This window comes from Ixodes scapularis, unplaced genomic scaffold, assembly GCF_016920785.2.
Source record: "Ixodes scapularis isolate PalLabHiFi unplaced genomic scaffold, ASM1692078v2 PGA_scaffold1__304_contigs__length_218370807, whole genome shotgun sequence".
In the NCBI taxonomy this organism is placed as follows: Eukaryota; Metazoa; Arthropoda; class Arachnida; order Ixodida; family Ixodidae; genus Ixodes; species Ixodes scapularis.
The window spans coordinates 184,212,699-184,356,877 of NW_024609846.1; the positions used below are offsets into that span (position 1 = coordinate 184,212,699).

At 47.6% G+C, this 144,179-nt stretch overlaps 1 long non-coding RNA gene and 1 pseudogene across 1 annotated transcript; one reads left to right on the forward strand and one right to left on the reverse strand.

The window, feature by feature from the left end:
• Nucleotides 1–22,162: 22,162 nt before the first annotated feature.
• Nucleotides 22,163–82,231, reverse strand: LOC115323457 (annotated as a pseudogene).
• On the forward strand, nt 64,012–66,628 carry LOC120841004. Its single transcript, XR_005715669.3, has 3 exons — nt 64,012–64,487; nt 65,779–65,993; nt 66,542–66,628. It is a non-coding gene; the product is annotated as an uncharacterized LOC120841004 (long non-coding RNA).
• Nucleotides 82,232–144,179: the final 61,948 nt, after the last annotated feature.

The following is a 144,179-nucleotide window of genomic DNA, read 5'->3' on the forward strand; positions in this document are numbered from 1 at the left end:
GCCAACGCAGCCGACGCGCACGATACGAGTAGCCCAATTAAACGGCGCCGAAAGCGTCTTGTCAGAGACCGCGCAGTGTTCGGTTATTCGCTCTCACCGCCAACGCAGCCGACGCGCACGATACGAGTAGCCCAATTAAACGTCTCCGAAAGCGTCTTGTCAGAGACCCCGCAGTCTTCAGTCATTCGCCCTCACCGCCAACGCAGCCGACGCGCACGATACAAGTAGGCCAATTAAACGGCGCCGAAGCGTTTTGTCATAGACCGCGCAGTCTTCGGTTATTCGCTCTCACCGCCAACGCAGCCGACGCGCACGATACGAGTAGGCCAATGAAACGGCGCCGAAAGCGTCTTATCAGAGACCCCGCAGTCTTCAGTCATTCGCCCTCACCGCCAACGCAGCCGACGCGCACGATACGAGTAGGCCAATTACACGGCGCCGAAAACGTCTTATCAGAGACCCCGCAGTCTTCAGTCATTCGCCCTCACCGCCAACTTAGCCGACGCGCACGATACGAGTAGGCCAATTAAACGGCGCCGAAAGCGTCTTATCAGAGACCCCGCAGTCTTCAGTCATTCGCCCTCACCGCCAACGCAGCCGACGCGCACGATACGAGTAGGCCAATTAAACGGCGCCGAAGCGTTTTGTCACAGACCGCGCAGTCTTCGGTTATTCGCTCTCACCGCCAACGCAGTTGACGCGCACGATACGAGTAGGCCAATTAAACGGCGCCGAAAGCGTCTTGTCAGAGACCGCGCAGTCTTCGGTTATTCGCTCTCACCGCCAACGCAGCCGACGCGCACGGTACGAGTAGGCCAATTAAACGGCGCCGAAAACGTCTTATCAGAGACCGCGCAGTCTTCAGTTATTCGCCCTCACCGCCAACGCAGCCGACGCGCACGATACGAGTGAGCCAATTAAAAGCGCCGAAAACGTCTTGTCAGAGACCGCGCAGTCTTCGGTTATTCGCTCTCACCGCCAACGCAGCCGACGCGCACGATACGAATGAGCCAATTAAACGGCGCCGGAAGCGTCTTGTCAGAGACCGCGCAGTCTTCGGTTATTCGCTCTCACCGCCAACGCAGCCGACACGCACGATACGAGTAGGCCAATTAAACGGCGCCGAAAGCGTCTTGTCAGAGACCGCGCAGTCTTCGGTTATTCGCTCTCACCGCCAACGCAGCCGACGCGCACGGTACGAGTAGGCCAATGAAACGGCGCCGAAAACGTCTTATCAGAGACCGCGCAGTCTTCAGTTATTCGCCCTCACCGCCAGCGCAGCCGACGCGCACGATACGAGTGAGCCAATTAAACGGCGCCGAAAACGTCTTGTCAACGACCGCGCAGTCTTCGGTTATTCGCTCTCACCGCCAACGCAGCTGACGCGCACGATACGAATGAGCCAATTAAACGGCGCCGAAAGCGTCTTGTCAGAGACCGCGCAGTCTTCGGTTATTCGCTCTCACCGCCAACGCAGCCGACGCGCACGATAGGAGTAGGCCAATTAAACGGCGCCGAAAACGTCTTGTCAGAGACCGCGCAGTCTTCGGTTATTCGCTTTCACCGCCAACGCAGCCGACGCGCACGATACGAGTAGGCCAATTAAACGGCACCGAAAACGTCTTGTCAGAGACCGCGCAGTCTTCGGTTGTTCGCCCTCACCGCGAACGCAGCCGACGCGCACGATACGAGTGAGCCAATTAAACGGCGCCGAAAATGTCTTGCCAGGGACCGCGCAGTCTTCGGTTATTCGCTCTCACCGCCAACGCAGCCGACGCGCACGATACAAGTACGCCAATTAAACGGCGCCGAAAGCGTCTTATCAGAGACCCCGCAGTCTTCAGTCATTCGCCCTCACCGCCAACGCAGCCGACCAGCACGATACGAGTAGGCCAATTAAACGGCGCCGAAAACGTCTTATCAGAGACCCCGCAGTCTTCAGTCATTCGCCCTCACCGCCAACGCAGCCGACGCGCACGATACGAGTAGGCCAATTAAACGGCGCCGAAAGCGTCTTATCAGAGACCCCGCAGTCTTCAGTCATTCGCCCTCACCGCCAACGTAGCCGACGCGCACGATACGAGTAGGCCAATTAAACGGCGGCGAAGCGTTTTGTCACAGACCGCGCAGTCTTCGGTTATTCGCTCTCACCGCCAACGCAGCCGACGCGCACGATACGAGTAAGCCAATTAAACGGCGCCGCAAGCGTCTTATCAGAGACCCGCAGTCTTCAGTCATTCGCCCTCACCGCCAACGCAGCCGACGCGCACGATACGAGTAGGCCAATTAAACGGCGCCGAAGCGTTTTGTCACAGACCGCGCAGTCTTCAGTCATTCGCCCTCACCGCCAACGCAGCCGACGCGCACGATACGAGCAGGCGAATTAAACGGCGCCGAAAACGTCTTATCAGAGACCCCGCTGTCTTCAGTCATTCGCCCTCACCGCCAACGCAGCCGACGCGCACGATACGAGTAGGCCAATTAAACGGCGCCGAAAGCGTCTTATCAGAGACCCCGCAGTCTTCAGTCATTCGCCCTCACCGCCAGCGCAGCCGACGCGCACGATACGAGTAGGCCAATTAAACGGCGCCGAAGCGTTTTGTCACAGACCGCGCAGTCTTCGGTTATTCGCTCTCACCGCCAACGCAGCCGACGCGCACGATACGAGTAGCCCAATTAAGCGGCGCCGAAAGAGTCTTGTCAGAGACCGCGCAGTCTTCAATCATTCGCCCTCACCGCCAACGCAGCCGACGCGCACGATACGAGTAGGCCAATTAAACGGCGCCGAAAACGTCTCATCAGAGACCCCGCGGTCTTTAGTCATTCGCCCTCACCGCCAACGCAGCCGACGCGCACGATACGAGTAGGCCAATTAAACGGCGCCGAAAGCGTCTTATCAGAGACCCCGCAGTCTTCAGTCATTCGCCCTCACCGCCAACGCAGCCGACGTGCACGACACGAGTAGGCCAATTAAACGGCGCCGAAGCGTTTTGTCACAGACCGCGCAGTCTTCGGTTATTCGCTCTCACCGCCAACGCAGCCGACGCGCACGATACGAGTAGCCCAATTAAACGGCGCCGAAAGCGTCTTGTCAGAGACCCCGCAGTCTTCAGTCATTCGCCCTCACCGCCAACGCAGCCGACGCGCACGATACAAGTAGGCCAATTAAACGGCGCCGAAGCGTTTTCTCACAGACCGCGCAGTCTTCGGTTATTCGCTTTCACCGCCAACGCAGCCGACGCGCACGATACGAGTAGGCCAATGAAACGGCGCCGAAAGCGTCTTATCAGAGACCCCGCAGTCTTCAGTCATTCGCCCTCACCGCCAACGCAGCCGACGCGCACGATACGAGCAGGCCAATTAAACGGCGCCGAAAGCGTCTTATCAGAGACCCCGCAGTCTTCAGTCATTCGCCCTCACCGCCAACGCAGCCGACGCGCACGATACGAGTAGGCCAATTAAACGGCGCCGAAGCGTTTTGTCACAGACCGCGCAGTCTTCGGTTATTCGCTCTCACCGCCAACGCAGCCGACGCGCACGATACGAGTAGCCCAATTAAACGGCGCCGAAAGGGTCTTGTCAGAGACCGCGCAGTCTTCAATCATTCGCCCTCACCGCCAACGCAGCCGACGCGCACGATACGAGTAGGCCAATTAAACGGCGCTGAAAACGTCTCATCAGAGACCCCGCGGTCTTCAGTCATTCGCCCTCACCGCCTACGCAGCCGACGCGCACGATACGAGTAGGCCAATTAAACGGCGCCGAAAGCGTCTTATCGGAGACCCCGTAGTCTTCAGTCATTCGCCCTCACCGCCAACGCAGCCGACGTGCACGATACGAGTAGGCCAATTAAACGGCGCCGAAGCGTTTTGTCACAGACCGAGCAGTCTTCGGTTATTCGCTCTCACCGCCAACGCAGCCGACGCGCACGATACGAGTAGCCCAATTAAACGGCGCCGAAAGCGTCTTGTCAGAGACCCCGCAGTCTTCAGTCATTCACCCTCACCGCCAACGCAGCCGACGCGCACGATACAAGTAGGCCAATTAAACGGCGCCGAAGCGTTTTGTCACAGACCGCGCAGTCTTCGGTTATTCGCTCTCACCGCCAACGCAGCCGACGCGCACGATACGAGTAGGCCAATGAAACGGCGCCGAAAGCGTCTTATCAGAGACCCCGCAGTCTTCAGTCATTCGCCCTCACCGCCAACGCAGCCGACGCGCACAATACGAGTGGGCCAATTACACGGCGCCGAAAACGTCTTATCAGAGACCCCGCAGTCTTCAGTCATTCGCCCTCACCGCCAACTTAGCCGACGCGCACGATACGAGTAGGCCAATTAAACGGCGCCGAAAGCGTCTTGTCAGAGACCCCGCAGTCTTCAGTCATTCGCCCTCACCGCCAACGCAGCCGACGCGCACGATACGAGTAGGCCAATTAAACGGCGCCGAAGCGTTTTGTCACAGACCGCGCAGTCTTCGGTTATTCGCTCTCACCGCCAACGCAGTTGACGCGCACGATACGAGTAGCCAAATTAAACGGCGCCGAAAGCGTCTTGTCAGAGACCGCGCAGTCTTCGGTTATTCGCTCTCACCGCTAACGCAGCCGATGCGCACGATACGAGTAGGCCAATTAAACGGCGCCGAAAGCGTCTTGTCAGAGACCGCGCAGACTTCGGTTATTCGCTCTCACCGCCAACGCAGCCGACACGCACGATACGAGTAGGCCAATTAAACGGCGCCGAAAGCGTCTTGTCAGAGACCGCGCAGTCATCGGTTATTCGCTCTCACCGCCAACGCAGCCGACGCGCACGGTACGAGTAGGCCAATTAAACGGCGCCGAAAACGTCTTATCAGAGACCGCGCAGTCTTCAGTTATTCGCCCTCACCGCCAACGCAGCCGACGCGCACGATACGAGTGAGCCAATTAAACGGCGCCGAAAACGTCTTGTCAGAGACCGCGCAGTCTTCGGTTATTCGCTCTCACCGCCAACGCAGCTGACGCGCACGATACGAATGAGCCAATTAAACGGCGCCGAAAGCGTCTTGTCAGAGACCGCGCAGTCTTCGGTTATTCGCTCTCACCGCCAACGCAGCCGACGCGCACGATACAAGTAGGCCAATTTAACGGCGCCGAAAGCGTCTTGTCAGAGACCGCGCAGTCTTCGGTTATTCGCCCTCACCGCCAACGCAACCGACGCGCACGATAAGAGTAGGCCAATTAAACGGCGCCGAAAACGTCTTGTCAGAGACCGCGCGGTCTTCGGTTATTCGCTCTCACCGCCAACGCAGCCGACGCGCACGATACGAGTAGGCCAATTAAACGGCGCCGAAAGCGTCTTGTCAGAGACCGCGCAGTCTTCGGTTATTCGCTCTCACCGCCAACGGAGCCGACGCACACGATACGAGTAGGACAATTAAACGGCACCGAAAACGTCTTGTCAGACACCGCGCAGTCTTCGGTTGTTCGCCCTCACCGCGAACGCAGCCGACGCGCACGATGCGAGTGAGCCAATTAAACGGCGCCGAAAACGTCTTGTCAGAGACCGCGCAGTCTTCGGTTATTCGCTCTCACCGCCAACGCAGCCGACGCGCACGATACGAGTAGGCCAATTAAACGGCGCCGAAAGCGTCTTGTCGGAGTTGCGCAATCTTCGGTTATTCGCTCTCACCGCCAACGCAGCTGACGCGCACGATACGAGTGAGCCAATTAAACGGCGCCGAAAGCGTCTTGTCAGAGACCGCGCAGTCTTCGGTTATTCGCTCTCACCGCCAACGCAGCCGACGCGCACGATACGAGTAGGCCAATTAAACGGCGCCGAAAACGTCTTGTCAGAGACCGCGCAGTCTTCGGTTATTCGCTTTCACCGCCAACGCAGCCGACGCGCACGATACGAGTACGCCAATTAAAAGCGCCGAAAACGTCTCGTCAGAGACCGCGCAGTCTTCGGTTATTCGATCTCACCGCCAACGGAGCCGACGCGCACCATACGAGTAGGCCAATTAAACGGCACCAAAAACGTCTTGTCAGAGACCGCGCAGTCTTCGGTTGTTCGCCCTCACCGCGAACGCAGCTGACGCGCATGATACGAGTGAGCCAATTAAACGGCGCCGAAAACGTCTTGTCAGAGACGTTTTCGGTTATTCGCTCTCACCGCCAACGCAGCCGACGCGCACGATACAAGTAGGCCAATTAAACGGCGCCGAAAGCGTCTTGTCAGAGACCGCGCAGTCTTCGGTTATTCGCTCTCACCGCCAACGCAGCCGACGCGCACGATACAAGTAGGCCAATTAAACGGCGCCGAAAGCGTCTTGTCAGAGACCGCGCAGTCTTCGGTTATTCGCCCTCACCGCCAACGCAACCGACGCGCACGATAAGAGTAGGCCAATTAAACGGCACCGAAAACGTCTTGTCAGAGACCGCGCAGTCTTCGGTTATTCGCTCTCACCGCCAACGCAGCCGACGCGCACGATACGAGTAGGCCAATGAAACGGCGCCGAAAGCGTCTTATCAGAGACCCCGCAGTCTTCAGTCATTCGCCCTCACCGCCAACGCAGCCGACGCGCACGATACAAGTAGGCCAATTAAACGGCGCCGAAAACGTCTTGTCAGAGACCGCGCAGTCTTCGGTTATTCGATTTCACCGCCAACGCAGCCGACGCGCACGATACGAGTACGCCAATTAAAAGCGCCGAAAACGTCTCGTCAGAGACCGCGCAGTCTTCGGTTATTCGCTCTCACCGCCAACGCAGCCGACGCGCACGATACGAGTAGGCCAATTAAACGGCGCCGAAAGCGTCTTGTCAGAGACCGCGCAGTCTTCGGTTATTCGCTCTCACCGCCAACGCAGCCGACACGCACGATACGAGTAGGCCAATTAAACGGCGCCGAGAGCGTCTTGTCAGAGACCGCGCAGTCTTCGGTTATTCGCTCTCACCTCCAACGCAGCCGACGCGCACGATACGAGTAGGCCAATTAAACGGCGCCGAAAGCGTCTTATCAGAGACCCCGCAGTCTTCAGTCATTCGCCCTCACCGCCAACGCAGCCGACGCGCAGGATACGAGTAGGCCAATTAAACGGCGGCGAAGCGTTTTGTCACAGACCGCGCAGTCTTCGGTTATTCGCTCTCACCGCCAACGCAGCCGACGCGCACGATACGAGTATACCAATTAAACGGCGCCGAAAGCGTCTTATCAGAGACCCCGCAGTCTGCAGTCATTCGCCCTCACCGCCAACGCAGCCGACGCGCACGATACGAGCAGGCCAATTAAACGGCGCCGAAAACGTCTTATCAGAGACCCCGCTGTCTTCAGTCATTCGCCCTCACCGCCAACGCAGCCGACGCGCACGATACGAGTAGGCCAATTAAACGGCGCCGAAAGCGTCTTATCAGAGACCCCGCAGTCTTCAGTCATTCGCCCTCACCGCCAACGCAGCCGACGCGCACGATACGAGTAGGCCAATTAAACGGCGCCAAAGCGTTTTGTCACAGACCGCGCAGTCTTCGGTTATTCGCTCTCACCGCCAACGCAGCCGACGCGCACGATACGAGTAGCCCAATTAAACGGCGCCGAAAGCGTCTTGTCAGAGACCGCGCAGTCTTCAATCATTCGCCCTCACCGCCAACGCAGCCGACGCGCACGATACGAGTAGGCCAATTAAACGGCGCCGAAAACCGCGGTCTTCAGTCATTCGCCCTCACCGCCAACGCAGCCGACGCGCACGATACGAGTAGGCCAATTAAACGGCGCCGAAAGCGTCTTATCAGAGACCCCGCAGTCTTCAGTCATTCGCCCTCACCGCCAACGCAGCCGACGTGCACGATACGAGTAGGCCAATTAAACGGCGCCGAAGCGTTTTGTCACAGACCGCGCAGTCTTCGGTTATTCGCTCTCACCGCCAACGCAGCCGACGCGCACGATACGAGTAGCCCAATTAAACGGCGCCGAAAGCGTCTTGTCAGAGACCCCGCAGTCTTCAGTCATTCGCCCTCACCGCCAACGCAGCCGACGCGCACGATACAAGTAGGCCAATTAAACGGCGCCGAAGCGATTTGTCACAGACCGCGCAGTCTTCGGTTATTCGCTCTCACCGCCAACGCAGCCGACGCGCACGATACAAGTAGGCCAATGAAACGGCGCCGAAAGCGTCTTATCAGAGACCCCGCAGTCTTCAGTCATTCGCCCTCACCGCCAACGCAGCCGACGCGCACGATACGAGTAGGCCAATTACACGGCGCCGAAAACGTCTTATCAGAGACCCCGCAGTCTTCAGTCATTCGCCCTCACCGCCAACTTAGCCGACGCGCACGATACGAGTAGGCCAATTTAACGGCGCCGAAAGCGTCTTATCAGAGACCCCGCAGTCTTCAGTCATTCGCCCTCACCGCCAACGCAGCCGACGCGCACGATACGAGTAGGCCAATTAAACGGCGCCGAAGCGTTTTGTCACAGACCGCGCAGTCTTCGGTTATTCGCTCTCACCACCAACGCAGTTGACGCGCACGATACGAGTAGCCCAATTAAACGGCGCCGAAAGCGTCTTGTCAGAGACCGCGCAGTCTTCGGTTATTCGCTCTCACCGCCAACGCAGCCGACGCGCACGATACGAGTAGGCCAATTAAACGGCGCCGAAAGCGTCTTGTCAGAGACCGCGCAGTCTTCGGTTATTCGCTCTCACCACCAACGCAGCCGACACGCACGATACGAGTAGGCCAATTAAACGGCGCCGAAAGCGTCTTGTCAGAGACCGCGCAGTCTTCGGTTATTCGCTCTCACCGCCAACGCAGCCGACGCGCACGGTACGAGTAGGCCAATTAAACGGCGCCGAAAACGTCTTATCAGAGACCGCGCAGTCTTCAGTTATTCGCCCTCACCGCCAACGCAGCCGACGCGCACGATACGAGTGAGCCAATTAAAAGCGCCGAAAACGTCTTGTCAGAGACCGCGCAGTCTTCGGTTATTCGCTCTCACCGCCAACGCAGCCGACGCGCACGATACGAATGAGCCAATTAAACGGCGCCGGAAGCGTCTTGTCAGAGACCGCGCAGTCTTCGATTATTCGCTCTCACCGCCAACGCAGCCGACACGCACGATACGAGTAGGCCAATTAAACGGCGCCGAAAGCGTCTTGTCAGAGACCGCGCAGTCTTCGGTTATTCGCTCTCACCGCCAACGCAGCCGACGCGCACGGTACGAGTAGGCCAATGAAACGGCGCCGAAAACGTCTTATCAGAGACCGCGCAGTCTTCAGTTATTCGCCCTCACCGCCAGCGCAGCCGACGCGCACGATACGAGTGAGCCAATTAAACGGCGCCGAAAACGTCTTGTCAACGACCGCGCAGTCTTCGGTTATTCGCTCTCACCGCCAACGCAGCTGACGCGCACGATACGAATGAGCCAATTAAACGGCGCCGAAAGCGTCTTGTCAGAGACCGCGCAGTCTTCGGTTATTCGCTCTCACCGCCAACGCAGCCGACGCGCACGATAGGAGTAGGCCAATTAAACGGCGCCGAAAACGTCTTGTCAGAGACCGCGCAGTCTTCGGTTATTCGCTTTCACCGCCAACGCAGCCGACGCGCACGATACGAGTAGGCCAATTAAACGGCACCGAAAACGTCTTGTCAGAGACCGCGCAGTCTTCGGTTGTTCGCCCTCACCGCGAACGCAGCCGACGCGCACGATACGAGTGAGCCAATTAAACGGCGCCGAAAATGTCTTGCCAGGGACCGCGCAGTCTTCGGTTATTCGCTCTCACCGCCAACGCAGCCGACGCGCACGATACAAGTACGCCAATTAAACGGCGCCGAAAGCGTCTTATCAGAGACCCCGCAGTCTTCAGTCATTCGCCCTCACCGCCAACGCAGCCGACCAGCACGATACGAGTAGGCCAATTAAACGGCGCCGAAAACGTCTTATCAGAGACCCCGCAGTCTTCAGTCATTCGCCCTCACCGCCAACGCAGCCGACGCGCACGATACGAGTAGGCCAATTAAACGGCGCCGAAAGCGTCTTATCAGAGACCCCGCAGTCTTCAGTCATTCGCCCTCACCGCCAACGTAGCCGACGCGCACGATACGAGTAGGCCAATTAAACGGCGGCGAAGCGTTTTGTCACAGACCGCGCAGTCTTCGGTTATTCGCTCTCACCGCCAACGCAGCCGACGCGCACGATACGAGTAAGCCAATTAAACGGCGCCGCAAGCGTCTTATCAGAGACCCGCAGTCTTCAGTCATTCGCCCTCACCGCCAACGCAGCCGACGCGCACGATACGAGTAGGCCAATTAAACGGCGCCGAAGCGTTTTGTCACAGACCGCGCAGTCTTCAGTCATTCGCCCTCACCGCCAACGCAGCCGACGCGCACGATACGAGCAGGCGAATTAAACGGCGCCGAAAACGTCTTATCAGAGACCCCGCTGTCTTCAGTCATTCGCCCTCACCGCCAACGCAGCCGACGCGCACGATACGAGTAGGCCAATTAAACGGCGCCGAAAGCGTCTTATCAGAGACCCCGCAGTCTTCAGTCATTCGCCCTCACCGCCAGCGCAGCCGACGCGCACGATACGAGTAGGCCAATTAAACGGCGCCGAAGCGTTTTGTCACAGACCGCGCAGTCTTCGGTTATTCGCTCTCACCGCCAACGCAGCCGACGCGCACGATACGAGTAGCCCAATTAAGCGGCGCCGAAAGAGTCTTGTCAGAGACCGCGCAGTCTTCAATCATTCGCCCTCACCGCCAACGCAGCCGACGCGCACGATACGAGTAGGCCAATTAAACGGCGCCGAAAACGTCTCATCAGAGACCCCGCGGTCTTTAGTCATTCGCCCTCACCGCCAACGCAGCCGACGCGCACGATACGAGTAGGCCAATTAAACGGCGCCGAAAGCGTCTTATCAGAGACCCCGCAGTCTTCAGTCATTCGCCCTCACCGCCAACGCAGCCGACGTGCACGACACGAGTAGGCCAATTAAACGGCGCCGAAGCGTTTTGTCACAGACCGCGCAGTCTTCGGTTATTCGCTCTCACCGCCAACGCAGCCGACGCGCACGATACGAGTAGCCCAATTAAACGGCGCCGAAAGCGTCTTGTCAGAGACCCCGCAGTCTTCAGTCATTCGCCCTCACCGCCAACGCAGCCGACGCGCACGATACAAGTAGGCCAATTAAACGGCGCCGAAGCGTTTTCTCACAGACCGCGCAGTCTTCGGTTATTCGCTTTCACCGCCAACGCAGCCGACGCGCACGATACGAGTAGGCCAATGAAACGGCGCCGAAAGCGTCTTATCAGAGACCCCGCAGTCTTCAGTCATTCGCCCTCACCGCCAACGCAGCCGACGCGCACGATACGAGCAGGCCAATTAAACGGCGCCGAAAGCGTCTTATCAGAGACCCCGCAGTCTTCAGTCATTCGCCCTCACCGCCAACGCAGCCGACGCGCACGATACGAGTAGGCCAATTAAACGGCGCCGAAGCGTTTTGTCACAGACCGCGCAGTCTTCGGTTATTCGCTCTCACCGCCAACGCAGCCGACGCGCACGATACGAGTAGCCCAATTAAACGGCGCCGAAAGGGTCTTGTCAGAGACCGCGCAGTCTTCAATCATTCGCCCTCACCGCCAACGCAGCCGACGCGCACGATACGAGTAGGCCAATTAAACGGTGCTGAAAACGTCTCATCAGAGACCCCGCGGTCTTCAGTCATTCGCCCTCACCGCCTACGCAGCCGACGCGCACGATACGAGTAGGCCAATTAAACGGCGCCGAAAGCGTCTTATCGGAGACCCCGTAGTCTTCAGTCATTCGCCCTCACCGCCAACGCAGCCGACGTGCACGATACGAGTAGGCCAATTAAACGGCGCCGAAGCGTTTTGTCACAGACCGAGCAGTCTTCGGTTATTCGCTCTCACCGCCAACGCAGCCGACGCGCACGATACGAGTAGCCCAATTAAACGGCGCCGAAAGCGTCTTGTCAGAGACCCCGCAGTCTTCAGTCATTCACCCTCACCGCCAACGCAGCCGACGCGCACGATACAAGTAGGCCAATTAAACGGCGCCGAAGCGTTTTGTCACAGACCGCGCAGTCTTCGGTTATTCGCTCTCACCGCCAACGCAGCCGACGCGCACGATACGAGTAGGCCAATGAAACGGCGCCGAAAGCGTCTTATCAGAGACCCCGCAGTCTTCAGTCATTCGCCCTCACCGCCAACGCAGCCGACGCGCACAATACGAGTGGGCCAATTACACGGCGCCGAAAACGTCTTATCAGAGACCCCGCAGTCTTCAGTCATTCGCCCTCACCGCCAACTTAGCCGACGCGCACGATACGAGTAGGCCAATTAAACGGCGCCGAAAGCGTCTTGTCAGAGACCCCGCAGTCTTCAGTCATTCGCCCTCACCGCCAACGCAGCCGACGCGCACGATACGAGTAGGCCAATTAAACGGCGCCGAAGCGTTTTGTCACAGACCGCGCAGTCTTCGGTTATTCGCTCTCACCGCCAACGCAGTTGACGCGCACGATACGAGTAGCCAAATTAAACGGCGCCGAAAGCGTCTTGTCAGAGACCGCGCAGTCTTCGGTTATTCGCTCTCACCGCTAACGCAGCCGATGCGCACGATACGAGTAGGCCAATTAAACGGCGCCGAAAGCGTCTTGTCAGAGACCGCGCAGACTTCGGTTATTCGCTCTCACCGCCAACGCAGCCGACACGCACGATACGAGTAGGCCAATTAAACGGCGCCGAAAGCGTCTTGTCAGAGACCGCGCAGTCATCGGTTATTCGCTCTCACCGCCAACGCAGCCGACGCGCACGGTACGAGTAGGCCAATTAAACGGCGCCGAAAACGTCTTATCAGAGACCGCGCAGTCTTCAGTTATTCGCCCTCACCGCCAACGCAGCCGACGCGCACGATACGAGTGAGCCAATTAAACGGCGCCGAAAACGTCTTGTCAGAGACCGCGCAGTCTTCGGTTATTCGCTCTCACCGCCAACGCAGCTGACGCGCACGATACGAATGAGCCAATTAAACGGCGCCGAAAGCGTCTTGTCAGAGACCGCGCAGTCTTCGGTTATTCGCTCTCACCGCCAACGCAGCCGACGCGCACGATACAAGTAGGCCAATTTAACGGCGCCGAAAGCGTCTTGTCAGAGACCGCGCAGTCTTCGGTTATTCGCCCTCACCGCCAACGCAACCGACGCGCACGATAAGAGTAGGCCAATTAAACGGCGCCGAAAACGTCTTGTCAGAGACCGCGCGGTCTTCGGTTATTCGCTCTCACCGCCAACGCAGCCGACGCGCACGATACGAGTAGGCCAATTAAACGGCGCCGAAAGCGTCTTGTCAGAGACCGCGCAGTCTTCGGTTATTCGCTCTCACCGCCAACGGAGCCGACGCACACGATACGAGTAGGACAATTAAACGGCACCGAAAACGTCTTGTCAGACACCGCGCAGTCTTCGGTTGTTCGCCCTCACCGCGAACGCAGCCGACGCGCACGATGCGAGTGAGCCAATTAAACGGCGCCGAAAACGTCTTGTCAGAGACCGCGCAGTCTTCGGTTATTCGCTCTCACCGCCAACGCAGCCGACGCGCACGATACGAGTAGGCCAATTAAACGGCGCCGAAAGCGTCTTGTCGGAGTTGCGCAATCTTCGGTTATTCGCTCTCACCGCCAACGCAGCTGACGCGCACGATACGAGTGAGCCAATTAAACGGCGCCGAAAGCGTCTTGTCAGAGACCGCGCAGTCTTCGGTTATTCGCTCTCACCGCCAACGCAGCCGACGCGCACGATACGAGTAGGCCAATTAAACGGCGCCGAAAACGTCTTGTCAGAGACCGCGCAGTCTTCGGTTATTCGCTTTCACCGCCAACGCAGCCGACGCGCACGATACGAGTACGCCAATTAAAAGCGCCGAAAACGTCTCGTCAGAGACCGCGCAGTCTTCGGTTATTCGATCTCACCGCCAACGGAGCCGACGCGCACCATACGAGTAGGCCAATTAAACGGCACCAAAAACGTCTTGTCAGAGACCGCGCAGTCTTCGGTTGTTCGCCCTCACCGCGAACGCAGCTGACGCGCATGATACGAGTGAGCCAATTAAACGGCGCCGAAAACGTCTTGTCAGAGACGTTTTCGGTTATTCGCTCTCACCGCCAACGCAGCCGACGCGCACGATACAAGTAGGCCAATTAAACGGCGCCGAAAGCGTCTTGTCAGAGACCGCGCAGTCTTCGGTTATTCGCTCTCACCGCCAACGCAGCCGACGCGCACGATACAAGTAGGCCAATTAAACGGCGCCGAAAGCGTCTTGTCAGAGACCGCGCAGTCTTCGGTTATTCGCCCTCACCGCCAACGCAACCGACGCGCACGATAAGAGTAGGCCAATTAAACGGCACCGAAAACGTCTTGTCAGAGACCGCGCAGTCTTCGGTTATTCGCTCTCACCGCCAACGCAGCCGACGCGCACGATACGAGTAGGCCAATGAAACGGCGCCGAAAGCGTCTTATCAGAGACCCCGCAGTCTTCAGTCATTCGCCCTCACCGCCAACGCAGCCGACGCGCACGATACGAGTAGGCCAATTACACGGCGCCGAAAACGTCTTATCAGAGACCCCGCAGTCTTCAGTCATTCGCCCTCACCGCCAACGCAGCCGACGCGCACGATACAAGTAGGCCAATTAAACGGCGCCGAAAACGTCTTGTCAGAGACCGCGCAGTCTTCGGTTATTCGATTTCACCGCCAACGCAGCCGACGCGCACGATACGAGTACGCCAATTAAAAGCGCCGAAAACGTCTCGTCAGAGACCGCGCAGTCTTCGGTTATTCGCTCTCACCGCCAACGCAGCCGACGCGCACGATACGAGTAGGCCAATTAAACGGCGCCGAAAGCGTCTTGTCAGAGACCGCGCAGTCTTCGGTTATTCGCTCTCACCGCCAACGCAGCCGACACGCACGATACGAGTAGGCCAATTAAACGGCGCCGAGAGCGTCTTGTCAGAGACCGCGCAGTCTTCGGTTATTCGCTCTCACCTCCAACGCAGCCGACGCGCACGATACGAGTAGGCCAATTAAACGGCGCCGAAAGCGTCTTATCAGAGACCCCGCAGTCTTCAGTCATTCGCCCTCACCGCCAACGCAGCCGACGCGCAGGATACGAGTAGGCCAATTAAACGGCGGCGAAGCGTTTTGTCACAGACCGCGCAGTCTTCGGTTATTCGCTCTCACCGCCAACGCAGCCGACGCGCACGATACGAGTATACCAATTAAACGGCGCCGAAAGCGTCTTATCAGAGACCCCGCAGTCTGCAGTCATTCGCCCTCACCGCCAACGCAGCCGACGCGCACGATACGAGCAGGCCAATTAAACGGCGCCGAAAACGTCTTATCAGAGACCCCGCTGTCTTCAGTCATTCGCCCTCACCGCCAACGCAGCCGACGCGCACGATACGAGTAGGCCAATTAAACGGCGCCGAAAGCGTCTTATCAGAGACCCCGCAGTCTTCAGTCATTCGCCCTCACCGCCAACGCAGCCGACGCGCACGATACGAGTAGGCCAATTAAACGGCGCCAAAGCGTTTTGTCACAGACCGCGCAGTCTTCGGTTATTCGCTCTCACCGCCAACGCAGCCGACGCGCACGATACGAGTAGCCCAATTAAACGGCGCCGAAAGCGTCTTGTCAGAGACCGCGCAGTCTTCAATCGTTCGCCCTCACCGCCAACGCAGCCGACGCGCACGATACGAGTAGGCCAATTAAACGGCGCCGAAAACCGCGGTCTTCAGTCATTCGCCCTCACCGCCAACGCAGCCGACGCGCACGATACGAGTAGGCCAATTAAACGGCGCCGAAAGCGTCTTATCAGAGACCCCGCAGTCTTCAGTCATTCGCCCTCACCGCCAACGCAGCCGACGTGCACGATACGAGTAGGCCAATTAAACGGCGCCGAAGCGTTTTGTCACAGACCGCGCAGTCTTCGGTTATTCGCTCTCACCGCCAACGCAGCCGACGCGCACGATACGAGTAGCCCAATTAAACGGCGCCGAAAGCGTCTTGTCAGAGACCCCGCAGTCTTCAGTCATTCGCCCTCACCGCCAACGCAGCCGACGCGCACGATACAAGTAGGCCAATTAAACGGCGCCGAAGCGATTTGTCACAGACCGCGCAGTCTTCGGTTATTCGCTCTCACCGCCAACGCAGCCGACGCGCACGATACAAGTAGGCCAATGAAACGGCGCCGAAAGCGTCTTATCAGAGACCCCGCAGTCTTCAGTCATTCGCCCTCACCGCCAACGCAGCCGACGCGCACGATACGAGTAGGCCAATTACACGGCGCCGAAAACGTCTTATCAGAGACCCCGCAGTCTTCAGTCATTCGCCCTCACCGCCAACTTAGCCGACGCGCACGATACGAGTAGGCCAATTTAACGGCGCCGAAAGCGTCTTATCAGAGACCCCGCAGTCTTCAGTCATTCGCCCTCACCGCCAACGCAGCCGACGCGCACGATACGAGTAGGCCAATTAAACGGCGCCGAAGCGTTTTGTCACAGACCGCGCAGTCTTCGGTTATTCGCTCTCACCACCAACGCAGTTGACGCGCACGATACGAGTAGCCCAATTAAACGGCGCCGAAAGCGTCTTGTCAGAGACCGCGCAGTCTTCGGTTATTCGCTCTCACCGCCAACGCAGCCGACGCGCACGATACGAGTAGGCCAATTAAACGGCGCCGAAAGCGTCTTGTCAGAGACCGCGCAGTCTTCGGTTATTCGCTCTCACCACCAACGCAGCCGACACGCACGATACGAGTAGGCCAATTAAACGGCGCCGAAAGCGTCTTGTCAGGGACCGCGCAGTCTTCGGTTATTCGCTCTCACCGCCAACGCAGCCGACGCGCACGATACGAGTGAGCCAATTAAACGGCGCCGAAAACGTCTTGTCAGAGACCGCGCAGTCTTCGGTTATTCGCCCTCACCGCCAATGCAGCCGACGCGCATGATACGTTTAGGCCAATTAAACGGCGCCGAAAACGTCTTGCCAGAGACCGCGCAGTCTTCGGTTATTCGCTCTCACCGCCAACGCAGCCGACGCGCACGATACGAGTAGGCCAATTAAACGTCGCCGAAAGCGTCTTGTCAGAGACCGCGCAGTCTTCGGTTATTCGCTCTCACCGCCAACGCAGCCGACGCGCACGATACGAGTAGGCCAATTAAACGGGTCCGAAAACGTCTTGTCAGAGACCGCGCAGTCTTCGGTTATTCGCCCTCACCGCGAACGCAGCCGACGCGCACGATACGAGTGAGCCAATTAAATGGCGCCGAAAACCTCTTTTCAGAGACCGCGCAGTCTTCGGTTATTCGCTATCACCGCCTACGCAGCCGACGCGCACAATACGAGTGAGCCAATGAAACGGCGCCGAAAACGTCTCGTCAGAGACCGCGCAGTCTTCGGTTATTCGCTCTGATCGCCAACGCAGCCGACGCGCACGATACGAGTAGGCCAATTAAACGGCACCGAAAGCGTCTTGTCCGAGATCGCGCAGTCTTCGGTTATTCGCTCTCACCGCCACCGCAGCCGACGCGCACGATACGAGTGAGCAAATTAAACGGCACCGAAAACGTCTTGTCAGAGACCGTGCAACTTGTTGAGGCGAAGCGAAAACCTTTGGCCGCTGGCCTTGCCAAATTCAACCAGCTTCTTACGCGACAGTCGCGTAGCCCGGCAGAAATCTTCACCCACTGAAATCCCTGATCCTCTAAACTTTGGCCGTTTAGAAAGAACACAGTCCTTATACTTAGAGGAAGAAAATTTAACAATTATTGGGCGGCAATTATTAGTGATATACGAACCTAACGTATGAGCACGAGATATCGCTTCATCAGATAAATTCAAGTCTAATATCATGGAAAGAGTATTAGGGATGAGCGTCTCCGTTTGTGACCAATTTTCGTTAGAGCTATCGGGGAGGCCATAAAATATTAAATTGTCACGGCGTGATCTATCTTCAAGCTCGTCAAGTCGGGAATTCAGTGCAACAGTCTCACCCCGAACAGCCTCACTAACGACGTTAGAAAGATCGGGAACTTGCTGGGGCACGTCTAGAGACTCGACAAGAGATTCGACTGCTGCGAGCCTTGTAGTTAGGTCAGACACTTTGTTCCAGTTGATGTTGGTTAGTTGTGAGGTCAGTTAACATTTCCATCATTTCAGTATGCCGTGTGTCGGTTTTAGTCGATAGTGCAGCAATGGCAGCAAGATTTGCCTCACTCTGGTTTGCCCCGGGGCTTAATTCAACATCCCCAGACAATAGCAATAACTTGAAAACATTCACACACTCAAGAATAATGCTAGAAAGCATAAGTGGGCATCGGAAGAGTGGCACAGACACATTGCGAGGACGTCTAGAGTGTAAGGAGGGATATTTACAGATCTGCACAACGAAGCAGAAAGGATTGTCAAGCGACCGCATTGCTGCCTCTCTTCCTTGTCTACTGAAGGAGTCCGGTGTAATCCAAGCGTTTAAATCCGGCGGGAGCTCTGCTGACGTTGACGAGGGCTCCGGTTTGGTGTTGGCGGGAAGCTCAATCGTCACATCGAAGATAGACTAGGCGTCGTCCCCAACAGGCAGCGCAAAAACACTGCACAGTGACGGAGCGGTGAGGGTATTTGGCTCGCCACGATATATCGGAAGCCACGTCCAAAACAGGGTCGAAATCTGCACAACGAAGCAGAAAGGGTTGTCAAGCGACCGCATAGCTGCCGCTCTTTCTTGCCATTTGGCATAGAAATATATCACTGGGAGTGAAACTTAATTAAGCTTGATTGCTGCAATACAATTAGCAGGTGAAAAAACAGCAAAGGATATTAAATGTGTTAAGAGAGCCTGGGTTTGTAGCGCGTGTGTTAATAAATTTCTCCCACCCTTCTCGCGCGTCCCGCATTTCGCTAGCAGGAAGGTGGTCACCCTAAGCCTTCCCAACATGGAGCTTCTTACTGTTCCGGAGAAGCTCGTGTCTGATACGACACCCACATCAGCACGAGCTTACCTGTCAGCAAAAGGCAAAATAGTCATGACTATGATGGCCTTGAGACATGCTCTAGCATTTGACTTCCTGTCTCAAATCTTTGGGGTGTGTCCGGCCACAGTGAGCACCACCGTACGGAAGACAACAAGGGTTTTTGCGGCATTTCTTAAGATTGCCATAACTTGGCCGTCTAAGGATGAAGTTCTGCATAACTTGCCGGTCTGTTTTGAGAAGTTTGCGCATGTTCGTGTTGTGCTCGACTGTACGGAAATTCCTGTGTGGCACTCCAAAGTGCTTGAGGTGTCGCATCAGCACATACTACCAGTACAGAAAGGGCCATACCATAAAATATATGCTAGGTGTTTCACCTGGTAGTTTAGTGACCTACATCAGTAGTGGTTACGGAGGTTGAGCATCGGACAAGGCTGTGTTCGATCAAAGTGGTTTGGTAGATATGCTCTTGCCAGGAATAGACCACATAATGGTGGACAAGGGGTTTCTCGTTGACAGCACATGCGAAACAAGGCTGGTAGCTGTGGTGAGGCCCCCCTTCCTACATGCAAGAAAGCAGCTCTCAAAGTGTGAAGCCCTTGCAACGAAGCGCATAGCGGCAGCAAAGGTTCACATAGAGAGGGTAATTCAAAGAATCAAGCTGCTCAAGATTGCACCTCAAAAGATGCCCTGGCACATGGTGCCACTAGCAGATGACATTCTTATCATTGCGTGTGCCTTAACCAATTTGTCTCCACCAGTTCTGGCAGACAACAGATTTCTTTAAGTTTTTCGTAAAGGCACGGGGTTTTGTTTAGCTTGAGACAGTGGTTGTTAAACAGGGGTCTGCAAAGCCATTCTAAGGGTCTGGTAAGCACTCACTTTTCAGTCGAGATCAGAAATAGAACCTTTTTTTTCCTCAAGAGAATTGAGGTTTAATTTACATCTACTGGGGACATTTTCGGATATATATTTTTTATGAATTTACAGTAGAACAAGCTGAACCAAAACTGTGTGTCTTTGGCTGTTCTGCAGCATTGCTATCAAGGTAAGAATGTCATCATGAGTTTTTCTGCAAGATGTCTTCAGTACAAAGGTGTTGTACTCTGAACAATTTAGTTTTGAACCCCTGCAAAACCCAAGTGATGTCTTTGTCCAGAAAGCGTAGCACATTATCTTATATGTACTGTCTGGGAAATGAGACTATAAGTCGGACCACAATAGTTAAACGATCTAGGGGTTTTTGTGGATGATCACTTTTTAATTCTCACGTGAACTTCATTTTTAGCCAGAGTCTGCACATGTTGGGAATAACGGCCCACCTAACTAGACCATTTAGCACTCATCCTTGTATGTTGCGACTCTTCAGTACTCACGTATGCTTAATACTTGAGTTTGCATCTATCATTTGGAACTCTACCTCTAGTACAGTGAGTAAAAAAATTAATCATGAGATTTGTGCGGGTTGTCTGTGACAGATACTTTGGTCGTAAATGCTATTTTGAATATAATTTCATTTTATCCACTAAAACTGTGCACTCTACATAACAGGAGGTCTGTCCGGGATCGGGGTATTAGGTTTTTGCACAAGTTGGTTCATGGGTCGATAGACAGTCCTGCATTTCTTATTTATTTTCACTTCCGCATTCCTGCTAGTGCAAACTCTAGAAATCTCAGAGCTTTTTACCCAGATATTCATAGCAACGTGTCACCGGTATCACATATCATAAATTCAAGATGTTTTGAACAGAGTTTTGGAGTGTTGATATAGTTTGTACAAAATTGCCCCTTGTTTGTACGGGATTGCCGCGAAATTGCCAAAACTGTTTGCATGTGTATTACTGTAAAGTATATCTTTAAGTTTTAATACGTGTAGAACTTAAAGTATGGCAATTTGTGATGAATATGTATTTTATGCTCCGTGCTTTACCGCCCAGGCCTGTGAGCTGTTGGTATGCACGCGAAAATAAACATTGAATTGAATTGAATCATCCCTGCAACATTTGTTAGTGCTTTGTCGCACTTGCTTCTGTCACCCTGAAGTGATTTTGCAAAACGGGGCTTTGTTGGTGCATCCTTTCAAGACTTCACTTTCAGAACTTCATATTGACTCCATATTTCGTTATGTGTGGCCTGCATGTCTATGTTTACATGTTTTGCTATCACCATAGTGATATTATGTCAATGGTTCACCTCTCTACCTCATTCGTTGCATTACCTTATGTCACCGTGCAGCAATATCCTGCACAATGAAACCTTGTTAGTATCCCCTCAAACGTGTCTGTTCCTTGATATTTGAACACAATATTTTTTTTATTTTGAGATATGCACATGTTTATGTTTTGAGTGTTGTGTAATAAGCTATGCTTTTGCTGGTATGCAGTTTGCAAGTCGCATGACGTGCGAGGAAGTCACTCAGAGACCTCGGAATCACGCTGAATGTTTCGCTAAGAGACTTGCCTTCTGTAGGCAATGAAATGTCTCTTAGCGAAACATCGGCTCTCACTCTGAGAGTTATAGGACATTCCTCTGCAACATCTTAGGCCAGCTTCAAGTACTTTCGTGTTCTGTTTGACCTTCACACTTGTCTGGTAGTGCCCAATGCGAGGAGATGGCAGCAAATGCCAAGGAACAAAGACTAGGTAGCAATGTTTTGGTACAAAGGCATTGCAGAACAATTTACATGGAGTCGCAGAGGAAGCTGGTCTTGAGGTACTCAAGTTTTTGAGTGAAACTTCAGTTTCTTTGTGTAGATTTATTATTCATAAAATATTGCAAACTTCTATATAGTTGCTTTTATGCAAGGATCACAATAAGGAAAGCTCAACTTGTTGAAGATAGTTACTAATTCTACAATTTACATGGTGAATGAAGATGCGTGTATAAGAGTTTAGGATAAATTCTTGTTATTTTGTTTAACATGCATGTTTCGAATGTGAAAGCGCCGGTTCTTATTTAAAGTTCAACCTAGAAAAAACTTGGAACAGCATATGACCACAAAACTTCGTTTTTCTTGAGATGGTGACGAGCGTAGAACATTTACATTAGTTTTAAATTATAGCATGAACGTAATTGAGCTAGTAGTATATCTCATAAATAATTATTTTATCACATAACAAGCACATGCATACGCCTTCATGTAGAGGATGGGGTTTTACGAATACTGCATCAACAGTTCCTTCTGAAGTTAGGAGAAATAAATACTGATGAACAATCAATCCAAAGAAATGACGAGAAGTTTGAGAGCCTCCAAAAGGACAGTATTGAGCGAATTCTGTATTTTGACCTCAAAGTAGAAATAAGCGCCAAGTTTCTTTCTAACTGTACTCGCACAGATACTTTCCTACTACAGAATGCAGGTGACCAAACTCTTGAGACAAAGCCAACAGGAAACATATTTAACAAGGCAAAACTTTTGCTTCACTGCAAATATGCTACTGCTCACAAAAAAATGGCAAAAAGAAAAACAAAAGGAAACTGTCTTTTAGTCCACTCTAAAAACAACAAAGAAAAGTACTGCACTCTAGCGGTCCAACACAGTACACTAGCTGCCGCACCAAGTGTCAGACTAGTCGTGTATTTAACTCTACCCACAAACATAGCACTGGAAGTACACGCACAATAAATTTTCTTTACGGTTGTCAGGAGAGGCCAAACGAAGGTTGCATCGAAATCCACGCATATGACCTCGATTGAATCATCCATGCTAGCATAAATAACAAGATCACAGTTCTTCACATCAAGAAGAACCATCCCCAGTTGCATCTGCCCATAGAAGGTGTGGCGCTTCTTTTGGCTGTAGGTGCCAGCTTCGTCAGTCTCCAGAAAATCACAGGTGGTCAAGAGTGCCTTTGCAGTCATCACCTCTCCCTTCTTGGGACATTTGATTTCGATCAATTTGCCTGGTCGTGCCCCCTCGAACACAGTACGCCATCAGGGGAGCAGCCGAGCCAGGGGTTTTTGGCGAAACAACGAGTCCACATTTGAAAATGTTAACCTGTGGGGTCTTCGCACACTCCTCCCGTGCCTTTGGCTCGTATCGTAGACCATGGGGTGTTGCGGCATTGCCACGGAATGATGGCTGCATTATGGACCACACATTCTTTTCCCAGTCTCCTAACTTGTAAGTAGAGAGGGGGTAGCATGTTGTTCCTGCAATAAAATGTAGCCAACAGGTGGTTCCTACACTCTCAACAAAAGGGTAGTCGTAGGGTACAACATTTGGGGTAGTCAGAAGCCATCACAGATATCGCTACCCCCCGCTTAGTAATACTAAAGACCCCATGGGTAGTCACGCGGCGTGCAATTAACAGGTAGTCACAGTGAGCACCCCCAAAAGCAACATGGCGGCTGGCAAGCGACAGTGGAGCAATACGAGTAAGGCCTAGCGAGCTGGACTGCTTTTTGCTAAAATACATTCTCAAGTGCGCACGCCCGTTCGCTGCCTTCCGTGCGCAATAAAGCACTCCAAAACGCGCCCCGAAGCACCGGCACCGCACCTATTACGAGTAGGGGGTTTGTCCCGACTGCTTTCGCGCGGCCGGCTGCATTTACTTCGCGGCCAGAAAACATTCAAAGAGGGAATCGTATAGCGACAAATGAAATGATGTCCCTATTGAACAGAGAATCTGCTTGCTGTGCTTGCCGCAAGTGATCCGGCGTTTTCGGTTGACAGCGGCGAGGCGAGGCATCACCGATTCAAGCGACGTCGGTTCCGATCGTTCAACGCTCCTGCTCACCTGTTAGCGTTCGTTATCCTCTTTCAAGTCCCTGGTAATCCCCACCACGTCTGTGCACGCACTATTCACCGCACAGAACACCCATTCAACTGGCTATGGGACTGATCCCACTGGGACGAGAGGCCGAGAACCGAACCCTTTGTGGCTGCTCCGTGGAGCCATGGAGCGCCTCCATGTTTTTCACTCAAATAAGTAGACACATAAACGCGCGACTCCTTGAATTGGGCGGCGACACGTGCCACCTAACGGACAGCGCTCAAACTAAGACAAAAGAAACCAACAGTCATTGCTCCACACCACACTTCAACATACGCGACATACAGGCACCATACAATATTATACATGAACGCGTTCACACACAGCACAAGGTACAACATGAGATATTGACACTCTACATTCGTATACACACAACTAGTCGACACCACCAGCTTATATACTGCTGTATTTTCTGTGACCGATTAGGATGGTGACCACTGTCATATTTTGCATAAATACGAAAAGACTGTGCCAGATTTATCCGTATATAATATTTTTCCTCTACTTCCCTTATAAAAGCGCTAGTATCTCTAATGTAATCAATTGCAAATGTGAACTACAGGTTATAAATCAAATTGAATTGTCGCTACACGTCACGTTTTGATCAGTTTCGTTTTCTCGCTTGCTTACACTTCAAGTATACAGAAGCCTGTTTAATTAATTGTATTAAATATCGAAACCAATTTCTGCAATCACAACTTTCTGAACACGCTGATGCATTTTCTTTTCTCTTTTTACATATCCGAATGACTTCAGCGGCGGTGGAGTAAATGCTGAGTACACTGAGCGCGCGCAGGTGATTCTAGCGAAGCCCGTCCGCCGGTCCTCCCCGAAGCGTTGTTTCGGTTTTCTTCTTTTCGCTACAATTGTTTCTGCTCAAGCGCGTGTCTTTCAAATATGCGTTCTATCCGCTCGCGCTCGCGCCAAGACACAGTGCAGAATTGCCGTTTTCGGGCCCGTGCCTTCACCTACAGCGAACGCGAAATACGTATGCTAAATTATCTGAAGCCTGGTTCAGACAGCTGCGTTTGACTGCGTTGCGGCAGCGATAAACCAGGACATCCCTGCTGCTTATATCGCGTGCCAAGACGATTCCTTGAATTGGATTCCACGCGTCATACGAAGCACAGATGTGCCGGTGAGTCGCTTTCGGTTCTCGACGCAACTCTGTCAAACGCATTCAAACGCAAGTGTCTGAACCGGCCTCAAGCATCAAAGAACGCCGAGAACATAGTTCTCTGCGCTGCACCTGCTGGCTTCTCCAACAATACGTTTTCTAAAAAAAAACAAAAAACAAGAATCTAAACCGAATAGCACGTGTATGTTTGCCAACGCCTTATTTTTGGAAATTTACTTGGAATCCTTTATATAGGTAAAAGGAACGCGTGCCGAAAGGCCTGAAATCCTAGTCCCCTTCAAAGTACTCCACCTTGGAGGACACAAACTTGTTTGAAGCATTTTTTATCGAGTATGCTTGATGAAATGTGCGAAATGAGCCAGTGAAGGTGAATCATATATCCCAAGACAGAGAAATACTCAAATACACAGGCATGATCCCAGATATCTGTGTACGTTCGTCCTGTCCGGCCTCAGTCGTGATGTTCAATGCTTCATACTTCACTGCACTTGAAAGCAAGAAAATTGGGTATGACAGGTGTGCAAGTTCGGCGGAACCGAGGGGGCCATTTGCAACTGATCTGCACGCAGAACTGACCGATCACACCTTTAATGAGAGCGCGCTCTTTACTGAACTGCACAATAAAAGACAAGAGTATTTCGTCCGGCGAACATTGCAGTCAACTCACGCCTGTGCGTAGCTTCCTGTGCTTTTCTAGAGATTTGGTTAAATTGCTCAAGCACAACGCCAGCTGCCAGCTGTTTACTAGCAGTACATGGTAAAACCCGCGACGGAACCAAAAAGGACAACCGCGATACTTTTTATCTGTCTCGGGTTTTAGTAGGTGCCTACCAAGGTTGCCTGTACTCTTTGGCATGTTTGTTTTCTGCCAGTTTAGGCGAACTGAGCCACACGCTTGTTTCGACCGGTTCAAATTTGAATAAATGGTAACCAACGCACAAAGAAAACAAAGTTTCAAGAACTTTTTGAGATTTTTGAAGTGACTTTTACTAGTGAACGACTGCATGCACGTGAATGTTCAATTCAAGAGTTTATAAAACGTGACTACCCCATGCTTGTCACTTGCCAACAGGGTGGTAACGCTCAATGGCTCGAACCCAGTGGGTAATTAAGTAAGCCTGTGGGGTAGTTACAGCCGTCAAAACGCATGATGACTAGGGGGGTGCTCACTTTTTCTTAGAGCGTACCCAAGCAGCACGTTGTGAATGGGCCATCGCTGGCAAGTGTGCCAACCAGATTTTCGATGGCCCAAGCTGTGCCAAAATGCTCGGCAATAGCAGTGTTTCGTCCTCGTCTGGTGACTTGCCATTCACTTTATGTCAGTCGCTGGCCATTCACTTTAGGCCAGTGACTGGCCATTCACCTTTGTCCAGTGGCTGGTCATTCACTTTAGGCCAGAGACTGGCCATTCACCTTTGGCCATGACTGGCCATTCACATTTGGCCAGTGACTGGTCATTCACTTTAGGCCAGTGACTTGCCATTCACCTTTGGGCAGTCACCTTCGGCCAGCCACTGGCCATTCACGTTTGGCCAGCCACTAGCCATTGACTTCCGGCCAGTCACTGGCCGAAAGTGGCTGTAGTTATACACTTAATACATAATTTATCACAGACTGCCAGAAAATTTAGGTGTTCCTCAGAAGACTGTCAAGAGTTTCGGGAGGTCAAGCTTGAGAACTCAACCCCAGAAACTTTTACATAGTAATGACACGTGAAGCTGCTGCAAGGCTGCTCAATATTTATTGAACTTTTTGTGTACTAAGTCTTACGACGCTGGTTGCGACCACCATTCCAGTCGTCGTGGGTTCAAGGATGGTGTGTTGTCCCACCATTAAGATCCCCCGGTAGTGCAGCAGTAAAAAAAATTAAAAGAAGTAACTTTAGGTGAAGGGACAGTGCAACAATAGAGAGTTTTAGTAGATCGTTCCGATACCCCCGATAGCCCCGATAGCGATACTATGCATGCGCAAGGGAGGCGGTGGCGGAGTATCGGGTATCGTTATCGGAGTCATGGGGGCGATCTACTAAAACTCTCTACTCTTCAGTTACAATATTTTTCACTTTACACAAGCTTACTGGCACTAATGGGAAAGAGAAGCCTTGAGTACACAGTAAAAGTTTTTACACACTTAAGGGTGTAAATCAGTTTGTCCCTGTGCTAACACCCTTATGGCGTTCAAGCAAGCACCCTTCATAAAGGGTGCTTGCTAACGCTTTTGGTAAAGGGTGCTTGGCATGAAATGGCCACCTGCTGGGGTGGCCCAGTGGATGCTGGGCCACCCCAGCCAATCTGGCGCCGGGAGAGTATCATGCGACGTTGTGGTTATGTGGAATACAAGGTCACATGACGCTCTCTCGACGCAGGATTGGCTGGTAGCGTCCGCCGCGCTCGGACGAAGGGTGAAATGAAGTATAGACCCCAGTGAACATTTCATTGGAATGTGTTCAATACACATATCAGAACTTGTAAATTGTACAAAAATCATATATGGTATTGCATATTCCTATATTATTATTACATGATTTACAGCTTATCATGTTTACTCAACACATTTACACTTTTTTCACTTAAAAGAATTGCCACATCACCACATACGAGGCATGTGATAAAGAAATAATGAGTCACACTAAACACAACTCACTTCATGAAGTAATGCAAAAGAGCTCCTTGCAAGCCACATCATAACCCCGTCGGCAATTGACCTTTTTCAGAGTTTGGCCACGATCGTGGCGCGCCCTCGCGGGAATCCCTCGAAGCACTTTTGGTGGCTCCGGGACTGTCTCTCCGTCGTCCGCGCCAGGCGTGGCTTGTCTCCCGGTCTATGCGTTTGCGTGTGTTCTCTGGTGGCGTTGTTCCGTCCTTCCCCAATCTGAACGTGTCTTTCTGTCGTCGCTTCGCGTGCACATTTTCTTCGAAATGGCTGAGAACGACCTGGAGGATTAACAAAAGTCAATGTCTAGGATACAGAGGACCTCGTTCGTTTTTATACCTTCAGGGATGGATAGACCGCCGACGCCGCATCGGTTCTTACCATCGACTCGGAGTCACTTCATCGTCACTTCGGTATCGCGTCTTGCAAGCAACTAAAAAAGGGGTCTGCTTTCAAAGCAGAGTCACACAGTGTTATGTAAGGAAAGTAATGGTTACCAGCTTGGATACCGACCCAACCATCCACCTTGTGCGGAGCTTGTGAGCTCCGTTTATGAGGCCCGGTCACTACAAACAGCTGATTTTAACCATTCTGATGTTAGCCTGACACTGAGGCAGGAAAAGAGGAAGTTTCAAAGTAGAAGAAAAAGGAACAGTCGAGGATACGTCTCGACTGTTCCTTTTACTAGAGACGTATCCTCGACTGTTCCTTTTTCTTCTACTTTGAAACTTCCTCTTTTCCTGCCTCAGTCTCAGGCTAACATCAGAATGGTTAATTTCCACCAGCTCGCCTGCGCACTCACTACAATATCAGCTAATTTTACTCTCCTTGATCGCTTAATTTATTCAAGCTTATCGCGTCCGTCACTTTGCCGTCCGGCGTACCGCGCGAGGGCACGGGACATTGCCGTATTCGGGACTGCGTAAACAAACTCGGACGGTGCAAAATCCGGGCCGTCTTGATATCGCGAAAGATGGCCTGCACCGTCAAAAAGTAAGGAACGGTATGTTAGAAACAATCCATCTTTGAATTCGGCACGTTTACGAATTTTCGACAAAGTGGGCAGCAAACAGGGCAAACAGCATCAAGTTCACGGTTGGTTGCCAAGAAATTTCATCAAGGTTCTGTCTCCGTAAGGCTTAAATTCGTTTGGCTCGCTTTAAATGTTTTGCACTGTAAACGAAAAGTAGCCCGGATGGGGGTTTTAAAGAATAAGATACCGATTAAACTCCCAAGCCTAAAGCATTCACTCCCGCAATTGGGAATATAAAAACTAGAAACCACCACTTTACTCTGGTCGCTAAGAGACGAGGTGTAAAAGCGACAACACCTGATTTTACTCCCATCTTAAACTGGAGTTCTTGTATGACAACCCTCCAGTTGAAAATACTCCCATCCGTCCACCCGTCTGCGGGAGATCGGCCGCCATTGACGCAGCCGGCGTTTCCCCCGTGCCGCTCAGTCCCGGCTCTGGCACCAACAGGTTTCCCGTCGTGGAAGAGGACGTTATAATGGGTCCAAGACGTTTTGGGGCTGGTTTTTGTCCAAAATCCCGACGCTCTCGAACAACAAATATTACACTACTGAAAAACCAATCACAAAATACGAACTTTTCGCTCAATCTGGCGAATACTCAAAAGTTGAGGGTACTATGGGGAAGCAGAAGACAATCCAGCTCTTTTCGGGCAAACTCAAGTATAGTGCAACCATTGTGTGTTGTTTAAAGGCCTTTTCACACGATGCATTTTTCTGGCGCATCTTGACTCGCGAAACGAGTTTCGTGAAATGAATGCGCCGTCTGAACAGGACCGAAAAATGTGCGCCTGCATCTCCCTGGGTTTTCACGAAAAACACAGCCAACGGCCTCTCGAGAAAGCTTTCACGCGACCTCAAAAGGATAAGCGAGCCGTTGGCGGGGCCCAGTGGCGGATTAAGAGGGAGGGGGGAGGGGGGGGGGGGGGGCGGTCTGTCCAGATGTTCTGACTTCCTCTTGATTTGTGCATGTGTAAAAATTTAGGGCGGGAAAACAAAGGGAAAGGGTGGGGGGGGGGGGGGGTTCAAAAGACATCTAATACGCTAACCTCCCCTCTCTGGAAATACCTGCGTCGGTACCTGGCGGGGCCAGATTTCTTCCCGATTCCAAGCCACAGCAGAAAAAAAGTAAATAAACACGGCGCGATCCACGGATGGATACGTAGGTTGCGTTTTCTTGGTTCATACGAGTTCGGGTGCGCAGAGGTCGGTGGCGCGTGGCAGCTTTCTTAATTTTTGTGCACTCGTAGCGACGAGCGCGAACATTGCACGCCGCCGCTGAGAATGCTCTATTCGCGTCGTCAACGAGCCCGGAGAGCGCTGCCCGACAGCGGTGACTACCCAGAAGCCCACGCGCGAGCACCCCATTCGGGAATTCGGGGCAGCTGGGGCCAGTGTGGTGCTCGAGGCGCTCACTTCTGCGATCTGAATCTGCCGTTCTTGCCGCGTGTCGTCTGCTGTACACGTTTTTCCGTGCTGGTGTGCATTTTTAACGTTCGTGCGCTCGACTGGGCGATTGTGCGCGTGGACGTGGACTGCTCCGAGGATGTGTTATCGCCGTTAGGCCTATTTGTCTAACGAGCCCGGGCCCATAGGCCTAACAGCCGGTGGTGGTGGTGGGGTGCCGGCACAAGCGGGAATCTCCATGACGCGCCAAAGGTAGAGTTAATTAGAATTAACGATGACCTCATGTGTGTGCTATATTTTATCATGTGCTAGTCGTACGTTAAGGCAGCCGTTCCCGGTCGAAACAAGTGCCATCGAATGTACGGGAACGGAATTCGGCCCCAGCTGGGGCCAGTGTGGTGCTCGAGGCGCTCATTTCTGCGAACTGAACCTGCCGTTCTTGCCGCGTGTCGTCTGCTGTCCACGTTTTCCCGTGCTGGTGTGCGTATTTAACGTTCGTGCGCTTACTGGGCGATTGTGGACGTGGACTGCTCCGAGGATGTGCTACCGCCGTTAGGCCTATCCGTCTAGCGAGCTCGGGCCCATAGGCCTAACAGCCGATGGTGGTGGTGGTGGTGAGGTGCCGGCACAAGCGGGAATCTCCTTGACGCGCCAAAGGTAGAGTTAATTAAGGCCCGTTCACACGATGCATTTTTCTCGCGCATCTAGCGTCGCGAAACGTAGTTTCGCGAAATGGTTGCGCCGTCTGAACGAGTCCGAAAAGGACGCTCATCCTTTTCGGACTCGTTCAAACGGCGCGACCATTTCGCGAAACTACGTTTCGCGACACTAGATGCGCGAGAAAAATGCATCGTGTGAACGGGCCTTTAGAATTAAGGATGACCTCATGTGTGTGCTATATTTTATCATATGCTAGTCGTACGTAATGGCAGCCGTTCCCGGTCGAAACAAGCGCCATCGAATGTACGGGAACGGTGGACCCAATGAAACATTTTAACCAAGCCGGCCAGAAATTTTAATCTGGAGCGTTTCGGCTAGGTAAACGATAGTAGCGGTACGTGATGAAAGTGGAACTGAATTTTTGCATTGTTTGTAAAGGTTCTGTGAAATGCGCTACAATTTCAAACGCGTACGTTGTGTAATTAGGCTTCGTCCGCTTTCTTCGGTGTCAGTTTCTTGACTCGGCGAACAGACTGGCCATCTGTCAGAAAGAGGTCGCTGTGGAATATCGATTTCATCGAAGCATTCCGGCGGAATCACCACAGTCGTTTGACACCACTCCGGAAAATCTGCCAAGCAGCTAGTTTCGACAAACCCGATAATGTGATTTGTGTTTTGTCACATTGGTGTGAGATTTTGGACAAAATAAATGCTGGTCTGCATTCGTTATCCCCCAACATTTGTTTGTTTTTGATCTGCTAACCACTACCCCGAATCGTTGTTTTGAAGCGGGTCCAAACCACGGGAACGAAAAGGTACCGAATGGGAATCCGACATACGGTACGTGTAAATACGACGCTGTTGCCGCGAAGAAACGCATGCTCAAGGTGGCAGCTCGTCGGGGTGCGCTGGTTGGCCGCGCTGATAAACCAGACAGTGGCATAGCCAGGTCATGTTCAAGGGTCGAAACACCTTCGAAATTGCATGGTGTTCCTCTTTCCCCCTTTCCCTTTTCCATTGTCAGTTTTTTTTTTTTTGTGTGTGTGAAGGCATTAAAAGTCCTATGTGCTTCTCTTTCTGTTCGACAACCCACTACGGCGAGGGGCCGGAACATTCCAAAGCAAAACGAAGATGACAACACTGTCCGTGGACTGCGTGAGCGTGAGAAATAGAAGTCCGGCTCCGGCTTTCCGAAGAGCTCTCGCCAAACTCGACAGTGTTATTAGCAACCTAAGCCTTTCTTCGGGCTCGCAGGTGCGGATGACTCCGCTCCTGACGTCACATAAGCCGCGAAATCCTGACCTCGAAGGACGCTGGCCTCTCCTCGGAGAAGGCAGGCGGCTTGACTAAAGTTCCCCTACTCTTTGAGCCTCAAGGACTCCACGCCACTATCAGGGCAGCGAAACAAAATTTCAGAATAGCAATACTTTGACTTTGCAAACCCTACAACCCTACAAACAGGACGACAAAATGACAAACAGCTTAGCTTTCCTTTTTTTTTTTTCGTCCCGTCGTTTATTTGTTTTGGAAGCATACCAAAATGTAAAAAAAAAAGAAGCGGGAGAGAAAAGCGGCAGCATATGCACCGTAGAAGCAGTTTAGAATGCTCATAATTCTTTTGGTTTCAAAGCGTACCTAGGTTACTTCTTTAATCGCTGCAGTGGGTAATGTTTATAATCTTGCGTTCAACACGTGAGTCGTGAAAGTTCCTTTACGTATATAGACTCTCAAAAATTAATTCAATAGCCAAAGCTGTCGCTTGACGCTTTTTTAAAGAATGATTATTGACCTACAACTTCAAGCGTGCCATCAACGTCTCCAACAGATTCGGCACATTCACGTCAGGCAGCATCGTCTCCCTAGGCGAGAGCAATGTCATACCAACGACGTCGGTTTCAATGTCGCAATCCTCGGGTTGGGCCAACCACCAGCCTGTGCGGAGCATTCGTTTTATTAAACAAACTGTCTGAGGAAGTTCTGGTTTGGACACAGATGTGAAGGGACCGCACCGCTTAGCGCGTGTCACCGGTAGAGACAACTTGCCTTGGTCCCCAGGTCTTGTATTCTAATGTCAACCGCCTGCTGCAAATCCTGGCCACCATGCCCGTTAGCGCCGCTGAGGCGGAACGTTCGGTCTCGAGACTCCGAAGACGGAAGCCATACCTGAGAGCTTCAACTTTTCCGGAGCGCTTGCTACTCCGTTCTTAGCTCAGACCACAAGCTTTCCGCCTTCAGCGCGAGCTCGCTGGCTTCCGCTGTGCTTTGTTTGCGCGCGCCTGCGCGTTCGGACTTGTGCCAGCAAGGGCAGAAAGCTCGCGCTGAAGGCGGAGCTTCTAGTCTCCACTAAGGGTGAACGGAGTATAGGGGTTGCGCTTTTGAACATTCACGGGAACATCCAAGACAGCTCCGAAAGGGTCCTCTCGCTTCTTTCGATCGACCGACCGCGGCTTCCACTAAATGTTTAGACCCCACAAAACGATAGAAACTGGTACTTTTCTCTGCCACTTTCTCGTGAAACAGCAACGAAATAACAGAAAAAACCCGAAACATAACCACAACACAACCATTTCTGAAAACTGTGCGCAGGAACAATGAGCGTGACGTTTCACTTGCTCGTTGCCCCGGTCGGTGCGCATTGGAGTTTTTATGTGTAATCGTATTCTAAACTTCGCTATTCTTTGGCACTCTTACGTAGTTTTCAGTCATTGGATACCCCAGTGTTCCGCAGAGAAGTGAACGCACCGGAATATTTTGTGAGCCTGTCTAGACTTTTTTGTTCAAAGCGCATTATTATATTTTATGATTGCGTGTTTTCGTTGTTCCACAGTAAAGTTCCCCTCTTTAAAGATCGGAGGGACGAAATAAAAAAGGTTGAATTCTTGTCTTCTGAGAAACAGAAAAATAGCAACTAAAATTGTGTTTGCGGGATTTCTTTTCCTCTTTCTTGATTTTGTTTTTTTACCTTTGAATGGTTTGGGCAAAGGAAAGCATCCCCTGAAAACATTTCCTGGCTACGGCACTGGCGGACTGCTTTCTAACTGTTCGCGTACCGGATCGCCGTGCAATGCTCAAAAAGGACAACGAGCTGGCGTGATATCTTCCGATGGGTGGAAAACGCACCAATCTCGCCGTGCCCTTTTATTTCCATATGGCGTAAACTGTACGTGAAATATCAACAGGTAAAGTGACAAGATTTAGGCACATAAACAAATTCAATCATATTGTGAATTAAAGTCGTCCATCTTTATATTTAATCCCGTGTAGGTATGCCGCGAACTTTTTTCGAACGAAGTTCCGATGATCGATTCAAGTGGTTCAAAAGATTTCGAATTTTCGAACTTACCATATCGAGAAATTCGACGGAAGTCGAATTTTCGAACTTATTAAACTAAGAAGTTCGACGCTTTCCGAAATTTCGAACTTATTACCCGGCAAAATTCGATGCTTGTCGAACTTTCGACCTTGATAGACTAAAAAATCGATGATTTTCGAACTTTCGACCTTCTTCCACTAAAAAGTTCGAAGCTTTCCGAACTTTCAAACTTCCTACGCTAAGAAATTCGAAAATTTTTCGAACTTTTGAACTTAATAATCTACAGAATTCAAAAATTGTCGAACTTTCGATTCCTGAAACGTCAAAGGTTTGACGAACTTCGAGCTTTTAGGGTAAAAGTTCGAAGTTCGTGAAAGACTGGCGGGTGGTTTCATTTGGATTCAAGCAGTGAGGTACATTCGTAATTTTTTTTTCTCGCACTTTTACATGCGGTGCCGCATTCCTTGCGAAAGACAATGCCGTTCATTTCAATCATCTGGCATGCTTGGTTTTAAAGAAATAGATTCCCCAAGGAGCGAGGAAGGACGACGTGTTTTTGACAATTGTCGTTCGTGCCATATTTGAAGCGCGCTATAGCCGAAGCTATTTATGGTAGAGATGTTAAACTTTTTAAGAATGGTCTATGTATAGCCTAGGTAGGTGCCGTCTTAAGATGTGATTATTGTTGTTCAAGACGAGTTTCGAAGAAATATCCACACATGTACCTACGGGCAATTATGCCCTAAACTTGGTAATTTTTTTCGCCTACATTGTTTGAGGTATCGCAGTTAAATTAACACCAGAGACAGTACATATCATTACCGTTTGCAGGTTACAAAATAATGTATTTATTTTTTTCCCCCGTTGAGGAACAAATTAACTCATGGGGGAAGATTTCTAAAATGATTCAAATTCAGCACGTCACAAAAAAAAAAAAAATTTTTTTTATCAATTTACGTTTTTGGGACGTGTTTCTTTTGGCCTGTACACATTTTGGTGGGAGAAACTTGTTTCATAGTTCTGGGCCTTTGAATATGCAAGAATACAACACTTCCGGCTGGTTCTTGATAGTTCTTTTTTCTCTCCAGCTTTTTATTTTTGCATTTATTGTTATGTTTATTTATTGATTATTTTTTACCAATGTCACAGTTATTTAGGTCGAAAAGACATAGCTTTGAACTTCCGAGCCACCGAGCATGTGACGAGTAGTGCCTTCTGACAACGAGTTTCTAACAATGACCATCTACGCGATCTTTTATGCAGTGAAGAGCGACAGTAGCTATACATATGCATAAATAATTTCAGATTAAAATAAGCTAGACCATGCCCTCTTTCCCTGTATTGTTTCCTTTAACAGTCCGAAATATCTGGGAGGGGGGGGGGGGGGAGGGACTGGAGCCCCCCCCCCCCCCCCCCCCCCCCGTTTTTCCTCTTCCGACGCCACTGGTATTGTAGAACGCTCCTCGACCTCAAGTCGCATCAGCTTCTGTGCTTTTTGCTCGGCGTTTCTTCCGTCCCGGAAAATAAACCTCCAAAGCAATTACAAACAAAAAAATTGTCAAGGTGCAGGCGAGCTGGTGTATGTTGATCATGATGCAAAATACCGAGACTGGGAATGAAATTCGCAAGAAATAGTGTAAGAAGAAAGAAAAAAAAAGGACAGGACAACGTCTCAAACTCAGCTGAGTTGAGTTTGAGACGTTGTCCTGAGCTGAGTTTTCAGCTGAGTTGAGTTTGAGACGTTGTCCTGAGCTGAGTTTGCGACTTTGTCCTGTCCCCTTTTTTTTCTGCCTTTTGACACTTTTTCTTTCAAATTTCATTCCCAGAGCTGAGTTTGAGGCGTTGTCCTGTCCCCTTCTTTCTACCTTCTTACACTTTTTCTTCAAAATTTCATTCCCAGTCTCAGGATTTTGCATCATGTACAAACTAAACTTACTATATGCCAGCGTCACTTGGGCGGCGTTCGATCGGATTACTACCAGCGCTCAAGGGGGTAGGGGGGCAGTTTGCCAGATCACTTCGAGGTTTTTCTGAGCCTCAACCACCTGCCTGCCCCCGGCCGTTTCGAACTGGATGAGTATCGTTAAACAGTGCGTTCGTAGGATCGCTACTTCGTGATGCACGTTAATGACCACCCCGGGCTGGCGGTCACAATTACTGATCTATCGTCACACGTCACTCTGCACTGGCAAATATTCCAGCACATCCGGACACTCGTTGTGTCATTTAATTGCCTGACCAACTTCGCTCAGTCTAAATATCACACCCGAACTTTTCTAAACCTGATTTCGTGAAAACCAGTGTGGCGTGAAAACGTTATTTGAAACTGAAACTGGTGGCGGAACATGAAAACCCGACTTCGAACTTTGCGCACTTGGACATCAAAAAAATTCAAAACCCTCAAAGTTTTTTTTTTGTTCTTTTTTTTTAAATTTAGCCCTGAAAGAGAATCGAAACCTTGGACCTTTTCGAACTTTATGTAGAAAGAAAATCGAAATCTTCGAATTTATCGACCTTTGTCTTTAAAAATTCGAAACGCTCGATTTTTCGAATATTAGATCTAAAGCAATTCGAAACGTTCGAATCTCTCAAATTTCAAATTAGGGAAGTTCGAAATCTTCAAATTTATCGAACCTCAAGTAAACAAAAATTCGAAATAGTCGACCCCTACTTTTAGAAACCGTGAAAGCTTCAAACTTTTTGATTTCGAAACCCCGCGATTTAGGAAAGTTGCGAATTTTTTTAATTCAAACCTCGGTTCGAATTCGAGCATCAGTTCGGGTCGAAAATATCGAAACTTTACGAAATCGAACCTAGGGTGGTTCGCGGCATCCCTAATCACGTGCAAAAATAAATATGTTCAAAAATTCATTTGCAACAACAAAAAAAAAAGATTTTATATCAAAGCGATAGGCAGCATTATCTCCAATCTACCTTTCAAATTCAGGTTCCGATGATTTTAGTGGTTTTAAGTACTATTTGTATCCGATAAAGCGATTTTATCTTTTTCGGTTTTGAAACCGAAACCGAAACAGGGTGCCTATGGCAGGTGGCGCTAGCTATCGCCCAAAATCTTCCCGCTCATATCTTGTTTTGAATGGGCGTCCATAACTCTGTCACTTTGCTCTCGGAGGCATCGGAGGCGAGTCGTCGGGTGTCGTCGTCTTGTGCCGGCGTTCGCCGCTTATTTTTTTACTTTTAAGAACCTTAATAATGGGCGTTTGTTACTAGTACCTTGTTCAAGAGTGTCAAACGGTATCTCGGAGACGCCGCGTCTAGTCATTGACCGTTGGCTGGCAGCGAGAGGGCTACGAAAACTTCAAACGGCCGGTGAGCACAACTCTTTTCTTTGTTCAGAACGAAGTGTTACTTTTGCCGTAAGCTTGCTAAGCTATGCTATAACCTTTAGCCCCTTTCCCGGGCAAATCGCGAGCGCTTGTTTCGCACTTGGGCTCGTCTTCGTGGTTGTGCGACGGCACCGCGTTGTATCGGATCGCCTACTTTTGATGCTCGTAACGGGGCTTGTAACAGTACCGCATCCCTCAGATGTCCACGTAACTTTCTATTGCGAAGTGGCACTGGCACAATCAGTTTCGTGACTGCCACAACATCGCCAACACAAATATTGAAACTGAAATGTTGCGAGTGATTTCCGAATAAACTACTCCGAAAAAGGCAGAGAACTTCTGTGGCTCGCTCGACGCGCTCCGCCACTTTCCCACGGATCGGTTGGAGCTAGAGTTTTAGTAGATCGGTTTCAGAGGCTCTCTACTGCTACGGGCACGCGCTTCAGAGCATGCATCGGAGTGGCAGCGCGAGCTCCCGCTACGAATAGCGTGGTCTGAAAACACGGCCGCTCGCCGAGCGCTTTACCGGCTCCAGATTTACCAGCGGCACAAGAATCCACCTGGCGAGCGCGTGCTATTTGCCAAGGGAAGGGCTACTAGTATGCTTGTGACCTGGGGCGGTTTGCTGGATGGCGACGTTGTGTTTGTCCTTTACCTGTCTCGGCTTTCAGTATGTCGAATGCGCCAAGCGACTGAGAGGGAGGAAGAGACGAGTGCGCGAGGACGTCAGAACGCTGAGCTCTGGTCGAATTGATTAGTGGGTAGACCTGAAGTCAGGTACATTGGTCTGCACTGCATGTGTCGAACACATTCTGCTGCAAGAGCATAACGCCAGACGCATTCTAGCTTGTTCGACAAGTGCAATGAAGACAAAGGCAGCTAAATTTAGATCTATTCACTAATCATTCAAACGAAAGCTCGGCATTCTGATGTCCCCACGCTCTCTCATTTCCTCCTCTCCCTCAGTCTCCTGCCCAGTATTGTTACCTTCAATTACCGTTTATGTCGTCCAAGTTTGCCACGTTTACATAAATCCGACTTGAGTGTGTAGACTTTAATTATTCTCAGAATTAAGTCAATATGCCAGCATTCACCTTGAAGGGGCCCTGCAATCATATTTAAGCGTCATCCTTTTTTGCGGTTTCCACGTCTCTTCTGGTTTGGGCAAGCCAGCGGGTACGGAGAGAGTAACTAAATATCAGTGCGTCATATTTTAACCGGACGACGCGGAAACCTCCTCCACCTACGGGGGCGCCCCGCGGTACCGAAAGTGCACGAAATGTGAGGTATTTGATCCTGGGCTTACTACTGGTGAGAGCCGCTAAAAGCTTCGTTTAGTCGAAATACAAAATATAAGTGGCGAGAACCGTCTCAAATATTTATGCAAGTAGTTTTTGTTCAGTATTTTAGATCAGAAAAGAAACAAATGCAGTTTATGAAGTCCGGAAACCAGAAATGAGCCGTCGACATACCCGCCACCAAGCGGTAAAAAAGGCGGCGCATACTAGAGAGGAATAGTAGGATCAGGCTCCAACGAGTGGCGACCATAGAAAGGTCCCGGGTGTATGCGGTGGCACTGCGGTCATTTAGGGACTCGAGGGTTTGACCGGTTCCGAGCGTTGCGAAGCCTTCGGCACAGGTTTGGCTTGCTGTTTGGCCGTTTCGCAGTATGGCAGCGCGAAGTGGCCCCTGTTCTGAACTGATCTTTACCCCGTGTTTGCTGTCGTTTGTGGCCAATGAAGTGTCATGCCGAATTAGTGTTTAATTGTGCAGCAAATGCAATGCGAGACGCATTGGCTGCCTGCTCCTACAGCCTGTCCAGAACATGCTTTAGTGGCGCCCTCTCGAGCTGTCGATGCAGAGTGCGGCAGCCATGAGCGCTCGCTGCGCTCACCACCCCTCCTCTAGTTTACGGCCACTGAAGTGGCCAAAGACGTCATGAAGGAAGTTATATTTTGCTTGTTTTTGTAATTTTAATTTGCCTATAACTTTTAAGATAAAGCGAAATTCGAGGGGAAAAAAAAGTTTCATTAAGTTACTATGTTTAGTACGCTCAAGTTCGGTGCAAGTTAAAAACAGTAAAAAAGTCATTGCAAGGCCCCTTTAATGCTCAAGTCCTATGCTAAGATGGCACCATGTTGTGTCACATCTCAAAGTTAAACCAGCATTTCCAACTCAAGCCGAACATTGTAATCACATTTTCTGTCTGGTGTTCCGCATGCGGTGGCCTTTCTGATAGCATAAAGATCTGAACCACTGTCTTTGATGCTCTGCAAGAAGTTACAGGATGCAAGAAACCGCTCAGAGTTCTGGGTCTTGCCACTCTAGAACCGAGGGAACAATACTGCACACGACATGGCGAGCAAGATTGTTTCCAACGGCTTTCAAGACACTACAGCTACTTCTATCATGGTTGGACCACAAGGACGAGAGGTTCCAGTGCAAGCAGGAGCAGCACTGAGGTAGGAACTACTTTTTCTGCAGTACCAGCACTTTGAGCTCGCGACGCCATTCCTGCTTACAACTTACTCTAGGGGCTCCCTTCGATGCGCAAGGCCAGAGCGGGTGCCGCCCTCGCCGAGCAGCTCAGCTATTTGCGACTCCAGCGAACTATAGGGGCGCGCCGGTCAAGCAGTATGGCGGGCGAAAGGAGGTTGCTTTCGTCGTTCAGCACGCTGACCACTATAAACTCTTTCACTGCAGCGTAAGATCGGTGTTACATGTGAAAGCAAAGCGATTTTTCGACGGTAGAAACCTTCTTCTAGTCAGTGCGTAGGAATGACAGGGTAGAAGCATAACAATAATTACTGGAAACAATGTTTGTTTCTATGCTGCCTACGTGAACCAAGCAGCGATAACAGACGACAGAGTGGAAACGACCTCCTCTCCTGAGCTTCTCGGTGTTGCAGCTACGCAGCGTTGATTTCGCTGGAGTCGCCAATATTCAGCTCATTTACAATGGCAAGAAAGGTTTGCGTTTCTTCTCGAGAGAAACTTACGGAGGGACACCCAGGATTGTGCCCACTTTTTTTCTGCTGCCAACAAGACAAGACTCAGCGCCTCCATGTTCTCAGCTAGGCACATAGCCAGGATTTTGATTCGGGGGGAGGGGGAGGGGGGCGAAGGAAGGGAGGGAGGGGGGGGGAAGGGATTGGTGCCCGCTTTTTGCTACCAACTCTGCCAATACTGAGTTGGCGGCAAAAGGAAAAGGACTGCTATACTCTAGCTCTGCAATGCCTATACAGTTACTCTATATCTGGACTGAGCGCAGCGCTCGCGTTAAACCACAAAAAAAAAAAAAAAGATTTCAAGAGTGCAAAGACAGGAAAGGACCTTGAGACAAGTTGAAAAATGTGTCATCTCTGGATCGTCCTTTGGTTAATTTTATTTCTTACGTTTTGTAACAAGTCGTCGCAAACTGTCACCGCGAAGCGGCTTGAATAGGTGGACCGGGTAGGTTAAAGGGATACTGAACCGAAATTTGGATTTCGCAAAGTAAGGCTGCAGAAGTGTTGAACCGGATGCTACGAACTCCAGAACATCCCTCGTACATCGATATCTCAAACGGATGGCTGCACTTTTGGAAAAGAAGGGCGCGATCAAGCGAGTTCTTTGACGTAACTGTCCTCCTGGAGAATTTGAGAATGAGGAGAAGCGGCCTCGCTTCTCTCCTTCTCGCTTCGGTTCACCAGCTTGGCGGGACGTAGCGAGGAGAGAGAATGGGAGTCGTGACGTGCCTGGCCTCGTCGGCCGGGTTTAATCGCGCACTTCTTTTTTGTGGTATTTTTTGGTTTTGCAACTTCCCACCTATCCGCCCGGCCTTGTTTAGTTAACTCGGAATCTCGGTTCAGTATCCCTTTAACACGCGCCTTAGTGTTACGTGTGCAACATAGTGGTCGTCCCCCACTGCAGTGGCGTGGACAGGGAGGAGGCTTATGGGATTCAGCCCTCCCTCCCCTGGCCATAAAGATTCCAGCCTCCTCAGCCAGCCCCCCGCCCCCCCCCCCCCCCCCCCTTAAAAAATATCTACGCATGGCACCGTGAAAGCGGTGAAAGTGGCAAGTTATTCTCTTCGACAAGGAAGGGCACATAAGGGTAAATTACCTTGCGGCACTTTTAGGGATTACTATGGCGCAGTATTTGCTTTAAAATGTCAGGGAAAAAAGTATATTTTGGCTTTTAGAAAGCTGCATCTAGTTAACATCTGCGACGATTTTTCCTGCGGCGAATTGCCGTATGACGAATCGGCCTATTGGACGAATGAACCGCCGACGAGTTGACCGTCGACGATTTGTCCTAGACCCTCACCACATGATCTCAACCGCGATCTACAACGCAGGACGACATTGCATTCCTATAGGACAGGGGTCTCAAGCATGCGGCCCGCGACTCGCTGGGACGCGGCCCGCAGGCAACCGGCTACGCGTTCCGGTTCCTGTGCGCTGGAAATGGCATGCGCCATAGTGATCTCATCACGGCGATTCATTTCCGCTCAAAAAGTAGTTCTGCTATTTTAACGTATTCACATAGTTTATACTTATCTGTGCTCATTTGCCCTTTGTTTCGCTTTATTTTTTTGCTTCCCGGCTTTTTGTAATCTACAACAATTACGCTACTGCTGCAAGCGCGAACTATTCGTTTCAGGATACAACTCGGCTGCGCGAACTCTCAATCAGCAGGAGTAGCTGCCAAAGATGAAGCTACGAGGTCGAGTTTAGATCCATCACAGTATTTTCTCAGTGTGCTCAGTGTGTTGTAATAAAGATCGTCAGGAAAGCAAGAACTGTCAAATTAACTGATTGATTTTTTAGAGACATGTTGGGCTTGGTGAATTTCCGAGCAAATTAAGCAACGAAAACGACAGTGCAATTTCTCTCTTGTTCCATTAAAAATGCTAGCATGCTGGCGGGGCGGTGTCATTTTAATTATTGATATCACATGACGTGAGGCCCCAAAGTAGTCATATAAACCAATCAAATCTAAACATGTCACTGGCAAAACTGTGAGTTACAAAAAGCATAGAGGACGAGGTCTTTTCATTTTTAAAATCGTCTGACTCCCCCCCCCCCCCCCCCCCTCCCGTTGCGTTGGCCTTTGACCTTTCCGGTATGGGATATCTGGCCCTCAGACTCAAATGAGTTTGAGACCACTGCTATAGGAGGTGCGTGTCAGAAACGTTTAATAGGACCCAACAAGGTGGACAACATTTGCCGGCAACTTGCGACGCGCAAACGTTTCTCGGCGAAGTTATGGAGTGCGAAGGTCAGTACACGAGACCTCGCTTGCTTAGGCGACGCAAGTGGACATTACCAGTCGACTGCTTCCGTTGCATTCTCATATTTAAACAAATCTCAAATGTTACTGTGAACCAAGAAACTTTTTTTGTTCTCAAGTTACAGTATTTTGTGTGCAAAATAAAAAGTGTTACTGTATCTTTGTGGCGTTGCAAGCACGTGGTGCTTAGGCCTTTCCGTTGCGGTGTAGAAACGTTATTCTAAAACACACTGGCACAGCGTGCACTAACGCATGCGCTAAATTTAGCGCTAGCGTGGGCTCGGTCGCTCCGGCGAAAAGTAAATCCGGTAGAATAAACACAAATTCGGGACGAAAACAGACGCATACAACTCTTTCAACTCTCAACGAGATTTATTTCGTCTCCGTTCAAACGACGGCCATCGAGCAGGTTCAGGGGAGGGAGCAGAGAAGGAAAAAAAGGGGGGGGGGGGTGTTGAAAGAAGAGGAGGGGGAAAAACAGGTTATTCGCGGCCTTCCCTCAAGGCCCCTGGTCCCTTCCGCCCAGTTGGGGATGGAGGAATTTCATCTCCCTGTCTGAAAGGGCTAGAGAAGCCGAAGCAACGTTAGTGACCGAGCTCTTAATGGCGTACGATTCGGCAACTTCCCTGCCAAATCTCTGCCGGTGTCCTCCCAATACGTGCGTACCTTCGTATCTGGGCGAACAACCGTCGCACTTTATACGGTGTACGACTATTGGATGCATGGAGTCGTCGGGAGGTTTGCTCACCTCTCGCGAGTGTTCCCTCAGGCGCTCATTTAGGCACCTGCCGGTCTGCCCTATATACCCCCCCCCCCCCCAACCCGAAAAAAAGGATGGTATAAACCACCTCCTTCCTGCACTTAACAAACTGCTGTCCGTGCTTTTTGTTGCATTGGGTCACGGAGGGTGGGGTATTCACCATTCTGCACATTTGTTAAAGCTTTGGCTTGCAGCTAAACACTACCCCTATCTCGAAGCGATAGGCAAGAGGCAAGTCCCTTAAGGCGATGTGCGGTGTTGTGCGAGTAGGGGATAACTGCAAAATTTTTTTTACGAGGAACAGGAGCGGCTGGCGGTGCCCGGGAGGCAGTGATCAGCCTCTTTAGTGTCCTTGCCACTAAGTCTTCAGGGTACCCTGCCCTCTTTAGCCTCTCTGTCTGTAGAAGCACGCTGTGCGCGGTGAGATGGGGGCACGACCGGGTTCCAGAGGATTTTAGGAGTGAGTTCACGAGACCCCGTTTTACTGCTTTGGAGTGGGCACTCGTGAAGGCCGGACCGGCTTTTGTGTGCACTATCTGAACTCCCAGCATATCCCATCGAGGTGCATCTTCAGGTGCAGGTCCAAGTATTGGAGACCGTCTTCAGACGGGTCTTCTCTCTTGAAGGAGAGTCCGATGGGTCTCGAAGCGAAGGCCTGAATGACAGACTCGGGAGGGGTCTGCTTTAGGTGCACGATCAGATAATCGTCTACATACCGGAACACCCGGCACTCCAGTGCGGTCTCCTCCATTCAGCTCCTATGCACAGCGCGCACAGCCTGCTTCTACAAACAGAGAGGCTAAAGAGGGCAGGGTATCCTGAAGACTTAGTGGCAAATACACTAAAGAGGCTGATCACCGCCTCCCGGGCACCGCCAGCCGCTCCTGTTCCTCGCAAAACGCGTTTTACAGTTATCCCCTTCTTGCACAACACCGCACATCGCCTTAAGGGACTCGCCTATCACAGAGCAAACCCCCCGACGACTCCATGCATCCAATAGTCGTACACCGTATGACGTGCGACGGTTGTTCGCCCAAATGCGAAGGTACGCGCGTATTGGGAGGACACCGGCAGAGATTTGGCAGGAAGTCGCCGAATCGTACGCCATTAAGAGCTTGCTCACTAACGTCGCTCCGGCTTCTCTATGTAGCCCTTTCCAACAGGCAGTTGAAATTCCTCCGTCCCGAACTGGGCGGAAGGTACCAGAGGCCTTGAGGGAAGGCCGCGAATAACTTGTTTTTCCCCTCCTCCTCTTTCAACCCCCCCCCCCCTCCTTTTTCCTTCTCTGTTCCTTCCCCTGAACCTGCTCGATGGCCGTCGTTTGAACGGAGACGACATAAATGTTGGTGAGAGTTGAAAGAGTTGTAAGCGTCTGCTTTCGTCCCAAATTGTGTTTATTCTTTCCGATTGTTTAAGTATAATTACCAACACGCTCGTTTTTAATGTTAAATCCGGTCGCTGTAGCTGTTTTACTAAACGAAGTTGGTACTGGTGTGGGCCTTTAGCGACAATGAGTGGAAGTCTGGAATAATAAATAAAAACATGCTCTCCTGGCGCAATAGACGCAGTGGTTGAGTTGCCAGCTGACTCCACTGCTATTGAAGTAACAGGGCAAAGATACGGTAGTTGATCATTTACTGAGATAAAACAAACAGAGCGCTAAAGGCTGGTTTTGGAGTAGCCATAAATATTCCAAGAATGCGAACCATTTCATAACGGCAGCCACGAGCGAGAATTCGATGTTTGGTACAGCCCGTCGGTAGAGCCCAAAGATGGAGAACGGCAACCTCCCTGTTTGTCGTCTGCTAGCAGAGCCGGGTGCGAGCCCTCTCTCGTTTTACCCCGCCGACCCTGCTGAACTTCCCGGATGTGTGGAGAGGGTGCTGTGGTCTAACAAAATGGCGCCGCCCTGAGAGAGCTAAATGGAATGGTCTATAAGCTCCCTACGGGAGCCAGAGTTGCGCATCTGTTTTCCACGTGCCGCCGCGCCGCTATTCGCCGAGATCCGATCACGTGAAGAGCAGACTCAAACGCCGTGCAGGAAAGTAGACGTTGCGTGCGCCCCGGCATACGTTCCCCTGTTTTCGGGCGCGCCTCGAATGCGCGACGCCGCTATTCGCCGAATTCAGTCAGATGAGGAGCAGGATCAACGTGCCGTGCAGGAAAGACGGCGCTACAGGGATGAGCACGCAACTCTGGCTCCCATAGGGAGCCTATACAGGAACTCTGCAAGCACTGGTACCACAGATCGAGCAGCACCTACCTCTCCATGCTTATGCCGGAAACTCTCAGCCTCGGGGTTCGGCCGTGGTTGGCGCCAGGCATGTAGCAAGGGGGGGGGGGGGGGGGGGGAAGCCCATGGGGCTTGCCCCCCCGAAATCTTCCATTTTGCTGGGACCTCCTGTCCCCCCTCCCCCTCGTACAGCATTTTGTCATAGGCAACCCCCCCCCCCCCCCCCCCTTGCTTGAAACAAATCCTGGCTACGTGCCTGGTTGGCGCAGTCTCGCGCGGCGAGATGCAGCAGTGTCCTGTGAGCAGTTAGAAACAATCTCGCTCACCAGGGCATGCACAACTACATCCTCTCTTTTCCAGAGTGAGGGTAAAAACCGGATTTTAAGCCTTGTGCAACTTCTTACTAACTGTGCAGTGATATTACCAATTCTAAGCAGTCGCAAGAGATTAAAATCTGTTTTTGCACCCTCCGGTCACAAGCAGTCACAAGTTTGTCAAACAGCCATTACAAACATTTCATTTCAGTTAATTTATACCGCTAAAACGATATCAGTTTTGAGCAGTCAAAGCAGGATCAATCGAAACTTCGAGTTCAGACCAACATCCTTTTGCGAGTTCTTAATAGAGTATTCGCACGACTAGGTTTCTCTCTCAGCACACGATTGAACGTCATCGAGCTCTAAACTCACGTGCTCCGCATCGCGAATGTTCTCAAATCCCCCCAGCTCGTGGAGAGCCGAGGGGAGTTTGTGACCGGCCGACAGAATATCTGTTGTTTCGTCAGAGCGACCAGGCCTCCCCTTTGTCCCCCTGCTTTTAGGGAGGTACCGCAGTTAACAGCAATTAGGAGGACGCCTTTAAAAAAAAAAATTATATGCTGTTTGTTTGACGAGTTTCCGAAGGTCGCCAGCACATTCGAAAAAGGAAAGACTCCGGCAACTCCGACTCGGTTGTGCGAATGCTCGCTTGATATTTCTGCACTTCCTCCTCCTTCTCGTTTTTTTCTTCTCGCAGCTCTACGACATACTCAATTTTCTCCAGCATTAATGATCTCTCATGAGATACCCCGTCACCATTATGCACATTTACAAGGCGATCAAAAGCCTTTTAGCTGCTCGAGCAGTTTCTTTGAAGCTCACTACCCGTACAAGCATTGTATTCGAATGACTTGTCTTCCTTTTTTCTTAAAGGGGCACTAAACTAATGTCTGCGAAAGTCTATTTACGGTCATAAATGTGGACGTGTCTGCAATAGTTCCCGAGGAATCGATTTCTGATGCCGATTTAAGTAGCAATAGCTACTTAAGTTGGTTAAGTGCTTCTTTAATTTTTTTAAAGAAGCGCCTAACCTAACCTAACCTCACCTAACCAAGAGATTAAAGCAGGCTCCTCTGTTCCGTACAATTTGCTCCATAATCATTCGTTCAACTTGACCGTCAAACTATATCTTCGATCTGATATAGATGTTTGGTATACTATCCCCATCATGTGAGCGGATAGTTGAAATAGCTGCAAGGCTATGTCCTTTTTATCAAAGTAGACCATCTTCTGTGGTGAAGCTAAGGTTCTTGAGAGGCAGGTGCTTTCTTGTAGCCCTTGTGGGTTGCTCTTCACACGTCCGTTTGTAGAGCAAGGTTTAGCATGGTGACGGGGTATCTTTTTGGTGGCAGTCTTTATCCGTGCCATAGTTTTCAAGGGCATAAGAGCATTATTTGGTTGACTGACACTTAACTTTGTATTGTGAGTCAAGCAGATTGGCATGGCTGTGCTCATCTTCTTTGTCAATGCTTTCTAAATATTGAGAGGTTATTGTCTGATTGGCCACTAATTGTAACTTGGCTTTGTTACAATTTTTTGTCCTTTGATTCCGAGTTATCAGGTTGTAAACCAGACCGAGGTGCCTGCAATTTGACAGGCTTACTGTGCTGCAAGGTACATCTATCTTAACAATACCTAGGTGGTTGAGATGAATCTTCAAAGCTCTACTCTAATTATTTTTATGATTTCATTATTTTTGTTGTTCTAAGTGATGGCTTCTTTTATGCTTTGTATTTCCAGAAGTGGGCCTTCAACTCCTTCAGCTGGTGCTGCAAGCCTGCTGGCATAACTTGTGGCCCAGGTACCAGAATGAAGAGCTGAAAGCACTGTTCGAGTGAGAGGACCAGTGGCCCTTGCGCAGCTCGAAAACCAAACCGGGCAGTCATCAGAGCTATTTATGTTCCACTTCCATTAGCTCCAAGATGTTTCGTTGGCACCCTCTAATGGTTTCCGTCCGTGACGTCACAAACAGAATTTCTTTTGTCCTGATTGGCAATATTTGCCTCTACCTCCCTGTAATTGGCAGGATTTCCCTCCCCATTAGCCAGCATTTGGGTAAGCATTATCAGTATACAGGAAGCTATGGTTCGACGGATCGCAAACCTCAACTACAGCGACGCTTTTTGTCGTGCAGGTTGCCAACAGTCTGCGTCACTAGTTGTGTGCAGTGCAAGCGAAGCAACGCCAGGCAAAAAAAAAAGGGCAAGCACTAGGAAGGCTGGACAGAAGAAGAGGGCGAGGCGAGAAAGAGAGAGCACTAGGAACGTTAGAGAGGAGGGTAGGTTTCTCCCCTCCCCAACCTTTCTAGTGCTTGGCCTTTCTCCCCTCGTCTGGCGTTGCCTTCGTCTGTCCTTCACGTAATTATAGTCTGTTACAACTCAAGAATGTAAGGAAAGGGAAAGGAAGGCCGGGAGGAGGAAGCAGACGAATTGCTGGAGAGGAAAGGAGGAAGTTTTTCCCTCTTCTATCTAGCATTCCGTCTGCTTCCTCCTCCCCGGCCTTGCTTTCCCTCGCCCCATCTTGAGCTGTAACTTACTATAATGAAACAGGGTATAGGGGACATGCTGCTTTTTTAAACAATCAAGGCTCATGAAGGATTGATAAGAGCCTTTTGGTATGGTTATTTTAATCTTTAGTGGAATAGACCGATCTCACCTAGCGTTCAGTGCGTGTGTGAAGCCGCCATAACTTTAGTTCACTAGGGGCAGGTGGCAGTGTTTGAGACACCTCGTGCCGTCTCGCGCTTTGCACGCGCAGAGCTCCAGCGAGGTTGGGGCACATGCAGAAAGACGAAAGTTCCCTTGATGCATTGCAGCAGCAGTGACTTAGCCAAACTGGCCTGTGAACTCAGTCTATTACAACTAAAAAAATTGAAATTATTTGTATAAGGTAATTCCTTGTTATATATTTGCCAAATATAATTGTTAGGTGTACATCCTTTAAAGGAATGCTGAAGCGAAATTTTGATTTCGGAAAACAACGCAGAAGCGCTAGGCGGGACGCTACAAACCCGAAAGCATCACGCATAAAGCGATATTTCTAACGGATGGTTGTATTATTGTGAAAGAAGAGCATGCTTGAACAATGGCCAAAAAGGCCCGTGACGTCGCGATTCTGGTTTCCTCCTCTTCTCACTTTGACTCCGCGAGGACGCGAAAAGGGAACGAAGCAAGGCCGTTTCCCCCCCTCCTCAACTATTCTGCAGGAAACACGATGTCGCGATTCTCACTCATCGCATCCTTATTTTACAAAAATATGGCCATCCGTTTGAGATATCGCTTTATGAGTGGTGTTTAGGGGTTGGTGGCGCCCCGTTGAACACTCCTGCTACCTTATTTTGTGAAATCTAAATTTCTGTTCCTTTCCTTTAAAGGGAAGATGGGGCACTTCTACATTTGAGAAAGAACACTTGAATTGCGTTCATTTGGCCTTTAGATTAACAGATATCAAAATTGTATTTCAATGCGACGCGCCGGAGAGCCATACGAGCAATTTCAAAATAAGACTGAAGCCCCGCCTCCCTAGCCTTGGGCAGCCAAAAGAGCTGTCGATGACGTCACGGACAGCGACTGTCTTTCGCGTTTTTCTCGCGTTTAAGAATACTTACGCACCAAATGGTTTGGGTATTCGGGTTCACGGGGTAAAAATACACTAGAATCCACTTCTAACTCATTTTTTCCAAGAAGCTCCGTAGCTTCCCTTTAAGACCTGTTCACATATACACTACACCTGTGCTGCCAAGTTCTTAATCTTGGTGAAGCTTTTAAAGTACTGCATTAAGTCGGTTTGGGGATGCATCATGCTACGATTTACGACAGAGGTGCCTGAAGGTATTGGAATCACTGCATCAAAGCTCAAAGAACAAACTTGCCTGAGTAAAAGGTAAAAAAATTACTATTTTTTTCTACCGACGGCGCCCGTCTGCTAACTGTGCACCCTTTGACTGGCTCAATAACTGACAGATGGCGACATCAACCCTAGCGGCTTGTAGCTGCTCAGCAGCCGCCCAGTCACACCAAAATCAGACAACCTTTTTGAGTCATAAATGGTGCACACTTTTTCGGTGCTATAATTGTCAGAACATTATTTTATTTTCACCCCCAATAAATCACATTAAATGGACACAAAAATAATCAAACCGATGGTTCATTGAGTAATTTCAGCTACATGTGGTGGGCTTTTGGCGTGACCGTGCAGTTACTGAACTGCTATAAGGCGTCGGTGCCGTTGCCGCCATCTGTCGGTTGTGCCAGTCGGTGGGTGCGCATATAGTAGCACACTGGTGCCATAGGTAGCCAAACCAGTTTTTTAACTTTTTACTCGGGTAAGTTCATTCTTTGAAATTTTTTCTGCGATGCTTTCACCACCTTCAGGCACCTCTCTGGTAAATCGTAGTGCGATACATTGTAAAGCCAATTTATGCGGTGATCTGAAAGGCGTCACCCAGATTCGGGGCATTACAATAGTGCAGTACTATTAGTAAGTGCTGGGAATAGTGTTGATTTTGCTCTTTGTTAATGATCTGATGCTCATACACCGCTGTATCAGTACTAAGTTAAGTTCAAGTCAGCACTGTTTTACTGTTGATTTAGCTATGTGCCATATATGTGAGCTATCCCTGATAGTCGTTTCTCAAAAAGTTGATAACTCTTGCATGTTGGCAGTGCACACGATTATGATAATAGGAGGGCTTTTGCTCCTTCTGCCTAGTGATTGTGCGAGAGTGAAGAAAATTAAAGTTTGTAGGAGTAAATCGCTAGAAATGTATACTAATTTCAATTTCTTAAGCTTACATGCAGCAAGACAGGTATCTTACAGTTTTTGCAATAGGTCGTTTTGTTTGGTTTGACTTTTTAAAAGCTTGCAATAAGCTGTCAATTTTTCCGGCTTTGAAAATTTTTACATGCTTGATGACATTTTTGCAGGACTGTCACTCGCTCTTAAAGTTACTGAGACTATGAAACAATGGAAAAAAAAACTAGCACAGAAAGGTAGATAGTTATAAACATGTTTGATGTGAACTGTTGAAAATAAGGGTGTACCTTGTTCTTTCTTGTTTTTTTTAAAGGTTATTACAACAAAATTTTAGCACTAATTGTATTGTCTAAATGTTAACCATGTTCTGCCCACACCATGGAGACACCGATTTTTTTTTGCTAAAAAAGACGCCGAAACATTATTTAAATAAACCAAATACTGTCACGTCACACCACATAAAAGCAGCACCGCTACACGGGAACATGGTGGCAGGCTGTGTGTGCCCGAGCCCTGTCTAACTTGGCTGAACCGTTTTTTTTTTTTCTATCGTGCCTATTCAACTCCTGCGGAGAGCGAGGAGGGACAACTCGAACGGCCAGCTTGTAGTGCATTGACGTCGTCAAGTGGCGAAGCTCACAGCCACGCCAGCCCCCATATAGCCTTGACTGAAGGAGAACCAGACGTCACGAACGTGTTAGCTCACAACCACGCCAGCCCCCATGTAGCTTTGACTGAAGGAGAACCAGACGTCGCAAACGTGATGCATATCGGGAGATCTTCTGAGACACTAGTTTTAAATGTTTTGTGTCTTTTTGAGCAAAAAATTGGTGTCTCCACTGTATGGTCAAAACATGGTTGACATTTAGACAATAAAATAGGCACTACAATTTCGTTGCTATATCACTTTAAAACCATTCTGCCCTTTTACTATATTTTCAATATCAGTAGTATTGATATTGCTTTGAAGAAACCGTCTTCAATTCACTTTTTGAGAAAAGTCCACTCCCCACCTGGTTTGCAAGGTTCATACGATAACGTCGGAAACACCTGTTGTGTTGATTGTGAGTACATTTTAACTTAAATGCTTGTGCTTTTTTGGTTACAGGTCCCTTCCAGCACTACACAGGAAAGAGAATGGCCAACAGCGGACTGATTGCAGGAAGAGTAATTGCATCTGCCGCTACTACATACAACAAGCAAGCTGCGACGTCTAAGAAGGAGCTGTCAGAGTGCTTAACATAAATAAGCTGAGGTGAAAAATCTGTGACTCTCATATTATGTTTTATCAAATTCTGTCAAGTTTGAGGTAATTTATTTCAATATTTTAGGACTGATTAAGGAAGAACTTCGAACTTATGGTATGGCTCCATTAGGATGTGGCGTACCTCATTGCCGTCTACTGGATTTTCTACATCCACTATGTAAAGGCACAAGATGCTGACTTTCATTGAACGTGGTTTTGCCGACTGCTACATGAAGCCACGGGTGAAGGCACTGGAATTGATAAATTTCTACAGAGCGATCGTGGCTTGTGTACCACAGTTAGCCTAGCGTACCCTACATTGTAATAAATACCCCTGTCAGTCGGGTATTTAAATGGCCTTCGGAATGAATTCCTTCAAAGAATAGGCGAATCACTTCACAATCTCGGCTCTGCCTGTGCCCTTTGGTGTTCGCAGACATTTTTTGAGGAGTTTGCTCTGAAGGCCATTTAAATGGCCGCCTGACGGGGTATAAGCCAGTTTGCGCCCAAGGCAAAATGAGCTCTTGTTACACGACATGTGCAAAAAATATTCATAGTGCAATAAATTTATTTCGTGCATTATACTACCTGCTTATGCCTTTCCTTCCACACTTCCTGACTTGGAAGAAACTCCTAGATGGATGCGAAGGAATACTCCCGTAGGTATACAACTCCTAGGAGGATGGGAAAGAAGACTCCCGTGGGTCCACGTACTAACTCCCAAATGGATGTGAAAGAATACTCCCTTAGGTCCCGGCAGTAACTCCCAGGTGGATGTGAGAGAATAGTCCCATAAGTGCACGTAAAAACTCCCATATGGATGTGAAAAAATAGTCCCATAAATGCACGTAAAAACTCCCATATGGATGTGAAAAAATAGTCCCATAAATGCACGTAAAAACTCCCATATGGATGTGAAAAAATAGTCCCATAAATGTACGTAAAAGCTCCCATATGGATGTGAAAAAATAGTCCCATAAGTGCACGTAAAGACTCCCATATGGATGTGAAAAAATAGTCCCATAAGTGCACGTACAAACTCCCATATGGATGTGAAAAAATAGTCCCATAAGTGCACGTAAAAACTCCCATATGGATGTGAAAAAATAGTCCCATAAGTGCACGTAAAGACTCCCATATGAATGTGAAAAAATAGTCCCATAAGTGCACGTACAAACTCCCATATGGATGTGAGAGAATAGTCCCATAAATGGACGTAAAACCTCCCATATGGATGTGAAAGAATACTCCCGTGGATCCACGTAAGAACTCCCAGGTGGATGTAAAGGAACATTCCCGTGAGTCCACGTAAAAACTCCCATAAGGATGTGAAAGAATATTCCCTTGGATCCACATAGGAACACTCTGATGGAAGTAAATAAACACTCCCATTGATCCATGAACAGACTCCCGTACTGCTGGGAGTTCTGTACATACTCCATTGTATCCCCCAAAAAACGCTGGCCTGCGTGGGAGTTCATTCTGAACTCCCATCCTGCAGAGTATAAAAACCTCCCATAAGGGAATGCGCTAGAGGACAAGCGATGTACTCCCATCTGGGTATATTTTCGTTTAGTGTGTGTCTCTTTTTTTTCTTTTTTTTTTGACGTGGCAAGACGCGAATGTGTATAGCGCACGCCTGAAAATGGAAAGCTTTATGCTGTTATTTTTTAATTCAGTACCGTGTATGGCATGACTACGTCACACAACCTCGTTTGCACGTTTACTATTAACAAAAAAAGGTCAGGGTGCAGGCGAGCTGGTGTAAGTTGAATACATGAAAGCTTGATGGAACATCGAGGCCTCGATGTTCCATCAGAGGGACGGAAAGAGTACCTCTTTCAAGAAGTCCCGTATCCGGCCATGTCCTTGATGTTTTATCGTTTCATGTATTCGTATCTAATCAGCAACACGCTCATTTTCAATTATTAAACCTGAGACTGAGATAGGAAAAGGAAAACGCAAAGGAAAAACGGGCAGCGTCTCAGGAGACGTTGCCTGTCCTTTTTCTGTGTCCTTTTGCGTTTTCCTTTTCCTACCCCAATTTCAGGTGTATCATTCTGTTCACATTTACTGTATTTAAGTTAAAAGCGGAATGTCCCGCCGTCACATTGATGTTCCAGCCACTTGACACGGGGGAATCTCGTCATAGGCTTTTGAAAGCAGGGCAAAAACGGCGGAGTGTTTGACATCGGGTGCTTTCGTGCACCACCCGCGAAAGGCTACAAGAATTTTATAAAATCTGGCATTTTAACAATGTTTGCTTCTATTTGTGCAACCTTCTGCTACGCGGTGGTAAGGCATGACGAATATGAAACCAAGCCGGGAGAATACCGGAAGAGTCAAGCATAACCAACACTGTCTGAGCGACCGAGCGGGCGAGAGAGCCACCAAAAATGGCGCCTTTCCCTTTCTTTTCCTCTCTCAGAGTCGGCGCATGCGCCCAGCGACCTCTGGAAAAGGTCAACTGGGAAGTGCTACGGCACCCCCCTTTCTCGAACTCTAAGTGAGCAAGCAGAGGCCCCAAGCATCGCACTGCACGGCTGAACCATTGTGAACATGATGGTCTGCCACAAACGAAGCATGTAAAGCTTTCCTGTTTGGAGATCAAGTGACACGTTTTGTTTGTCTCAGAGGATTGCAGGCAACCCACGCTTCGCTTATCACTTGTCTCCTACGCGCATCTGGCTCAACTCACAAATCGCGCATTGTACCAAACGGTCCAAGAAGACGGAAAGAAAGGACTCCCCTCATTCTCGGACCCTCGTTCGTGCAACCGGAAACAGCCATTCTCCCCTAGAAGATTAGCCCGTCGCTCAAAACTCGAACAAAAGTTGCTTTCCCCACTCCGTTGAGCCCTAAGCTGACAGTGTTGTGGAAGCTACGTGCTCCTTGGGCCAGCCCACGTGGGCCAGCCACACGCTCGTCACGCCACGGGTACTTCGAACGGCTCGGTTGTAACGCGCTGACGCCATTGACACCACCACAACGCTGCCAGCGCCACCAACGCCTGCCTTGCTACTCCACGAACGCGGGGAATCTTTTCTTTCTGCTTTTGTTTGCGCCGGATATCCCATGACGCATCGCGCTCTCCGTTCGCTTCTCTTCGAGCGCTTGCTCGAGTGCACCGTTTGGAACGCAAAATATAGCCAATCGTTCAAAATACAAACGTGCGATTATGATTTACGGTTATTATCCCTCATACTTGATTCACTTCCGAACGAAATTTGAATATTTCAATTTTTGTTTCCGTACCCCTTTAAAGAACACAACTGTGATGATGATTTAATGAATGATGATGATGAAATAATTTTGACTAAAGAGAGTGACCACAAGGGTATACTGAAAGAATCACTAACAATGATGAAACCTAGAAATCTATTATTGCCTTCCCTGTGTTCTGCCATTGAGTGGAAGAAGTTTCTTGGCCTATATTTTTGTTAGAAACAGGTGTGATGCGTCCGTCTGTTTTTTTAAAATCTTGATGTTGTGCATATTTTTTATTTCCTAGGTTGAAAGCTCCAGGCATTCCCTGTTGTTTGTTCAATCACATTTACCCAAATGTTAGTAGGTTGCTTTTTTATGTTTACTGTCCTTGGGTATGTCAGGGGTTCTGAACAGTAAAGCGCTGTAAAGCCCAGGAAGGAATTCCCTTTGTAAAGTGGTGGCAAGCAGAAGAGAAGTTGTAAAGACTGACTTCATGTCTTCTCCTGCGGTTTCTTTTTTGGGTCGCCTATTCATTTTTGCCCATTAATACTCAGCTGTGTTTGATACTTCTCTGCGTTTGTGTCATCCTTCAGAGAACCCGTCTTTAATAAATTATGTGCTTAGCCTGTTTAGCTAGCTTGCACCCTCCTTTTTGTTTTTGTCCATTAATAAATGACTGTAGGATTCAACTCCAAGCACGGTGTTAATGCATACTAATAAATAGCAGCATACTGATGATTGGACTAGTTAGTAGCCAATTATTGAAAAGAAATCATGAAGAATATGGGAACAGAGGATATGAACACAACACAGCGCTGTGTTGATCTCCTCCTTCTTGTCCGTGCCATTCACATTCCATGTTTTTAATAAAACATTTATTAATAATTTTCTGCTTGGTATCATCTGTATGGGGGTTCACTGGAACGACCCATCTGCTATATCATTCACTTTAGGGAAGCTCCCCCTTCTTCATGGTGCCATCGTTGAGGAAGTGCAAGGCGGGTGTCATTCTCACTCTTGTGGTTCAGTTCCCCAGGTTCCCATAGGTTTCAAGCTGCTAGCCAAATTGAGTCAGGCCTTCCAGCCCTGCAGGAAATGTCAATTCCACTCTTTTAGACGTAGACACCCACATTTTGTGTGTACGTGAAAGAAGCTCTAACAGAGAGGAAACAAATTGATTGGCCTTTTTCTAATGCATCCTTTTCTTTTGCTGAGACAGGGTGTCTACGAAATTGCTTTTTTCAGATTCCCTGACTTTTCCAGGTTTTCCCTGACAGTATTAATTAAGTTCCCTGACCCATACAATAAAACAAAAACACGTGGCTATCCCTGCGTAGGTGCCGTTAACATCACAAACCAATTTATTGATATCACACAACTAGGGAACAACCGCCATCTCACTCTACTGCTTCAAAGAGTCGATCTTATCCTGTAGTAGGGAAGCCTCAGCCTGCGCTTCGCTGATCAGCTTTTGCTTTTTTAGTTTGAGTTCGTTTATCAGAGTGCCCACTCTCTTTTTCTTTTTCTCCGCCTCTGCCGCTTCCAGTCTTTCTTGTTTTCTTTTCTGCAGCTCAACCTTCCACCGGATGTTGGCACCACGAACCATTTGCATCATTCTGCTTGTAATCTCAATCTTGGTCACACCACCTGCTGCCGACACCCCGTCATAGACTCTTCGTAGCGCGATCAGTGATTCTTCGTTGAGGTTCTCCACCAGACACTCCTTATTGACGGAAAAGCCCCTTTCCACAGCAGCATTGCCGTGGGAGAGGCAAAGAATGAGCTTGACAAATGACAGCAGCTCTGTGTGATTAGGTGAACAAAGCTCGTCTAGTCTGTGCTGCTTCCTGTCAAAGTTCTTTAGGCATGCCTGCGTAGAACTTAGCGAGCAGACTTGCACATAGGAACGGTGAGCTCGCTCTGCTTCAAGACCAGTCAGCCACTGGTGTTCCGTGAGCACTTCCAGTGCAATAGTCAGCCGTTTTTCACCAACCTCCACAAGCAATGCACAGGCTGGATCCAAGCACGTAGCACCTTTCGTCAGCTTGTGCCTCAAAGGTGACCGCTCCATCACCTTTTGAGAACACTTCTTCAGAAAATAAATGCACTCTTTCTTAAAGTTCAACACCCTCAGCTGTGACGGCTTGGATATTTTTCTTAGTTCCATCTTGGCAGAAAACCCAATGTCAAAAGCTGGTGCAGAGATGATGTTCTCGGGCTTCTCCACGTCAAGCTTAAGCAATTTGGAGAATGTGTCCACCCCGTTCAAAACTTCCTTTTTGACGATTCTTCCTAACAGCGACCGCAAAATGTTATCCAATGCAGTTGCGAGGAAAGGAAGCATCGGCTTGTCCGTTTGGAACTCTGCCAGAAATGGCTCCAGTTCCTCAGCAATGGACAACATGAAGGCCAGTTTCACGGGCAGCATCTGGTCATGTATTGCCTTTTCGACAGTGTATAGTAGCTGGTGCATGTTGGTGTCTTCTTTGTTTTCTTCGAGCTGTCCACATAGTCGAACAAGTTTGGAAGAATGTCAAGAGCCCTTGAAATCACTTTGGCGTTTTCAAGCCACCTCACTGAGCAAAACTTCAGAGGAAAGAGAGTGCTTTTTGTACAGTGAACATAATCTGCGCGACGTGCAGGCACACACTTGAAGAGGTTGTAGCTGCTGCGAAGAAACACCACCAAATCCCAACATGTCGCGGCATGGCCTGCTTTAAATGTACCGTTGACAACATGCAGCCCACAACTACCAATGTCCAGGATTTCGTAGCCCTGATCAGAGTATCGCAGTTCTTCCTTGAGTGACCTCAGAAACTTTATGTTTACATTTGGCCCGTCCATTGACATTTGCACTAACTTTGCCTTTTTGACGTCTTCAGTGGCCTTTCTGAAAGCTGATGCCAGGTCTTCTGCGCCGGTATGTCCCAAAAAACACGAGGTTAGGTACTGAGTTCGTACAGTGGCATCAGTTGGTGCCCAGTACCTAACCATCACGTCCAGTTGCTCCTTCTGACTGACTTTGTTTAGCGACTCGTCAAATGAAACCACCAGGTACAACACCCCAGCAAGGATTGACAGTAGCTTCTCTCGGAAGTAGGGGGCAAGACCATGGCAAATGGTATAGCCGACTTTGTCTTTTTCCAATTGCATTTTTCTAGCGATCTCGCGTGCGGGAAACATCAAAGAAAAAAGCGCGGCAGACGCTGCCGCGGAACGAAAGGATCCGTGAGTCATAATCACGTTCAAGCACCACATAATCTCCGCCTTTGTGACATCATCCTTCAGAACAAAGCCAGTCCCAACCGTCGAGGTCTTCCCGGTGGGTGCGACGACTGGAAGTGTCACAGGAGCGCTTGTGGCGTCGGTACCCATTCGGGACGAAACGTTGGTTGAAGTCGAAGAGGAGGAGGCCGCATTCGTTGTGAAAAACGACAAAACATTTGTTTGCGAGCCGCTTTGAAGCAATTTGGTAGCAGCCTGATGCTTCTTACTCGAAACGTGGCTCGAAATAGCAGTTTTCCCCATATTGCTTAACGAAAACTTCTTGGAACACAAAACGCAGTAAGCACTGTTTGCATCGTTCTGCACAGGCCTAATCCAACTTGCGTGCTCACAGATGTCAGGGTTGATCCAGTCCACAATAAAAGAGCATTCCTTTGACAACGACATGGTGATGCTCGCATAACCTCACTCTGAGGATCAAGGATTCCGCCGCATTAGAAAACGAGGCAAAACCTGCCTGACGTAGCCGAGCGCGACGACAGCACCAACCAAAACACGAGGACCCACGAATAGACCGGTACGCGAGTTGTGCATACGAGCATGGAGAAACAGCGATTGTTAATGTTCTTTCGGTTGGTAGCTCGCGCCGCCTAGCGCTGTCCTGGCCAACTATTACGGCGAACGTTGCGAGGGCGGCGCACTGATGTCGTTGCCGTGGCTACCGATTTTCTCTACGCTCTAAAGTAACGCAACCGACCACAGACGCCGTACGCAATTCCAACGTACTATCGCACTCAATCACGAGCCACTCTGCCGCTTTCATCAGTCATTTCCCCTGACAGACAAATCTCTGGCAGTTTCCCTGACAATTTCCTGAATTTTCCAGACGGTTTAGAATTCCCTGACAATTCCCGGTTTTCCCGGTTGGTAGACACCCTGTGAGAACATACATAAACGTTACACGCTATTGTACATTCAATGGTGCGGCTCATTTTAGGAAGAGCACTTTTTTTCATATAACTTTTATAAAAAGAAAAAACTCAATATAATGGGTCGGGCATAAATGGTTGCTATCAACTGCCCTATACATTTACACATTACCTGATATCGGAGAGTTTTAGTAGATCGTGTCTTCGGGCCACGCTGTTCGTAGCGGGAGCTCGCGCTGCCACTTCAATGCATGCTCCGAAGCGCGCGCCCGTAGCGGTAGCGAGCCTTTGAAAACGATCTACTAAAACTCCCTATTATCAAAAGAGTAGAGTAGCGTAGGGCTGCACTGCACCAATTACGTCTTTGTAACCAATTAATAGTTGGTATTTATTTGTTTATTACTGTTGGTTATTATTCTTTGACAGAAAGAATAACCGGGCGAGTTGGTACGGTGGTAGTCTTGGAACTCCATCAAATATTCAGGTTTGACATTAGTTAACTTTTTCCGCCTTTTTTCATGGTTTTGCTCTTCTAGCTGCTCGTATTTTTGTAAGGGCTTTCGCCACTACTAAAAAACGTGACATCTAAACTCCTTTTTTTTTTTGCATCACACAATCGTAAACTTAAAAAGTGTGCCGGTTCGGTAAACGCGAAGATACCTAATTTCCGAGGGTGAAACCTCTAAAAACAACGGACAAGTAAAAGAAACAAACATAGGGCGTTGTTTGTCCGTTGTTTTTAGCGCTTTTACCCTCGGAAATATGACGAAGAGACCGCGCGTCTCTACGCACAGGCATTAGCTTATGCAAAAAATCATGTTGCCTGCTCGCTCTTCTAACGTTTTTCTCACTCCCGCTTTATGAAACAAATCGGTAGCGAGCGGCTGTTAGGACAAGATGTCAGAACTAGCATGACCTGTGATTGACACTTTGGGACGGCGACTGAATGCTTGAACTGCCGTCAGACGGCACTTGAATGCTCCGCCCAAGCGTCACCGGACGAGCGCCGCACGACGGCGCGAAGAACATGCCCACTGTTCCGCCGCGCGGGAATCTTTCTCACACTGCGGAGCGAGTCACAGGTTTTGAAGAAGATACGCTCTTTTCAAATAACGAAATAACACAGGGCAGAAGCATAGTTAGAATCAGGCATAGCTTAGCAAGCACACGGTACACGACAAAGTTTGAAACAGCAGCCCACTTCGCAGAAACAAAAGAAAGTTGCTAACCGGCGTTTGCACGAGTCGTGCATGGGCTGTTCTGAACTTACGGGCGTTGGCAAGACGCAGCGTCTCCCAGCTATCAGTCATCGATTGTTATTCTTGAACACGGTATTCGTAAGGAAGATATTTAAAATATCCACTAAAACGGCTAAAACGTTAAAAAAAGGAGATTTCCGAAGCCTTTGGAACTTTTGTTGTTGATGAAGAAAGAATAAACAATTAAAACAGGGACAACACAACCACATCTTTCAACACGCTCTTCTACCAAGCTTTGGAACTTCAACGACCATTCAACCGAGCCCAACGGAAGCTGATTGCGATAGCGATGGTCTTGCGCAGTCTTCAAGAGTCTCTTTTCCTTTTTATTGATTGTTATTTTTTCAGAACGATACTAAGCAAAATATTATTACATTAGTAACAATAAGAATTTCAATAAAATAATAACGTAAAACATTACAAAAAGTGAGTAAATCTTAGGTTTTATTTAAACTTTAGGTTGTTTCTTTTTTGTGTAAACCGAAACCGAAACTAACTCAAGAAACGTTTCCTTCGTCGTAATTGTTTGCGTGTGTGTGTGTGTGCATGCGCGTGCGTGTGTTTGTGCGCGCGCGTGTGGATGCGTCCGCGTGCATGCGCGTGTGCGTTTCTGGTTGTGCGTGCGTGTGCGTCTGCGCGCGGGCGTGGGTTTGCGCGTGTGCATGCGTGTGTACGTGCGTGCGCGCGTGTATGTGTGCGACTGCGAGCGCGCAAGCGTCTGTTTGTTCGTTCTATTGCACTTCGCCCGCAAGAAGAACAATTGGATGTCCCTGGACACTGTTAAAACACTAGTTATTGATTATTATTATTATTATTATTGCTGTTGTTGTTATTGAAACAGCCCTGAGACTTTAGACACAGGACCCTAAACTTTTCTATAGCTGGCTGTAGCTGTATCTATACATTTTTAAGGCCGACCATGCAAAGCTAGAGGGGGTGATAGCCTCCCATTGAATTTCCCATAGACGACCACACGCCATTTTTTAAGGGATGTCTCGGGCTGGTTTATTATGGGATTTGCATCTTTATGTGTGTGAGTATTTGTGCATGTCACCATATTCTCAAATGAATATTTACTCGGGCTGACATGGTCATGAGACAGGTTCTAGCAGCATGTCATGAATATTTGTCAAACATTTTCACAATATTTTGATTTCATGTGTCCAGATATAAACTCGAGACTGACTGATTTTCTTACTGTACACTTCCATCAATAAATATTTGTAAAAAATGCTAGTATAGAGCATTTCACCCTACTTTCTGATTTCTGAGCATGGAGTGATTTGTAAGAAAATTAAATATGAACTCATATATAAAATTTTGTTGGCGAACATAACAATTGTATGCAAAAGAGGCACTTTATTATCAGCTATTTGCATGAATTACAACTGACATTATGAGAAACTAGACTGCTAACAACTGTTGCTTTTCAATCAGAAATCTTACCTGTACATTATGTACAGAGCCATATATAAGCTTTCCAAAACCATTTCACATTATTTATTTAGCACCCTCTTCTACACCTTTCCCACATTCTTTACTAAATGTAGGGTGTAACACGAAACAGCACCTTTTTCGGTAAAATTATCAGGTTGTATTCCTAGGTTTAGGGTGTTAAAAGGGTGTAGCCGAGGGTGTAAGTTGCTACAACACCCCTTTTACACCCTTAATGGTGTAAAAATTTTACTGTGTAGTACGGCCGAGCATCACTGGCGTCAATCACCACGATAGCGTCAATAGCGTCACGGCGTGGCCCACCACCCGCCAACAACCACGTTGTTAACAACAAAACCAGCGTTCTGCACATCTCGGTCGAGATGTTCATTTTCTTTTTCTTTTACGTGTGGTTCGATTTTGAACGTTTCCGTTGCGGTTTTAACCGAAGCTGTTAGCTTTCCTTGGCTCAGGAAATCAGTATCCTAGCACCTAATTAAAACATTACTGAGACTAGCTTAAGTTTAATCAATATATGAGAGACGTCTTGTTTAGGCTCTTCCAAAACACAAAGCTTGAAATATCCATTCTTATCCGATTCAAGCACAAGCTGATCGGGGTGCGTGGCTAGCGTGGCGGTTTACTAAGCTCAGTGCATTGATACACCTATAGGTTTTTAAGGTAGAGAAGAGGGCTTATGGTCGGTATACAGGTACACTGGCTGGGTAACGGAGGGTGCGTCTTCCAGGAAAGGGGAGCATCTGCGCCCGATGCACCCGACTACAACTTTTTTTTCTGCGAGTGCAGTTGGGAAGTAAATATCTGGAGCACTAACCGAAAAATCGCGGATGTGGTATTCGCGCTAAGAGTGCCGGGCAGCGAGAGATGACGTCGGCGCTGCTTTCGTATTTTATTTTCATAAAACAACGACGGGCACAATATTTTCCCACTTCTAGTAATGTTCCAAATGAACATATCACACGACAGTGCTAGTTAAGACAATAACCTTTCAAGTCTAACGAAAACAAAAACTGAATAAAACGGTGATCGTTTGCTTGCGCTAACAGTGCTCGCGCGATGCACGCACTAATGTCCTGCCGACCACTCGCTCATGATGCTTCTCTCGCTGCCCGTCGTTATGCCAAAGTTTCGTCAACGCAATGCAAGTTTTGATTATGGGTGTCCCTGCAGCGAAACTGAAAATCAGCACTTTTGGCCGAACACTTGTCGGCCATGTTTATGTCCACGGCGGCCAAGCTGAGAATCAGCACTTCTGGCCAAACACTCGCCGGCCGTGTTTATATTTCCGGCGGCCAAGCTGGAAATCAGCACTGCTGACCAAACACTCCGGCCGTGTTTATGTCTCCGGCGGCCAAGCTGAAAATCAGCACTGCTGGCCAAACACTCGCCGGCCGTGTTTATGTTTCCGGCGGCGAAGCTGAAAATCAGCACTACTGGCCAAACACTTGCCGACCGTGTTTATGTCTCCGGCGGCCAAGCTAAAAATCAGCACTTGTGGCCAAACACTTGCCGGGCGTGTTTATGTCCCCGGCGGCCAAGCTGAAAATCAGCACTTCTGGCCAAACACTTGCCGGCCGTGTTTATGTCCCCGGCGGCCAAGCTGAAAATCACCACTGCTGGCCAAACACTTGCCGGCCGTGTTTATGTCTCCGGCAGCCAAGCTGAAAATGAGCACTTCTGGCCAGGCGCTTGCCGGCAGTGTTTATCCGCCGTATTCTTAAACGCTACTCGACTCGAAACTCGACTCGAAACTCGACTTGAGGGTGGTTTTGCGATTCATAAACAGATCTCCACTCGAAACTCCACTCGACTCCAAAATCTCCACTCGAAACTGCAAAATTTACTCGAGATCTCGAGTCTGCGCCGGAGCTACCTTGAACGGCCACTCGAGCCACTCGAGTGCGTTCAGTGTCATGGCGGCCGACGCATCGTTCGCCGACTTCGTCGACTTCGTGTTGAGAACGGATGAAGTCCTTCACGACAGCCGAGACCCCGACCAGGACGTCGATGTGCCGAGACGGCGTTGCCGGGACCGGCTCAACCCGTTGGAGCATTTCAACGACTGGGAGTTTCTGGTGCGATATCGTTTTACGAAATCGACAGTAGTAAGCCTTCTCCAGTGCCTGCCGCTGGAAGCAAACGAGAGCAGTCGCGGCCTGCCACTGTCCCCGATGCTCCAGCTCCTCGTAGCGCTGAGATTTTATGGCGCCGGGACTTTTCAAGTAGTTACGGGCGACCTCGTTAACGTGTCGCAGCCGACGGTGTGCCGCGTAATCGAGCGCGTCTCCCGGGTCCTCGCCGAGACTCTCTTCCCCCGCCTCGTGGATTTCCCGGAGGGCGACTGCGACGAGGTCATGCGGGATTTCTACAACATCGGGAAGTTCCCCAGTGTGACTGGGTGCATCGACTGCACCCACGTCAAAATAAAGGGACCTGGCGGTCCCAATGGGGAAGTCTTCAGGAACAGGAAGGGGTTCTTCTCCCTCAACGTGCAGGTAAGTTCACTTCTGTCTGTGCTGTTAGCGACAGCGAAGTAAGTTGAAAACAACGGCACGCCAAGACCCGGTGTGGCACGTGAAAGCTCGGTGATATTGTGACTGATATAGACTAGAACTTGTAGAGAGATCTGCACTCTGTGACAGTGCAGAGTAATGGTGGGCCAGCTAGAGAGGGTTCAAAATAGTGGTGCAAAACTATCGATAGTACTATCGATAGTATCGATAGTCGCCAGAAATCTGACTATCGATAGTGAAAAAAACTATCGATAGTACTATCGATAGTCGACTATCGAAAAACTATCGATAGTACTCGATAGTCGACTATCAAAAAACTATCGATAGTCGACTATCGGAAAACTATCGATAGTACTATCGATAGTCGACTATCGAAAAACTATCGTTAATCAAATATCAAAAAACTATCGATAGTCGACTATCGTAAACCTATTGATGGTACTGTCGACGATTTACTATCGATAGTTTTGCGACACTAGTAGTTTGCGTCGCTCCCTCTTCTCTTTTTATCGCTTTATTTATTTATCTTTTTTTTTTTCAAATGGGACACCAATTAGGCCAGCCACTTACCATCCCAACTTTCGTTCAGCTTTCAGTGATGACGAAGACGGGAGTTTGGGCGAGGAGAGGAGAAGGGGGAGGCGAGCGGTAGGGCGACTATCGAAAAACTATCGATAGTACTATCGATAGTCGACTACCGAAAAACTATCGACAGTACTATCGATAGTCGACTATCGAAAAACTATCGATAGTACTATCGATAGTCGACTATCGAAAAACTATCGATAGTACTATCGATAGTCGGCTATCGATAGTTCTGAGACACTATCGATAGTTTTGGAAAAACTATCGATAGTATCGATAGTCAATTTATCGATAGTTTTGCATCACTAGTTCAAAACCAAGAATTATGTATTGTGTGTTTGGAAACATACATTTAATTGGGTGCCGAGGTGGCTTTTGTTATTTTATAGCAAACGCTCATGTTTTATAGCATTTTCCCCTTGAATTATACTTTTCGAACAAAATATTAGGGAGATTTTATCCCGTGCTCAAATTCTCTTCTATTATACCGCGTGAAAAACCTAGGAATTAAGCCACATTGAAGCTTACGTCACATAAAACTGCGAGAACTCAAATGCTAGTTAATTTCCAAAGCTTGCAGATGCACTTTGTCGAAAATATACTAATCATAGTAGAAATATCAGCTTGAGCACTTGTGTTCATATCATGGCAACCTGCTCATCCCTGTACTGCTCCTTCCTATCCACAGGCCATCACAGGACCCCAGCTGCAGTTTTTTGACCTTGTTGCTAGATGGCCAGGCTCCGTGCATGACAGCAGGATATTCGATAACAGTCGTGCAAGGGTCCTGTACGAGAATCGGCGCATCCCTGGCCTGCTGCTCGGAGATGCAGGCTATGCCTGCATGTAATTTCTTCTGACGCCCCTGACCAGCCCAGGTGTAGCCAACAGCCCAAAGGGCAGGTATGTACTAATTTGTTGGAAGAAATAATGGCATGAAATTCAGAACAGCTAACAAGAAGTGATGCTGTAGCCACAGTGTTCCTATTGGTTACTATTAGTTCTGCAAATCTTTGTCACCGCTAGATTCATGACCTTTGGGCCTTTGTATGGCAAAAAAAGCTGGCATTATTCACTTCCTGTGGACAAATTTTTGTTTCAAAAGTATGTAGCATACAACATTTTAGTTCTATTTTTATTTTCCTCGAGAACATTTGTTGTTCTTCCTCGTCACAGTTAGTCGGTGTCAATTGTTGCTTTTTGTCACTAGAATTGAACTAGGGCCAAGAACTTGAATTAAGACGGTAATGTAGAAAACACCAGCCAAAACCACTGTATGCAGAACAGTAGCCTCTGGTAAGCAATAGAAAATGCCGAAAATGCAGCTAGCATGGATGGGCCGCACTGTACAGGTTACTGAACCATACTGATGGTTGCAGCAGTGGCGATTTTTACACCTGAAGACCTTTATCTTGCAACGTTGCTTCCATTACCAATGCTGCACCATATAGGTACCAAGCAGCTCACCTAAAAACAAGGAACTCGGTCGAACGGGCATTTGGAGTGTTCAAGCGACGCTTCCCATGCCTGGACATGCGGCTACAGTACAAGGCGGAACGGTCAGCCCTCATCATCACCGCCTGTGCTGCACTGCACAACCTGGCCCTGCTGCGAAAAGAGCCATGCCCACCTGCTCTACCCTCTCCACCAGTACCCCGACGCCGGAGGCGGCTGCGTCCACATGTACTGCCATCACCTCCAGACCCTGTCGACACAATCAACGGCTCGCTGAAACGCACACAGATCATCGCACTGTGTTTCCAATAGGGATATTCAACCAGTAGCACATGCTTATAGTCAATGACAGGTCAAGGATAGTGTACAAGCTGGAGAGGAGGAAGCAGACAGAAGCTTGAGGTGGAGAGGGGAAACCTCCTCTCCAATTAAAGCTTCCGTCCTACTTCTCATCTCCAGCTTGTACTCTGTTCTTGACCCGTCACTGACTTGTGCAAATACTCGGACACGAATTCAGTAGTAAGCGCTCGAATAAATTGATTTTCAAATCCAATTCCGCGTATTTGGTCAATCTAACATATTCTGGGAAAGACTTGTGGCCAGCACAGAGCTAACGAAAGACCTACCCTTTCCTTCAATTGTAGTGTGCTGTTTCATTCAACTTCCGAATATGCATAACACATTAGGTTCTATCGTTTCACTACAATGTAGCGCACATAAACTAAATAAGTAAATCCTCGGAATGCTTTTAAACTGAAAGAACCCAATTTTAATTGTGATTTCCACACCCTTGTAGCTTGCAGTGCAGGGCTGCCAGCTGCTCCACCTTTATCTCTCTCTCCAGCTGGAGCAGCTGGAACTCTGCCCGTCCGCGTCGTCGCTGCTCAAAAAGCTTGTTGCGGAGTATGCGCATTTGCATTAAATGTTGCGCCTCCTTCCGCCGATCTTCCCTCTCGAGGATGTCTACACAGGCCTCCTTTTCGGGAGCCATGATCCGCTCCAGTGCTGCGATGCGGTTTCCAGCTCTTCTGGATGCCCCGCTTGGCAGCTCAGCACGGGGGCAGGTAATGCTCCTTGCCGGCGGAGTCACACAAGCAGCTCCAACGCTGCTGTCTTGGAGAGGTGAGGCGGACGGCTCAGGAGCATCTGGGCGTGCAAAACACATTGGCACTGTGAGTGCTAGGGGAAGAGCAAGTACACAGGGGAAGAGGCCCAACAGCCACATGGGCCTTTCGTAGAAATGTTCAAAGCTAGGTGTTGGCAAATTAGTCAAACCTCGTTATATCGAACAGCGCAAGGACCGTGAAATAGTTCGATATAATCAAAATTCGATATACAAAGTCACACACAAAAAGAGCGTCACAGCACAGCGCGCACAATCACGAGGCAAACGACAGGCTAACAGCAAAAAATGACTATACTTCGTTTCAGCTTCCGTTCGAGCGCAGCCAAAGGCTGACGGACGCTTCGCAACTTCGAGAAGAGCATTTTTACGCATTGCAAAGTAGTCCGCAAAAGTAATTCCTTTTAAACAACTGTTTTGTGCGTAAACGCTGCACAATATTCCAGATGTGTACTGCTGAGAATGATTTGCAACTGAAGGAATTAAATATCTGAAGTTTAAGTTCTTGTTAATATATGTAGATACATGTGGTTTGGTGAAAAAACATACGTCCGCTGGCAACTGTTGTTGCAACTCAGTTGTGATTTTGTTCCTGTAATTGCCGAATCATGTGCTTTGCTGCTTGTTTGTTGCTTTCCTCACAGAGTCTCTTCAAAACGTCCTTTCGCAAAGGCATGTCTGGGCGTCAGGCGCGAGAGGTCGTGATGAATGTCTACTTTTAAATTCTGCAGGAGACTCCGGCCGCGTCGTACCGCAAATGCTTTGTAAACAAGAAAAGCGTCTGGGCGACTACAATTACCTGATACACAGCGAAATCAGGGCACCCCTTTACCTGCCGATCACTTTGTAAAGCCAAGAAGCTGGTAGAAAGGACTGTGGCTCGAGCCCTGGTATATCCAGACAATACAAGGAAACATCAACGGCCGGGTCGTCGGGCATCTTGCAATGTCTACTTACATCTCGAAACTATGCCGAAATGCCGAACAGGTGGAAAGCTCGGACACAGACGCCAGCGGCCAGCCTACGTACTGACATCCCCTGCGACTAAATTTCAGAACGTGAAAGGTCACTTTTTAAACCTGTAGCAGACGATTTCGTTGATACACCCGTAGCAGACGAAATACTCGGCGAGCGCGGGCGGCGCGGACGACCAGCGGCGCAGCGGAGCGATACCAAGTGCAGGCGAGATCGCGTGACCAATTGCCAACGTGTGATTGGCTCCGGCCACACGTAGCTTTGGCTGCGCTCGGACGGAAGTTGAAACGAGGTACAGTATTCACGTGAAGCGTTAAGGTGAACTATTTATTCCGACGAAAAAAACTGCCGCAGTGTAGATTGCTGCATGGAGCTGACCGCATGCCTTATTACGGCCGGCTCCACTGTCTCCAAGCAGTCCACCAGCGCCAGATCACTACCGTCGATTGCACTGCAGTAGCGGCGTAAAAGTGAGACCGTCTTCCCGACAATGTTGTAACAGGCTTTGAAGCGTTGCAGCCACCCTCTACTTGCGGCGACGTTTTGTGCTTGGTGGATGAACGCGAAGTCCTTTGCTTTCTGTTGAAGCATCGGCCTGACGCCGGAATGTTCCGAGCCCTTGCGTCCATAAACCACTTGTGAAGTGATCTTTCCACCTTTTCGAAGGCCGGTGTCCGAACACGGCGTGCGCTGGAGTGCTTGCTTTGTTCAGCCTTCGGTTCGATGTCACTTTTCGTCTTCAGCAGCGTGCTCAAAGTGCTTCGCAGTATGTTGTACGCTTCGGCAATGCTGGACTTCTTTTCTCCTTTTTCAACGCGGCGGATGATTTCAAGCTTTGTCGCGAACGTCAGCGACGTACGTTTCTTTACGATTGTTGCCATCGCCACATGCGGTTGACGCAACGTCGGAGGAACGAACCCGGAGCCACGAAACTGCACAGGGCTTGAAAAGAGCGATGCTGGCGATAGGATTGAGCTGACTGGACTGAGCCCGAATGTCGCCGAATCTGGATGGCGTTCCCGGCACCACAGGCATAAAGCTTTATGCGGGCATGCGCTTGAATAAAAGTCGCAAACGCCTGCTGCGCCACCGCTATCCTACGATGTGTTGCGGGAAAGCCCGTGTTCCAAAACTTACTCGATCTAACTCTAGGGTAAAGGTGGTTGTCGAAAACCTACCCGCGTCCAGCGTTTCTCTATTTTTGATGTAGCGTGACATAATCCGCCAGGGTAACTCGTATCCATTCGAGTAGGTTTGGAATGCAGCCTCGGTGTGTCGCGCTCCTGTACGCTATACGCCGTTTAGTCGGAGTAGGAGGAGTAAAAGAGCGCCGACTTAACGCGCCCACTGCCACAGATACGGTACGCCGCCAACGACGGTTTGGCGGGATGGCGGATGGCTGCGACTGCTGCTGGCGGCAGCTGCCACGACTCGCTCGCTGTCGCGGAAGCGCAACGAGAAGGCACGTGATCTGTACCGAGTCTTCCCAAAATTCTCTGCCGTCGTGGCGCTGTACGCTTTGCAAACACTAGTTTTGGTTTCAATTCACAGTACTATCAGTACTATGTCACGACCCACTGCTCGCATTTTCAATTTTGGAACTTCAAAGATATGTACAATAGTGTAGACGTTGCCGAGCAATAAAAGAAAAAGGCTTCGGTGCCTTTTTTTCTGTTCCAGATTTGCTGTTAAAATGATACAAGTCGCAAATACAAGTAGACATGTTACGGCTCACGGTACCCATCCTCGACATGTTGGTGCAAATTTGTCCCAATCCAAAAGCCCCCAGTTACCTGGCACGTCGTTCCAGCAGGCGTGATTGTCATTGCCTTCAGTGCCTCGCACCATTGCTTCAAACATTGCAGCCGGAGGCGGCGACAGCACTGGCCGGTCTCTTGCCCTGTCGCTGTCGCAGAGATTTGTCACCACTGCCTCCATGTGGTCTGCCGCCGCTCCCACAAGAATGAGTGAGGGGCTCATCGGCCGGCTTGTTCGTGGCCCACCTCCTGTGACAGAAACCAAAGAATTTGAAGCTCAGATTGGAGAGAGTGAACAATGTATGGGACGAACAATTCAAAGAGCACACTGAATTTTCGAAACGCCTCCGTGCGAGATAAAAACAATTGTTAAGGGGACTAGAGCGAACCTAACGAAGAGAAAATCTAGCACAACCCAGTGGAGGCCCACCTCGAACCTTCTTATGGGCAATTGAATGCTGGGCACTTTGTTAGAATAGGCTTACGGCAAGATGCGGGGACCTCATTTGTTCTCAGTGACGATTGTAAAAAAAAAAAATGTCAATAACGCCAAATGTTCTACAAAAAATATGTCAAGAAAAAAGCAAAGAAGTAGGCCCACTTTGGATCGAACCTGGATCGGCTGCATGCGTATGAAGCGAACTTTGCTACGCTACAGCTTTGAACAACTCGTTTTGAAAATTCGTTTTATACGAGACCCGGAAAGGAGCACGACGTCGTGCACATAGCATTGTTCTGGTCGAAAGGACTTCTCTCCGATGTTTACTTTTTACACATCAGGAATGGTTTACCAAATATGCAAATTGTCGACTTACCCGTGGCGTGGATGTCTCTCGTCTCGTCGGACTTGGTTTTTTTGTATCTGGATTTTTCTTTCTCCCAACGCTTCTTAAGTTGCTTAGCGCTTCGTGCGCGGACGTTTGGCTGGCTGTTATACTCGGTGCTGAGTTTCTCCCAAGCTTTAAGTTTAGCCTCCTTCGAGTAGTTATTTGTCTTCTTGTTTTCAAGAACTCGCGCATGTTTCGTTACGAGCGCTTGGAGGAGCGCCTTCTCCTCCGCAGTATAAATAAACCGAGCCCCTGCCCGCTTTTCGGTATCGGCCATTTCCGAGTCGTTGCCGTTGGGGTCCTCCATGATTTGTCGTGCGAGGCGGCGAGGCGACGAAGCAGGGCTGCACGGTAGACAAAGGGCGGCGAAAGCAAGAAAAAACGAGACGAAATCGACAAACCGTGAGATAGACGACTGTCGACGAGAAAACGACAAGACGCAGCTAGCGAATGCGCTTGTTGCCAGACAAGGTAACGACTTTGTCCGTTTTGCCGCTCAAACACGTCTAAACTTTACGCTGCCTTAATAAAACTTCTTAGTTCACTAATTCGATGTTTGTATGGTACACGTTTTTAGATAACACGAACGAATATATTTACTTTTCACGTGAAAATGGTGTTTTAAATAAAACCTTTGGCTATAATCTCGCTCCCAGACGTCCTCAAGCTTGTTGGAGTGGAGAACGGAATCTCGAGTTCGAGTGAGTGCCGATTCGCGTCTGTGAATACCAATGGCACTTCGAGTGGAGTCGCGCGTCCATACTCCACTCAAGTCGAGTCGAGTTTGGAGTCGAGTAGGGGAATGTTTATGAATACGGCGGTATGTCTCCGGCGGACAAGCTAAAAACAGCTAGTTTGTGGCCGGACCCTTGCCGGCCTTGTTTATGTCTCCGGTGGCCAAGCACTTAAAGTGGCTAAGCTGTCCAGACACTGGCCAACCGTCGGCCGATCGAAATTCACTTTCTGGTGCTGCTTGGGTAGCTTACATTCCAGTAAATACAGCACACAACGTAACAAAATCCGCCTCTCTTGTAGCCTCGTCCCACTAGAGCGACAAACACCACAAAGTTCCGTGTCGCCGATGCTGTCCCACTGCAACGACCGACAACCGCGACAGTCGCCGACAAACAATCGACGACGGACGAGTTCTTGTCTGTCGTTGGACTTGAAGCGCAGCAAGCAGTCCCACTGAGCAACACCTCTCGGAGACAAATTTATCCTCCTCGCTCGTTTATGCCTTCTGTTGCCTCCCTTCCCACCCTTCTACCCTTCCTCCCGGAACGAGAGGCCCTTGGCGGCCACTCCTCGTTCCCGGCCCCGCAGTTCCGGTCCCTCGATTGCACGTAGTGGTCGCGGGCGCGGCTTGCTGGCTGGCTGGCGCCGGGCGGTCGTGTTGCAAAAGGGAATTCGCTGTGGCTGGTTTTGCTCGCGACAACTTGGTGCGCGAGGTGGTACTTCAAGACGCCGAAGTCTACGCCCCTGCATCAGGATGGCTACACCCTTGTGCGAGGACTGACCAAAGTAAGACCGCTCACCACGAAGTAGGACACGACGTTCCGCGGCAAGCCATTCCGGCAGACGAGAGATTTGTCATCACGTTCTGTGATCATCGGGATGCCGTATTGTCTACCAATAAACGCCTGCCCTCGGTTATTCGAATTTGAAGTTATAAACATCCTCAAAATCAGCGTGAAACTCCGAAGCGCTCACCTAGAATGCCTTGAACGGCCGAAAAAAGGAACGATTAGGGTATTTCTAGTTCGGAAAAAGTTTGGTGTCGATTGTCACGACTCTTTACGGAAAGTCGCCAACGGCAAATGAACAGAACCGGAAGCTTTAATCAAGAAATAAAGTAATCGTCTCCACTTTCACCGTGTTTGTCGCCGCGTTTTATACCCAAAGAGCAAAACACAAAAACCGCGTCGCCAGACTCTGTTTCTCTGTGTATTTTGAAGACAGCTCCAGTCCCAATAGGAAAAGAGTTTCCTTGCCCTCGTGTTCTGCGTCGTTTCCGCCAGGTGGGACGGCGGACTCCTACAAACAGGCTGTCTGTCGGCGTCGTCTGTCGCTCGTTGTCGTGTGTCGCTGTCGTTTGTTGCTGTCTGTCGCTTTAGTGGGACGCGGCTATTGCATGTCGGGCTACAGGCAGCACTAATTTAATGCACCAGGCATGCTTCTTAGGTCATACATGACACGCCCTGGAACATGAGTTTGGAAACTACAAAAGCAGGCACCGAAGCACTTGCACGGTAGCCAGGCTTTTGCTCCCGGGTGTACATCCTGATTAAATAAGACCAATGTCGCTTATCTGATAACTCAGTAAAGATTCGTTCATCAAGTGAACCGGTTTCTATGGGAGGAAACCAAGTGAATGCTCTTCCGCTTTGGTTTGAACTATTAAACCTTTTGCTCTCTGCATGGTGTGGGCACACGAGAAAAATGCAGACAAATTCACCATGACTAGGCAGAACTGCGAGGGAACAAGGGAGTTCTTGAACTTTCCGTAGTCCGAAAGCCTTTTTTGAAAGTGAGCTGCACCTACCGTGTGGAAAAGCAACTAGAGGAATGGTAGTTTCCAAATAAAATATTTATCTTAAAACTTTGATTATTTTTAACATTTTTAATGTTTCACGTTATAAACAGTTGAAACGTATGCAATTACAGTATAGCAGTTATCCAAACCTTTCCAAGACTCAATGTTTGGTTGTTCTTTTGAATCCTTATCTAGATAAAGATTTGTCCCATTACTAGTTATTAATACACAATACACTTGCGTGTAATCTGGCAGCGACGTTGCATCATCCAGGCTGCCTTGTTCTCTTTTGTGTCACGAAGCATGACAGCGGCTCTTTCAACAGAGACAGCGACTTGCTGATCGTAGAAAGAAAAGCAGCCTTCCGGAGGAGAGGCCGGAACTGCGGCAAGCCTTGCCAAAAAATCACTGCCTTCGGCGCATTCTATGACCTGCCGGTACTTCTCGTCCAGCCTTGACGGTTCTGAGATACTGGAAATAGACCACAAGCCAAGCTATACAGTGAACATGATCAAATAGAGTCTCATGACAGTGGCTCAAGCAAAAGTGATCCATAGAGATTCTGCAACGTGAACTTTGCTTGTTTTTCTTTACTATGAAACACAGACAAAGCGCTCATGTCTAGTATAAATTTTTTTGAAATACTTGTCTTATGCAGACCCCACACTGTTCCAGCTTGCCTGTATAATAATGGGATGTGAAACACCAAGCTACTATGAGAGCGATGTTTGTACAGTCAACCAAATGCTGGTCCATTGTTAAATCTGAGATTATCTTACTTACTGCACTTGCTACATTCTAATTCGTACATACTGCCCATACTAGTCCGAGGTTAAGGCTCGCTCCCATAGTTGCGAGCGAGTGTAACTACGACCGCTCACTACGACATGCGCAACCCATCATAGGGAAGCTGGGGAAACACGAAAAGTCTCTTCCTTGTTTCCTCTGTCGCCTATGGGTAGAAGTGACAGCTTTCGGCAAAACAAAACGATCAACAAACTGTTGTGCGGTGCATGTGGCCCCTCTTGGTGAAGCGAATGTTGTGCCGGCGACACACCAGCGAACGCAGTTGCAATAATAAGGCACCCGGCAAGTAATGAGTTTTAGTTAGAACTTACCCAAACAATGGCAACGGCCAATGGGATGTAATAAAAATTGTTCTTGATATTTTCAAACCCTCGTTGAAATAAAAATTGATGATAACAAACGGCCCATATTTTTCAACAGATCCAGTGTGTTTGGCGAATGGTGCGATTACAAAGCAGGGAGGAAAGCAAAAAACAGCGTTGAATCAACATGTATTATTGCGACCATAGTGACAGCTGGCTTTGCCGAGTACCACGACAAAATATTTGTGCTAAATTCTTTTTTACCTCAGAAATTGGAACTGAAAGACCAAAGCATTTGCAGTGATGTGATTGGTCATAGTCATTTTGAACCAGCTATTGGAGCAGCCAAAAGTTCATTTTGGAAAAGCAAAAAGAGCTTTTGGAGCATAACCGCACACTTCATTTTAATTTATATCGCTGCAAATGAGTGGAGGAGAGACGGCAAATATTAGGAGAGCAAATACGAGCTGTTTAGTTGCGTGTGGAAGCACCGGACACGGTAACAAGAAGACGACTGATGAAGGACAGCACAAACTGCCGTGAATGATTATTTTAGGTACGTAATCCCAATGAACAAATGTTAAAATACAATCATTTTTGACACTTAGATTTATGTGTCCTTCAAGTTCTATGAAGGGGTTGTAACAAAGCTGCAATTCATAATTCAGATGAAAAACAAAGCATAAAAAATAAACCTACAAAAGCTTGGACCACGTCTCGCTCTGGAGGAGGACCTTTTCCGTTAGCACGCGGGTGCGCTGCGGCGAAGCAAAACACACAACATCGCGACGCCTAGTTCGCAATTGTCGGTTCACTGCAGCACACCAGTATGCGGTGAGAAGCGCACTCGACAAAGCTAAGTAACCCACCAGAACAGACCACGAGACTTATTGCGAAACTTCCGAGTACTGGCAGTGCTTGGTGCTAAATGAAATCGAATAATAAGTTATTTGAGGCGATTATCGAAAGTCCTGAAAACCCGCACGAGCCTACCCTAACGATCCGGCCCAGTAGCGAGGCCTGCAACTGTTATATTTTCAGTATTTTTTAAGTGAACTTAAGTTCTGGTGCAATGTTGCCGCAAATTCCTCACATTTTGGTCAAATGTAGCAGGGTAAGCACATTGGCGCAAATTGTGCAGAAATCACATCCCCGCATTTGCCGCTCTCCCAACCCCGGTATCCCCACCCGATCAGCGACATCATTCCACTCAGCACAACCAAGCAGAGCAAACTTTCCCCTTATGCTTACGGGATCATCACCCGACCCATTAAGCCTAGCCACCCTTCAACATGTGGCCAATGGTAGGATAAAAAGAAGTAAACCGGAAAATACTTGTCCGGTCGGTATTTTCCGTCAGTTATGAATGCCATCCTCGAAGAGTCGAACACACACACACTTCCTAGGCGCAGATTCCTGCACTGGATTGCAGCACACACACAGACAAGTATGTAAACAAAACAACAAAGCGGCATTTCAGCGTAATCTCATACTTACAGTGAGCAAAGGAAAGCTAGGACAGCTTTCCAACTTCGGTAGAGGGAAGCTAGTTGGTCACATCTAGCCGTAAGCAGTTGCAATCTCACTCAATGTTAACTGTGTGAAACAGCCTTTGTACTGTACTTTGTCGACAAAAGGTAAACAACTACATTTTTAGCTCACCTTCATGACCGATGGGCCCGCCTCCTCCTCCTGTAAAAAGAAAAAAAAAAACAATTGGATTCAGTATGTAAATAATACACTAAATCTTGCGTCTATGTATTGAAGGCTCAGCGAACAATGCTTGAAAGTTACTGTAAGTCAAATCTCAAGGTTTCTGATACATAGACAAAACTGAAATTAAACCAAAACATGTGGCTGCCATTAAGCAATAAAATAAATAGACATGGCAACAGTCACTACTTATCACTGAGTAATGCCACCCATTACCTTTGATAAAACGGCTTATTAGGCCCTCATAATATTGCGACACCATATTCGTAAAGTTACTGTACATAAACTTTAATAAAATCACATGAAAAGTTCAACTACCTGAAGGATAGACTTCCTTAAATTGTTATGAAAGGAGACAGAAAGCAATGAGGAAGGTTAAAACATACCAGGGGCATATTTATTTAGTTATTTATTTATTTTACCCTCAGGGCCAGAAGCATTACAGAGGGGAGTGGGAAAAACAAACAAAACAAAAATAGCATGAAACAACAGTGAAACATTAGTTAAGTAATAGGAAAAACATTGTTACTAACACTTGTGCGAAAAAGGTCACAATCAACAATAGATGCAAGGGATGGAGGTAACTGGTTCCATTCTTTTGTGACTCTCAGGATAAATGAGTTAAAATATTTCTTATAGCGGCAAGAGGGAACTCCTACTTTGTGCTGATGATCTAGACGTGCTGAAAGGAAGGATGGTGGGGTTAATAGCTGATTTCTGAGTACCGGGTTGTGGTGGAATATTTTGTGAAAAAGACAAATGCCAGAAATTTTACGGCGATGTGCGAGGCTGGGTGAAAGTAAAATGTTCTTCATAATGTCACGCTTGCGGTACGGTTATAATTAGTTAGTATGAAACGTGCGGATTTATTTTGAATGGATTCGATTGGGTCACTAAGGTAGGTCGTATCCGGATCCCAGATGGAAGCTTCACATTCAAGTTTAGAGCGTACTAGAGTTTTATAAAGAAAAAGCTTTAAGGATGAAGGGGCCAGATAAAAGTTCCGTTTAAGATAACCAAGCATGCGGTTAGCGTAATTAGTCACGTAAGCAGCATGCAGATTCCAAGAAAGATCAGAGCTAAGGATTACACCCAGATACCTGTAAGAGTCAACAGGTTCTAATGATATGTTATTCAATTTGTAAGTAGTAGGAAAAGAAATCTTACGGGTTACGCGCATTAATTTACAACCTCACTTTTTGCCGGAGGTCGGTAGGTATGGCCTTCTTGACATATTGCCGCGATCAGACCCAGTCGAGCCGGCAGCGCTCTTAATTGCCTCACGCGCATGTCGCTCGGGTATGACTCCCACCACTGCATAACATCTTATCTTTTTTTAAACCTTAAGTGGATGATTTTAGAAGGTTGGAGAACCGTGTTGTTTGTTCATGTTCAGAGTGGCATAGCTCCCGAACGATAGAGTTATCGTTCAGGAATTATGCACTTCTATGCATCGTTATCGCCGACATCAACACCCGCGATGCCTGCTGTCTGTTTTCTGTTGTGGCACAGGTTCGCCAGTATACTTTAGTTTCCTCAGTTCTTCACTGCCTCGTAATTTGTCATTTGTGACAATTTGGTGAAGGTACGGGGTAGAAGTGAAGAAACTAATGTTTACTGGCAAATTTTTACCACAACAAAAGACAAAGGGCTTGCAACCGGTTGCCAATGACAACACCATTCCAGCAGATCGGAATGAATTTGCTTAGACTATTCCCACCACTAATGCGAGGAAACAGGTGGATAATCGACGCAATGGATTACGTTGCATGATATGCCGCGAAGAAAGCCCTCCCGTTGGAAACTGCTGTGAAAGTCGCCAAATTCTTCGTCAAGTGCAGTGTCCCCCGACACAGCGCCCCCGAGGATCTGTTCACAGACTGAGGATCCTCGTTTGTGGCGGAGCTAATTCAAGAAATCCTTCGGCTCAGACACACCAGCCATCGTCGCACCACTGTGTACCACCTGCAGACCAACGGGCCGAAAGAGCGTTTGAACAAGGCCATCGCCGACATGACTTCCATGTATGTCGATGTGGAGCACAAGACGTGGGACGAGGTATTACCCTAAGTCACGTTTGCCTACAACGGCATTGAAAGATACGACTGGTGTGATGCTCTTCCAGCTGGTTCAGGGCCGGAAGGTGACGACTATGCTCAATGCGATGCTGCCCCACGAGCCAGCTGATGACAGGTGCGGCGACACCTAGGTGGTTGCTCAATAGGCAGAAGACAGCTAGCTTGCTCGGTACATATATATGTAGAATTGATCACCTAACAAGCGCCCATCCCCACGTTTTTCTTGATTATCTCCAAATTTTGAGTGGGCATTTTTGCTTGGTATTTTACGGTAAGTAAAACTCACCAAACATTCGCTCATCCCTTAATTTATGCTATTATCTTCATATTTTGAGGAGGCGCTTTCTTGGTATTTTACGGTAATTTGACATCCACCAATGAAGAAATGAGCAGGTGGAACACAAACAGCAAATACGGCTTTACATTGGCCAAGTGTGCCCATTCAGCACAATCAGCTCTGACATCGCTCCCAACCGCCAGCTTTGAAGGCTCCCACTAGCCACGTTGGCATGAATGCGACTTCAGCATATCAACTCCGATCGTTCTTCAAATGAAATCGACGCGGCAACGTTTACATGAATGCACACCAAGCCCTACGCGAAGGTGGTGCCACACCGTGTCAAAGCTCAAAGCTAAAGCTGCGTTTCCGGCACCAGCCGCACCACGCGAAGTTTTCCGGTGCATTGCATGTGAAGGCCTCTCGACGCTTTCGGTGAACGTAAAGATTAGAGATAAATATTGTGCCCGCTGTCTTTGATGCTGTGGAAGAAGTTATGAGACGGAAAAACATCAAAACCCAAGCGTTTTGGGCTCCGGGCCGTCGTGGCACTCTGGACCAGAGGAGACGCGTATGCACACGCTGTGGCGAGCAAGATCGTTTCCAAACGCCCTAAGGAAGCTACAGCGCATCGCCTCGCTAGCTGCGACCGGACAAACCGGGGGCCGAAAGGCTCCGGCGCAGCCAGGAACGGCACCGAGGTAGGAGCTGCTCGTTCTGCGCTACCACGCAGTGCTCGGAGCTCTCGGCGTCGTTCGTGCTTGCGCCGAAGCCTTGGGGCTCCCTCGGACGCGCAAGTCGGCTTGGACGGGGGCTGCCCTCATCGAGTAGCTCAGCTATTTTCGCTCACTTATGAAGGCAATAAAAGCTTGCGTTTCTCCCTGGGAGAAAACTGCGGGCGACAACACAGGACGGCTCTCCGCACCGCCGAAGAGGTTGGCCGCCACCATGTTCTCAGCTGTTCACTCGCTCTTGCAGCGGGCGCCTTCCCATAAGCCTCCCCGTTCCGAAATGCGATGCGACCTCCGCTTACATGGGCTGAATGAATGCGCATCTGCCATCTCTATCTACCTCCGTCTATCAACTTGAATGCGAAGCAATTCCTTAGCGCATTATTCCGTGTACATGACCACACTGAATGCGACAACTTGGATCGGTGCAACTAAGTAACATTCATAGCCGCGTTTACATGAATAGGACTTCAGCACATCGACCCCAATCGTCCTTCGAATGAAGCCGACGCGGAAAGTTTTACATGAATGTGCACCAAGCCCTATGCAAAGGTGGCACCACGCCGGCCAAAGCTCGAAGTTAAAGCTGCGTTTCCGGCACCGGCCGCACCCCGTGACCAACTTTTCCGGTGCATCGCACGTGAAGGCCTTTCAACGCTTTCGGCGAGCGTAAAGATTGTGCAAGCTGTCTTCGATGCTGTACAAGAAGTTACGAAACGGAAGAAACATCAAAACACAAAGGTTTTGGGCTCCGGGTCGGGCCACCGGGCCACTTTGGGTCAGAGGCGATGTGCATGCACACGGCGTGGCGAGCGAGATCGTTTCCAACCACTCCGGGGACTCGACATTGCTTCTCTTCGCCAAACCTTGCGAACTGCGACCGGACCCCAAAGCCGAAAAGCTCTGGCGCAGCCAAGAACGGTAACCGAGGCAGGAGCTACTCGTTCTGCGTTACCATGCTGTGCTCGGAGCTCGTTGTTCGTGCTTGTGTCGAAGCCTCTAGGGACTCCCTCGGTCGTGCAAGTTGTATCTTGCAAGGCTTGAACAGGGGCCGCCCTCACCGAGCAGCTCAGCTATATCCCGCTCACTTAGTTTGGTAATAAAAGCTTGCGTTTCTTCTCGGGTGAAAACTGCGGGCGACCTCCCGGGACCGCTCTCCGCAGCCAGAGCCTTCCCATAATCCTTTCCATTCCAAAATGCGATATAACTTCTGTTTGCATGGGTTGAATGAATGAGCATTTGCCGTCTGAATCTACCTCTGTCTAGCAACTTGAATACAATACGCTTCCCTAGAACATTATGCCGTTTACATGACTGCATTGAACGCGACAACTGGATTCGATGCGATTAAGTCGCAGCTACTGCCACCTGAGATAACAGTTAGACACCATAGGAATATGCTGATAAGATGCAACGTACTTACCGACCTCTAAATATTCAATATGTGACAAAAAAAAATGTAATCAATATGGTTTGTTTTTAGCACTTAGCAACACTCAAATCTAGGCGGGGGACACCTACCTGTGTCTCAGGACGGGCGTGCAGAGTAATAGGCACTTGTAAGATGAATTTGTTCCTACCTATGCTTGGCGAGCGCAGAATTAAAGCAGGCGCCTGTCAGCTGCTTGAGGATAGCTGCCTGCGCCTCAGGTGAAGGCTCCAGCGTAGGTCAGAGCTTCTTTACATGGCAGAACAACTTGTACGGCACAGGATCGCCATACAACGCCTTTCCATCGATCTTTTTCCACGCGCACTTCTTGTCAGTGCAGCTGAGATCTTCCAGATGCTGGATTCCTTTTCTGTGAAATGAAACCGAAACTATAGAACTCGCCCGGCTTACACGTAATCAGTGACGCGTCTGTACTGTGCTTTGAGTATGCGATACAGTGCATCATACAAGCGAAATACTGTCATGCTAGAAACAGGTTCGTTGGTTTAAAAATGGGACCGTGCTACGATCGCGCCGACGCTCTGTGCGCCTATGAAACCCGGCGCCGGCAACAGAGAAACACTTAGGGGCTGCCCTGCGCACGCGTTTTAACCACCACCGTGAAAATCGTTATCGTGTTTCAAAGCGGCGACACCTGCGTGCGATATCAGTATGCGACGCGCCGGCGGTCATGAGATACGAGCGATCAATAATCAGAGCCGCCGCAAGACTACACTGAACTCGCGCTAGCCATACCGTGTTGTCCAGGCTGCTAGGTGCCTACCTGTTGCAGTGAAGAAGCGTGGTGACAGCGTGCTTGCAGCATTCTGATGATCCCGCCACGCACGAGCAGACGGCACAGTCCACGCGGAACTTTAGGCCATCTCCCGCGACAAGTTTTACAATGATCTCATGCGGATCGCCTCTGACGCTGCTCGTTGCGAGGCACAACGCCAATATTTCAACGTTGTCCTCGGAAGACGATGTTTTGCCGCAAAGAAACAGATGCCCGGCCTGTAACAGAAGGTCTGCTTCCTCGTAGCACCGCGATTATTTCGTAGCGTTAGCATATTCCAAAATACTCGTAAGGAGCAGGGCTCGCGCCGTCCAACCGACCCTCACTAACTCGGCCATTTTGAAAATGCAGCGGCGCCCCCTATCGTGATTTGGGGTCGCGAATCGAAACAAAAGGCCGCTTTGGGAAGGCCGAGGGGAGAACCTTCATTGTACGAAATTTGGGCTGAAATATGAGTCACAATCGGCAAAAAAGCGACGTTTTCACGAGCTCAGTCAAAGTCACTGTAGCTAATCGGAACTAGCAACAGGATTTGGTCGCTCGAAAGAATGTTCACGTCTGCTCTTGCCACGCCCACGCCACTTCATACCGAAAAACTCGGAAAATGGTGGAATGTCAAAAATATATTTAAGGTAAGGAGTACAAGATACTCGGAATTTTAATTAAAGTAGAGTATCAAATACTCTCGATCAAAGGTATTTGCAAGATACCAAAATACTTCAAAAAGTATTTGAGATACAATATCTAGAGTAGAGTATTTGAGATAGGAAGAAGTCTGTTTTAACGTGTCTAGTTGCCGTACGAAATTGATTTGTGATCTAGATCGCAGTTCAAGCCGTCAGCCTGCTGATGGCATTGAACGAGGCGGTCTAAGTTTAAGTGGACTCTCATTAGCCAACGACTTCCGTAAAAACTTTGCAAATTTAGTTACTGCGAACTGTAACTCTGACCTGCGCAAATACATAGGCAGCCGTAATAGTTCTTTTATATTTCTGGAACCTGTTACGAATGCCGGGATATTGTTTTACTTTTATACAGTTAAAAATAATCTAAGTTCGATTGTGACGATATACAAATACTCCCATTAAAGCACGTTACTGACACACTTTCACCGTAGTAGCGCACATTTTAAATTCATGTTTTTTCATCTGGTATATTTCCTAGAGCTAGCAGAAGTATCCGTTTTATATAAGAAAGGAAAAAAAAAACTATTTTAGCCATTGTGTACCAATCTCAATCCAGACGTTTTTTTTTGCGCGACACAAGGGACAATCACAAGCGAGTAGACACGGCCAAGCTTGTCCGTGTCTACTCGCTTGTCGCGCAAAAAACTTCAAGACTGCATCATGAACTAACTAGGCCAACAACAAGTTTTAATCTCAATCTTTCCAATATTTTCCGAAGGCATAGAAAAAGTTATACAGTCCCGTCTCGCACATTTCTCAAATAAGTATGATTTACTGTCACCATCTCAATTAGGTTTCAGGAAACGCCGTTCAAGGGAGTTAGCTTTGTTAGTTCTAAAATAGTATGTACTCCAAAATTTTGAGGCCAGAAAACTGATAGCTGGCGAGTTTGTTGATTTTTCCAAAGCATTTGACTTTGTCAACCATTACATTCTACTAATTAAACTCGATTACTGTGGTATTCCAGGTCAACCTTTATTACTCGTTACTTCATATTTGAGTTACCGCTTTCAATTTGTTAACATGTCTGGAAATTCATCGGAACAGAAAGATATAATTTCATGTGTTCCACAGGAAAGCATACTGGGGCGTGTTCTTTTTAACTATAAAATCAACCATATTTTGAATATGGATGCTGAACTTGTAATGTATGCTTACGACGCCAGGATATTTTTCTGCTCCTTGAACAGTGATGAGCGTGTAGATTCTGTTAATTTTACTTTATTAAGGTTAGAGACATGGGCACTGGATAGCCGGACTGAGCTATAACACTGATAAAACGAAGGCTATTATCTTTCATCCTAAAAATAAACAAGTTTATACGGACTGGACAAATCTTATTTAATTAAAGGTTCATGGAAATTGTGAATAACTTTAAAATGCTGGGTGTAGTTTTTTCTACTTATATGTCATGGGACAGTCATATTAATTATTTGATTTCAAAATTGTTCGACGTACCGAAACAACTCAAATTTTCCAATTGCAGTTAAAATAATTATTTATAATTTGCTATTTTTCCACACGTAAGTTATTGCACCATTGTCTGGGGTACAACCACGGAAAGCAATCTTTGTAAATTTTACCTTCTTCAAAAAAAAAAAAATCGTGAGAGCTATCTACAATGCCCTTTATAAATCTCACACTGAGACCATGTTCCATTTATTTATTTATTTATTGATCCTTTGGGAGGGAGAATGGCACAAGGCCGCTGTGGGGGTTAGGGGGTTGAGGGAAGGGGGTGGAATGTCTGGTTTCTACGGAAGTGGCATCAGCTCCGCCGTCTTTGGTCTTCGGTGTCTTCTACAGCACCTAAGTCATGCAGGGTATCCTAGAGCAGTGAAATCGAAAGAGTAAGTCAGCCTAAACTATCCTGGTCAAACCACTAACGCTACCAAAAGTGGCGAGAGAGTGTTTACTGGCTGGTTGATCGAAGAAGTGTTGAGCAACGGTTGCATGGTCGGAACGGGGGATGTATACAATCGTGTCCCGGCCTGTCGTGAATGCGGAGCAATCCCATACATATAAGGTGAAGGAGGTCTGCTTTCGCTGTCTTCTGGCATTGAGGGCAGCTCAGGGGAATAGTGAGGTCGATAGGGGGCCATTTTTGGATAATATGCAGCGTTAGTCATGATTTTGCTGAGAAATACTTCTTGCGTGCGCGTGTATTTGTCGATGGGGGAGAAAAAGGCTTCGAGTGTCGCCCTCTGGAGGCAATCCTTACTACCTTTGCTGATACGCGTACGTAGATAGTGAAGAAAACTCCGAGGCGTCATCAAGGTCAAATAGGGAGTTTTGAAGGGGATGTGTAAGGAGGGTGGGGTTGTAGTTACGGTTGCTCCCACGTGCCTGCGTGGCGGCTGCATGTGTTGCAGCGTTTCCTCCTGCGACCCCGGTATGGTCTGGCGTCCAGAGGATCTGAACATACGCGCCCAATTCTTGAAGCATTTGAAGGCGTTTACGGATTTCCACACCGGTAGCATCTTCGGTCGTTGGTGTTGACAGTTGTTCTAGAACTTCGACGGAGTTCGTGTAAATTCGGTAGGTACGCGTTAACGTCTGTTCTCTTTGAAGATCAGGGGGGGGGGGGGGGTGGGAATCGAGGAGGTCCCTCCCCAGATTACTAATAGTTCAGCCTGCAGGGTGGTGCCTTGCGGTACAGTACATGTATGAGTGGCTGTGAGCTCAGGTCGAGAGGTGCCATGCGATGCTAGCCCGGGTCGGTCAGCCAAAAAACTGGCGTCCGTATAAATGTGAATGTGCCCATTATTTTCAGCATTGTGGTGCTGGTAGGTTATGCGGTTACGGAGGTCAGAGTTTTGTGTAGGTATCGCTTTGATGGGCTTTAGGTCGATGACGGGGATATCCCACGGCGAAGCTTCATCAGGGCCGCTCCAGACCACGTGACGCTGAAGGTCCCATGCTAGGGTGCTTCGAAATTGCAAGGTGTTTTCTAATCTAGAGGTGAATTGGCTACGTGCTTCAGCCATAATGACATCTATCGGAGGTATAGGCACCGTAGCCAAGAGCCTGTCGTTGCGTACGTGTTTGGGCAGACCGGCGATGGTGCACAGCGTGACCCTGTGCAGGCGTTCTATGTCTCGTAGCAGGCTAGGGGTGCAGTCGTAGGCTGGTGTACCGTATAGTATCCGGCCAAAAGCCGCAGCACGCGCCACTGTTTGAAAAGATTGCTGCCGGGCTCCACCATATTTATTGGAGACCCGTCGAATGGTGTGTAGCAGTGGGATCCAGCGTTTGCACAGATGTTTAGTCCACGCTTTAGGGCTACTACAGATGGCGATCTGAATCCCTAGGATGCGAATCTGGCTTTTGCTGGACAGGATGTCTTGCGAGCCAACGTGGAGGGTAATTTGGTGAGCGGGGTTCGTCACGTGCTTGCCATCTACACTGAGCAGTTCTGTTTCTTCCAGGGATAGCTGTAAACCCAGCTCCTCGAGAGTTTGCGAGACGCTGAGGACGGCCGCCTGTAGTTCGATCTGCATCGTTTGATTGTCCGGGTAATCCGCTGCTTCAGTCCAAATTTTAACATCGTCTGCATATATAGTAAACCGGCTGCAGTGTCACGTTCCAGCCATTGGGCCACCCGTGTCATTGCTAGATTGAACAGCGTAGGTACGAGGATGGACCCCTGGCGGACCCCCCTATCCAAGAAATAGGCCATCAGAGTCCATCCCGAGGCCTTTCCATTGAATTGAATAGGTCGCTGTCGGAAGAACGAGCGAATCCAGTCTTGGGCACGTTGGCTCCGGTAGCGCTGCGCTAACCCTTGGAGTATGGCCTCCTACGAAACGTTATTGAAAGCTTTGCGCATTCTAAGGCTAAGATATACGTCGGGAAGCACTTTCCTACTTCGGCGGTTAATGACATGGCGTAAGAGCCACAGACAATTGTGCATCCCCATGTTAGGTCGAAAACCTGCCTGAGCCGGGTGCAGGCCGGGTTGTAATATTGGAGACAGTGTTCAATGCGGGTATGGATCAAGCGCTCCATAAGTTTGAAAACGGTAGAAGTTAGGGATATGGTGCGTAAATTACTCGGTGCGCACGCGTCTTTTCCAGGTTTAGAAATTAGATAGATCAAAGCTAGTTTGAGACTTTCTGGGACTTGCGCAGCTGCCCAGGATTCATTGAGAATTTCAGGAGCTGACGCAAAGCCGTTTCGCTCAGGTTTCGGAGTTCTTGCCAAGTTAAACGATCATGTCCCGGTGCTGAGCGAGCCTTCCCCTGTGGGAGAGCTGCCATAACCTCGCCGAGAGAAAAAGGCCGCTTAAGAGGTTCATGTGGCGTTGAGATGGTGATTTCGGGGAGCGCTGGAGGGGGGTTGGCTCGCGCGTGCGGAAAAAAAGTGCGAATAACCTCGTCTTCTACTGGCAATAGGATCGTTGCGGAGAAAGAGTTCATCAAGAGGAGAGGTATCTTTCATCCGTTCTAGCATAGAGCGTAAGACGCCCCAGAGATGCGGTGGGCCCGGTTCAAGGCTGAGTTTAGAGCACGTGTCCCGCCAGCGTGATATTTCCAGCTGGCATTGGTATTGGATAAGGACCTTAGAGTAGTCCTTTAAGCGCATAGGGTCTTCGTGTCGCTTGCTTCCGTGTCTGTATACTTGGGAGTTAGAGACTGTGCCCTTTTCCATAGGCTGGCGAGATGTGCATCTATGGGCCCAACCGTATCGTCGCAAGTAATCTCTTCGAAACCGTGTCTCTGGTGTGCTCTAGGACGGAGGCGAAGGTAAAAAAATTGTTAAAATCCGTAGTAAGATGCCTCCGAAAAAGGTCACAGCTTTTAACCTGGTGGGTGATTTTTACTTTGCATTTCTTTCGGTTCAAAGTGATAACGATTGGAAAGTGGTCGCTTCCCCAAAGTGATAAAGGTTGGAAAGTGGCCGCTGCGCTCGCAGTCGCGAGCTCCCAGCAGAGGTCGGCATTTTAGGTCGCCCTGACCCACCCTCACCCTCAAAGCCACACTCACCTAAGCCCCTCACTCACACTCACCCTCACAGCTACACTAACCTTCAGCCCCTCGCTCACCCTCACCCTCACAGTCACACTCACCTTCAGCCCTTCACTCACCCTCACTGAACTTCACCGCCCTCACGCACTCACCGCCCTCACGGCCCTCACGCCCCTCATGGCCCTCACGCCCCTCACGGCCCTCACGCCCCTCATGGCCCTCACGCCCCTCACCGCCCTCACGGCCCTCACGCCCCTCACTCACTCATGGCCCTCACGCCACTCACCGCCCTCACGCCACTCACCGCCCTCACGGCCCTCACGGCCCTCACCGCCCTCACCGCCCTCACGGCCCTCACCGCCCTCACGGCTATCACGTACTCATAGCCCTCACGCCACTCACCGCCATCACCGCCCTCACAGCCCTCACCACTCTCACGGCCCTCACGCCACTCACCGCCCTCACGCCACTCACCTCCCTCACGGCCCTCACCGCCCTCACGGCTCTCACGGCCCTCACGGCCCTCACCGCCCTCACGGCCCTCACCTACTCATAGCCCTCACGCCACTCACCGCCATCACCACCCTCACGGCCCTCACCGCTCTCACGGCCCTCACGCCACTCACCGCCCTCACGCCACTCACCACCCTCACGCCACTCACCGCCCTCACGCCACTCACCGCCTTTGCGGCCCTCACACCCCTCACGCCCCTCACGCACGCATTGCCCTCACGCCACTCAGGCCAGCTTCAGATGGGGCAATTTCGCCCAGAAACTTTACATCGCAACACCAGCAACACGGGCCGCCCGCGATCACACGCAGCAACCAATTGCTGCAATTTGCCATCGTCATCATAAAATGTTATTCTTCTTGCACTATTCGGACACAATTACGCGTTATAAACGTGTTTTTATGCATTTAAACCTCGTTAAGAATACTAATGCACCTTTCTGAAACAGTTTATTTGCAAAGAAACGATCGATTTCAAACCAGAACCAAGTCTTTCGGTGTCATCATCACCGGTACGAGGTATCACGTGCAAATTTTGCGTCCCTGAATGGATGCAGCCGCTTCAAACGTATTCGAATTGCTCCGAGTTGCTTGCTTATTTTGAGCCGGACCCGATCTCAGCAATTCGTGTCGCTCTAGAGAAGCTAGAGAACAACCCGCCATTAGCCCCAAAACTGCTGAGAAAGATGCTCGATCTGAAGGGGGCCTCACGCACTCACCGCCCTCACGCACTCATGGCCCTCACACCACCTCATGCACTCACCGCCCTCACGGCCCTCACGGCCCTCACGCCTCTCATGCCACTCACTGCCCTCACGCACTCATGGCCCTCACAACCCTCACGCACTCACCGCCCTCACACCACTCACGCACTCATGTCCCTCACGCCACTCACCGCCCTCACGTCCCTCACGCACTCATGGCCCTCATACCCCGTACCGCCCTCACCGCCCTCACGGCCCTCACGGCCCTCATGGCCCTCACGGCCCTCACGGTCCTCACCACCCTCAGAGCCCTCACGGCCCTCACCGCCCTCACGGCCCTCACCGCCCTCACAGCCCTCACGGCCCTCACCGCCCTCACGGCCCTCACTCACCCTCACACTCATGAATTTTCCTGGTTCAGAAACTCACTCACCCTCACCTCACCTGTGAAGATGAGGGTGAGTGAGGGTGAGTGAGGCCCCTCATGAGTCAGGTTTGCCGAGGTATGGCTCCCAGTGCCGGATGTGTTTCGTTGTTGACAACGTGAGGTCGGGAGAGGTTTCTTGTTTAGCATGGAGGCCAATCCGCATGTAGGTGCCCGGAATGTTCCCAAGATCGAGTTCTGTGAATTCAATAGCGTCAGCCAGAGTTTTACCTCTGGTGTCCGCGTTTCGGTACCCCCAGTGTTGGTGGCTGGCGTTGAAGTCGCTGCCCATTAAATGAGGGGTCTCGTTTGCGTGCACCTGCAAATTTTGAAGCCATGCAAGGTCATCGTCAACATGCTTACCCGTAAAAGGGCGATAATAGACGGATGTAGTGATGATAGGTTGTTCAGGAGGACGCACTTTAGCAGCAACGATCTCACGCACCTCTGTGCAAAGGTTTGGTAAGTCTAAGGCTGCAGCTGTGCAGTCAGCGCGCTTTAAGAGCGCCACTTGGCCTTTTGCTAACGGCTGCGAGTGTACCTTGTATAAATGCGTGATGGATGGCTTCTGAAAAACTGTGTAGCCAGGGAGTGTACAGCTGCCTCAGACTGTGTAGCCAGGGAGTGTACAGCTGCCTCAAGTCTCCTGCAGTACAATGGCCAGAGGTCGTAGTCGCCGTATGTTCTCGCGTAGCAAGGCTCCTGTCTGACCAAAGCTCCGGCAATTCCGTTGTATACAGATCGGTGAGAAAGCTATTGCGCTTCGGAAGGTCGCCGTCGTTTAGACTCATCATTCATCGTTACATTTTTTTTAAAATTTCTGCTAGCATGTTCTGCATTTTTTTCTTTTTGGAGGACAGTGGTAACAGTATGGAATTCATCGCGGAGACTCCGTTCGAGGCAATGATTCCCCGCTTGGCGCTCGCCCCGGATGATATTGAGCACGCTCGTATACTTGGAGTGCTCGTCTAATAACGGGATTGTAGGGGCCTGTTTCGAGGCTGTGTGGTGCGACTAAGAACTTGCTTTAGTTTTTTCTATCTCGAGAGTGGGAGCAACTGTGAGCCCGCGACCAGGACCCGGCACCGGAGGCGGGTTGTTTAGCTATGTTCACGTCGGGCGCCGGTGTTGGGACGCCCATGACCTTGAGGTGGGCCAGCACCTGCTCTATTTGGGAAAGAAGCCGTTTGTTTTCCTCATGGAGGCGCTTTGAAAAGCTTTGAAACCCAAATGTCCAGGCTTCATGAGGCCGGATATCCGAAACCCTTCCTGGCCTCCATGTGCGAGAAGTTGCAGCAACATAAAAAGAACTTGTCAACGCACCGACTTGATCCACCTAAGCAGATCCCCCGTTCACCTTTTGAGGTGGTCCCATACATACAGGGGGTAACTCACAGGTTAAAAAAGATCGCAAGCAGACACGGCGTAAATATCGTATGCTCGGCACCCAACAAGGCACACGCAATGTGCAGGAAGGTCAATCTAGCCCAGGTTAACAATACAGGCAGGTGTACCACCAAACACAAGACAGAATACGTTCCATGCGACAAAGGAGTCGTATACAACATACCTCTGTCATGTGGACGTAGCTACATTGGGCAGACGGGACGTTGTATAAATAACCGAGCGCGAGAACATGCCGCAAACTTAAGAAACCTGGCTGCACCTGGACATCGAGCAGCTCATTGTAGAGAATGCATATGCGAGGCTAAGCTCGAAACGGTAAGCATCCTAGCTCACCACAAAGACCGGTTTGCCCGAGAACTACTTGAGGCCTTAGCCATAGAACAACAAGAAGACAACTACGTCAGTTCACCATCCATTGCCCTACAAACAAGTGAAAAGAAGTTCCTGCGAGACGCAAATGCCCATGAAGATAGAGGAAGATCAAGAAAAAAGAAAAAGAAGAAGACATGAAAAGGACAGCCACCAGACCAGTAGAAGACGAAGCCGAGGGTTAATAAATAGTTGGTAGTCCAGCGATCGGTTGCCTTTTCTCCTTTCTCTCCTCACCCTTTTCTGTAAGTTCAGCTGGTTTCCACAATCTAAGTATGTACAACCAACTAGCTCGGCTCCTTCCCATTGCAAGTTATCTCTGACAAGCTCTGCCGCTGTCCGACCCTCACCATGGCCGAGGCCCGGCTACAAGCACGCATCCACGAAGACTCCGTCAAGGCGCGGGCGACCGCTTTTCGTGACAAGACAGCTGCCGTTGCACCTGAGCAGCTCAAGCTGGATGAAGCACGTGTGAAGAATAGCATGAGTTATGGCCTGTTTGGGTAAGTCATTACCGTTTACTTTGTTGAGCGGTATGACAGCCAGGATATGTGGAGGACGACTCACCCTCTCCAGTCGTAGCTGCTCCGGCTTGGGCGGCTTGCGCTTCCTCGTCACGGTCTTCCATCCCTTGTCGTCTATCGTCACGGCGAAGTTATCTTCAAAAATCGTTTCAGCGTCCGGAAGCTGAAGAACCGGTGGCCTGAGCGTAGACGCAGTCCCTTGCGGGGCGTTGGTCAGCATTGCAGGGGCATGGACCACTTTCGAGGAGAAACAGCTGAAGTGGCGGGCCACTTGAAGCCGGTACGCTTAGTCGACTAGGAGGGCTGTGCCCGGCGACAGGCCGTAATGGTACTAGGCCTACCCGCGGCGCGGGAGGCCCAGAGCGGCTCGGGGGGCAAGGACGTCCCACTTTCCGATGCTGGAGCCGTCAGCGTTTCGGGGACCAGTCAAGTTTCTGGGGGCGATAATTTCTCCAGTGCCTTCTGAGGCCAAGCTACAATTATATATAAATAGGATTCTTGAGCGCGATGAAAAGGTATCTAAACCACGACCTACTGTAATCCTGACCTGCCGACAGAAGGGTCCTTGATGGGACCAGCTGTCGCCGGCGGAGTGCCTGGTTTCTCCGTTGAGGGCGCGCGGTAAAGATCTTTCTGGGTTGGATTTGACTTTTTATACAGTAAGCTCGGCAAAAAAATTCAGCAATCTTCACCGGGATTGATGTATGCGGATGATATCGTACTAATGGCTAACAACAGGACAGAGTTGCAGGAATTAATGAGCATCTGTGGTAGGGAAGGAGAGGAATTAGGTTTAGAATTCTGTAGTGAAAAATCAGCAGTCATGATTTTTAACGATGATGAAGTTAGAGGCTGAAGATACAGAATATTACAGTTGAGAGAGCTAGTAAATACAAGTGTTTAGGAGTATGGATATGTGATGGTGCAGAATATCTCAGTGAGCATGAAAAGTATATAATAGGTAGAGGCAACAGAAATGCAGCTGTAATGAAAAATAGAGCACTTTGGAATTACACCAGGCATGAGGTGGTGGGAGAGATTTGGTGCCTGGCTTGACTTTTGGAAACGCAGTGCTGTGCATGAAATCCGAAGTGCATGCAAGACTAGAAATAAAACAGCGCGGAGTAGGTAGGCTGCCTATGGGGGCACATTGCAAAACGCCAAACCAGGGAATACAAGGAGACATGGGATGGGTGTCATGTGAGATCAGGGAAGCTGTGAGCGAGATAGAATTTGAGGATCGCTCGAGGCAAATGGATGGGGAGCAATGGGCACGAAAGGCTTTCAGCTTTTTATACATAAACACAGAGTGGAGACAGCGCGCTAGGAAATTAAGAGGAAAGTTTTTGGGCTATGGTGGAGTTACGGAAGAGCAAGTCTCAGTTAAGAAGAAAGTTAAGGTCACAGAAAGAGATCGGTGGCTAGAGGAAATGCAGACAAAGACGGCTTTGGAAAGCTATAAATTAAACAAAACAGTTACTGCCAAAGAAAGCATTTATGATAATTTTAGGGGAAGGTTATGGTTGTTTGAGGCGAGGACGGGTGTTCTGCGTGCCAGAACATACAGAGTGAAGTACCAAGGAATTGATACAGTGGTTTACTGCTTGTGGAGAGGAGGACGAGACGGCTGAGCATTTGATACTCTACTGTAAAGAGCTTCACCCTATGCCTACCAAAGACAACATAGATTTAATAAAGTCATTGGGTTTTAGAGACAGCGAAGGAAAAGTGGATTTCAAGACAGCAGAGATTACCAAGCAAAGATTAAGTGAATGGTGGCAGAAAGCGAGAGAAAACTAGGTATTTTCGTATTGACTGATGGCAAGGGGGTTTTATAGCCTCATTTTCTTTGCAGTCGGAGTGAATATAGTTTTCACATTCAAATATTTTAAGCTTAACTGGTAAAACAAAATAGCTAGGTGGCGTAAGCTACCGCCCGATCCAAAGGGCTCAGTCGGATTCATTCATCCATTCATCCATCTGGGACCCACTCGCAGCTCACACCCTGCCTTCCCTGCGGCCTGCCACCCCTGCCACTAGCTGATTACCGCTATTCCTTCCTTTCCACCTCGCCACAGAGCGGTGTCAGTGGCGGGACCAACCGTTTTCGCTCGTAGAGGGACTATAAAAGTTTTTCAATATTGATCTAACCGCCTCTCTATGGCTGATTAAAGGGCGATGAGGCAATGCCAGGAGGGAGAACCAGATTGGACTACAGCTCTGAAGTGCTTTTATGTTTTTGGGCTCTGCAACTTGTATTTGAGCTTGAACCGTAACGATCCACCGATGGTATGGTTTACTGCCGCGTACCCTATTGTAAATCGGCAAGTAGAAAGATGGCTGGAGTTAGTTTTCGTGAAGTTAAAAAGAGAAAAAAAATATGTGAAGTTAAAAAGAGAAAAAAAAAATATGCAAAGTTAAAAAGAGTGAAAGCAAAGCCTACGCTAGGAAGGTTTTGACGGTATGAGCCGGCCGCACTGATCCACGTCTTCTGAAAGAACTGAAGTAGGCTTGATGTGTTAATTATCAAACATTTATCAATACATAATGATAACCATGAAACCGGTTATCCTCCGTCGGGTATTGATATTGAAGCTGTCTAATAAGTACGCGCGTGTTCGACCCACGCCTTCTTTGCAACTGGCGCGGCAATAACAATGACGGCAGCTGGCGCCCCTAGTGGCAAAACATTTCACACGCGCAGTGGCGAAATTGCGGTAGAAGAGCTATTTCGCGAACAGGTCAGGACCAGATGACGCAACCGCGACTTGCGCGCCTCGAATTTGCGTGCGGATATCTTAGGAAGTAGAAAGACCTTTAAGTGGCGCCATGCACTCATAGCGTTACGAGACGCTGCGGATTATGTGTGTACTTAACACCGCGCGCTGCCGCTCTCGTCTGTCGGCAGGTCAGGATTACACTAGGTCGTGATCTAAACGATGGGACACTTCGTCGTCGTCCTCCTTCCATGTTCAATAATAATACAAATTCATAACTTACATGATTATATACTCCGTTTCACATTATGTTGTGCCGTAGCGAAGGCAAGAAGCGCGAGCTCATAGCGCTGGCAGCTTCCCTTAATCACGAGAGCTTGTGCCGCCGAGGGGTGTAGGAACTAATGAGAACAAATGAGAAATTTTACTATTTTACGCAAACACTACTCGCACGCATCTGAAATTTATATTTTTATTCTATTTGATATGCAGCAGTCGGTGAAACTCACAGGAAAGATTGCGAACATACTTAACATAATCTTGAATCAGCTCACTTCTAGCTAGACAGGTTTCCCTGATTCTCACGTGTTTCCGAGGTCGATTCCATTAACGAAAACAGGCTTCGTGGATCCAAAACTTTTCGATTCTTTTGCCGCAAGTTTCGCCGATAAAACAAAACTAAAATCATGAGAAAAAAACACTGCCTCGTGGCCGCCGGTACGTTATCGCAACTCAAGTAACGTCTTTATGCAAATGAGGCCGCTCTTCGCGAAAAAAAATTTCTCTCATCAGCGCATCTGCCCCCCACTATTTGCAGAGGGAACCCAGCAAGACCATTTCCCGCTGGGTTTTTGCTTTCGATATAGTTCTGTTATTGCGTACGTCTTTTGTTAATAAAGCAGCACGCCTTCGATATGCCTAGACAGATAAAATATGAAAAAGCTCGGGATGGCTCGAGTGTATGTGGGCTATGATCAAGCGCCTTTGTGCGGCAGCGAAATGCTTTTCCTTTTTAGCAACGTTTGGAGGGCCGCTAAAGTCTGAAGGCCGCTTCACATAAAACGACTGCGTGAAAAAAAAGAAGATTGGTGTGATTTTTAGTTTCTACCGTCCCCGGTTCTTTTCGTTTTGCATCGTTGCAGTCTTAGAACGATGGAAATCGCACTCCGATTGTACAAATATCGCACCATGTGAAAGGACTACAAATTTTCTTTAGAGCTTCAGTTGCGACGTCGCTCGTGCGCCTCCTCCCCCCCCCCAAAAAAAAAAATGAAAAAAAAAGAGAAAAAGTTGTTTAGCAAGGAAGGGGAATGAACCGATAAACGCCTCTCTTTTCCTGTGTAATGTACACTCCGCGGCGATATTAGAGCGAACAAGTCCGCGACATTTTTTTTGTTTGTTTTTCCCGCAGTAGTGAGAAATTGTCATCGAAACTACTAAAGTGATCGAAAATGTTCAGTTTTTTTGTTTTTTTTTTTTTTGGGGGGGGGGGCGGGGGGGGGGGGGAGTACCAACATGAGCGGTAAATTTTGACGCCCGCCAGTAGAACCCTTCCGAAGTAAAATGCACAGAAGGGCTGAATTCGTGTTCTTGCGAAAACAGCGTCTGTTGCGCAGTGCACTTCGTCGTGCGTGTTAAATGTCTTTACTTAAAAATACAAAAACAAAACAAAAACAATGAAAAACGACGCGTCGTTTCGGCGACTCCGAGGCAAAGCGCAAGCCTACGAATTATGAGGAGGCGGGTTCGAACCCCGGCCGATGTGTAGAAGGGTGGTGAACCTTTCTACACATGTTGAACCCGGCCGATGTGCCCACAATGTGATGGTTGCTGAGAAGGTACCGTGAAAACCGTGTTTCGGTTACACGTGAAAAGGTCTCCAGGTGGTCGCAATCAATCCTCGGTCATTGCACAGCCGCAGCGAATACTGGTTTGAGCCCAATAGCACAGCGTCATCCGTATTTTCGACACTGCATGAAGATCAGGAATATGTTATATGCTTCACTAACGCCGTGAAGGCTATGAGTGAGTTACGCTGTTTGGTTCTAACCACCATTTCCACACAGCCCTACCGCTATTGTTATAAAATGCAGTAGCTTCTGAGCCTCAGGTTCTTTGCAGTTGTACTAGAAACTTCCATAATCGCGTTCTATCAGCCAAGTGTCACCTTACGCTATATATCCTATCTTGATTTACATTGAATCTACGGATCAAGTCAGTATGCACAAAATCTTTTACTTTTGCTTGCTTCTCCACTCTTGTGTGCTGCCCTTGGATTACTTTGCATTACGTCAAATCAAATGACATGTTTCTATAAAATTGTCACACAGTTAATCCAACACTTTTCGCCCTTGACGTAGCGAAGTGAAGAAATCGCTTCACATGTTTCCCATTTGGGACAGTGGTAGAGCGTCGGGCTCAGTAGCATAAAATCCTGGGGGTTTTAGGACGTTCGGAATTGTTTTTATTTGAAATGTATTATTATTTATTTCCAATTAAGTGTTTTTCATTGTTTCCCCTGAAATCCGTGTCAACGTTTTTTATACCCGTTTTCATTCGAAGAAAAGACGACGTTTTGCGGATTGTTCATACGCCGTGCGAAGTAGTTCTTACAAGATTTGATCGTCGGAACAAAGAACGATCTGTTGGCTTTTGAAGTGTGTACCGTATTGATAAGATAACATATATAAGGTGCACCTAATACACCTCCATCTTCTCCGTAAAAAGAGAAATTAGTATAGCTCCACGAGGAGCCGGACCTTTTTTTTTTCTTTTTTACTACGGCTCTTGAGGTGAAAACAAGTATAGACGGTTTTTCGTTGCGTTCCGTTACACCCTCCTTGGGGATCCCACAGTTTATGGGAAAAAAAAGAAAAAAAAATACGCGTACGCAAGGTGCGGTGCTCAGTGTCGTGACTGACAGCGGCAGGCAGAATATCGCACAATCGCAGCATGTGAATCAGGTATCAGACGACACTCTTCCTTACAGGGGTACACTACTGCATATACAAAAAAAAAAAGCGGAAACTAACTCACCGAAATAGGCCTCCATCGTTCGATTCGCGTATTACCACAGAAAAACTGGCTCCTGATCAGAGGCGGAATTTCGCTAAAGTAAATTAAACGTGCCTCACGCTTTGATTTGTATTGGAGCCATCAGAGGCACAGCTTGTCTGATCATGCATAGGAGCCATAGGCTTCCCTGCGGGCCTTCCCACTGAGTAATAACAACAAAAAATGTGCTCTAGGGCTTGCATCTATTATATACACCAACACACAGTTTGCAAACAAACCCGCGTTTGCCCACACAAGGTCTCGGCGATGCCTGTGCAGTTTGTGCTGGAACCACGGTGGAAGAAATGCATTTAGGTAATGACTCTCTGTCTCACGCGGCGACCACATTACATTCAGCGCACCAAGCGCGCTTCCCTCGCACGGCGATAGATGGTGCCCAAGTATAGAGGGGCCTGTGAAGGCTTGAATAGAGGGCTTATGAAGGAAATGAGGCATTCTTTACTCCGTCGCTGTGTACTGTGTGGTGAAATGATGAATTTATGTTGGCGCATTGGAACCAACATAAACAGCAACCCGTGCGGTTGCTGTTTTTCAAACGCGAACATTCCGATGATGACTCCACGTGACAAAAATACTCGTATAAATACAAAACTTCCCAATACAATCTACTGGGCTTTCAATATTTTAGAGTAATTTAAAATAATTCCGTTAAACAGCTGGGTCGTGCACGCACGTTTTGCCCGACAGCTTGTTTGGTAACAGTTCCCTAAATTGTTTACACACATTGCGTGGCTTTATAGAAGGTCGGGGGACTTTTTCCACCTTGCTCCTGCCTTTTTATTAAAAAAAAAAATTAATTCTTGTAACGTTACATAGAGGGGTCTAAATAATTATTTACATGCGCAGAAAGGTGTTAACACTGCAAATGGCTCATACATACCATGTGAAATGGTACTCTGGTACAAAAAACATGTGTGCATAAAACATTTTTATTTATGATGACAAATAGTGACTAAAATGATGACACAGTTTGATGACATACTGCCTAACACTCAAGCAGTAGTAGTAGTAGTTATAGGACATAAATCAATTTTCATTTATACACTCACAATATGGGGTCTTACAGGTCTTACAGGCATTACAGGTGACGTGTAAGGTACTTTGCGCAGCCTCGGAAAATGCTCTGAACAGCGTCTACAGATAGCACACGCTTCTTTGCAGCGTGAAAAACTTTACCACCGAACTCCGCATGATACCGTTTCGATATCAGTTCGTTGGGGAATGCTTGGCACAAACATGATCACTAGGTAGTAACTTGCTATCGGCCCTCGGGATTGCACGACGCCACTGCTCCAGGCGAGTGTCATTGGATGGAGCTTTAAACAAGGACACTCGCTCTGCACAGTTCCGGTACCCCAAATTGCAGTGAGGAACGAAGCACGTCTTTCTCAGCCTTATAGCATACCTTCTTCTTCAAGTTGAGGTTTACCTTCTTGCACGATGGTGGCACCTGTGATCGACACAGCACCAAAGCAAAACACGAGGCGACCCACTGGCCGCACACCGCCACACCACCACACCGTGAAAAAGGCGAGCACGCTACACCGCCGACACTGTGGCCGTCGAGGAGGGACCTCATTGCCACGGTGCTCATAACTCGGCGCCCTCCGCGGCGGCGCAGAACTAACTACTCCTGGTTCAAGGCTAGCTCCGAACACGATCTGGTCGCTCGCTTCCCCGGAAAGAGCGGCCAGAGTTATCACCTAAATGTATTTCTTCCACCGTGGCTGGAGCTCGACAACCAACGCTCCGGAATCAAGCCCTGTTGAGGGACTCCGAGGGACAATGTTCCCGTAATCGGAAATTAATCCCATGAGCTCATGAGCCCAGGCTCCCCTCCAGAATTTCTGGAGAGTGAAAAGATTTGATTTTATTTGATTTGAAACCCGATTTTCCTGCGATGTAACGTGTACGCATGCGCAGTGCCGACAGCAGCGCCCCCCGCAGGGGGCACCTGTGAAAGCAGGTGTTTGGAGAGTGGCGTCTCCACGGACCCCGAGCCATGCGGGTGCGCCCGCCCACGTATGGCTGTGCGTGGCTTTCCCGTGTCCGGGGAAAAGGGCATCCTGGTGGTTGAGCCGAGCCCGGGGTAGGTTTGGAGCCTTCGGGGCCCCCCGGGTGAGGCAATACAACACTTCGGCCCCTGCTTCTTGTAGACGGGAGTTCTGGTAAGGCCCGACCAGGATGATTCAGTCTAGTCGCCTTTTCTTCTACTATCCCCTCCGATTTTTCCCTTTTACCTGTCCTGTTTCCTTCATTTCTTTCTCATTTCTCTTGCTCCTTTTTCTCGCTTCTTTGGCGGCAAGGGCTAACCTAGGGTGGCGACAGTTACCTTTTTTTTGAACCACACTTGGTTATAGTTACTGTAGCACTGGTAGTGTAGCATACCCAGCCGAGCCATACTTGCTATGGGGTGCTACCTACCCCCTTGTTGGGCTCGGTGGTGGGCGGTGCGCCACAGTTTCTGAAAACCTTCCCACCTTTATGGGTTCCAAGTTAAACCAACCTGGCCGGCCTCCCAAAAGAGGCAGCATCGAAGTTATCATCCCAGCCAAGACTATGTATTCATTCCAGTTACCCAAAATTTCTGGTTATTCACTCTGAAAGTGACAAACAGCTCTCAAAATTATCACCCTCCCTCGTTGCAAAAGTACTTGAAAGTGTTGTGGGAAAGAGCTTCAAAGCCAAAAAATGTCTTCTGGGGACCTTCTGGTAGAAATTGAAACCAGCGTGCAGAGCACGGCGCTCCTTGCACTGCGTTCGGTGTCCGACCATAAGGTGTCAGTCACGCCTCATCGCGCACTGAATACGATCCAGGGAGTAATCTCTGAGGAGAACCTTCTAGAGACAACAGACAATGAAATTACTGAAGATCTTTCTGACCAAGGAGTCGTGACCGCAAGGCGTATCTGCATGCGACGTGACGGGCAGGAAATAAGAACGAAACACATTGTTCTAACATTTGAAGCCACCACGCTTCCTGAAGCGGTCAAGGCCGGATGCCTCCACTGCAGGGTTCGGCCGTATATCCCTAACCCCCGGAAATGCTTTCAGTGTCAGAGGTACGGACATGGCTCCCAGAACTGTCGCGGTAAAGCCACATGTGCGAAATGCAGTAAAACTGACCACAAGACAGACTCCTGCACAAACAGCGCACACTGCGCAAACTGCAACGAGGCCCACCCGGCATACTCCAGATCATGTAGAGTATGGAAAGATGAGAAAGAAGTACTGACTCTGAAAGTAAAAGAAAACTTGTCATACCTAGAGGCACTCCGTCGTTTTGCTTTCTTGCGAAAGGGGGGCTACGCGCAGGTGGTGCAGCGGGGACATGCACCACTGAAGGTTGCAGTGGCTACCCAGACGTCCTTTCTGGACTACCGGAAGCCACTGCAGTCCCCCACGCCCAAGCTTAAAATCAAGCTGCCCGGGCGTGCAGTATCGGCTGGGGGGTCCACTGCCTCCTCTAGCCAGACGACCACCCCTCCCGCTCTTACGGGGCAGCAGTCTCTCCCAGTTAATGGGGAGGGAGCACAGACTGGCATCCCCTTCACAGGTTGAGCCGGCAACGGCCAAGCCTCTCCGTAGCCCGGCCGCGATCCCTTTGAAGGGAGAGTGGCCCACGCTCTCAGGAGAAGACATCCTCATCCAAGGAGCGGCATGGATCCTGTGCCACTTCAGCACCCAAAGCGCAGGAACAGGGAGTCTCCGGCGCCTCCCTGCCTTGCACCTCCACCGCCTCTTTGGCTGGAGGTGATCGTGGCCGACGCCTGGCACCTCGTGGTCAGAGTCTTTGCACACCCTCTGGAACGGTCTCGCCACAGGAGTCGCAACCCAGGCCTCCTCTCATGCGTCTGACACAGAAGACATGGAGTGGCAGACGCCCAAGGCCCACCATAAAAGTAAAAAACAAATAATACCTCCAAAGTAACAATCTCTAACACATGGCTGCAACATTTCTTCAATGGAAATGCAGGGGATTGCTTACTAACCTTGACGACGTAGACTATCTTCTGCAGGAACACAAACCTGCAGCCCTGTCTTTACAAGAAACACATTTAAATTCCTCACATACCAACTTCCTCCAAAATTTTACTGTCTTCCATAAGGACCGCCTAAATGCTACCATTTCATCTGGAGGAGTAGCGATGGTAATTCCAAGGCTGGCGGCTTGTACGGCCATACCCTTACACACTCCTTTAGAAGCAGTGGCAGTGCGTGTTCTAGTACATAAAACTATTCCTGTTTGTTCACTATATTTATCACCCTCACAAGCTATAACAAGGACAGAACATCACTATCTTCTAGATCAATTTCCAAAGCCCTTTCTTTTGATGGTGGATTTTAATGCCCACATTACCCTTTGTGGTGGGAATCGAACTGATGTTCGTGGGAAAATAATTGAACCAGTTTAACTTCTCGAAGCCTTTGTCTTTTTAATACTGGTACTTTAACTTATTTTAGCGCCTCATTCTTATCATCGACCTCCAACGACCTCTCCATTGGTAGTGCCTCGTTGCTGCCTGACTTTTCATGGAGTGTAGATCAGAATCCCTATGGTAGCGATCACTTTCCCATTGTTTTAAAAAGCACAGTCTCTTTTAAGCCATTACAAACTCGAACTCCGCGTTGGAAGTTGGAAAAGGCTGACTGGGCCACTTCTAAAAAGGAGTCAGAGTTGCATCCAGATACATTATCTAGCTTAGATGTTAATGAAGGCTGTGAAGTTCTGACTAATGTAATTGTCCAAGCAGCACAGCGCTCTATTCCAAAAAACATCAGGACGCTTACTATCAAAACCAAAGCCTTGGTGGAATGAGGAGTGTAGCCTAGCTCGTAAGCGGCAAAACTGTGCATGGACAATAGTGCGCCGTTACCCAACAGTTGAAAATGTCATTAACTTTATAAGCTACGTGCTAAGGCCCGCTGTGTAAGACGCCAATAAAAAAGCAAAACACCTGGATGTCGTATGCTTCCTCAGTCAACAGTTCCACAGGTGTAAAAGTAGAATGCGACAGGGTCCATAGAATTAGAGGGGATTACCGTGCATTTACCATCCCTCTCTTTACACTAGATGACAGTCGTGTTCCCACACTAGAACAGTTGGCAAATATTCTTGGTGAACACTTCCAGTCTGTTTCGGGATCTGACCATTATTCAGACACCTTTCTCAAATACAAGGCTGCTAAAGAGAAAGCACCAATAAAATGCACTGGAGGCTCTAAAGAGGCTTATAATCAACCTTTTACCACTAAGGAATTGATGATCACCCTTGGCAAGGGAAAGAGTTCGACCCCTGGTCCAGACCTTATTCATTACAGTATGCTTCAGCATTTACATCCTGCAACAATAGATCCCATTTTATCATTTTTAACTGTGTATGGAGCAGTGGAGCTTATCCCACTCTCTGGAAAAGGGCAATTGTAATTCCTTTGCTAAAGCCTGGAAAGGATCCATCATCACCTTCCAGCCTCAGACCCATTGCACTAACCAGTTCCCTTGGAAAAACGTTTGAACGAATGGTAACCTTTAGATTGGTGTATTTCTCAGAGCAGAAAAACTTCTTCGACAAATTCCAATGTGGATATCGGACGGGGCGATCAACTGTTGATCACCTTGTTCGCCTAGAAAAAACAGTCAGGGATGCCTCTGTTAACAGACAACATTGTTTATCTGTGTTTTTCGATATTGAGAAGGCATATGATACCACATGGCGGTACGAAATTTTAAGTGATTTAGTTTCAGCTGGAATTCGTGGGAAAATGCTAGCTCATATCAAGAGGTTCCTCGATGAGCGCTCGTTCCAAAGTGAGGTGGGGCACGACACTTTCTGTAACTTTTGTCCAGGAGAATGGTGTTCCCCAAGGGTCGGTACTGGGTGTTATTTTATTTGTGTGATCACAAACAAAAGAACACTCACTCTCTCTCTCTCTTAGACAGGTTCTTCCCCGATCTCTGTCCTATGCACTTTATGTTGATGCTGTACAACTTTCCTGCTCTTCGTGTAATTCAGCTATCTGTGAACGCCAAGTTCAACTATGTATTAATGGAATGACACGTTGGGCAGATGAGAATGGTTTCTGTTTTTCAGCAGAGAAAACAGTCTGTGTTCTGTTTTCTCTTCGACGGGGTATCATTACGGAACCGACTCTAACTTTGGGAGGTCAGACCCTAAACGTACATCCTGAGCATAAATTTTTAGGGGTTATTTTTGATAAGACACTTAGCTTCCGTAGTCACATCTTGCAACTAAAAAAGAAATGCCTGCTAGCATTGAATATTTTAAAAGTTTTTTCTCACAAGTCCTGAGGTAGTGACAGAAGGTGCCTGCTGCGTTTGTATCAGTGCCTTGTTCGATCGAAATTAGATTACGGTTGCATGGTGTACGGTTCGGCACGGCCGTCTCTTCTTCGGATCTTGGATCCTGTTCACCACCTGGGACTACGACTAGCAACGGGGTCTTTCCGGACCTCTCCAGTTCCCAGTTATCTACGCTAAATCTAATGAATACTCTCTTGGAAAAAGACGTCTGTTCTTGGGCCTTCAATATCACTTAAGAGTTCGCTCCATGCCTCGACATCCTGCACTCGAAGTGTTTCTGGACACGCGGTACGAAAGGACGTACCAGAACAAACGTTCTGTTATACCTCCTTTTCCTCTGCGCCTTAAATTTGAGGCCAAGAATTTTGCAATAGACTTATCGAGTCCGGTAGCAGCGTTTCCCAGCCCAGTTGCAGCCTGAAACATCCCACCAATTCCGATTAATTTTTCTCTTTCCAAATATGACAAGAAGAATGTACCAGCGGAAGATCTTAGGCAAGAGTTCTTCCTAATCTCCGAAAACTACAAAAACTTTGTACAGTTTGTGGTAGGGTTGCCTTGCTGCATGCCCATCCGGGAGGAACAACACGGAGCCGGGGTTTCCAAAACGAGAAACTACATTTATTAAAGTAACAGGAATGGATTGTTAGTATCAAGGTCAAAGTAAAACATTGCCGGAGCGTTCGAACTGCACTCCTCTGTGGCCACGTTCCGTCCACCTTTTCTGTGGGCGTGTGCCTTCTTTTATAGGCTTCTGTGCCTGTCCTATACGTGCGCTATTGCGCGCCTCGGCCGTTGTCCAGTTTGGGCATTCGGCAGCGGCCTCTGGCCGTGGTGGGAGACTTGCTCCCACACTTCCCCCCCTTAAGCGTCTGGCATGTCGATGCCAGTGTTGTCGTGGTCGTCCCTGGGAAGGGGTCGTCGTCGAGGGTGTGGACGGCGGCGCTGTGTCGGCGTTAGGGCGCGCTCCAGGTCGCGCTTGTCCTTTGGTGGCCGTTTCCGGAATCGCCGGCAGCTGCAGTTTTCGGTGCCTTCTTGCCCACTGGCCGCAGTTCCGCGGGGTGGGCCTCGCTGGTTGGTGCCCTCGGGGACTGGTACCGCCACGTGACCTGGGACCCTGGTGTCCAGATGCCCGGGATTTGTAGTGGCGTCGCCCATGATCCATCTTCGTGAATCAAAACGAGCAATTGCCATGGGTTACTCTCATGTGTAACCCCTGGCTCTATGATGCATAAAAAAAAACGGATAAAGGATCTGGGGTGGGCACAATCGCGCAATATTTTCCCCTCTCCCCCTCAGAAAGGCGATCAGACCCGTGCGATGATATACGATCGAGGTACAACGCTCGAAGCCCGAAAAAAAAGGAAAAAAAAAAAAGAATAATCCTGTCCACCGCTTTACAACTTCTCTCAGCCGTCACCGACGTCGCAGGTTGTACCGCCTGTGTGCCGGCGAGGGGGGGTCCGGGAACGGGCCGTCGTCGGCATCGGTCTGATCTTGCGAAAAACCATCTTTCGGGATGTGGAATTGTTTAAGGTCGGTGACATGAGTTGGTCCTGTGGACTCACCACTGAAATGGTGAATTAGTGTGTATGTAAGCGGGGAAAGCTTTTTGCCTACACGAAGTGGACCATTCCACCTGTTGGCCAGTGAGGCCGTGAAGCCTTTCGCCGCGTCACTCAGGGGGTGAGTGCGCCTGAGCACTAAGTTTCCCACCTCGAACTGCAGGTCTCGGCGTCCCTGGTTGTACTGGTCGGATTGCTGCAGTCTGGCAACGTCAAGGTTCTCCCGGGCTTCCTTGAGGTTGATGGTGAAACGCTTTCGCAGGTCGTCGGCGAACTTTGTGTAGTTGCGGTCCTGTGCCCTGGGCTCTGTCGAACGGAGAGTGTTAGTGAGAGGGAAAGCAAGCTCTCTGCCAAAATTGAGCTGGGCAGAGGTGAGCCCGGTTGACCGGTTAACCGTGGTGCGAGTGGCGAAGGCCATTTCTGGGAGCTTCGCATCCCAGTCTTTGTGGCGCTCCGTATGAGCAACAAGCATCATCTTAAGGTTTCGATTCACCCTCTCGGTTATATTTGCCTCGGGATGATACGGCGAAGTCCGTTTATGTTCAATTCCCAAAACCGCGCATGCCTCGACGAACACTTTGCTCGTAAAATACGACGCATTATCCGAAATTAGGCTTGCCGGGAAACCAAAACGCGCGAAAACTTGAAGTAGGCAGTCCCATATTTTCTGCGAATCCAACTTTCGTAAAGGGAACAGCTCCACCCATTTGGTGAAATGGTCTGTTACTACGAACAAGTACTGGTTTCCGCGTGGGCTACGTGGAAATGGACCCATGACGTCACAGCAACAAATCTGCCAAGGGCTCTGGCTTGCGATCGGTTGCATGAGACCCGGGGGTTGACCACCACGTGGCTTCGCTTTCTGGCATGACGGGCAACTACGCGCATACCTCAGTACATCTTGCCGCATGCCGGGCCACGTCGCAATCTTGGACAACTTATCGTAAGTCTTGCTCCCACTGCTGTGTCCAGCTAGGGCAGAGCTGTGCATGTATCGGATGAAAAGCTTACGTAGCTTGCGGGGTATCACGGTCCGGAATGCTGAACCATCCGGATCGTCGTCGGCCTGGGGGATGTAGCGCAGCAGGAGGCCGTCGTCGCTCATCAAGTAGGAGTCGAACTCCGTGTCACTTGGGCGGTCGACTGGACCAGACGCTGCCAGCCAGGCAGTCACTTGCTGGCACAACCCATCGTCGTGCTGGGCCTTGAGAAGATCCTCTCTTGAGACCAATGTACCCCACCGTGAGTCAGGTGGTCCCTGTGTTGTATTGGCGACTGCGACCAGACCTGGGGATTCCTGCACGTAGTTCTCAGGAAGGGGGGCGCGGGAAAGTGCATCAGCAATTTGGTTTGTAGCACCCGGCCTGTATACGATAGTGTAATCGTATTGTTGCAGCGTAAGTGCCCAACGAGCGAGGCGACCAGCGGGGTTCTGAAGTCTTTTCAGCCATGACAACGCTAAATGATCACATTGAATTTGGAATGTTGCGCCATCCAAATACATGTCAAATCGCTTTAACGCATACACTATGGCTAAGCATTCCCTTTCTGCAACACTGTAGTTACGCTGTGCGGAATTGAGGGTCTGACTTGGGAAAGCAACCGGGCGGAGTATACCATCATGTTCCTGCAGTAAAACAGCTCCGACGCCACAATCGCTTGCATCTGTCTGCAAAACGAATGGTTGGTTTAGGTCGGGAAGATGCAGACACGTGTTCTCTGTCACTGCCTTTGATAAAGCTGCGAATGCGCTTTGTTGTTCTTCGCTCCAACACCATTTGACGCCTTTTCGAAGGAGGTGATTAAGCGGCTGAGAAATCTCGGAGCAGTAAGGAATGAAATCCCTATAGAATGCAATCATTCCGAGATATCGCTGTAAACTTTTAACGTCATGGGGGCGCGGCTACTCAGTTAGTGCGCGCAGTTTTTCTTCTTTGGGACGGAGCGTGCCGCTATCGACAACAAATCCGAGGAGGTTAATTTTGGGGTCGGCCAGTTGAACTTTCCTCGGATTGATTGTTAGGCCCGCGTTCCGCATCCGCTCAAGCACGATAGTCAAGTGTTCAAGATGCTCCTCGAATGTACGCGAGAAAACAACAACGTCATCCATGTAGGCCATCGCGAATTCGTACTTTGCGTTTCCGAGCACAACGTCCATCAGACGTTGAAAACTCGCTGGCGAGTTGGACAAGCCAAAAGGCAAGCGGGTGAACTCGTACAGCCCTCTGTGGCAAATGAAAGCGGTTTTCTGCACGTCTAACGGATGCACCTCGATCTGAAGGAATCCGCGGCTGCAATCCAATGTGGTGAACACCGTCGCGTTGCCGAGCGCGTACATTATAGAGTCAAATTTGGGGGTTTTACGTGCCAAACCTACGACGGGCATCTGGCACGCCCCAGCGGAGGACTGAGGATTAATTTCGACCACCTGGGGATCTTTTGACGTGCAACCGAAAGCTCGGTTACACGGCGTACATTATAGAGGAAATGCTGGGAAAAGGGTAGCTGTCCCGTACAGACACTTCGTTCAGCCGTCTGTAATCTACGCAGAGTCTGGCAGTTCCATCTTTTTTCGGAGCGAGAACGACAGGAAATGCCCAAGGGCTCTTTGACTCACGTACTGCGCCGGTGTCCAGCATCTCCTGAAGGTCCACGTCCAGGAGTTCTCTTTTGTGCACGCTGATGAAGCGTGGATTGCACCTCCGAGGCGGTGCGTTACCGGTTTCAATCCGATGCAGCAAGATGTCTGTCTTTCCTGGTCGCTCCGTGAACATCGGAGAGAACGGCCGCAGGACGTCCTCCAGCTGTCTCTTCTGGAGGTCAGTGCCCGGACACTTCTGCAGGGTATCCGAGATTTCGGATGGTAGGGCAGCTGCAGGCGTTGTGAAGTGGGCTGGGGGGGTTGGGCCAGCGATGCAGTTCTCTAGTCTGGTGAACGGAGTCAGGTCCGTCTGGTTTCCCAAACGATAGCCGCCACCAGGGAAGTCGAGCGTCATGCTTACGCCTGCGATAAAATCTCGACCCAAGATCACGGGTACGGCGAGCCCCGGAAGATACAGAAAGCGCTGACGCCGCTTCTTCTCATTGAATGAAATTTTAAGCCTTACGGCTCCGTCCGCCGATATTGTTGACCCGGAGGCTAACTGCAGACGTGTGTCTGCCGAACAAAAGGTTATTTTTTTATTTTTGCATAGTTCATAGGCAGCGTCCCCTATAAGCGAGATAGCAGCCCCGGTATCCAAAAGCGCGGCAAAAGGAAAACCGAGCAAACTGATCGTCATGCGTGGCTCGATCATTTCGCTGTTAGGCTGAATTCGACATACCGATGGAACAAGCGACGCTGCGTGCGTGGTCCCGGCTGTGATAGCGGCCATCGGCGGCTCTGCAGTGGGGCTCATTGCCGCCGGCCGTAATAGTTTCCCGATTGGGATGCCACGTGACCTTCCGGATTTTCACGGCCCATAGGCGCGCGAGGGTTGACCGGATTTCCACAATCCCTCCGCTCACTTCCAGCCCTTCCGCCATTTGTTTCGTTCTGCCTCGGGTTTGTATTTGGGCACTCTCTTTGGAAGTGGCCGCGCTGTCCACAGTTGTGGCATTGGTCCGAATACCTGCTTGAGTCGCCGGCACCAGGGCGCTCTACGGACGTCCTCCAGTGGCCCCGCATTGAACCAAAACTGGAGCGCCTCCGGCTGCTTTGATTGGGCACTCTGTGCCAGTCCCGTGGAGGTCTTAGCGCCGGGATTGCCTCGGGGCCCTGCCAAGCACATGCGGGTTCGAGAGAGTTTGCGGCCAAAGGCGGTGGGAGATAGCTCTTCTGAGAGAGGAAGATCTCCTCTGTGCTGTGGGCATGCCGGGCTAGCTCTTCAATGGTCTCAAAGGTGCGGCCGTGTAGGTACACGTGGTACTTTGGGTGACATTGTCTGAGGACCCGAGCTATAATCTCCGACTCGAAGGCATTAGGTTGTGCCCTTCGCGTGAGTTCCTGCAATGCGCGAACATACTGAACCAGGCTTTCGTTCGGATGTTGCGTTCGGGACTCGAGTTCTTTCAAGATTTGTAACTCGTAACCAGGTGGCAGGAACTCGGCTCGGAATTGCCGCTCGAACTCCGCTAGGCTGGTGAACGTAGGTTGCAGCCTTAACCAGCACGCAGCGCTAGACTTTAGAGCGAGTGGGAGTATTTTGCTTATCACGAGGGATTCCGAGGCGCCTGAGGCGGCTTTGTAGACGTGGAGCTCACCCAGAAAGTCGGCGACTGACTTGACGTCGTTGTAGCCAGTGTACACCGGCACCCTCAGCTGGGGACGCAGCTCCGGCTCACGTGACTGCTGCACGGCGAGACGCTGTGTAACCGCATCACACATGGCTGCCACCTTCAGTAGCAATTCGGCCTGCGCAGCCGCCGTGCCTGCTCCGGGATCCACGCTTGCTCCAGGCTTTTCGCCATCCTTCGTCTCGGACCGTAGTGTGGGAGACATGGCGGGAAAAAAACAGAAACGGCAAGCAGACAAGAAAACCTGTGCGGCAACAGGCGGTATACTCCACTCGAGAAAAATAAACACGCCCCCAGAGCGATAAACACGCCTCCGCGTGACTAAGCAATGTTTTGAGGCTCCAATTCAGCGAGCACTCGCGCTGTCGCGAATACCAGCACTACTTGGAAAAGAAACACCGCGGTTGAAAAAACTTACCGAAAGAAGAAACCCAGCCCCGTGTCGTTCCGACAGAAGGGCAGCAAAAGCACGTTGGGCGCCATGTGGTAGGGTTGCCTTGCTGCATGCCCATTCGGGAGGAACAACACGGAGCCGGGGTTTCCAAAACGAGAAACTACATTTATTAAAGTAACAGGAATGGATTGTTAGTATCAAGGTCAAAGTAAAACATTGCCGGAGCGTTCGAACTGCACGCCTCCGTGGCCACGTTCCGTCCACCTTTTCTGTGGGCGTGTGCCTTCTTTTATAGGCTTCTGTGCCTGTCCTATACGTGCGCTATTGCGCGCCTCGGCCGTTGTCCAGTTTGGGCATTCGGCAGCGGCCTCTGGCCGTGGTGGGAGACTTGCTCCCACAAGTTTTACACGGATGGAACGAAGGGGAGCAGCGGTGTTGGATGTGCTGTAGTCGGGCCGTCATGCAGTATTGTGATTCGGCTCAGCAACCAAGCCACCATCTTTTCTGCAGAGTCATATGCCCTAATGTTATCTGTGGATACCATCATCAAAAGGAATATCAAGGCCGCCGTAATTTTCTCAGATTCTCTCAGTGCACTCCGTGCACTTGCATCCCTAGATCGATCGAAAGATTCTTTTATTCTGCTAATACGTAACAAGATTATAGCTGCCACAAACTCCAACATCCACAATTATTTCTTTTAGGTCCTTAGCCACGTCGGTATAGTCGGAAATGAGAAGGCCGATAAGGCTGCTAGAACATGTCAGGACATGGACACAGCGGTTACCTGCATCCGATACCTGGATTAAAGGTCATCATTGAAAAAGTCGATTAAAAAGAAATGGCAGAAGGAATGGGACACTGAAGTCCATAATAAACTCCATTGCGTGAAACCTGTTCTTTCTGAGTGGGCCAGTTGCCGACATAATGAGCGTTTTTATGAGGTTGTTCTCTGTCGCCTGAGAATTGGTCACACTCAACTCACACATGGCTTCCTTCTGCGAGCAGAGGATGCTCCAATGTGTGAAGAATGTGGTGAAACACTCTCCGTCTTGCATATTCTCATTCAATGTCCAAAATATCATAAGGAGCGTCGCACCAACTTTTTACGTCTTTTTAGAGAACAGATCCCATTCCACCCAGCCCTTTTGCTGGGAGAGGAGCCTCTTGTTCCTTGTAACCAAGTTTTTAACTTCCTAAACAGCATTGGCCTATTACAGCACATTTAAGATAGTGGATTTTTTTTTGTATTGTCTGCATTTCATGGAAGATTTTAAACTCTCCCATGTCATGCCTCACCTTTAACTAAATAGCACCGCAGTTTTTTCTTCTACCATTGTTCTGGCGCACTATGGTCTTAGCAGCCGCTGCGCCATTAAAATCCAAAATCAAATCAAATCAGATCAGATAGCAGCGCCACCGCAGTGGTGTGACGTCAGAGAGTTGAGGGCGGGCCCGGAGCATCTGATTTTCGCCTCGCAGCCAATAGGATTGCCGCACGAGTAGAATAAGAACGCCGAACAACCAATCACGAAGCCAGGAGCGAGAGCATAATGAGCCACGCCGTGTGGCTTTTATGCAGTCGGTGACCATAGTACGACAAATACCAACTTTGTTCCTCCGACATACACGGACAGCAGCGTTTCAGCGAATCGAGTAATACAAAAAAGAACAACAACAACAAAAAAAAACCAAAGCCGGGTCATAGTGCTTATACATCACAGAAAAAGACAGTCTGCAAACAGATTCAAATGCGAGTCACCACCAGATCCGTGCTTCGAATACCGAATGGCAACGAGTTCAAAGAGAAACTTGAAACACAGCATTCGAACCGCGGATATCTTGGTGAATGATGTCTGGCAGACTGTCTTTTGTACGATGAATAAGCAGCGTGACCCCGGGCTAAAGTATACGTAGCTCTGCAGTAACTCCTCCGTTTCGCACGCAGCGTGCCCAGGTTTGATTCTCGCGGGCGGCGGACGATCTTTTTCAATGATGTAGAAACATCGACGAAGGACACTCTATTCTTTACTACGCCAACTACAACCTCAACAACTACAGGTACAGCATCAACAACGGACGTCCTTTCAAGTGTTGAGAAGAGCACATAACAGCCATCGCTGTGATAAGTCAACGACCGATGCGCTGATCCATAGATCGGTATCTAGGTTATAACTTTGGTTTACTTTTGAGTAACGCACATCCCGGCAGTTCTCTAGACTCGAGAAGCGCGTTGGAGCCGAAACTCGAATTACGACTTCGGCACATGACACACGGCCTGTGCCTGGGGATCTGAAAGTTTATCGTGGGGGCGGTTTTTATTGCTCGCGCCTCAAATAAAGCGGGAATGCGAGTCGGGGATTTTCCGGGGAGGCCTTTGTTCTCGGAACGTTTGTTTCTTGGCGCCTGAATAGCGTTCACGAGGCGGCGATGCAGCGTGCCTGGACCCCATAGCAGGCGCAGGAACAAAGAGGCGCGTGGCCCGCAGCCCCGTCCATAGGCGAGGTGTTAAACAATCAGCGCTATGCAAATTGGCTTACGGTTCGTCGTAGGCATCTTTCCTGTACTCCGTTCACATCCCAAGCTGACAGTGCGGTTGAAGCTTACGTGCTCCTTGGACCAGCCATGCGTCTATTTTTCGTCACGTGATCGCACTCCAGTTCATAGACCAGATGCAGATGGCGGGGTCAGGCGGTAAAATGGAGGCGGCTGATTGGTCCGGCAGGCGCGTAGCTCCCACCGCACTGTCAGCTTGAAGGTGAACGGAGCACACCCCGTTAGAGCGTCATTTTTACGATAGAAATAAATTGTGTTCGTTGCTTGTCTGTGAGCGTGTGAGCGTGTTGTGTGTGTGTATGAACGGCTCCGCCACAACTGTGACCTTTACATTCTACGTACACTTCGGAATAGACGAACTTTCGAGGCGTTTTTTTTTTGTGGTGTTGACACTTCCTTTTTTTTTTGCCTTTTAATGGACGAACATGATTGAACACAGCGTCGATTTGTATTCGTTTCCCGCAAAGCCTAAGTGATTACGCTTTCGTTTTCAATGTTGCCTCGTTAACATTGCTATTATTTCGTTTTTTTTTATAATATGAAAATCATTAAATCTAGATATAACTTTTTTTGTTTGTTTGTAATCTTGTGTGCGCGGGAAGCTAGAAAATTCCGAGTATCTCCTTTATTTGCAGAAAACGGAAGAAAATTTTAGACTTCCTCTATTAGTTGCTGCTAAGGTGGGGGCTGCACTTTTAAAGATGACGCATTAAAATTGCATAATTAAAATTTCAATTTTAATGACTCGGTGAATGGCGATTTTAATTTGCAAGGGTTACAATAATAACACCTGCAAAAAACCATGGAGATATTGTTTCATAAAAAAAGTAACATTAGTTTTGCGCAAGGGTACTAGATATTTGTACAATGCACATGTAAATCCAGTCAATGCAATCCTTGATACGAGCCTAGCGATGACACTCAGGAAGTGTTTCGTTTCTTAAGCTGCCATTTGCGTTGTCTACCGAGAGTGTAAAACGCGATGCTCAGTCAAAGCCGCACTAAAGTTGTCACAAAAACAAAAATGAAAATAAAGCTTAGCGGGTCGTGTTCTTGGAGTCCTATTGTCAAATAAACCATAAAGATCCCATACTAGCACAGCAGCGTTGTAAAAAGCACTTACGCTTGGTTATATGATACCCTCTACGACGTAGAGGATATATGTTTTGTTTAAAGGATAAGCGTGTGTTTATTGTTCTTTTTTTTAGTGAATATTTCGCCCTCAGTCCTTGCTTACCACTGTCTAATTACGCTGCTAAGATTTCATGCTTTGCGCAAACATTTTCATAGAAGTGCTGCTGCAACTCCACGGCTTGTTAACCGAAGATCACGTTTCCGCATTACTTTGTGACACAATATAATTGGTTACGCGACTACGAGGTTCACGAAACCTGTACCATGATGTGGCGATGGGCGACGCCACAGCCCAAAAGAATGGGCCTTTAAAAAAACTGTAAAAAAAAGAAAGAAGTTTTTTTTAGAGGGAGTAAATGGGACACGTATTTTATAAACTAATTTTTCTACGAAAAAAAATTGTTTTGCGCGATATTTAAACTTATAGACGCAATTTTAAATGTTCGAGCGAGTAAGTTATTAATTTATCATCATATGTGAGACATTTTCATTAATTCCTAATCAATAGCTGCAAAAAAAAAAGAAAAAAAAACGTGCAGGTTTTATATGTGTTTGCCAATCAGAGGAAATACAAACTGTAGATTGCTATCAAATAATCGCCACACGGTTGTGTTTCTTCTGGTTACATAATGTTAAAAGGAAGATTAACGCTTTTATAGATTATGGTAATTTAACGCCGCTATAGACAAAAAAAAAGACTACTTCGGAACTTATTAAAAAAAAACATACTGTAACAATTTGCTGGTTTATCATAAATTGACTTCTTGGCGATTATATCGCTAACCAACTATTGCGCTTAAAACCAAGGCGAACAGGGTAAAAAAAAGAAGCAAACTGTTAAAAAGTTGAACAAAGAGGTTAAGGGGTACAGAGAACAATAAAACAGAAGCCAACAACGAGCGAGGAAAAGCAAGAATTAAATAATCAGAATACAGTCAGTGAGCAGGCGAGCTGGTGGAAGCTGATCATGATGACTGTAACCCGAAACTGGGTCAGTAGAAGGATATTTTTTGTTTACATTGGTGGAAAATACAGCAAGAACAGACACATCTCCTGACACGTGTCTGTCTCCGTTTCCTTTTTCTACCACTGTAAATACATTTACCTCCTGCCCCAGGTTCCGGTTAAACTCATTAAGACAAATTATTAGGTTGCTGTATATAAGATAGCTCCGTATAACTAGACGGGTTCCAAATTTTCATTTAAGACACATAAATTAAATGATCCAAATGGCAGCAGAGAATAAACTAAGAAATGCATAGTATTGTTTGTGCTAATAATGACAAATTTTACGTTGTAATTAATACAACGTAGCGCTATTTTTTTTTTTTTACTTTGTTGTGATCCTCATGTCGTGTAATTTGTCTTTTGATATGTTTATATTTTTATCTCGACATTTTAGGAACAACTTTTTTTTATCACATCTTGTCTAGTCTTTATGAACTAATGTTTAGGGGTGTTACGCTTTAACTAAATGATTGTATTCTCGAAATAAGCCTTCTAAATATGAAGAGCACAGTGACAAACGACTAATACACTTTTTGTCCTGCCCCGCTGGATCGACATATCTGTCCACTCAAGCGCAGAACTCCTCACGCTTACGTTTCTTTGTATACATGCCACGTGCATTTTCTCTACTTTCAACAGTCAGACTCACTACAGCACCTTTCAACGAAAGGCCATCCGGATGTATTTGGAGAAGAAAGCATCCGCGAAAACAGACGAAGCTATATAAAACCAGAAGGAGGCCGAAGTGCCTTTTCTTCTGCGGCTAAATCAAAGCCCAAATCAACGATTAGTGATCGTAGCCAGGTTGGCGTGGCAAAGCGGACCCGAAAACAAAAGCTAACCCAACTGAAAGAAAAAAAAAAAGAAACTGTTTTCAATTAAGCGCGCCGGGAACAATTAGATCGAATTCCGCTTAACGCCAAAAAGGGTCCCGAAGCTGCACTAATTATCAGCTTCCTTTTTTAGGCCTACTTCTCTTTTGTTTTTCTTATTTTTTCCCAATAGGCGCATTAAGAAAAAGGACGAACAAACAAGCTCCTTCCTGTTTCACAAAAGGTGCATGCTATAGAGCCACTGTGGACCAACTCACTTTTTGACAAAAAGAAAAAGTCAACGTTTTTTCACACCGAGTCTGCGCACGGCGCGTGCGCGGAAACCAGATTCGTGTGAACTAAATCATTTGCGCATGCGCTGTGCCTACAGCACCGCCACCGCAGCGACGTGACGTCAGATCTTCGTGTTTGTGCACAGTCATTGGCGGCCCGGAGATCTCGTCATCTTTCCGGAGCCAATCAGATCGCGGCGTTAGCCGATATGGGACGCCGAAGAACGAATCATGATGTAACGAAGCGCTAACATAATAAGGCACGCCCCGCGTTTCTTAGGATGTAGGCAAGCATTCTCGTTTCGAGAGCTAGTCTGGCCACCGTGGATGGAAAACGCTTTGTTTGGGCGCCAGTCTGCAAACAGTGGATACGCCTCGGCAATGCTTGACTGTCAGACGATCTATACCCCAACCAAGATGGCGGCGCCGAGATGCCGCACTTGCAAACGCCAATGGGACCTTTGCAAGTGTGGCCTCTGGGCTCCGCCATTTTGGTGCCGATGTTGGTATAGATAGTCTGATAGTCAGGCATTGCCCAGGCGTATCCACTGTTTGCAGACTGGCACCCAAACAAAGCGTTTTCCATCAACGGTGGCCGAACTAGCTTTCGAAGCGGGGCTGCTTGCAAATCGTCTGCAAGTTTCAGAGTCGCGACACTTGAGCCGTCATTGTTGCCAGTTATGCGAAGCCTTATTTTGAAATTACAGGAAACGTTTTTGCGTCCTCCATAAATTATAAAGCAGTAAAAAAAAAAGAGTAGATCGCTTGATCTTCCTCGCAGCGCATCCAAATCTTAGAAAGTCGCATTTTTCAATCATGACAAGATATAAAAATTTCGCCCGTTCTGCACTAAGCATAAGAATGGCTGTGCCCACAAGGTAATAACGGAATAGAGTGCCGATAAACTGAGCTTAGCTCGTTCATTTGCTCTAGTGCGCGCCACGCAGAAGCTACAAGTGCAAGCTTATATTCCCGGATGACGCTCGAACTATACGAGCGCTCCTGAATGATCGCCGTGAATGCCCTTTAGTGCGCTCTTCACCAGCAACATGGTCGAACATACACCCTACACCGTCCGTCGGTAGCCCGAACTGAACTCAGGCACTTCGTCGAATTTTTACGCATGAAATGCCCGATTCACATGTGCGATTTTACTTGCAATTTAATTGCTTGCAATTTTACTTGCAATTTAATCGTGTACAAAAAAAAAAAAAAAAAAAGCCCGGGGAAAGTTTTGGTGCCCGGAGCTGCAAATTCGCATGCAAAATTGCACCATGTACACCAGGCTTCCCAGGCGCACCCTTAACCGCATTTAAGTCGCCTTTAACTGCTGTTACGCGCCACCACATTTACTACACTATGCTCTCAAACCGCTATTTCAGAAGAAGTAGATAATGTGTGTACACACTTTGATGGGTGCTAAAGATGCTCAAGCTCACAGGCGTCCATAGCTTTGAGTGCATAGTCGTGGAATGTCCGCAGCTACAGTGTGGTAACTGTGCCTTAGCATAACCGCAGTTTAGTGTGCCAGCTTAACGAGAGCATAAAAAACGGGTCCAGCCAGTGACCAAATTGGCTTTCCAAAATTGGCTGCCACTTTAGAACTTTTATGATACATTCGGATCGCATTAAAGGAGCCATGAGACGATTTTTTCCTTCGCTAAATATTACTTAGAATTACTCCCTAACATTAATAACTGAATAAACTTACCTTAGTTTTTCTTTCTAGGCATTGACATTCGCCTAGAAAGATGCTCGTATTTGAGAAATATGAGCATCGTTCATCCCCCAACTTGGAACCAGAGCAAGCGGCTACGAGGCCTACTGCCTATCCCATGCCGCCAACGTGAATCATTCACACGCGCTGGAAATGGAAAAAAAAAATGCTAGGCTAAAAAAAAAAAAAAAAGATCTATATTGTCTGTGTATGTTTATACAGCCTTAACTATAACATGCTTGAGCTGCTTTAGTTGGTTCATAGTTCACTTAAGGCCAGCTGAACTAGAAAAAAACATACGCATAAAAAAGACCATTCACACCACTGGACTAACAACTGATTTTCTTCTTCCTTCTCTTCTACTACGAGTCACACTTGAGGGAACAATTTTCTTTTCCTCGTTTTTGCTTTCTAATTCACCTTAAAATATTTTTCTTTCTAATTCCCTTTAAAATATTTTTACCCCCGAAGAAGTTTTTTTCTTTGTCGTGCAGCACGAGAGAAGGTGCACTGATGCAGTCATAGCCTTTTTCCTCAATGGCAAGTGCCTCTAGGATTTCACGTCCCAGTTTTCTTTTGTTCTTTGCCACGATGTTTACGTCGTAGAAGAGTGCCGAACATTGACACGCACGACAATGGGTTGGCAAGTGTCCTCCTGCTGAGAGGGTTTTCACTGATGCAGCGTGCTCCCTCGTCCGATCGTTAATGCATCGGCCGGTTTGTCCGATGTAACTTCGGCCTCATGTCAGCGGAATGTGCTATACCACCTCCTTTTCACACAGGGCGTATGGAGACTTGTGAACTGTGCCACACCTCTTCTCCCTGTTACTTCGCTCCTGGTTAACTCTGCGACACATGGAATAGGCTTTGTTTGGAGCCGAACACACCACCTGAACGCCTCGCCGTCCAGCAACCTTTTTTAACTTGTGGGTCATCCCGTGATTCAGAGCGGTGTGAATGGTCTTTTCTTTATGTGTATTTTTTTTCTAGTTCAGCCGGCCTTAAGTGAGCCTTAACTTAGTCTGCCTCAACGCGCGACTTGTCTCTCACCTCTAGATGAGTAATTTAGCCAGTGCGGTACAACCGCTCGCCTGGGGTGTTCAACGCGCACCACGCAGTGGTGATATACGCGCGCGTGCCGGTACGATGATTATCCAGGTCGAAGTGGGCAGGGCGACGTGGGGATTAAACCCAGGATTCCCAAGTTCTGCAGCGCGAGCTTTAGCCCAACGTACTCCGAGCTGGTGTGCGCTAGACCGCTCGGCCACCGATTCCCCGCGTGCTGAGCTCCAGGCATTATAAGAGTTCGGCCATTCTCACCACCGCAGTGGTTGGACACGAGCAACTACCCGAGTGTCCGCCGAGGCATTGATTGTTACAAGCCGAAGTCGAGTGCTCACTCAGCTCTTGTGTCCAACCCACGAGCCGCTCTCGTTGTGGTTTTCATCCCACAGTTACGTCATCAATCTTTGTGAAGGCAAGACTGATATAGACGCTTTCAGACAGCTGTGCATGGGCGCCGCCATAACCGACGTTCAGTTTTTGTTTCCTCTTATTCCGTTCGCTTCACTTGATCATTGCTACAGCAGGACAGGTTTACTGCCACTTCACGTGCTACTGTGTCCTTCTCCCCTGCATAGGCCTTTGTGAAGGCTCGTCAACGCCCGCTTCAGTGGCTCGGCATCTCGGTAAGACAAAGACCCAGGCAGCACGCCGACACTGGGCCAGCGTCGGGGGAATATTGCGCACAATATTGGCCCAGTTTCATGCTTTGCACCGCGGCCCAGTATTATGCCAATATCGGTTAAAGATCGTCCTAAAAGTGGGCCAGAATCGGCGATATCATTCGAGTTCTAGGCAGAGATGGACGAATATCGGTTAACATGGCCGCGGCCGCTGCGGTGTCAGCGCTTAGCGGACTTGGGCCAAGCAAACGTTACTATAGAATAAACCGATCAGTTAAAAAACTGCCATAGAGCCTGCTCTGAAAAAGGGGCACCTATCCGTACTTGAGAACCGAGCTAATAGCGATCGCAACGACGCCATTTCTCCCGCACCGGCCACTTGAGGAACCGCACGTGACTTCTATTTTGGCGTTAATCGGCCATTTTGGCTCCGAAACAGATACGGTGGAGCAGACATGTACAAGTTACTCAAAAAAGTAATTAAGATAGGTTACTGAGTAATGACGTCAAAAGTAATTTAAGTAGAGTAGAAATTACTCAAATAGAAAGTAATTGAGAAAATGACTAATTACCGTAACAAAGTTGCGAATTACTTTTGAAGCTACTTTTATATGTTTTTCTACGATAAAAAGAAAGTACAGAGGTTTGATCCGTTAGCGAAATTGTGCTAGCCAAATATGAATCGGCTTGGCTTGTTTCTTTCACAGAAATGCTTTAATAGCTGGTTCTGCTTCTGTGTGTCTAATTGTTTTGTACTTTCTTGCTTGTTTGGTCAATGATGTACTGCGAATGTGTCATTTGTACTTTGAGGTTTAGCACTGTCTGAGCTTGACTTTTAGGCAGTGTTTGCTTGTTTACAGTGTTGCGTAAAGTACATCTAAAAGTACTTGAAGTAAAGTACAAAGTAAATTAGAGGTTCTGTACTTCAAGTAAAGTAGTAAGGACACCGGGTGCTATGTACTTGAAGTAAGGTATATAGATACAATATACAGTATTTCAAGGTAAAGTACAAGCACTTTTAACACAATCTTTCATGATGCCTTTTCATTCCTTATACTTTTTTTTTAACTGGTATGCATTGCTCCAGGGGTAATCGGAGGTGCATCAGTTTTTACGAAAATGGCAGCAAATATTGTATAAGGTCAAGTCGTTTCAGAGTATTTGTTTTACTCTCGCTGACGAGCTATTTGATACAATCAACTTAAAGGTACTTATTTCCATCTGTCTTACAGCGGTCATTACTTCACTCAGAGAAATGACCAGATGACGTCTCGAAAGAACGCGCTTTCACACGACGATAACGCCGTTTTTTGTTTTCAAATTCGGGAAATATACAGTGAAGTCGGGAGTTTTACTTTCCTGGGAAATTTAAGTACATGTTCAGAAAATTTACTTCAAGTAAAGTACAATTTTTCTAAACAGTAGTACATTAAGTGCAATGTACATTGAGTACTTCCCATCACTGCCTGTTTATTGTTTTTTATATAAAAAAAACGTTGGGGGAATAACTACACGTTTTTCGAACGATGTATAAATCTTTGAAGATCTGCATATTCTCAGTTTTGGGAGGAAAGGCAACGCAAAAAGGTAATCTTTGCGTTGCCCGTTAGCTCGCGATTCTTTGAGTGCAGCACAAACTACGGGAGCTCAAGATGAGTTTCAGAGCAGGTGCTGCATTTCCTTGCCTCCTTTGAGTGAGGATGCAGTGTGTGCAATTCCTGTAGTGGGCGGGAGTTTCTACGTTGGGGAGAGGCGGGACCAGCCCTTTCTTCAAAAGGGTCGAGTCTCCTTGAGCTTAGGGACACAGAAACGCCAATCTTCGGTGCGAATCCCGCAGTTACTCGGCCTCTCTTGCGTCGTGTCTGGGCTCCCCGCGCCTCGTACCAGTGTTGATGCAGTGGGGGGGGGGATGGGGGGGGGGGGGGGGGCGACGCTTGTGAAAATTTCAGGGCGTTTCGGATTCTCCAGACCATTTTCTCTCTCCCCCCTCCCCCTCGTCACGCCACAGTATTCCCCCTCTTTGCAAACATCGGCTGATCTTCGAACATCGTATCTCCTTTGTGCAGGAATGTCTGTTGAAAGGCAAAACAACCACTAAAATTCGAAAGCAATTTGTAACTTGAGCAGAAGTTACTTAAAAAAAGTAATTAAGGTAAACTACTAATTACCGAGATAAAAATGTAATTGAAAGTTACTAAACTACACAGAAAAGTAGTTACCCTACAGTAATGTAGCTACACTACAGTAACGTACTTGAACTACGTACAAGTCTGAGGTGGAGGGGGCTTCAAAGGTGCCACCCCCGACTCCCAAGCGGACGCGCTGCGAATTACTGCCGAAGTTAGGATGCGCCTAGGTCGGGACGCGCTACCTGAAATCACCGCTGAGACATGGTTGTATAAAATCAATATTAATTCTGCCGCAAACCTTGTAAACTAAAGATTTTAGAAAGCATCACGTGCCCCCCGTTTTGCACTAATCTCCAATAAAAGTTACTACAAAAATAATTCCTTTTTTTCCGTTTGTTTCTACGGAAAACCCCAGTTCCAGCCGCTGATTGCCCCGTCCCGCCCTACTACTACTACTAAGCGTTGTTATTTTGGAAGAGAATAAAAGGGGGGGGGGAGGAGGAGAGGGCCAATTGTGGCCCGGCGCGGCCCGTGGCAACAGTGGCGGCCGCTGCGATTGGCCGGCGTGATTGACCGCGGTTCAGTATAGTATTCGAAACGGTCACGAATTCCTAATACCGGCCGATATAGCCGGTTCAGACCCGACAAATTACGAGAAAACGGCGCTGGATTCTGTATATCAGCGTGGCGTTGGCCGACCCAAGTGATGTTCCGCCTACATCGGCCACATCACGGTAATACTGGCCCGATTTTACGATCCAGCGCCAAATATCGGCGGTATCAGAATGATATTGCCCCGATTTTTCCGATCCGACACCAATATTGGCGCAATACCGAGTGCTGCTTGGGAAGGTTGGGAATGGCGGCTTAATCTAGCGCGCGTTTGAACTGTCTATAAATAGTCCTATTTTATCCTAGCAGTTTCACCGCGACAAAGAAGCTTCTGAGGCAGTGGTGGTCTGTGCCAGTATACTTGGGCCAGACTAGGACCAGTACGCCTTTGCAGAGACTTGAGCCTTCCAACTCAGTATCGTTTTATAACCCCTTTCAACTGGCGTAAATCAAAATATTTCCCTTCATTTTAGGCTAATTAATCTGGAATTTGGTGGTACCAATGAATATATAAGGAACTTAACTCCAATCGCGTGCGTTCACTCTCACTCCGTTTCTTTTTCTTGAGTGCAATTTTATAAGGATGCCTAAACAGCCAATTGCTATATTGTGATGGAACACATAAAAATAGGTCCAAAGTAAAATTACGCTCTCAGAGCGTAATTTTACTTTGGACCTATTTTTATGTGTTCCATCACAATATAGCAATTGCAAAATGCCCTAGTTGCCCGGGTCAACTAGCGCAATTTCGGTGCAAATTAAATTAGATAGCGCAAATGGGAGAAACACAAGCAAGTAATAGAGGATAGGTGCTGTCCTGTATTACCTGCTTGTACTTCTCTCATTTGCGCTATTTTATTCGTACCAAAAAGTCTTGAACATCAAGGGAGTACCTATACGCGTAAAAAATGCATGGCACAAATGCACATAATTACTCGCTGCTCGTACTTGAAGTACGCTGCAACAGACGAATAAAACACTTTGCCAATTCCTCCAGCGATTACAACGGCGCACGTATCCCTCATTTTTTTCTAATATCTTTGGATCATTATTTTCGTCGCTCGATGCAGGTTTTGCAAGACCTGCACTCCTTGTAATTCGATCAATTTCCTACCTCTGGGACGCAAGAAATGCAATAAAGGTTTTGCTGAACGATAGAAAGTACGAAGAAAGAAAGAAACGGAAAGAAGCGGAGAAATCCTCAACAGACTCAAGGCAAAACACAAAGAAAAGAAATATACAGCGTAGCAGGGAGTCGCGTCACTACCCAAATAAATAGACAGCGCCATCAAAGAAACCCCTTGAGTATTCCTGTATCCCCCCCCCTTTTTTTTTCTCTTCCAGATTTTTTTTTCTTAAGCAGAAAATGTACTATGGAACCAGTGTCTCAATAAGAAACATTTTTCTTCACTGCCAGATTGATGCTTAGACCAGAGATCAAAATCAGTCGAACCGTCATACTCTAAATGCTTTTTGAAGATTACACTACTTTCTCGTCCATGAGTAGACAATACAAACAAATGGGTTGACAAACAAACAGACAAGATACACTAAATCTTTGAACCCTATTTCTGATGAAACCTTCAGTTTGGTCTACAGATAACACCGATGTAGGCAACAGATTGCACCGTCAGTCTTCTTACAACATTTTGAATTCCTCTCCTTTGATCCTCGTCTAAACTGCCGCGAGGGCTATAAGGGAAGGAACACGCGCGTAGACCAGCACGTACTCATTACAAGTAATCAAATTAAATTGTAATCGATTAGTTTTGAGAGTAGTTTTGTATTCATTTGAAGGCGTTCATTAGCAAGTATTCACGAGAGTAATCTTATTACTTTTTGAAAATCGTAAAATTACCCGTAATTGTTACTATTTTCCCCTCCCCTTTTTGATGGCGTCTTTTGTTTGTACAGGTTTCCGAGCGAGGGATACTCAGATCAAACCTCAAACAGGAACATGATTCACCGATATTGAGGGATTGAAACGATAAGCAGTTCGTAATTAGGTGATTTTAATTAAAAAAAGGACAGTCCGAAAGGCCCATTTTAAATCCATAAAAAATGTGTCGTTTCGAACATCTAAGGAAGTAGGAAAAGTAACAGTTACTTTTTCGAGTGACACTCAATTTACTTTACTCCTCAAGGAGTCGAGTGATTTGATTGAATACATTTTAACCGAAAGTAATTGTAATTGTAATAGATTCCTTTTTTTCAGTAACGTGTACAAGATTGCACACGCAATATATATTGTATAGACCTACTAGAAAAAAGAAATACCAGGATACTACCGGGCGGTTATAATGCAAAATGTGCCCCACAAAGCAGTTACTTCAAAAAAAATGTGCAGCGCAACTTATTGCCTCCACTGTGCAGGGGTGGGCTTACGAGCATCCAGTGTTGGCGGTAACGCGTTACAAGTAACGGCGTTACCGGTTACGCTTCAATTTTTACGGTAACGTAGTAACCTACTCGCAACAATTTCAAAACGGTAACGGATAACGAATTTACGTTACTTATTTAGAGTAACGTGTCACGTAGTTACGTTACTCGTTATACATTCTTCCCAAGACCGGAAAAAAGTACACGTAATTATTTTCTTCCTCCTATACTTCCTTTCACACTTAAAGGAGCTGTACAACGATTTTAACGTTAAGAGAATTGGCATCTTCTACTTTTGACATTGCTTACCTTGTCACAAAGGACAGAAAACACACCTCCTTCCTTCGCAATGTTGCGATTCCGCGGAGTAATCTCAAGACAAAAATTAGAATATTCCCCGACCTGCAGCGGTGAGCGGCGACCATGAGAACCACGCGGCGTGACGTCAATGGGGGCCTTGTAGAAAGATAGCAAGTTGTGCGAATACCTGCTCGATAAAAGGTAACTTTTTTTATGAATCTTTTCGTTCCAACATCAATATAAAAGCGTCAAAAACCTGGTATCATCGACAAAACTTTTCCTATACGGAGTTTTAGTGGCGCCATCTATTCTAGGTCCACAAAACCGACATCTCTGTCTGCTACTGCGAACAGCCGTCAGAAGCCGGAGGGGGACGGGGATGGCCGGACCCGGATGAGACTTTCCTCCTTTCACCATATTGTTCGCGCGGCGCCAGCACGTGGTCACACGGTCGCGCAGACCCCCATTGACGTCACAGCGCACGTGACTCGGAAAATGGTGAAGGAGTTGAGAGGTGCCGAAAACCTCAATCTTTGTCCATTTTTAAAATAAAAACTTGGACATGCAGGCAAAAGCGGTTTTTTGTTCTTTACTTCAGAAACATCGAGACACCAACTCCCAAATTATTTAAGCAAAGCACTGAAATTGTTGCACAGCTCCTTGTCTAGAGGCAGCCGACGCCACGAGTTCATGGGGCAAATCAGACAGCGTCAAAAACTAACCATCACGGCGTTCGTCGTGTTTCTGTATGTGTTTAATCACCACTGAACCCCAGTCACGAATAAAAAAAAAAAAACCCTGTGACTTGATTTTTTGACGCAGCTTGATTGTCCCAATAGCTCGAAGCGTCGGCTGCATATGAGCGCCGTCATTAATGATAGCACTCATTCCTCGCGCCTTCGAAAAAAAAAAAATTGCCTGTCTTTTCCCAGCGAAAGAAGTCCCACTTCAGAAGAACATCGCCCACGCACTTTGTCCCAGTGTCGAAAAACGCTGTCGCCACAAAACGATGATCGTCAATTCATAAAAAAGGAAAGAAACTAACGCATAAGTAATGCAAACGTAACATTTTATCGGTAACGCATTCCTTTTATTTGCGAATAACGAGTAATGTATTTCGTTACTTGTTTTCGGTAACGCCTACAACACTGCGGGTATCTCAAATGTCATTTAGACGGAACACACTTAAAGAAATTGGCGAACCAGCGCACGTCGTGCGGAAAGAGTGAATTGCGAGCTGATTTGCTAGTAGCTGGAATGGTATTGGGTTGAGTGCCATCGAAAATGGCCGCCTGAGAGAGGTATAGACCGCTTTCGAAAGTCACGTGCCGATCACGTGTCAGTCGTTCCGCCATACTACAGTCGAAACCACAGTAGAATGGCGGAACGACTGACATCGGAGAACGTGCAAGTCATTCCATAAGATACCGAACGAGCCAATCAAACAGCGTCAAATGTACAACGTCACCACACTTTCACTTGTCACCGTTTTGCTGTGGGTGTGTTTTTGAATTCTAATGCAACCAAACGCCTGAAGTGTGCCGTGACGTTACGGTTTCGGTCCGCCATTTGTGCAGGGATTCCAGAGCTTCCTACAAAGGGCAGTCTTTCAAAAGGGGTCTATTAGCCTCGTGACATCTTTCTAGTTTATTTCACGGTGTCTCTTCCTTGTTCTGGGAAATTTTAAACAGCGCCTTCTAGCTCGAGTTTTTGTCGCTGTTTATATCTCAGCGTTTTGTATTTTCCCCGTGTTCATGCGGTGTCGGTATCGGGTACACTATAATTTCGCTTCATGTTAAGTTGGAGTGTAGCCGAGGCTACAAGACCGATGGGGCTGGCGTCATTGACTGCAGGGCCAACCACAGAACGTCAAACTTGCAACGTCATGGAATTTGTCATCTTGATAAGCGGCTAGGATAATCGGCAAAAACCAAGCGAGCTGAGCGCGAATGTGCCGTGCCTTTGCACTTTTTGTACGTGTGTCCGTGTTTGTATACGTTTTGTCGCCTATCGACTGCGTGCTTACTTATAGTAATCCTAGTATAAGAAACTTGCCACCAGACTAAGATGAAAAGACGAAGGCGCGCTGCGCGGACCACGTCGTCTCGACTTTCAGCCGACTGCGAAAATTAGAGGCGAAGTATACGGCACCATCCTATTTTCTCACCACCGAATTGCGTACTCTATATTTCGTTTCACTCCGAGTCAAAGCGCAGCCGGTGCTATGAGCCGATCTGGCCACCCAAAGAGTGCCAGAAATGCGACGTACCACAATGTTTTTCATCTTGTCTAAACGTCTTTTATAATCGGCTAAACTTATCAAGCGAAGAGAACGCAGTGTGACCTGGAGCTTTTATAGTGGAGAGTTTTAGGGAACCGTTTTTGCATAACCGATAAGGCATACGATGTGCCCTCCGGGAGGAACTGCCCATATATGCGAGTCTTCCGCGGTAGCGCATGCTCAGTTGGTACCGGAGAGCACACCGTACCGTATCGGATCTGCAAAAACGGTTCCCTAAACTCTCTGTAGTCAGTTGCAACTCAAGAAGGTAGGGCGAGGGTAAGACGGGCTGGGGAGAAGAAAGCAGACGGAACGCTAAAGAGAGAAGGAGGTTTCCCCCTTTCTTCTCCAGCGCTCCGTCTGTTTCCCCCTCCCCGGCCTGTCTTAACCTCTGCCCTGCCCTTTTGAGTTGCAAGGGATTATAGTATGTGTGCCGGTGACTGTACGTCTTCTAGTCCTCTGACTTCGCTCTTAACTCATGGTGAAACAAAGCGCCGTTTCACCCTTCGATCGCAGCCAATACTACGAACCGATAGAGCCAATCACGCAGCACCACAAGTGCGTCGTAATGGTTTCGTCTGTTTACTATCACCGGCTAAACTAACCACCCAGGAAAAAGGAGAAAATCGCGATGCATTCACTGCGCGTGACTTGTCGGTATTAAAGTAAAACTGAGTAGGTATTGAGAGGTGGTGTTGAAAACACCGGGAGTGAAGGTAACAGGTGGAAGGGGCCTCCTCCACATCCAGTCGCATAACATCGAACAACACGCTCTGGTAACGTATAGTTGGCGTGTTTTGTATAACACCGCCAGCAACGTCGCTCACAAAGGCTGCGCGGCAAATAAAACGGCGATTGTGAAGATGAGAGACGAAAGACGGCAGAAATGCGGAGGGTCTCTCGTGGATTTACAGCTTAACGCTGAAAGATCCAAGCTTAGAGGTGAAAGACTGTTGCGGTAAGGGTCCGTCAAGTGGATAGAGAGCGCAACTAAACAGAGCGAAAAAGGGCGAAATGCGGCCACGTCAAGAACTAAGAGGCGAGGAAATATCCCAGGAGAAAAGGAGAGTTTCTGTTTGTTTGTTTTTGGTCTCGGATCTTATCGGCTTAGGGACGTGAAAACCACAACGTTGCACGGGCTCTGGTGGATTTTTGTCTGAGCTGTAGACTCGGCAAGTGCTTAGGAAGAGGCGTACTTCTTGTTCTGGAGCAGCAGCCCTTATCGGGAGGCGATTACAAGTCTTCGCTGGGCTCAAAGATGCTTTTGTTTTGGTCCTCCGCGCGCGCATTCGCACAAAGCTACGCCTAAGCAGTATACGTACTAAGACATTGTTTAATCTCCGATGGTGCAATATAGAAATGGGTTGCAAAACAGGGGAACTGTGGCATTTCCCCGTATGCTTCCTTTTCTTACGAAGACATGGTATTTAGTGCGTGTGGCACAAAAAAACAGAGTGGACGTCTTTCTTGCTCTATTCGCATCTTATTTTCAGTCATGGATAAGTTACTTTTAAAAAGTAATTCGTTGCAGTTACAGTTACAGTTACTTTTAGAAAAAAGTCGCGAAGTTACCGTTACAGTTACCCCAACAAAAGAGTAATTCGTTACAGTTACAGTTACTTTCAAAAAGTAACGGCGTTACTTTTCAGTTACTTTTCTGTAACACAAAACAATTTAGGAAAAATTAGAAAACGCCCCTCACAACGTTTTATTGCATAAAATTAAAAAGTACACTTTTTACTTCATATTGTAACTTAGCAGCAGTTGCTTCTCGAAGTTAGTGTTTGAAGGTTTCCATGCCAGAGTAGTGGCGCAAATCAAAATACGAAACATGCGCAGTGCGGAGTAGTGGCGCTAATCAAAATACGAGACATGCACAGCGTCCTTCCCGCGTATTGTTGTTTCACGGTTGATTCACCCGATTAAAATGCGTTTGCACAGAAAAAAAAAAACAACCACAACATTGGTAGTGCTTCAAGACACTAAGATGTAAGTGTTCAGTCACAAAGTACAAGCGCGTGCGTAAAGACAACTAGATATTTTTTCATAAAATCCACACGTGGCTATATTCGGGTCGTGACTCGCGAGAAAGAACGTATTCACAACTTTGTGCAACGTCAACTTGACACTCGAAATGTCGGAATAGACGATTCGGAAAGTGCAAGGAATGGCTAAATTGCACCTCGTTCAGTGATATATTATTCATAAAACGCTGGAAAGTAACGACAAAAGTAACGTCGTTACTTTCATCGTTACCTCAAGAAAAAGTAATACAACTACAGTTACAAGTTCCATTTTTAAAAAAGTAACTCGTTACAGTTACAAGTTACCGAAAAAGTAACGAAGTTACAGTATTGCTTTACTAGTAACGTGTTACTCCCCAAGACTGCTTTTTTTTTTTTGACGTAAAACAGCGTCTTTCTCCGAGCTAGGAAGCGGGTGCGAGCTGGGAAATCGATGTCACGAAAACTTCATCACGGAACTGACGTCACACAGACAACACCGGAGTGCCGATAGGCTCCTTGCACTGACGTCACATTGCATACTTTTGAACACCGTGTAAAAGGAGGACAGAAAAACTGCTTTTGTAAGAATTTTGAGCGACGGGTTAATCTTCTATAATCTTCTGGGAGGAAAATAGCGACGCCTGTGCAAATCCGGGTGGCACAAAGGAGGATCCTGATAAGAGGGGAGCTCCTTCTTCCCCTCTTCTCTGGAGGTCATCGGAAATGACGTCATGTGCAAACCACGTATAGAATCGCCGCGCTCCCTGACCGCGCGCCGTGCCTGCTGTCGAGAACAGCGCAGTGCGCACGCGCGCGTCGTTTTAATGCGATTGCATTCTTTAGCTACCTCCCCCGGATCCCTTCGACTTTCTGGCCTCCTAATGCGCAGTAGGTATGCGCAGTAGACCGTTTTAGTAGGTATGCGCAGTAGACTAATTGTTTCGTTACATTTTGGTATACAGGTTAACAACATTTTAGTAATTAAAAAGCATGCTTATTTGTGATTTTACGGTTTTTGAGTACCATGCACGCCATATGTTTCTGCAGAAAATTTTAAATAATATATATAGATTTTTATATATGACACCGTACATAATTTAGGGTTGTTAGAAAATGGCTTGCGATTCCTTCAGCGTTTTTGTTTTTTTACTTTTTAGTCATGCAATGCAGAATAAACTTTCTGAAACTTACATGTAATCACTTTGATTAGAGCTGTGCGAATAGTGCAATTCCAACTTGAATCGAGTTTGATTCGAATAATGCCAAATAGTGTCCAAAAAAATCAAAAATCAAATATAATAAAAAAACTTTAAAAAAACTCGCCCCCCCAAAAAAAATATATAAGAAAGAAAGAAAGAAAGAAAGATATTCGCAATTTTTACATGACTATAATTAAATCACATAGACAACAAAAAAAGCCCTAGTGTATATTTTCCTCCTAGCACTTGGGAAAGAGAAGCCAGCGCTAATAAAAATGGTGTTCAATACCACACTGAAAAAACAAACTTAAGACGCAGCTGACAGATATGCCTACCCATTCACGTGTGGATATGTAGCGTGCTGGATATGAGTGAACGGATATAGCTTCATCTTCTGAATCAGGTGATGTATTGCTCCACCTGGACTTGACACTGCGCTCGATACAGCGGTGAGCGACGGGTTAGCGGAAAAGCGGTTCAATTATTGCTGTTCTTTGTATTTTGATAATAATATTTTATATTACGGACGTAAGAACCGATATAAGGTTTAAAGTGCACAAAACTGGCTCAATATCACCTCTAGGTCTTTCCGGAAAGATGTGGTGCCCCCAGCGTTTGCTTTACGCATTCTAACGTTCAGATGTACGGCACGGGACATTGTCAAAGAAATGAAGATGATATTAACGTTGGTTAAACAATTCTTGATCTCGGAACGCAGAAAAAACGGAAGGAATGCTAGACAAAGTATGTGATGACCTTCTTTTCCCTTTGCTTAATATTTGCGTGTGTTCTGAGCAGAGTGCCAAACCGAAGTTTTTATCGGTTCGGTTCCTCTTCCGGTTCACGGCTTGCGGTTCAGTTCCGGTTTGGTTCCGGGAAGCCAAAATTACGGTTCAAACCGGTTCAAACCGGTTCAAATCGGTTCGCACCGGTTCGAACCGATTTGAACCACTAAATTAAGAATTATTTTCCGCGTTTTTCTGGCAAAACCCTTTTTTACGGCGTCAAACGATTAGATAGATTTTTTTTTTTATCGTTCATGGAATCCACTTTTATTTTCAGGTACCAAAAGTATGAAACTTTTTTATTTCATTTTGACATAACAGTAAAAAAAAATCTAGGTTAACATTTTGCATCCTGTGCTGAATGCTTTTGGAATTCAGCACATTTTCTTCTGTGTAATGTTATTTCAATGCGCTTGATTTCCTGTGTTATGTCCGAAAATATGTTGTGTACCACACAAAAGGCCATGCGATGTTTGTAGACACAGAAAATAATAATATGATTAATTATAATAGTAATAATAATCAGTAAAACAATCAATATTTATTATAGTGCCCAGGAACAACCTTGCGGTCCTGGTACTGGTACACTGGATGGCAATGAATACATAAAACACCAAATGAAGAAGGGCAATGCACTATAAAGTAACTGAATCTAACCATACACGACATACACTGAGCTGAATGATAACAAAATACAATTTCTTGGTCTTGTGTACATTGAAAGGAAATCGCAGTAATGTAAAAACAAGTGTCAGAGGCAATCAAAACGAATAAGATACGAAGCAGTAGCACAAGCACAGACACAATAATGTCTGTGCTTTCCGAAGGCAATCTTAAAGTGAATCACAATCCTTATTCACCCGCCGGGCAGGTCTTCAACAGAAATAACAAATGCCCTGTAGCACGAGTTGAAAATGTCGAAGTTCTCAGGGTACTGGTTATAGCACTCAGCCAGTTTAATAATTGGGCTTAAAAGACTAAATTTTTTTGAAATATAAAAGATGATTGATTACGAGTAGGCACATGTGGAACCCAAGGCACACTTCAGACAAGAGGCTTGGCGAAGTAATCGACCCATGCAACGTTTTAAACAAAAACAATAGGTCCGCCTTCTGCCGACGCAGGTGCAGGCTCATCAAGTCAACACGCTCTAACGTTGCGTCATAAGTTGAACAATGAACATTTTTCATAAGGTAGCGATATTTAAAGATGGAAGTAAACCTTTCTGAACTCGTTCGATTTCCAATGAGTTTGTTTTAGAGATTCCGTTCCACACAACTCAGGCATATTCTAACTGGGGCATGCATAACGAGCGGTACAACGTGAGAAACGCAGAAGGATGCTTAAAGTCCTTCGTTAAGCGAGAGGCCACACGAGCCTAATAATAATAATAATAATAATAATAATAATAATAATAATAATAATAATCAATCAATCAATCAATCAATGTTTTTATTCGTGCCCGGGAACAACCTTGCGGTCTTGGTACAGGTGCACTGTGTTAACATGTAAGGCAGAACAGGGTATAAAGCAATAGTACGGACAACACAAACAACGGACAAGCCCTAGAAAAATACACTTAAAAATTATAAAAAGTAAACACAAAGTCACAACATACGATAAGCTTAAGGGTACTACCGCCAACACCAATTGCTAGAAAGAAAAAAAAAAAAAAAATGCATTCAAAGTGGGGAATTTCGGCGTGAACGCCGCAAGTTAGTGCATACAGTTCTAATTTAAGTGATGGCCTTTAACGTTTTTACAAACTGCAGCGTGTTATTGTTAAATATGTCGAGTGTTTCAGAAAAAGAAGAATTATAAGTATGCCCAAGTCTGGACACAGGATCGTGGAGGTTGAGTAGACGCCTGTTGCAGAAGGACGCATTTTGCCTTGTTGTTTTTAGAGGAATTTTTAAGAGTACTCTTGACGTCAATACCGTGCAATCAGTGACGGCGTGGACAAGTTTGTATAAAAATAAGATATCGGCAAGTTCTCTCCTACGAAGCAGGGTAGGTAGTGCCACGCTACGCTGAACAGGGACAGGGACATCAGTAGTGGTGGGTACAATGCGCGCTGAGCAACGATGTCTATAGATGGAAAGAAACTTGTTCTGAACCCGTTCTATTTTCAAGGAATTTGTGGCACAAATTCCATTCCATACAACAGAAGCGTATTCAAGCTGTGGTCGACACAATGCACTGTAGAGTATAAGAAATGTGCAGGGGTTAATAAACTCTTTAGTGATGCGGCACGCACTACCGAGCGTGCGTAGAGCTGCGTTCACGATGTGATCCACATGACTGGAGAAGATTAAGGTGCTGTCAAACACTACGCCAAGATCTTTGATTCTGTTCATACGTTCCAAAAGGTCTGTCTGAATAACATATGGGAATACAATGTTATGTGTCTTACGAGTGTACGACACGACTTTCGTTTTAGAGCTATTTATCTTTAGGTCATTCCCCCGGCACCATTCTTCAAAAGCATCAACATCTCTCTGTAGCAAAACACAGTCTCGGTCTTCTCGTACCTCCATAAACATCTTAATATCATCTGCGTACTGAAGAAATGAAGAGTGACGAATCACAGTCGAAACATCATTAACAAAAACTGAAAACAGAAGAGGTCCGAGAACGGAGCCCTTAGGCACACCCGTTGTCGCCTCATAAGTAGCAGAAAAATTATTATTCGAGCTAACAAAGCACTTCCGGTCACGCAAATAACTTTCGAGCAATGAAAGCAATGAGTTGTGAATATCTAGCTTTGACAGTTTAGCCAGTAACATTTCATGATTAACAATGTCAAACGCTTTACTCAAGTCAAAGTAAATCACATCAAGCTGGCCTCTGTTAGCGACGGCGTGAGCAGCGGTTGACATAAAACAGGCGAGATTAGTTGTGGTCGAGCGACCCGCCATAAATCCATGTTGGTTAGGGATAAGATAACGCTTGAGATTGAATGACAATATTTTGTGTAGTGCCACTTCGAGGAGCTTCGAAAATGTGCAAAGAAGAGATATAGGTCTGTAGTTCGACACATTTGTTTTTGGACCGGACTTATGCACAGGTACAACAAGTGCCGTTTTCCACATGGCGGGAAAGACCTCATTCTTTAGGCAGTTGTTAAAAATCTGTACTAGAACAGGAATAAATATGGCACTGTATGCCTTCAAGAGGACTGACGGAATACCATCATGGCCAGAAGACAATGATGGTTTCATTTTTTTTACACACTCATGCAGTAGCTCCTCGTCAAAGAGTGCAATACAGGATGCATTCCCAGAGACAGCTGGCGCGGCAGTAGTTGAAGGGATTGGATGATGCTTAAAAACAGACTGGAAGTGGCGTGCAAAAATTTCACAAACATCTGTCGTCGAGTTTCCCTGTGAGTCCAGCAGGGTGATCTCTCCTCTACCTTTTTTCTGGGACCGAGAGCGAACATACTTCCAGAATTCTTTGGGATTTTTAGTTAGCTGCAACTCGACGGAATCAGTGTACGCCTGACGATCACGTTTAAAAACTTCCTTGCAGAGAGACCTAAAGTGCCCAAATTCTGATTTTAATTCGGGGGTATCGTTCTTTTTAAACTTTCGATGAGCGCGCAATTTCTTATTCATTAAAGTACGTAATTCGTGCGAGAACCAGAAGGGAAACTTTGAGCCTGATGTTTTACGAAGCGGGATGAATTGATCCATTCCTTCTCGGACGATTCGAGTGAAATCGCGTACCTGTTGATCAACGTCAGAACACAGGATAATTGAGGACCAGTCGTAATTGGAGAAATGATCGTACAAACTAACAATCTCCAGCGCAAAAATTGTGTCTATTCCCTTCAGGATGTTTCCGTGAACAACGTCTCATGCCCTGTCGGACAGGTATACTAATCTCCAAAGGGGGGTGATATCCGTCGGGGGGAACCAAGCCTGACGCACCCTCAGTTACATCTATGCAGTCAAGATCCGAGAAGCAAAGATCAAGCATGTTGCCCTGGGTGTTCGGGATACAGTTATATTGTCTTAAGTTCGTAAATGATGCGAAATTAAGCAAAAGATGAGATTTTTGAATAATATAGTAATGTTTTGAGGACGCAGAGGCTGTTTCCCAACATATGTTGGGGACATTAAAATCGCCAAGAACCATAAATTTAAATTTTTCAAGGGCGTTGGTTGTGCGCTCAATGCCTAGTAGACATTGGCTAAAATCATCAGGAGAGGTATCAGGGGGCAAGTAATAAGAGCCGAGAAGGATACGCTCGCCATTAGCGCATTGTAGCTCTACCCACACTGACTCAAATGATGTCTCGAGATCTGGACGCCTAACGCATTGTAACGACGTATCAATTGCTATCAGCACCCCACCCCCTGTCTTTTTCAATGTAGAGAATGCGCGATCGCGTCGAAATACTGTGAAATTTGGTGGGAAGAGATCAGATGAAGAAATATTCGAACAGAGCCAGGTCTCGGTTAGCACAATAATAGATGCATGAGTTAGGGTTACGTTAGAAAAAAATTCATTAGCTTTTGTGCGGAGACCTCGGACATTTTGATAATAAATGTCTAGTTTAGGTTAATAATAATAATAATAATAATAGGTATAATAGGTATAATAATAATAATAATAATAATAATAATAATAATAATAATAATAATAATTTTATTCAACAGGAAACCAGTAACACAATACAAATACGGGTCTGTCAAAGCCATAGGAGGCTTGTGGGACATGACCCGGCAAGTCGAGCGACGAAACACTGAGCGTTTTATACAAGAAAACCACACAACAAAACAAAAGTCAGGAATAATAATAGTAATAATAATAATGAATCAATCAATCAATCAATCTTTATTATACAGTGCCCAGGAACAACCCTGAGGTCTTGGTGCTGGAATAATAATCAATCAATCAATCAATCAATCAATCTTTATTATACAGTGCCCAGGAACAACCCTGAGGTCTTGGTGCTGGTACACTGGTGGATAAAAAAAAACAAAAAACAAAAAAACACACTATACAAATCTCTGCAGAAAATAAGATACATTTTTAGCATAATACTAGGCAGTGCACGAGTAATTAGTACCATGAAATAAAACCGAGACAGCAGCAGTAGAGACGGAACACAAGACCGAAGGACAACAACTGCACCACCAGAAAACACGACATGGAGATGACGACATTCAGACATAACAAAGCAATTCAGCAATGCTCATCCTGCACGGGCAAGTTTTTAATAGAAAGGACAAACGTCCTGTAGCAAGGGTTGAAAATATCAAGTTTTTCAGAGTAATGATTCAAACGCTGAGCCATTCTCACAATTGGGTTTACCGGACTAAACATTCTAGAAACATAAAAAGATGACAGAAGACGAGTAGGCACACGTGGGACCCTAAGGCACAGTTCAGATAACAGGCTCGGAGAATTGATGAGTCCATGCAGCGTTTTAAACAAAAATAGTAAGTCCGCGTTCTCCCGACGCCGGTGCAAGCTAAGCAAACCAACACGCTCTAACGCAGACTCATATGTTAAACAGTGAACATCCTCCTTTATGTAGCGATGCTTAAAGATAGAAACAAACTTTTTTTGCACACGTTCGATCTCCAAGGAGTGACTTTTAGAAATTCCATTCCAAACAACTGAGGCATATTCTAACTGTGACCTGGATAGCGAGCAGTATAACGTGATAAAAGCCGTCGGGTTTTTGAACTCCCTGGTTAAGCGAGAGGCAACACCCAACATTCGCAAAGACGAGTTAACCAGTTTACCAACGTGATCAGAGAAACGCAACCCAGAATCAACCATGACTCCGAGATCTTTCATTACACTTACTCGAGACAAAGTCTCTCCTTGAATATTATATGCAAAAGAGATATTGTGAGTTTTCCGAGAGAGCGTCATGACCTTGGTTTTGGACGGGTTCAAGAGAAGGTCATTTTCAGAGCACCATCGGTAGAAAGAACATGCATCTTCCTGGAGCTTAGCAAAATCACGTTCAGTAACTATTTCTCGATAAATTTTTATATCGTCAGCATATTGCAGGAATGAAGAATTTAAAACAGCAAAAGAGACGTCATTTACGAAAATTGTGAACAGAAGGGGTCCTAAAACAGATCCCTGAGGAACGCCAGAGCGAGTCCTGTACAACGAAGAGTTCATGTTGTTAACCCGGACATATGCCTCTCTCTCTGACAAGTAGCTTTTTAACCAGTCATGTACTGAGCCACATACTCCATAGGAGGAAAGTTTGGATAAAAGAATAATATGATTGACTACGTCAAAAGCCTTACTTAAGTCAAAGTAGACAACGTCCAACTGACCTCTGTTACATATTACACGAGATGCAGCAGACATAAAGCTAACGAGATTGGTAGTTGTTGATCTGCCGCTCATAAAACCATGCTGATTGGGAATTGCTAAGTTTCGAAATTTGAAAGACAGGAATTGATGAACTACCATTTCAAAGAGCTTAGAAAATGGAGAGAGAAGAGAAATAGGTCTATAGTTACAAATATCACCTTTTTTTCCCGACTTTAAGACTGGAACAACAGCAGCGACTTTCCACGTTTCAGGAAAGGTTCCCAACCTTAACGAGTTGTTAAATATAGAGCACAGTACCGGCGTGAATATGTCGTGGTACGTTTTGAGAATCGCAGAGGGAATGCCGTCGGGCCCTACTGATAATGTTGCTCTCATTTTCTTAATACAGGATCGTACGGACTCTTCATCAACATTAATGCAACTTAACAAGTCACCAAACCCATCTAAGTGAGGCAGCACAGGTGCAGAACGCTGCGTACTATCCCTGTAGACGGACCTAAAATGCTCCGCAAATAATAATAATATTAATAATAATAATAATAATAATAATAATAATAATAATAATAATAATAATAATAATAATAATAATAAATCTTCATTCTCAAATTGCCCAGTACCAAGATCAGTTTCGGGCCCGATCAAAGCCATCAGGGGCTTGTAGGATCAGACCCAGCAGTTTAATTGACAAAAGTATCACAGGCACGGCGACGACGAACACACAACCAACACACAGACAATAGGCTAAGCCTCACAGGGCCCAGGAGTCACACAGGCACGACGAGGACGAGAACACAACACACACTCAGTTGGATCAACATTGTAGATCCTTCGAGTCGCACAGGCACGACAACGACGAGCACACGCCAACAATCACTCAGTTGGTAGAACCACGGAGGGCCTTGGAGAGCAGTGCGAGGTCACGTGGCACGATAAGTCGTAGAATGAGGTGGAAGAGAAAAGGAAACTAAGCAAACGCAGACGAGCACACATGCGGCATCTTGGGCGACTGAATTCGGTATGATCGTAAATGTAAAAAAAAAAAAAAAAGACAAATTTAAGCATAATTGAACGCTTGATGCTGCAGGGAGGACACCGAAAGGTTGGGCGGGTAGCGTAAGCAGAAGATGCAGGTCGCTAATGTAGAAAGCAGGAGCATTGGCTCAAAGGCACAATCACATACCTAAAAAAACCATTGCCCAGGTTACTGTCTCGTAATGTCAGAAAATACATTTTGCAGCTTCCTTTTCAATTGCTTGTTAGAGGTGATGGAACTGAGCGAGTGCGAGAAGTCATTAAAAAGGCTAGGTACATAATGTTTGCGCAGACTCTCACCATATCGAGTCCGTACCGAAGGCATTTGATAAGGAACAAAACATCGAAGTTCACGACATGGATTGGATGGAATTTTGAACTCGCTTCAAACAGATAACTGTTTGAACAAAGAGCGAGTAAAAGGATGGCAACTGAAGAGACTCAAAAAGATTATCAGTACTAGAGTATTGCGTGTGATAGGCAACGCTTTTGAGAATACCCTTTAAAATCCGATCGATTCTTGAATGCCATTGGAGGGAGCAATTAAAAAATACGGTGATGCCGTACCTCAGTACGCTGTACGCTAAGGCGTGTATTATGTTTTTTTTAATGGATAACGGTAAAATCCCTTTAATGTTGTACATGAAACAACAGACTGTTCGAAGACGTTGACATAGATGAGACATATGAGTACCCCACGCTAAATCACAATCAAAGTGAACACCTAAGTATTTCATAGAGTCAACATATTGTATTGGAGTACAATCGGTACATGTGCAGTTAGATGTATGAAGATATAAGGGGAAAGTCAGATTCACATTTTTTAATGGATTACGAAAACATATCAGTTTCGTTTTTGCAGTATTAACTCGAAGCTTGTTTGTAGAGAACCAGTCCATAAGGTTAACAGCGTCCACCTGAAGCATTTCCATTGCCCGCTGGTAATCTAGGTGCCGAGAGAATAAGACGGTGTCGTCTGCATACTGATGTATGAAGCAAGTGGTAACAACAGATGAGGTGTCATTTACGTATATGTTGAACAATAAAGGCGACAGGATAGACCCCTGTGGAACACCAGATGTTAAGCATGCCAGAGCACTACGAATGTTGTCAACACAAACAACCTGGGTACGATTTGACAAGAAGCTCTTAATCAAAGAATAAAATGGCTCCCGGAAGCCGATTCTTTGTAACTTGCTTAAAAGAACGTCGTGATTTACGGTGTCAAAAGCTTTGGCGACATCAATGAAAAGTGCACAAGTAAACATGTTGTTTTCAAAAGAGTGGTGTAAAAAATCAGAAAATTTCTCAAGGAGACACGAAGTACCACGTCCTGCGACAAATCCGTATTGATGGGGAGATATTATATTGTGTTTTTCGAGAAAACCAGAAAATAATAATAATAATAATAATAATAATAATAATAATAAACTTGTAATCAGGACACATTCATGAAAGCATACAAGAGTGCGGGGGCAATCAAAGCCAACAAATGGCTTCTGTAATGCCGCCCAAAAAATTACAAAAAAAAAACAACAACTGATATGTCCACGAAAAAGCAGTGTAAAGTTCGTCACACAGACATCAGTAAAACAAACTGAAAAACTTTAGGATGTACAAAACTGAATCAGTAATTAGGCACATACACACTGATACTAACAAAATATGCACACGCTAGGCGACATCTCATCCCAGTAGGTGAAGTCTCAGCATTCTCTTTAGTTGACGCAGTGAATTCGCTTGTAGAATTTCAGAAGGCAGATTATTAAAGAGTTCGGGCACGTAAAATTCGCGTGTACACCGTCCATATCTTGTTCGGGCGAAAGGTATCTCGAAAGTCTCTTGAAAACGAAGAGAACGAAGAACAACGTTTTTTCTTTTGAATTGATCTGTCCAAAAGTATCGTAAGATAACAGTTTGAATAAAAAGTGTTCGGAGGCAGGGAAATTGTATATGTTGAAAGAGATCAGTACCATCGGGAAGGGTCATGCCATAAGAAACACTTTTCAAAATATTTTTTTAAAATGCAGTCAATTTTCTCATGCCAGAAGCCGGAACAGTTTTCAAACACCGTAACGCCATATTGTAACACACTATATGCAAGAGCATGGGTGACTAGTCTGCGAACTGAGAGAGGCATAAGTGATTTTGTATTATATAGTAGACAGCAAGTACTCCTTAATTTTTTACAGAGGGACGTGAGTTGAGCATTCCAAGTTAAACCGCAGTCAAACAAGATTCCTAAGTACTTTACAGATTCAACATATACGAAAGGAACACACTTGCAAGATACACAGTTTGAGTTATGTAAAAGGAAAGGGAAATCAAGACACACATATTTAAGAGGATTATGAAAACAAATAAGCTTAGTTTTGTTTACGTTAACGTCCAGAAGATTTCGTTGAAACCAATCCATGACTACAGTCGCAGCGCATTGCAGTGAGCGGGCAGCATCTTCGAAGTTAATATGTCGAGTAACAATTACAGTATCATCCGCGTATTGATAAAGTTTGGCTTGGGAAAGAAAAGTAGAAATGTCATTAACAAACAAATTAATAGGATTGAGCCTTGTGGTACGCCTGCCCTTAATGTTGTTCGCGGGCTCCATGCCCCAGCTGCAATTACAAGTTGTGAGCGATCTGATAGGTAGTTTGAAAGAAAAGAAAAAAACGGACCACGAAATCCGTAGCTATAAAGATTCTTCAGAAGGATTGAATGGCTAACGGTATCAAAAGCTTTAGATATATCTAAAAAGAGAGCACAGCAAACAATATGTTTTTCAAAACCAGAAAATAATAAATCGGCAAAATCTTCAAGCAATGGCTGGGTTCCCCTTCCTTGAACAAAAGCAAACTGACTCGGTGCAATTACATCATGTAAATCTAGAAATGATGTCATAGTTTGGAATACATGTTTTTCAAGAAGTTGTGCAATTGGCAAAATAGAAATTGGGCGGTAATTTTCAATCTTACTCCCTGCACCGCCTTTGAACAAGGGCCGTACTATAGCGGTCTTTAGTTGGTCTGGAATAATGCAACTCGTAATAAAGCCGTTTAACATATGAAGCAGTACATGCTTAATAACCTCATAATTTCTACGAAGATCAGTAGCAAGAATGCCGTCGATGCCTGGTGATTTTGATGGTTTGAAACTGAATAACAATGAAGAGAGATCTGATTCTATCATAGGCGGAAGGAAAGCGGAGGCCGTTACAACATTTTCGAAAGTCATGAAAGAATCTCGTGTCGTACCTGAAAAGGTCGCAAAAAAACTGTTAAAATCCCTTACAACCGTTGACAGATTAGAGCCAAAGAACCTTTTTAATACATTATCGATTGAATTTAGGGAGGAGTGACCACGGAATTCGTTAACGAGAAGCCACGTTTTGCGCATGTCTGAGCGACATTCTGAGAACTTTTTACAAACGTATCTGCGCTTAGCTGAACGAATCATCGCTGTAACCATATTTCTACAAGTTTTGAAGTTTGATTTAAGCTCTGCATTGTTAGGAGCGCGCCTATGCCGAGCCCAAAGTTTATTTTTTTCTGTTATTGCTGCCAGTATATCTGCATTCAACCAGTAGTGGTCAGGCCGGCGTCTTTTAACGTATATTTCTTTTCTGGAGGAAGCATCAAATGCCTTCAAAACCTGCACAAACTTTTGGTAAATATCAGTGGATGTAGATGATTGGAGAAATTCGTTCCAGTCAAAGGAAGAAACAAGGCCATCAAACTTAGAGGAGTCAAAGACTGATATTTTTGTGCCCGCCAAGCTACTCAGGGGAGAAGAATTATCACAGAACCAACGACACCCAACAAAATAGTGATCAGCTAGCTTCTGTGTAATAACCGCCGATAGGACCTTTTCTGAACAAGTTCTTAGATTAATGTGGTCTAAGCACGAAGCAACCAACCTGCCCAAGAGAGTCTCTTCTCGAGTGGGAGCTGTTATCAAGTTGGAAATGCCATTAGCAGAAAGAGTGTTGAGGTAGGTGCATACTGAGGACTTTGACGGGGTTAAGGTATCAATGTTAAAATCTCCTAAAACGCATAAATGATCGTAAGTTGCAAACTGCCGAAGTGCAGCATCAAACTCGTCCAAAAACATCGGACGTTTTCCGAAGGTGGTCTATATATTGCTAAAATGCAGACAGAGCTAATCGAATTCGTGATATTGAGCGCAATACATTCAGCATGATTGAAGGCTACTGCAAGGTGAGTGACGGACCAGGTGTTGCGAACGAAAACTGCTATCTCTCCACCTCTACGCGATGGTCGAGTGGTGAATATGCTAGTGTATCCTGGCAGAAAAAATTGAGTTGTCGCTTCTGCTTCAATATTAATTTCAGAAAGAATAAACGCATCAACTAAGGGGCAAATTTCCTTGCAAATTATTTTGAATTCATTCCAGTGCTTATTGAGGCTCCTAATATTTACATGTACCACTGTGCAAAACGTCTCTTGTGGATCTTCAAAAAAACTACAATAATAATAATAATAATAATAATAATATTTATTTCACACAAATTGGAATTCATGTACTAGATACGGGCATATCAAAGCCTGCGGAGGGCTTGTATGATGACGCCCATAAAAAAAATTCAAAAGACGATTATCATGATTCCACAATGGAAGACAGAAAGTCGAACTATAAAACACAAAAAAGCATGACAAAGAAAAAAAACACCAAGAAAAAAAAAAGCGAAAAGCGTTAAAAGAAAAAAAAAAAGCACGAAAGAAGAAGAAAAAAAAGCACTTAGAAAAAAAACACACGAAAAGTGTTAAGCGAAAACTAAGTAAAAGGGGAAAAAAATAAACAAAAGGCGAAACTAAGTTAAAATTAAATTAGCTAATTACAGTTCAAGCTCGAAGCTTGCAGAGACAGCAAAGTGATGCTAAATGAAATCAAAGTTGGTGCACTTGAGTTCTTTCTTCAGTTGTTTCAGTGATGTAATGCCAATGAAAGTGTCAGGGAGGGCGTTGAACAAACACGGAACGTAGTAATCCCGAGTGCATTTACCGTACCTGGTCGAACAAACTGGCACTACAAAACGAGGAACGCGACGAAGTATTCGGGGAGATTGAAATGGTGTTTTAAACTCATCTTTCCAAAAGCTACGGAGCACTACCGTTTGCATAAAAAGAGAACGCAAATTAGGCAATTGAAGACTTCGGAAAATATTATTGTTGCTGGAAAAATTCGAATTGTATGCAACGCTTGTCAGGATTCCTTTCAATAAAGAATTAACTTTGGACTGCCAACGACCCGAACAGTTGCCAAACACCGTAACACCGTATCGAAGGATACTGTAAGCAAGAGCCTGGACGATTATTATTCTGATACCGATTGGCATAAAGAATTTAGTATTATAAAGCATACAAGACACAATCCGTAATTTGCTACAAATATATGACATATGTGTGTTCCAAGACATATCAAAATCGAAATGTACACCCAAGTATTTTACGTGATCGACAGACTGGATTGAAACACAATTGCATTGCGCACAACTGGAAGGGTGAAGCAAAAACTTTACTTGAGCCTGGCGTCTTTTAAGGGGGTTGTGAAAACATACCAGCTTTGTTTTAGAGCGGTTTATGTCTAGGAGATTATCGCCGAGCCAATCCATTATATGAGAGGCGTTTATTTCGAGTGTGCGGAGTGAGTCAGAGAAATTAATACGACGTGACACAAGGAGAGTGTCATCGGCATATTGGTAAATTTTACACCCGTTGATAACCTGGGCCATGTCGTTCACAAAAATATTGAAGAGTAGAGGAGAAAGAACAGAACCCTGAGGCACTCCCGCCAGTAATGAAAGCGGAGAACTCTTAAAGTTTCCAATTAGGACAAACTGGGACCTTTTAGATAGAAAGTTTTCGAGTAAAGAATAAAACGGGCCACGAAAACCAAGGGCATATAATTTTGCTAGGAGCAACTGATGGCTGACAGTATCGAAAGCCTTGGACACATCAAGAAAAAGAGCACATGCAAACATACTACTTTCGAATGTTGAATATATGTAATCAGAAAAATCATCAAGGGCCGGTTGCGTGCCTTTCCCAGTAATGAAACCGTACTGAGTAGATGAAAATATTTCGTTCTTA